Source organism: Heterodontus francisci, chromosome 4 (genome assembly GCF_036365525.1).
Source record: "Heterodontus francisci isolate sHetFra1 chromosome 4, sHetFra1.hap1, whole genome shotgun sequence".
NCBI classification, from domain to species: domain Eukaryota; kingdom Metazoa; phylum Chordata; class Chondrichthyes; order Heterodontiformes; family Heterodontidae; genus Heterodontus; species Heterodontus francisci.
This window is the reverse complement of record NC_090374.1, coordinates 200,222,386-200,366,564: the sequence shown is the minus strand read 5'-3', so window position 1 is coordinate 200,366,564 and position 144,179 is coordinate 200,222,386.

Below are 144,179 nucleotides of genomic sequence, written 5' to 3'. Positions count from 1 at the left end.
AGATTGGACCAGGCCACATAGCTGACCAAAAGGTCACGGAGAACAGGCAAACAATATGTTAATGATGTGTTGAAAGACAAAGCATTAGTACAGATTAGGTGTGAATACACTGAATATTGAACAGCAGCAAGTGCAAACCTGAAGAAAAACCTGAAAAAAACAGTGGGTAAGCAAACTGAACAAACTAAGATGAAATGAAATAAATGCAAAAAAAGATTGTAAAAAATGTAAAAGGGAAGAAAAAACAACTAAAAATGAAAGTAAAATGGGGGGCTGTCATGCTCTGAAATTATTGAACTCAATGTTCAGTCCGGCAGGCTGTAGTGTGCCTAATCGGTAGATGAGATGCTGTTCCTCGAGCTTGCGTTGATGTTCACTGGAACACTGCAGCAATCCCAGGACAGAGATGTGAGCATGAGAGCAGGGGGGAGTGTTGAAATGGCAAGCAACCGGAAGCTCAGGGTCCTGCTTGCGGACTGAGCGGAGATGTTCCGCAAAGCGGTCACCCAGTCTGCGCTTAGTCTCCCCAATGTAGAGGAGACCACACTGTGAGCAGCGAATACAGTATACTACATTGAAAGAAGTACAAGTAAATCGCTGTTTCACCTGAAAGGAGTGTTTGGGGCCTGGGATAGTGAGGAGAGAGGAGGTAAATGGGCAGGTATTACACCTCCTGCGATTGCAGGGGAAGGTGCCCTGGGACGGGGACGAGGTGGTGGGGGTAATGGAGGAGTGGACCAGGGTGTCGCGGAGGGAATGATCCCTTCGGAATGCTGACAGGGGAAGGGAGGGGAAGATGCGACTGGTAGTGGCATCACGCTGGAGGTGGCGGAAATGGCGGAGGATGATCCTTTGGATATGGAGGCTGGTGGGATGAAAAGTGAGGACCAGGGGAACCCTGTCACGGTTCTGGGAGGGAGGGGAAGGGGTGAGGGTAGAGGTGCGGGGAATGGGTCGGACACGGTTGAGGGCCCTGTCAACCACAGTGGGGGGAAATCCTCGGTTGAGGAAAAAGGAGGTCATATCAGAAGCACCGTCATGGAAGGTAGCATCATCAGAGCAGATGCGTCGGAGACGGAGAAACTGGGAGAATGGAATGGAGTCCTTACAGGAGGTAGGGTGTGAAGAAGTGTAGTCGAGGTAGCTGTGGGAGTCAGTGGGCTTATAATGGATATTGGTAGACAACCTATCCCCAGAGATGGAGACAGAGAAGTCGAGGAAGGGAAGGGAAGTGTCAGAGATGGACCATGTAAAGGTGAGAGAAGGGTGGAAATTGGAAGCAAAGTTGATAAAGTTTTCTAGTTCGGGGCGGGATCAGGAAACGGCACCGATACAGTCATCAATGTACCGGAAAAAGAGTTGGGGGAGGGGGCCTGAGTAGGACTGGAACAAAGAATGCTCGACATATCCCACAAAAAGACAGGCATAACTAGGACCCATGCGGGTACCCATAGCGACACCTTTTACTTGAAGGAAGTGCATGGAGTTGAAGGAGAAGTTGTTCAATGTGAGAACAAGTTCAGCCAGGCGGAGGAGGGTGGTGGTGGATGGGGACTGGTTGGGCCTCTGTTCCAGGAAGAAGCGGAGAGCCCTCAAACCATCCTGGTGGGGGATGGAGGTGTAGAGCGATTGGACGTCCATAGTGAAGAGGAGGCGGTTGGGACCAGGAAACTGGAAATTGTCAAAATGACGTAGGGCGTCAGAAGAGTCACGGATGTAGGTGGGAAGAGACTGGACCAGCGGAGAAAAGATAGAGTCTAGATAGGAAGAAATAAGTTCAGTGGGGCAGGAGCAGGCTGACACAATGGGTCTGCCGGGACACTCCCGTTTGTGGATTTTGGGAAGGAGGTAGAAGCAGGCTGTCCGGGGTTGTGGGACTATGAGGTTGGAAGCTGTAGAGGGAAGATCTCCAGAGGAGATGAGGTCAGTGACAGTCCTTTGGACGGTGGCTTGATGTTCAGTGGTGGGGTCATGGTCCAGAGGGAGGTAGGAAGAGGTGTCTGTGAGTTGGCGTTGAGCTTCTGCAAGGTAGAGGTCGGTACGCCATACAACAACAGCACCACCCTTGTCTGCAGGTTTGATGACCATGTCGGGGTTAGACCTGAGAGAACGGAGTGCCTCAAGTTCAGAGGGGGACAGGTTAGAGTGAGTGAGGGGGGCAGCGAAATTGAGACGACCAATGTCTCGCCGACAGTTTTCAATGAAGAGATCAAGAGCGGGTAAGAGGCCAGGGGGAGGGGTCCAGGTAGAGGGAGAATGCTGGAGGCGGGTGAATGGGTCTGCTGGTCGGGGGGAGGACTCCTGGTCGAAGAAGTGAGCCCGGAGGCGGAGGCGACGGAAGAAGAGCTCAACGTCATGCCGAGCACGAAATTCATTGAGGTGGGGGCGTAAGGGGATAAAACTGGAAGTGGAAGAGACATGTTGTTTGATATGATCCACCAGTCTTTGGGACTTATGGCCTATATAACTAGCATTATACTGGCATCGTGCACCTGATTGGAGACAGCAGTAGCGGCTGATAAATCAGTGGAAGAGTGAACCTGATTGGAGGCAGAGGTGGTGGGTGAAGAGCACAGACCTTCTGCGGTGATTTCCCAAAAAAAGCAAGGAATGCCATCAGAGGACAGCTGGGAAGTGATTGCTTGGTATGTTTTACGATTTTTTTCTCTCTAAATGAGGGCAATGGCTTAAAATGGATTGGGAAACGATAAAGTTCTGTATTAAATTTACAGCTTAACTTAATAAAATTTCAATCAGGGTAAGGATAACAGTAAGTGAATTAATAAGAGGGTTAGCACAGAGACGATCTAGAGGCATTAATTAGAATTAATAGTTTCTACAAGGTGCTAACTAGATTATAAAGGAGGGAATAGAGATTTTTTTAGATCATAGATGACCAGCTGGGACCTGTGGCTTGCAAATCCTGTGCCATGTGAGAACTTCAGGACACTTCATGGCTGGATTTTGTTCTCTCTCAGGCTTCGGGGTCCGTGGCCAGGGGATGCCTGAAGATGCTTCAGAGAGAGGGCCGCCACGCATCCCGAAGCCAGGAGGGCCCAGCCCAGTATTATCAGAGGTGGCGAGGCCTCGTGGTGGCCCATCCTCACCACTTGGAGATGGGACCCCCATTTAAATACATTAAAATTAATGAATTAATGGTACTTACGCCGCTGCCTCATGTCCTGCTGCAATCTTTGGCCCGATGGACGGCACACCCACACCTTTGGATGCCCATCCGGGAAAACTAAGCACCATACTGGTGGGACGGGGACAAATGGACAACAACTAGAACAAATGGAAGAGTTCAAATACCTTCGTACCATACTAACAGAAGATGGGAGGTGCACGAGAGAGATAATGAGAAAGAGTGCATTCAACAGACGAAAGGGGTTGTTCACCAAGGGGCTGAGCATCAACCTGCAAGTGAGAATTGTCAAAATGATTGTATGGAGTGTGCTCCTATACAGAGCAGAGACATGGATCCTGTGCAAGGCAGACAACAAGAAGTTAGAGAAGCGTGTGAGATGTGGTTCTGGAGATGAACGTCGATTACCAGCTGGTCAGAAAGGGTGACAAATAACGAAATGCTCAGAAGGGTCAAAGAGAATGGTTCCATCATTGCAACTATCAGAAGAAGGAAAAAGAATTGGATTGGTCATGTCATCAGAAATGATGACCTACTGAAAATGGTGATTGAAGGTAGAATGCAGGGTCAAAGACAACGAGGAAGGAAGAAGCTAGCAATGCTAGATATGGTGAAGGAAGAATCTAAAGAAAAGGAGCATAGACAGGGAGATGTAAGAATGGGGAAAGAACTTGCCGAAAGACAGAACGCCAAAGAGGAAGAATATTGAGTATAACAGCAGGAAAGTTATGCAGAACCTTTTAGTCATGCAGGCCCTCACCTGCCAAGAATGAGGTATATTCATTTTGTCATATGAACATTGATTTTAAACTGGCTGGGAAGAAGAGAAGGCCTGTTACATGGGCTGCCAGGCATTTAACTGAAAAACATTTGCATACTAACAGACAGTGCTTGTGGAGACAAAAGGACCATTCCCTGACACATTCAACCCACAATGAATTTTGATCACAAGACACTGAAGGTGTAAGGAAGAGTATTCCAGAGACTGCTAAGGTGATACAATCCACAACAGCCATGACTGGTTAAATCAGCTGGTCACATGACTAACTGGTTGGTCCAGGGTTTTTTGAATTAGCCAGAGTTTTTGAACTCGTAAACACTGTTTGCTCCTGGAAGACCTTTCCTGTCTGCTCTCATCTCCTTCTCACATGCCTCTGAACCCATTAAGGATACATGGACTTCAAGAGAGAAAAATCTCCGACATAGAATAAGATGTAAGAAGAATACTGGGCCCCAACGAAAAACAAGATCGACCTACAATCAAGGACTTTACAGCGAGCTTGAACAACAGTAACCAAAACCATCTTCAGATATTGCTTCAAATTATGCCACTTTATTTCTTCTGCTCTTTTCTGTCTCTATCTGGATGGATGTATCTGGGCGCATCGCATCTCTGTAGGTGTGAACCAAATTAGAGTTCAAGTTTAATAAAGTTCTACCTTTTTTCTTTAATCCTAAGAAAACCTGTTTGGCTAGTTTCTTTGCCTTATAAGTGGAACTTAGTGAACAAAGATTCACCAAGGGGGAGCTAAAAACATAGTGTGTTTAAAATTAAACCCTGTAATGGTAAGACCAGGTGAACCCTGAGAAGGAACACTAGACACCTTTCTCACCTGGTTGTAATACTTTATATAGCTCTGGTTAGGTCACAACGAGAGTATTATGTCCAGGAAGGATGTAAGGGTCCTTGAGAGGGTGCAGAGGAGAATTAGCAGAGCAGTTCCAGAAATGAGGGATTACAGATACAAGGTTAGGTTGGAGAAGCTGGGTTTGTTCTTCTTGGAGCAAAGGAGATTGTGGGGAGATTTGGTAGAGGTGTACGAGATTCTGACAGGTATAGAAAAGGTAGACAAAGGAAAGCTTTTCCCATTAGCTGATGGTACAAGGACTAGGGGACAGAGATTTAAGGATTTGGGCAAGAGATGCAGGGGGGATGTGAAGAAGAACTTTTTTTAAGAAGCAAGTGGTAATGACCTGGAACTCGCTACCTGTGTGGGTGGTGGAAGCAGAGATGATTTATGATTTCAAAAGGAAATTGGATGAACACTTGAGGGAAATCAATTTGCAGGGCTATAGAGATAGGGTGGGGGAATGGAACTGGCTGGATTGCTCTACAGAGAGCTGGCATGGACTCATTGGGCCGAATGGTTCCTTCTGTGCCATAGTGACTCTATGGGCATAATTTTCACCCTGCAATGCATCTGAGAAATGTAAATACCCTAATATGGCTGGAAGTGAGCTCAGCCCCCAAATAGTGGCACCCAGCATTACCAGGAGGCGGGAGCTGTCTGCAGAGGACAAGCAGCAAAGGCCGATGGCAGTCATGATGGGGTCTGCTGCTGCCTTGCAGAAGAAAGGAGGCTGCACAGTGGAGGCCCAACAGCCTCACCATGCTCAAAAGTGGGAAAATGGCCAACTGAAAGGTACTGCACTTGATCCGGAGCAAGATCTCCCAGCTCCCAAGAGGTTACAGCAATAATAAACCCTTCATTTCTGCCTGCATTGAATCCAACTGTGATGTACTAATGTCCATCAGAATGGCCAGGTTTGGCAATTTGCAAGTTGAAAATTGCCTTCTGGCTCTCCTCGGCCCATTAACAAGCTCCTCAAGGAGCTTAACAGGCCATTAATTGGAGGCGAGGGGGTAGCAGGGAGCCAGGAATCTGCTCGCCACCAATTAATGAAAATTCGAGCATGTCCTGGAGGTGTCGGAACACTGACATGCCATCCGAGAGTGCTAGTTTCCACTCCCATTCCAGCTCCCACAGGCAATTGAAAATGCTGGCCTGTGACTCTAAAGCCCATGGGATTCAAGTGACACTGGCAGTGTGGATACAAAGTTAGTCAAGGGACAGAAAGCAGAGAGTAGTGGTGAACAGATGTTTTTCAGATGGGAGGGAAATATACAGTTGTTTTCCCCAGGTGTGGGTATTAGGGCTACTGCTCTTTTTAATGACCTGGATTTTGGTATACAGGGCATAATTACAAAATTTGTAAATGACAGAAATCTCGGAAATGAGTAAGCACTGAAAAGAACACTTAGGAGGACTTAGAAAGACTTGTGAAATAGGCAGACGCATGGCAGATGCAACTTTTGCAGAGAAGTGTGAAGTGATACATTTTGGTTGGAAGAATGAGAATATACAATATGAACTAACTGGTAATATTTTAAAGGGGATGCAGGAACAGAAAGACCTGCAGTGTACCTAAACAAATCTTTGAAGATGGCAGGAAATGTTGAGAAGGCTGTTAAAAAAACGTATAGAATCCTTGGCTTTATTAATAGAGGCATAGAGTACAAAATCAAGGAAGTTAAGCTAAGCCTTTATAAAACATTGGTTGGGCTTCAGCTGGAGTATTGTGTTCAATTCTAGGCCTCAGATTTTAGGAAGGATGTCAAGTCTTTAATATGGGCAAAGAAGAGACTTACGAGAATGGGAAGAGGGATGAGGGACTTCAGTTATGTGGAAAGACTGGAGAAGATAGTTCTTTCAAAGAGGCAGCACAGGCACACTGGATGGAATAACCTTTTTCTGTGCTGTATCATTCTATGATTCTATGATTGTTGTTGCAATGTATCATAACATCTATGGCCAGAATGATCCAATCTGTGTTTTTGAGGAATAAGTTTGCCGTAACTATACATAAAAGTTAACTATGAAACAACAATAAGAAATGGAAGAAAGAACATACATTCTTATAGTCGCATTCATGATCTCGGGACATCTGAAAGCCCTTAACAGACAATTAAGTGCCTTTTGAAGTGTAGTTACTGTTGTAATGTAGGAAATGCAGTAGCCAATTTGTGCACGGCAAGGTCCCAGAGAAAGCAATGAGATAATGACCAGATAATCTGTTCTGGTGATGTTGATTGAAGGATAAATATTGGCCAGGATACTGGGCAAAATCCCTTGTGAGATACTACAACTCCAAGAGTGCAGCACTTCCTCAGTGCTGACAACTTAGATTATGTGATCAAGTCTCTGAAGTGCTGATTGAACCCATAACCTTTTGACTCAGAGATGAGAGTGCAACCACTGAACCATGGATGTAGCTAAACAGTGCCACACAATAGACATGTGAGCAAAGTTACAGCTCACGGAATAAAAAGGACAGTAGCAACATGGATATGAAAATGGCTGAGTGACAGGAAACATAGAAAATAGGAGCAGGAGTAGGCCATTCGGCCCTTCGAGCCTGCTCTGCCATTCATGATGATCATGGCTGATCATCCAACTCAGTAACCTGTTCCCGCTTTCTCCCCAACCCTTTGATCCCTTTTGACTCAAGAGCTATATATAACTCCTTCTTGAAAACATACAATGTTTTGGCCTCAACTGCTTTCTGTGGTAGCGAATTCCACAGGCTCACCATTCTCTGGGTGAAGAAATTTCTCTTCATCTCAGTGCTGAAAGGTTTACCCCGTATCCTTAGACTATGACCCCTGGTTCTGGACTCCCCCACCATCGGGAACATCCTTCCTACATCTACTCTGTCAAGTCCTGTTAGAGTTTTATAAGTTTCTATGAGATCCCCACTCACTCTTCTGAAGTCCAGAGAATATAATCCTAACCGACTCAATCTCTCCGCGTACGTCAGTCCCGCCATCCCAGGAATCAGTCTGGTAAACCTTCGCTGCACTTCCTCGATAGCAAGAATGTCCTTCCTCAGATAAGGAGATCAAAACTGCACACAATATTCCAGGTGTGGCCTCATCAAGGCCCTGTATAATCGAATATTCTCGCTATGAAGGCCAACATACCATTTGCCTTTTTTGCCGTCTGTTGCACCTGCATGCTTACCTTCAGCGACTGGTGTACGAGAATACACACGTCTCGCTGCATATTCCCCTCTCTCAGTTTATAGCCATTCAGATAATAATCTGCCTTCCTGTTTTTGCTACCAAAGTGGATAGCCTCACATTTATCCACATTATACTGCATCTGCCATGCATTTGCCCACTCACTCAACTTGTCCAAATCACCCTGAAGCCTCTCTGCATCCTCCTCACAACTCACCCTCCCACCCAGTTTTGTCATCTGCAAATTTGGAGATATTACATTTAGTTCCCTCATCTAAATCATTAATGTATATTGTGAATAGCTGGGGTCCTAGCACCGATCCCTGCGGTATCCCACTAGTCACTGCCTGCTATTCAGAAAAAGACCCATTTATCCCTACACTTTGCTTCCTCTCCGCCACTCAATTTTCTATCCATCGCAATACACTACCCCCAATCCCATGCGCTTTAATTTTACACGCTAATCTCTTATGTGGGACTTTGTTGAAAGCCTTCTGAAAGTCCAAATAAACCACATCCACTGGCTCCCCCTCATCAACTCTACTAGTTACATCCTCGAAGAATTCTAGTAGATTTGTCAAGCATGATTTCCCTTTCGTAAATCCATGCTGACTCTGCCTGATTCTACCACTGTTCTCTAAGTGCTCTGCTATAAAATCTTTGATAATGGACTCTAGACTTCTCCCCACTACCGACGTCAGGCTGACTAGTCTATAATTCCCTGCTTTCTCTCTACCTCCCTTTTTAAATAGTGGGGTTACATTAGCTACCCTCCAATCTGTAGGAACTGTTCCAGAGTCTATAGAATCTTGGAAGATGACCACCAATGCATCCACTATTTCTAGGGCCACTTCCTTAAGTACTCTGGGATGTAGATTATCAGGCCCTGGGGATTTATCGGCCTTCAATCCCATCAATTTCCCCAATACCATTTCTCTACTAATACTGATTTCCTTCGGTTCCTCTCTCTCACTAAGCCCTGTGTTCCCCAACATTTCTGGTATGATATTTGTGTCCTCCTTTGTGAAGACAGAACCAAAGTATGCATTTAGTTGGTCAGCCATTTCTTTATTCCCCAACATTTCTGGTATGAGTAGTGGTTAATGGATGTTTTTCAGACTGGAGGAAGGTTTGTAGTGGAGTTCCCCAGGGATCAGCGTTGGGACTCTTGCTCTTCCTGATATACATTAATGACGTAGTCCAGGGTACAATTTCAAAATTTGTGGATGATACGAAACTTGGAACAATTCTGAACTGTGAGGAGGATAGTATCGAACTTCAAAAGGACATCGACAAGTTGGTGGAATAGGCAGACAAGTGACAGATGAAGTTCAATGCGGAGAAATGTGGGGCTGCTTTTTTAAGAGTTAGCCGCTAAAGTAGGCGGCGGTCATTAAAAGATGTGCCCCATCCGCATGGCCACCGCATCACGGAGCCGCCGCAATTTCAAATGTGGCGGCTCATTTGCATGGTCGTGGCGCCCGGCCCCTGCGATGACATGGAGGGGGCGGGCAAGCTACCGCAGGCAACAGCGTCTGGTGCCAATACGCAGGCACCGGCGCTATTTTTAAAGAGCTTACGGCCTTCAATGGACCTTTAAAAATTAAAGGGACAGGTAAGTAGAATTTACACAAAACAGATTTTAATGAAGTTTAAATGCATTTTCCCACCCCCCTCAATGGCATTTCCAGACTTTCGTGACCTTTTCCCCCCAGAATTCGAATATTGACTATTTGGCCTTTTCCCTGCACAAAGTGTGGCAACTTTGCCCTTTACCCCATCCCAACAGCCCCCACCCTGACCAATCCGCATCTTTGTTAACCCACTCCTCCCCCCGAACAGAGAAAAAATTCCTCTTCCCACCTTCCCACAGGTGTCATGCCAGGTTTCCCCAAGAGGGGATTCGAAGGTACAGCATTGTTAGCCGCCCGAATGAAGATCTGTGCAGCGATTAAGGAGGCGACGAGACCCTCATTAAATCAGGTACGTACATTAGTTTACATATTGAAATGGGGGTCTCGTCGCCGAGCGGCGGGCGGCCACCAAGAGGCCTCGCCACCACCACTGAGATCAGCATGGTTCCCGATGGCAGAGGGGCTTTAAAATCCAGCCTGTGGAGTGATTCATTTCGGTAGGAAGAACATGGAGACAATATAACATAAAGGGTCCCACTCTAAAGGGGGTGCAGGAGCAGAGGGACCTGGGGTATATGTGCTTGAGTCATTGAAGGTGGCAGAACTGGTTGAGAGCGCTGTTAATAAAGCATACAGTATCCTAGGCTTTATTAATAGGGGCAAAGAGCACAAAACCAAGGAGGTTATGTTAAACTTATAAAAGACACTAGTTAGGTCTCAGCTGGAGTATTGTGTCCAGTTCTGGGTGCTGAACTTCAGGAAAGATATGAAGGTATTGGAGAGAGTACAGAAAAGATTGACGAGAATGGTTTCAGGGATGAGGAACTTCAGTTATGAAGATAGATTGGAGAAGTTAGGACTGTTTTCCTTGGAGAAGAGAAGGCTGAGAGGTTATTTGATAGAGGTATTCAAAATCAGGAGAGGTCTGGACAGAGTAGATAGAGAGAAACTGTTCCCACTCGTGAAAGGATCAAGAATGAGAGGGCACAGATTTAAAGTGATTGACAAAAGAAGCAAAAGTCACCTGAGGAAAAAAATGTTTACGCAGCGAGTGGTTAGGATCTGGAATGCAATGCCCAAGAGTGTGGTGGAGGCAGGTTCAATCGAGGTATTCAAAAGGGAATTAGACTGTTATCTGAAAAGGAGGAATATGCAGGGTTACGGGGAGAAGGCAGAGGAATGGCATTAGGTGAATTGCTCATTTAAAGAGCCGGTGCAGACACAATGGGCCTTCAGCAACTGTTATGAAAAAATATTAGTATGGAAAGGACCAAAAACACACAACGGTATTTTCTGTTTTAATTATTAAGCAGCTCCATACTTTTTTTTGGAAGCCATGCTCTTTACAATAGAATTAAATATACACAGTTTCTGGAACACATGGTTGATATTTCAAAGTCTTTACTAATCTAATATTTATACTAATGCCATTGTGGTTACCCAAATATTTGAAATCATCATAGATCCCACTGTTCTCATGTCATTAAAAAGCTAGAAATCTAATTCCTAGAAGAGAGTGGGTGGGAGTCATGGGAAACAGACTGGAGATCTTACGCTGAAAATAAGTTTCATGGAAAATTCATTAAGTTGAGTGACCTCCCTCATTAATCATTACTTCAAGTGGCTTACTTCTTCTAATAGCTCACATATAGTAAAGTAAAAATGTCATGTTATAGATAAGTGGAACTTGATTCCTGAGAGATTCTAAGTACCACACCCAGAACCTGCTCGCAAGTTCTCACTTTCATCACAAAGCAATTCAATACTTCAAATTGAAGTATTATGTACATATCCTTGGCTCATTTCAATGTTAAGCTGAAGCTCTACCCACAATTTTTTTAATGTCCATACTTATAGCTGTTCATTGAATATTCACATATTTTAAACTTGGAGATTGGGGGACTAAATTGATTGCACCGAAAACGGGGATCACAACGCACGATTAACTCATGCGCATTCATTGTAATGTAGGCAACAGGCCAACTTTGTGCTGCCTGCTCATTTGAATGATTGATGTGTGCAGCTAGCACTAACCACACTGTTCATTGGCTGCATGTATCAGCAGGGAGCCCCAATTGTAACTTCCTAGCACCACTTAAAGCTAGCCTGCACTGCTTAAAGGGAAGGCACATTGTGGCTGGAGCAGGTGTAGGCAGTTGTGAAGGAACTAGGAAACAGTGAGGAATGCCACAGCATGGGGGAGAGCAGGCTCCAAAGTTTTTGGATACTGCACTGGAGGCCTTGATGGAGGAGGTGGAAAGTAGGAGAGATGTCAGGTAGCCAGAAACCCCTCCAGAAAACACTCAAAAGGCAGCAGGAACAGATGGCCATGGATGTCAATGCTGGGAGTCAAGCCCCAAGGATCTGAATGCAATGCTGCAAGAAATTCACCCATGTCACACAGGTGGTCAAAGTCAATGAATGCATCTTCAGATGCTATATCCTACCAACTGTCCCACTAGACTCAGACTCTGCTCAAATCACCACACGTCCATCACAAACCTGCCAACAATCTTTATCAATCAGGATTCATACCTAACAGCCACAAATCTCACCTCATCCTCACACATTTAGTACTGCTGCAAGCCTCACACCCACATCTCACAGCTTGCACAGACTTTCAGCTATTCAACCATAACATCCACATCAGCCAAATAGATTTCATGTCACCACTGGCACGCTTCTCTCTCACTTGTGGGACAAGGTGGCACAAAACCAAAGGCAGTAGGAGCTAACTGGAGGGAGACAGGTGTGCCTGCATATCCTAACCACAGTGGAGAAGATGGTGCAGACCAATAGTTAGAAAGGCCATTGCTGACACTGTGGTCAGCAATGGGACTAAAACCATCAAGGATGACAACTTCCTTTTCCCCACATTCCACTTCCCCTTCAACTCACACTCTCTTCTGATTTACAAATTCCAGCTGTTGTAAGAAGGCATCTCTTGCTTTCCATCCTTCCCTGCACCACAACCTTACCCTTGTGCCTTTTACCTTTCAGATACACAAGGCCTGCGATCCGCTCAGGTAGTCGAGGAACGTCAACAAGAGAGTGATGATGAAGACATAGCACGGTCACTTGATATCACATTCACAGCCATTAGCTCAGATACTGACACAATGTGTATCTTGGAGAATAGATTAGAGACGGGATCTGTATATCTATATGTAGTGAGATGCCTGGCATGAGTGACCGCCAGCCAGGGCAGGGGGCAAGGATAGTTCAGGTGCCAGCTTGCCAGAGGATAAGGTTGTACACAGATTCCAATGCAGAGGACTCAGATGAACACTTGGAATGGAAAGCCTACAGAAGATGCTGATGGTTATAAACAATTGAAGTGCTTTGGGAATTCTGCCAGAAAGTCCAGCAGCATAGGGCTTTGCACAGAGCTTGGAACCCATCCATTAGAGCATGGAAGTGGTGGCCAATTCTGCTTGCACACTTGTGGACCCAACTATGATGCAGTGTCAGATAGCTGATGTCACAGCCTCCATTGGAGCACAAGCAGCAGTCACCCACTGGCTGAGTGTAGCAGTGGAAGCTCAGACTTCTGTCATGCAAGCCTGGACTGCTGCCATCATGGCTATGGATTAGTGTGTAAAAGGGATTTGCAGGGTGCCACGGCAGTCCAGTAATCTGTCCTCCAACAAATTACTAGGATTGTTGAGGTGCCACCCCATCAGGAACGGCAGTGACTATATGGATCACAAACCTGCTGTCCTCTCTCTGGAAGACAGTTTTCTCCTGCCACGCCTGCCACACCTGCCACTCCGCCAGTTCCCTTGCTGTTGCTGCTGGCCATGCTGAGATGGTGCCATGCACAGCTGGGCCTTCTAGGCTCAGAGCTGCTCAAGCCCATCATCCAAGAGTCTCCTGCACTGAAAGTCAGCAATCTTCCACCTGTCATGCTGCTGCCACTGAGGTAGCACTGTGTATGTAGAACTGGGACAGGCAGTAAGCCAACACTCAAGAGTGATTAGTTGACTTTTCTATGCAATATGGCATGATTTCATTTATAAATTTGGTTTGGAATGTTTGTTTTGTGGTGGCTTCCATTTTTTCATTGTTGCCAAATGGATGCTGTGATGGTCAGTGACAGAGGAAAGGCAAGGTGTGGGACTGTTGGTGAATCGTGATTGGGGGTTGCAGTTATTGGTATCACATTCAGATGAGCTTTTCATGAACAACCTGGGCTGAAAGGCATTGTCTAGGTTCCTTCCTCCTCCTTCTCCTCCATATGCTTTTGCTCACCGCCTGCTCACTATGTGCAGCATGCAGCAGACCACCACCAATGTTGCCACCCTCTCTGCTGAGTACTCCAGGGCTCCTCACCTCCTTAAAAGAAGTCTGTTCAATCACATTTTGTGTGGCACATGGCTTTCATTGTATGCATGCTGTGCACATGTGCATTGATTGCACACTGGTCATTAGCCATGTTGTCAATGGATAGCCCTTGTCACCCAATAGTGCCTGTGGTTACACACCAGCTGGATGTTGAAAGAGTGCAATCCCTTTCGGTTCTGGTATAGGGCAGAGTTGAGACACAGGGCCCACAAAGCGAGGTGCATGCACTCAATGGCACCGTGCACCATGGGGAAGCCTGCAATCCTAGCAAAGGCGTGTGATTGCTCCACCTGTTTCTCTCGCTTAAGAAAGAATGAAATGTAGTTAGCTCTTATTGAGTATAGAATCTCAGTGACAACCCTTACATAACAACAAATATTGCAAGTATCCCCAGCCTGGAAGGAGACAACATATAAAAGCTCATCGCCACAATCACCTTCACGGCCACTGATAATGCAGTCCTTGCCTTGCTCTGTGGTTGCAGTTGTGGCTACATCAGGTGGAAGATTTCAGTGAGGTTGTCCTTACTGAAGTGCAGATGTCTCAAAAATTGTTCCTCGCTGATCTTCAGGTAGGAGGATTGCTCCCTGCACACCCTGAGTAGATATAGCTTCCTGCTAACAGCCCTTCTCCCCCACCCCCTCCCTCTTCCAACAGCTTGTCCTGCTTTGCGTGGCCTCTGTTCATTCTTCAAGTTATGCTGTATTCCAATGGAAATGCCTACTGGTGGACCCATGTCTAGGAGCTACTGGTTTGTACAGAAGCCTTGAAGTCAGCAAAACGTCCATCAGCGCCTACCACACCAGTCCTTGTTTTTTTTTATTCATTTGGGGTTTGTGGGCATCATTTATTGCCCACCCCTAATAGCCCTTGAGAAGGTGGTGCTGAGCTGCCTTCTTGAACCGCTGCAGTTCTTGGGGTGTAGGTGCACCTACAGTGCCATTAGAAAGGGAGTTCCAGGATTTTGACCCAGCGACAGTGAAGGAATGGCGATATAGTTCCAAGTCAGGATGGTGTGAGACTTGGAGGGGAACTTGCAGGTGGTGGTGTTCCCATGCATCTGCTGCCCTTGTCCTTCTTGATGGTAGAGGTCATGGGTTTGGAAGGTGTTGTCGAAGGAGCCTTGGTGAGATGCTGCAAATATCTTGTAGATGGTACACACTGCTGCCACGGTGCGTCGGTGATGGAGGGAGTGAATGGACATCTGCAACTTGAAACAAACCATAGAAAGTACCAAACACTTTCAGAATTGTATCAATAGCCAGAAGAAATCAACTAGCAACATGCCAAAGACTTGCTGGTTGATAGGTTAATTGGCCATTATAAATTGCCCCTAGTATAGGTAGGTGGTAGAGAAATATAGGGGACAGGTGGGGATGTGGTAGGAATATGGGTTTAATGTAGGATTAGTATGGATGGGTGGTTGAAGGTCGGCACAGACTCGGTGGGCCGAAGGGCCTGTTTCAGTGCTGTATCTCTAAACTAAACTAAACTAAACTAAACTAAACTAACCTAAGTTGATGTTTCCTTTAAATAAGGTTGGTGTTATATTCAGCTGTGTGATGTTATGAGAGCTGAGCTCCAAAATAGTGGTGTCTGATCAGCATTGCGCACTGATTTACATCATGATCTTCCTGCTTTGCCTATTTCCAGTGAACATTCACTGCACGCGCACATTAGCGCTTTCACCAATATGACATCTGATGCAAGTCATGCCACAAGTGTGTGCACATGCCGCAGACACCATTTGTGACCATTAAGAGCACTCATGATGCCCAAATAAATGGGCGCTAAGAAGCCCAATTTCTTGTCTAGGGTCTCCAAATCACAGTCTCTGAATCACAGGTGCCTGCAATCTTGGCAATCTGGTCCACAAATAGCAGGCAACTCTTTCTGTTTGAGATTCAGACATTACCACAGTTAGATTTCCACAATTCGAAGTTAATCATTTGGAAAATGAATGTATTAATATCTCTGAGCCTACACCAAACATTTATGCAAGATCAGCTCAGAAAATATACTGCAGAGCACCCATTCGAATACTTTGTGCTTTGGAAGGGATCCAGTGCTCACAGGGTTAAATGAATTGTGCACAACTTGCCAAATTACTCAAGCTGCTTCAAAAGGCTTAGCCAAGTATGATAAATAAGTACTGAGAGGAGACAAGTTATTATATGTACCTGCTAGCTCCCCAAGAGAATGGATGGTTATGTGTGCCAGAGTACAAGCATCTGTAATCTATTAAATATTTGGAAGTAATTTAAATCCATCATTTTTTTTTTATCAGAAAATATTGAGAAATAAAATGAGCTCAGGCTGTTAATACATATTTTAATGTGTGGGAAGGCAGAGATTATCATAACTTAGAATCCAACATGCTGGGTTAGCTTGTGCTGTAGGAAGTGCAATTATCAGCTCTGCAGAGAGGTACGTTTTCCACCAACTGTAGTTCCAATTATTTTCTTAATACGTTTCCTCAAAGAGTTTGGATATTGCTGCACTGAGAAGCCAAGGAATAACAAAGAAAGATTCACATGCCATGAACAATCACATGCTGCGATAAATCAGACACTAAAATCAATCACATGGAAGGAATGATCACTTTATAAACAATGACATGCGAGGATGACTTACCTGCTAGGGTCCATCACATGCAAGAATTAATGATATCCTAGGATTAACCACATACTATCATACAAATTAAGAGCAGGAATAGGCCACTTTTCCCCTCAAGCCTGCTCCACCATTCAACAAGATCATGGTTGAGCTGATTGTAATCACAGCTCCACATTCCCGCCTACCCCCCGATAACCTTTCACCCGCTTGCTTATCAAGAATCTATCTACCTCTGCCTTAAAAATATTCGAAAAATCTGCTTCCACCGCCTTTTGAGGAAGAGAATTCCAAAGACTCACAACCCTCTGAGAGAAAATTTTTTGCCTCATCTCTGTCTTAAATGGGCAATCCCTTATTTTTAAATAGTGACCCCTAGATCTAGATTCTCCCACAAGAGGAAACATCCTTTCCACATCCACTCTGTCAAAACCCCTCAGGATCTTATGTATTTCAATCAAGTCATCTCTTACTCTTCTGAACTCCAGCAGATACAAGCCGAGCCTGTCCAACCTTTCCTCATAAGACAGCCCGCCCATTCCAGGTATTAGTCTAGTAAACCTTCTCTGAACTGCTTCCAACATATTTATATCCTTCCTTAAATAAGGAGACCAGTACTGTACACAATACTCCAGATGTGGTCTCACCAATTCCCTGTATAACTTAAGCATAACCTCCCTACTTTTGTATTCATTGTATACACGTGAGGATTAATCACATGCTAGGATCTGTTATGACCGGGTGAGGAAGGGGTCTCAGGGTCCCCTCTGGCCCTTTTCTTGGTGTGGCCATAACAGGGTTTAACTTTTTAAAACACAGTGTTTTTAGCTTCACCCCAGTGAGTCCTTGCTCACTGCTTTCTAATTGTAATTGCAAAAAAATCAACCAGACAGATTTTCTCAGATTTAAACAAGAAAAGTGTAAGTTTATTAAACTTAACACTCTAACTCAGTTAAAATTGCTAAAAATATGCGACACAGCCACGCTAGCAAGCATATGCGATAAACACACATGCAACTAGATACGGAGGAAGAGAAAAAATTAAAGGGGGAGCATTTGGAGTAGTAAATGGAATTCAGTTACTATCTTTGGTTTGGATGTAAAGACCTTGATTGGAGTTAAATCTTGCAGTTCCCACTGGGGCCCAGTGCACACTTTCAACTTGTTTCGCTGTTACCAGAAAGTTGAAGAAGTCCTCTGTCTTCAGGCTGAGGTTGCTTCTGTGGATCCTTTGAACTTTGCTGGAGAGAGAGAGTGACAGGGAGAAAGCATGCTTTCTTCTTGAAGTTCGGTTGCATTCTACCCCAAACCTTTCTGTGAGGTACAATTCAATCAATTCCCAGGTTGGCCAGCAGGTTAGTCATGTGATCAGTTCTTTGTTTGAAACAGCATCGCTGTGAGGGTTGTTAATTCTTCAAAGCTTACTAGACACACTCAGTGGGGGGTGGTGGGGTGTAGGGGGGGAGATGTTGGTGGAGTTCTGGCTCTTACACAGACAAGGGATGCCAATGTCTTTTGATCATCACTGTTGCCCAGCCCAATCTTGCTAATTGAATCAGGGAGCACTTCCATTGTCTCTCTATTCAACTGTCTCTCAGAATGCAAATGTGCAGCCATGTTTCAGCCATTCAGCTCTGTGGTCTTTTTAAACAAGTTATGTTCAATGTCCAGTAAAAGGTCAAATAGTGTTCCATTTGACAAAATTGATAAGTTTCCATTTGGCAGGTGTGTTTTTGTCACAGGTCACATCGATGCTTGGATCAATTATATCTAGGATAATTCACAAGAAAGAATGCATGACACGCTAGGAACATTTACATGCTAGGTTTAATCACATGCTACCACCAATTGTGTGGGATAATTTTTTATCTTCTTTTGGCCCCAATGTGGGGTACTACTGAGGTGGCAAAAGTCAGATAATCCGCCGATATTCTGCCAGATTCCTACTGGTTTAATCAATTGCATGCTTGCAACAGTTGTGCTAGTTTTAATCACATGCTAGGAATAATCATATACTCGGATCAATCACATGAAGAATAATCACACTCTAAGAGCAATAACACAGAAGGATAATTCACAAGACAGAATGTATGACATTCTAGTAACACTCATGCTCAGATCAATCATATTTTAAGAGCAGTCACATATTGAGAACATAAGAAATAGGAGCTGGAGTAGACCATGAGGCCCCTCGAGTCTGCTCCGCCATTCAAGACAATCATGGCTGATCTTCTGTCTCAACTTCACTTTCCCACCCACTCCCCATATCCCGTCAGAGACCAGGGGCCAAGGTTTCAAACCCTGTTGAGTCCAGGAACAGCTGCGAGCACGATTTGAATATCGTGCTCTCGGAGGCCGGCTTTGGGTCTCGCTGCTTCTGGAATGCGATGCTATTTTCGAAGTGCCGCAGACAGGGGGGGGGAGCGGGTCAGGTTCACACATCCAATCAAGTGCCTGTTCAGCTCATTAGAGAGCTCATTAACAGGCTTGTCAGTGTCAATGAACAATCTTTAAAGGCTGGAAACGGGGAAGACACCATGAGGGGAAAATGGCAGGGATGTGAAGACGTGAACAGTGTGAAGGGCCATGAGGGCTATGGGAAGGGCTGATTAAATTAATTCAGAAACAGCAAATAAAACTTAACTGTTTTAGATGTGTCTCGGTGTGACTATTGCTGCAGCTGGAAGAGTTTAGTACCACAGTGGAGAGTGGCAGGAAACCAGAAAGGGACGTGATAATCAATTGTTTATTAATCAATATGTCTTATCCTGAAATTGTTGCAACCGCCTTCACCCACACATTCGCTCACACACACACACACACACAAGAAGAAATCGAGAAGGGAAAAAGGAAGGTGGCTTTTAGTGGGGAGGGAAAGGTTATGATAAACCTGCTGAATTCTCTTGGAAATCAAGTTCTGGATGGATGCAGGCCTGAGATGAGTGTAGATTTCTCTCTTGATTGAAGATTCTGTTGAAGAAGGTGGGCTACTTCTAGCTCTCACTGCTGTATATTGTAGATGTTGGATTCTGCAGCAGGATCATGTGCTTTCTGGCTTGACTGGAACTCAAGCTGTTAGATGCTTTGGAAGTAGCATTCACTCAGGATGTGGTGAATCTAAGAAATTCTCTGCCCCAGAGGGCTGTGAAGGCTCAGTCATTGAGTATGTTCAAGACGGAGATTTTTAGATTTCTACATATTAAAAACATCAAGGGATATGGGGATAGTGCAAGAAAATGGTGTTAAAATGAAAGATCAGCATGATCTCATTGAATGGCGGTGTGGGTTCAAAGGACTGAACGATATACTCCTGCTCCTATTTCTTGTCTTATGTTCTTCTGTTGCTTCTCTCCTGGGTGGATTTCTCTCTCTCTGGCTCTCTTTTTTTATAAGATAAAGCTATTAACTCTCACCTCCTGTCAGGAGAAGCTCTGGTTTCTTCCCTGTGGTGATCGCACAATGGCCCAGGACATGGCTACTTGACACCTCCTTTGGAGAGGACATATCAACAACACACATGTCTGAGTGCTGACAAGAAATTTGTATTGTGAGGCATTTGAAAATGAAGACAAATGTGACCATTAGCACCCCAGTGACCCAAGAGGTAAAATCAGTATCGCAGTACATTCCTCTCCCTGACACTCCTACGGGCCAGAGGATGAGGTGAAGGCAGCCTGCTCCACCCACGCCCCCCCCCCCCCCCCCCACCATACCTCCGGCTGAGATGCTCTTGCCTTCCATTCTCATCTTGCAGGTGCCCATGGGGGCTCCTCCATAGGCTGCCACACCTGCATCATGGCAGGGGCTGCCTCTGTCACAGGGCCCTGGAACTCAGATGGCTCCCAATTCAGAGGAGGCGCAGGGCCGAAGGGTGATGCCAGAGTCCCCTGAGGAATTGCCCCATCCTCTCCCGCCAGATCCGTCTCAGCCCTTTCCTGATGTTCCTGGATGCTGGAAGTGGCCACCAGCTGGGTCACAGCTGGCATCCACTCTAACCACCTGTGTGCCATCAGCGGCACTGAGCAGTCAATGCTACAGAGAGTTTCACTCCTTCTGTGTATGTCAGTGCACTGCTCCTGCCTCCACTCAGAGTGGTGCTGTATTGGCTCTCCAAAAGTTTGCTCAATCTGTCTATGGAGGAGCTAATGCGATCAAATCCCTGGGTCCTGACAATGCACAAGCTTCGCATGAAGTCCTCCATTGCCTGCCCATGGCTCCGGAAAGTGTCAGGGAACTCCAATAAAACCTATCTGCCTCTGGATCTCGAAGAAGGCCCTCCTTGTTTGTGTGACACTCAGGGCCCAGCATCTTTGCCCAGGGAAGCATCGCTATGTCTGTCCTCTGTCCTCCGAGGGAGACTGTGCACAGCTAACTCTGCCTCAACCTCTTGCTCACGCATGATGTGAGGTTCACCAGTGCTCCGCTTTCTATGCTGATCTGTGACGCATGCAAGGTGAGTGTTTCTGCGCTGGTGGAACGTGCTGAGGTGTGATGTGACAGTGCACATTCCACGGAATCCTCCCCATCTGTTGATGTCAATGCTGAAATAGAAATATAGAAAAAATAGGAGCAGGAGTAGGCCATTCAGCCCTTCGAGCCTGCACCGTCATTCAATACAATTATGGCTGATCATCCAAACTCAGTGCCCTGTTCTCACTTTCTCCCCTTATCCCTTGATCCCTTTATCCCTAAGAACTATATCTAACTCTTCCTTGAATATATTTAATGATTTGACATCAACTGCATTCCATGGCAGAGAATTCCACAGGTTCACCACTCTCTGGGAGAAGAAATCTCTCCTCATCTCAGTCCTAAATGGCTTACCCCTTATTCTTAGGCTGTGACCCCTGGTTCTGGAATCCCCTGCCATTGGGAACATCCTTCCTGCATCTAGTCTGTCCAGTCCTGTTAGAATTTCGTAGGTTTCTATGAGATCCCTTCTCATTCTTCTGAACTCCAGCGAATACAAGCCTAATCGACCCAATCTCTCTTCATAAGTCAGTCCTGCCATCCCAGAAATCAGTCTGGTGAACCTTTGCTGCACTCCCTCCATAGCAAGAACATCCTTCCTCAGACAAGGAGACCAGAACAGCTCACAATACTCCAGATTTAGTCTCACCAAGGCTCTGTATAATTGCAGCAATCCTTGTTCCTGTACTTGAATCCTCTTGCTATGAAGGCCAACATACCATTTGCCTTTTTTAACTGCCTGCTGCACCTACATGCTTACTTTCGGTGACTGGTGCACAAGGACACCCAGGTCTCGTTGCACCTCCCAATCTAGTTCAGATAATAATCTGCCTTTCTGTTTTTACCACCGAAGTGGGTAACCTCACATTTATCCACATTATACTGCATCTGCCATGTATTTGCCCACTCACTCAACCTGTCCCAATCATACTGGAGCTTCTCTGCATCCTCCTCAAAGTTCACACTCCCACCCAGCTTTGTGTCGTCTGCAAACTTGGATATATTACATTTAATTCCCTCATCTATATCATTAATATATATTGTGAACAGCTGGGGTCCTAGCACTGATCCCTGCGGTACCCCACTAGTCACTGCCTGCCACTCGGAAAAGGATCCGTTTATTCCTACTCTTTGTTTCCTGTCTGCCAACCAGTTCTCTATCCATGTCAGTACATGACCCCGAATCCCATGTGCTTGAATTTTGCACGCTAATCTCTTATGTGGAACCTTATTGAAAGCCTTCTACAAATCCAAATACACTACATTCACGGGTTCTCCCTTATCTATTCTACTGGTTACATCTTCAAAAAATTCCAGTAGATTTGTCAAGCATGATTTCCTTTTCGTAAATCCATGTTGACTTTGTCCAATCCTGTCATTGTTTTCCAAGTGCTCTGCTATTACATCTTTTATATTGGGCTCTAGCATTTCCCCCCTACTGATGTCAGGCTAACTGGTCTATAATTCCTGTTTTCTGTCTAGCTCCTTTTTTAAATAGTGGGGTTACATTAGTTACCCTCCAATCCGTTGGAACTGTTCCAGAGTCTATAGAATGTTGAAAAATGACAAGCAATGCATCTACTATTTTTATGGTCACTTCCTTAAGTACTCTGGGATGTAGATGATCAGGCCCGGGAGATTTATTGGCCTTCAATCCCATCAATTTCCCTCACACCATTTCCCTACTAATACTGATTTCATACAGTTCCTCCTTCTCACTAGACCCTATGTTCCCCAACATTTCTGGGAGGTAATTTGTGTCCTCCTTTGTGAAGACAGAACTAAAGTATGTATTTCATTGGTCTTCCATTTCTTTGTTCCCCATTATAAATTCCCCTGTTTCTGACTGTAAGACCCACATTTGTCTTCACTAATCTTTTTCGCTTCACATATCTATAGGTGCTTTTACAGTCAGTTTTTATATTCTCTGCAAGCCTACTCTCATACTTTATTTTCCCCTTCTTAATCAATCGCTTTGTCCTCCTTTGCTGAATTCTAAACTGCTCCCAATCCTCAGGTTTGCTGCTTGTTCTTGACTTGGAACACTCTCCACCACTGGCCCTGTGGGAGTCAGAAAACAATAGTCAGGGTAACAGTTCTAGTCAACAAGTGATCCAGCACCTCCAGCCCTTATATGACAGCGGTCTCAGATTCATAGCACATATTGGGCAGGAGCAGGAGTGGCGCAGTGGTTAGCACTGCAGCCTCACAGCTCCAGGGACCCGGGTTCGATTCTGGGTACTGCCTGTGTGGAGTTTGCAAGTTCTCCCTGTGTCTGCGTGGGTTTTCTCCGGGTGCTCCGGTTTCCTCCCCCAAGCCAAAAGACTTGCAGGTTGATAGGTAAATTGGCCATTATAAATTGTCACTAGTATAGGTAGGTGGTAGGGGAATATAGGGACAGGTGGGGATGTTTGGTAGGAATATGGGATTAGTGTAGGATTAGTATAAATGGGTGGTTGATGGTCGGCACAGACTCGGTGGGCCGAAGGGCCTGTTTCAGTGCTGTATCTCTAATCTCTAACTAAATAGCTAAGTATTAGGTGGGGTCAGAGTGAGAGTGTGAGACAGTACTAAAGAAGGGAGTAGTTCTGTATGAATCACCGAATCACAGAATCGTTACAGTGCTGAAGGAGGCCATTCGGCCCATCATGTCCGCACTGGCTCTCCCAAAGAGCAATTAACTCAGTTCCATTTCACTGCCTTCTCCCCATAATCTTGCGCATTCTTTCTTTTTATATAACTGTCGAATTCTGTTTTGAATGCTTCAATTGAACCTGCCTCCACCACACACTCAGGCAACACATTCCAGAACTTAACCACTTGCTGCATGAAAAAGTTTTTCCTCATGTCACTTTTGCTTCTCTTACCAAATACTTTAAATCTGTGCCCTCTCGTTCTCAATCCTTTCACAAGTGGGTGGCACGGTGGTGCAGTGGTTAGCGCTGCAGCCTCACAGCTCCAGCAACCTGGGTTCGGTCTGGGTACCACCTGTGCGGAGTTTGCAAGTTCTCCCTGTGACCGTGTGGGTTTCTGCTGGGTGCTCCAATTTCCTCCCACAGCCAAAGACTTGCAGGTTGTTAGGTAAATTGGTCATTGTAGATTGCCCCTAATGTAGGTAGGTGGTAGGAGAATGGTGGGGATGTGGTAGGGAGTATTCACCCAAGAGAATGAGGATGTAGATATGGAACTCAGAGAGAGACTGGGAGATTCTTGAGCAAATTGTCATAGGGAGTGACAAGGTATTGGAGGTTTTGGCAGGCTTAAAGGTAGACAAATCTCCAGGTCCAGACAATTTGTATCCCAGGATGCTGTGGGAGGCGAGGGTGAAGATTGCTGGGGCTCTGACCCAAATTTTTATATCCTCTTTGGCCATGGGGGAGGTGCCAGAGGACTGGAGAACAGCTAATGTGGTCCCACTATTTAAGAAAGGTTGTAGAGATAAGCCAGGGAACTACAGACCAGTGAGTCTCACGTCAGTGATAGGGAAACTATTGGAGAAAATTCTGAAGGAGAGAATCTATCTCCACTTGGAGAGGCAAAGTTTGATTAGGAATAGTCAGCATGGCTTTGTCAGAGGGAGGGCATGCCTAACAAATTTGATTGAATTTTTGAGCATGTGACCAGGTGTGTAGATGAGGGTAGTGCAGTTGATGTAGTTTACATGGATTTTAGCAAAGCCTTTGACAAGGTCCCACATGGGAGACTTATCAAGAAAGCAAATGCACATTGGATACAGGGTAACTTGATAAGGTGGATTCAAAATTGGCGTAGCTGTGGGAGACAGAGAGTGATGACAGACGGCTGTTTTAGTGACTGGAAGCCAGTGTCCAGTGGCATACCAAAGGGATCTGTGCTGGGTCCCCTATTGTTTGTCATTTATATAAACGACATAGATGACAATGTGGGGGGTAGGATCAGTAAGTTCGCGGATGACATAAAGATTGGCCGAGTGGTTAACAGTGAGGTTGAGTGTCTTGGGTTACAGGAAGATATAGACGGGATGGTCAAATGGGCAGAAAGGTGCAGATGGAATTTAACCCTGAAAAGTGTGAGGTGATACACTTTGGAAGGAGTAATGTGACACGGAAGTATTCAATGAATGGCCTGACACTGGGAAGTTCCCAGGAACAAAGGGACCTTGGCGTATTTGTCCATAGCTCTCTGAAGAAAGAAGGGCAGGTTAACAGGGTGGTGAAAAAGGCATATGGGACACTTGCCTTTATCAATCGAGGCATAGATTACAAAAGCAGGGAGGTCATGATAGAGTTGTATAGAACTTCGGTAAGGCCACAGCTGGAGTACTGTGTGCAATTCTGGTCACCACATTTTAGGGAGGATGTGATTGCACTGGAGGGGGTACAGAGGCGATTCACCAGGATGTTGCCTGGGATGGAATATTTAAGCTATGAAGAGAGGTTGGATAGGCTTGGGTTGTTTTCGCTGGAGCAGAGAAGACTGAGGGGTGACCTGATCGAGGTGTACAAGATTATGAGGGGCATGGACAGGGTGGCTAGGGAGCAGCTGTTCCCCTTAGTTGAAGGGTCAGTTACGAGGGGACACAAGTAAAACGTGAGGGGCAGGAGGTTTAAGGGGGATTTGAGGAAGAACGTTTTTACCCAGAGGGTGGTGACTTTCTGGAATGCACTGCCTGGGAGGGTGGTAGAGGCAGGTTGCTTCACATCCTTTAAAAAGTACCTGGATGAACACTTGGCACGTCATACCATTCAAGGCTATGGGCCAAGTGCTGGCAAATGGGATTAGGTAGATAGGTCAGGTGTCTTTAATGCATTGGTGCGGACTCGATGGGCCAAAGGGCCTCTTCTGCACTGTATTATTCTGTGATTCTGTGAATATGGGATTAATGTAGGATTTGTATAAATGGGTGGTTGTTGGTTGGCACAGACTTGGTGGGTTGAAGTGCCTGTTTCAGTGCTGTATCTCTCGATGAAGTGGGAACAGTTTCTCACTATCTGTCCAGCCCCTTCATGATTTTGAACACCTCTATCAAGTTACCTCTCGGCTTTCTCTTTTCCAAAGAAAACAGTCCTTACTAGTTTAGTTTAGTTTAGAGATACAGCACTGAAACAGGCCCTTCGGCCCACCGAGTCTGTGCCGACCATCAACCACCCATTTTATACTAATCCTACACCAATCCCATATTCCTATCACATCCCCACCTGTCCCTATATTTCCCTACCACCTACCTATACTAGGGGCAATTTATAATGGCCAATTAACCTATCAGCCTGCAAGTCTTTGGCATGTGGGAGGAAACCAGAGCACCCGGAGGAAACCCACGCAGACACTTGCAAACTCCACACAGGCAGTACCCAGAATTGAACCCGGGTCGCTGGAGCTGTGAGGTTGCGGTGCTAACCACTGCGCCACTGTGCCGCCCCTAAACTTCTCCAATCTATCTTCATAACTGAAATTCCTCATCCCTGAACCATTCTCGTGAATCTCATTTGTACTCTCTCCAACGCCCTCACGTCTTTCCTAAGGTGCGGCACCCAGAACTGGACGCAATACTCCAGCTGAGGCCGAACTCGTGTGTTATCCATGCTCAGCATAATTTCCTTGTTCTTATACTCTGTGCCCCTATTAATAAAGCCCAGGATACTGTATGCTTTATTAACTGCTCTCTCAACCTGTACTGCCACCTTCAATTACTTATGCACCTAGGTCTCTCCGCTTCTGCACCCCCTTTAGAATTGTACCCTTTATACTATATTGTCTCTCCATGTTCTTCCGACCAAAATGAATCGCTTCACATTTCTCCGCATTGAACTTCATCTGCCACCTGACTGCCCATTCCACCAACTTATTTAAGTCCTTTTGAAGTTCTACACTATAATCCTCACAGTTCACAATACTTCCAAGTTTCGTATCATCTGCAAACTTTGAAATTGTGCCCTATACACCAAGGTCTAGGTCATTAATATTTATCCGGAAAAGCGAGGGTCCCAACACTGATCTCTGGGGAAATCCATTACAAACCTTCCTCCAGCCCAAGAAACATCCATTAACCACTACTCTTTGTTTCTTGTCACTCAGCCAATTTCGTATGCATGTTACTACCGTCCCTTTTATTCCATGAATACGGGTTTGCTCACAAGTCTGTTGTGTGACACTGTATCAAATGTCTTTTGAAAGTCCATGGACACCACATCAACAACATCACCCTCATCAACCCTCTCTGTTACCTCCTCAAAAAACTCCAGCAATTTAATTAAACATGATTTTCCCTTAAGAAATCCCTGCTGGCTTTCCTTAATTAACTCGCATTTGTCCATGTGACTATTGATTTTGTCCCAAATTATGTTTTTCAGAGGTTTTCCCACCACTGAAGTTAAACTACTGGCCTGTAGTTGCTGGGCTTATCTTTACATCCTTTTCTGAACAAGGGTGTAACATTTGCAATTCTCCAGTCCTCTGACACCACCAGTGAGTCTAAGGAAGACTGAAAGATTATGGCTAGTGCCTCTGCGATTTCCACCCTCACTTCCCTTGGATGCATCTCATCTGGTCCTGGCATTTTATCCACTTTAAGTACAGACAGCCTATCTTATACTTCCTCTTTATCAATTTTAAACCCTTCTAGTGTCTGACTTACCTCCTCTTTCAACATAGCCTGGGCTGCATCTTCTTCCTTGGTAAAGACAGATGCAAAGTATTCATTTAATACATCAGCTATGCCCTCTGCCTCCATGTGTAAATCCGCTTTCTGCTCCCTAATCGGCCCCACTCCTCCTTTCACCACCCTTTTACTATTTATATGCCTATAGAAAACTTTGGGATTTCCCTTAATGCTAGCTGCCAGTCTCTTTTTATGCTCTCTCTTTGCTTCTCTTATTCACTCTTTCACTTCCCCTCTGGACCTTCTATATTCACCCTGGTTCTCACAATATTATTTTCTGCTGGCAGCTGTCATAAGCACACTTTTTCTTCTTTATCTTAATCTCTACCTCTTTTGTCATTCAGGGAGCTCTGAATTTGTTTGCTCTACTTTTCCCCTTCGAGGGAACATACCTTGACTGTGTTCGAACTGTCTCTTCTTTGAAGGTAGCCCATTGTTCATCCATTGGTTTTCCTGCCAGCTTTTAGTTTAGTTTAGTTTAGAGATACAGCACTGAAACAGGCCCTTCGGCCCACCGAGTCTGTGCCGACCATCAACCACCCATTTACACTACACTAATTCCATATTCCTACCACATCCCCACCTGTCCCTATATTTCCCTACCACCTACCTATACTAGGGGCAATTGCTAATGGCCAATTTACCTATCAATCTGCAAGTCTTTGGCATGTGGTAGGAAACCGGAGCACCCGGAGGAAACCCACGCAGATACAGGGAGAACTTGCAAACTCCACACAGGCAGTACCCGGAATTGAACCCGGGTCACTGGAGCTGTGAGGCTGCGGTGCTAACCACTGCACCACTGTGCAATTTATTGACTCCAATTTATTCGCCCCAGCTCCATTCTTATCCCGTTGAAGTTGGCTTTCGCCCAGTTAATTATCCTCACCCTGGATTGCTCTTTGTCCTTTTCCATAGTCAGCCTAAACCTTATGATACAATGATCACTTTCCCCAAATGCTCTCCTACTGATACTTGATCCACTTGGCCCACTTTGTTTCCAAGAAACAGGTCTAGCAGTGCCTCCTTTCCCATTGGACTAGCAACATACTTTTGTAGAAAAAGTTCCTGAACACACTCTAGGAACTCTTTCCCTTCACTGCCCTTTACACTACTATTATCCCAGTCTATGTTTGGATAATTAAAGTCCCCCATTAAAACTACCCTATAAGTTTTGCACCTCTCTGTAATTTCCTTGCAAATTTGTTCCTTCATGTCTTTCCCACTAGCAATGTAACCACACCTTTATTGTTCCTAAGCTCCAGCCAAATTGATTCTGTCCTCGACCCCTCTGGGACATCCTTTATCTCCAGCACCTTAATCAATACTGCCACCCCTCCCCCTTTTTTCCCTTTCCTATCTTTCCTGAACACCTTCTATCCAGGAATAGTTAACACCCAGTCCTGCCCTTCTTTGAGCCAGGTCTCTATTATAGTCACAAGATCATATTTCCACATGGCAATCTGCACCTGTACCTCACCAGTCTTATTAACCACAGTCTGTGCATTCACATACATGCACATTAACCCTGATTCAGATTTTATTACTTTCTCCCTTACTCTGACCCCACCTAATAACATACTATTCCCTACTCTCATGCTATCTATCTTCCTCAGTATTCTGTGCTCCTTGGTATTCCTCTCTAATACTTGCTCCTGGTTCCCACATCCTTGACAAGTTAGCAGTTTTTCTTCCCTCCAATCTGAGCTCCCTCTCAGGTTCTCATCCCCCTGACAATTTAGTTTAAACCCTCCTCAACAGCACTAGCAAATCTCCCTGCAAGGATATTCATCCCAGACCTGCTAAGATGCAACCCGTCCATCCTGTACAGGTCCCACCTGCCCCAGAGCAGGTCCCAATGTATCAGAAATCTGATGCTCTCCCTTCTACATCAGTTCTCCAGCCATGTATTCAAGTCTCCTATTCCTGTGCTCACTTGCACGTGGGACTAGGAGTAGTCCTGAGATTACTGATTTTGAGGTCCTGCTTTTTAATCTCCTTCCTAGCTCCCTAAAATTTGCTTTCAGCCCTCATCCCCCTTCTTACCTATGTCATTGGTACCAATGTGAACCATGACCTCTAGCTGTTTACCCTCCTCTAGAAGAATGTCCTGCAGCCTCTCCGTGACATCCTTGACCCTGACACCAGGGAGGCAACACACCATCCTGGAGTCACGTTTAGTGCCGCAGAAATGCCTGTCAGATCCCCTGACTACCGAATCCCCTATTACTACTGCTCTTCCACTCTTTTTCCTCACCTTCTGTGCAGCTGAGCCACCTGTGGTGCCACAAACCTGGCTCTGACTGCACTCCTCTGAGGAACCATCACACTCACCAGTATCCAAAATGGAAAATCGATTAGCGAATGAGATCTTATCAGGGGACTCTCTTAGACTGCTTGGCAGTCACCCATTCCCTATCTGCCTGCATGCTTCAAACCTGCGGTGTGACCACCTCCCTAAACGTGCTATCCATGTAGTCCTCCGCCTCACGGATGCACAACAGTGACTTCAGCCGCTGCTCGAGTTCCGAAGCCAGGAGATCAAGATTGTGCAGCCGGTGACACTTCCTGCAGATGTGCTTGACTAGGACACATGGTGCGTCCATGACTTCCCACATGCCACAGGCTGTACATTCCACTCGACAGGGCAGAGCTGCCCTGCCAAACCTTAACCTTACAGTCTATTTATGATAAGTAGAGTAGTTTACCATGAGATGGGAGTGGACTGAGAGGACTATGAGGAATGCAAAGACAGGATGACAAATCCATGTGTGTAAATGCACAAAGTGTAGTGAATAAGGTTGATGAGCTACAAGCACAAATTGCAGCATGGGAATATGAAGTAATGGCACTACGGAAACTTGACTGAAAAATGGCGAGAACTGGATGCTTAACGTAGGAGGATATAAAGTTTTCAGAAAAGATAGAGAAGGAAGAAAGGGGAGGTGGGGTAGCAGTCCTAATTAGGGAAGACTTTGCAGTGCTGGAAAGGGAGGATGTCCTTGAAGGGGCAAGGATAGATTCCATTTGGTTAGAGCTGAGGAGCAAATAGGGTATGATCACACTACTGGAGGTATTCTATAGGCCTCCAAATAGCGAGAAATAGAGGAGCAAATCAGGGAAATCACAGAGATGTGCAAGAACTATAGAGTGGTAATATTGGGGGACTTTAATTACCCAAATATCGATTTGGATAATTTGAGAGTAAAGAGCAAGGAGGGAGAGGAATTCCTCAAATGTGTTCAGGAGAACTTCCTTGATCAGTATGTTCTCATCCCAACTAGAAATGAGGCATTGCTAGATCTGGTGCTGAGGAATGAGGTGGGCCAAGTGGGCCAAGTGTCTGTGGGGGAGCACTTGGGTAAAAGTGATCATTTTATCATAAGGTTTAGATTAATAATGGAGAAGACCAAGGACCAAAATAAGGTAGAATGTCTAGATTGGCAGAGGGCTAATTTCAACACAATGAGAAGAGATCTAGCTAGGGTAGAATGGAACAAAAGACTGGCAAGAGAGCTGTATCAGAACAATGGGTTATCTTTAAGGAAGAGATGTTTCAGGTACAGGCTATGAACATTCCAACAAGGGTGAAAGATAGTGGAACAAAGCTCCTTAGTTGACAAGATGATGATCAAACAAAAAGAGGGTGTATGATGCATGTCAGGTGAACTCATCAAGTGAGAACCAGGCCATTGACAATAGGTTGAGAGGGGAAGTGAAGAGACTGGCAAAGAGAGAACATGAAAATAGAATGGCAGTCAACGTGAAAGGAACCCAAAAATCTTCGACCGGCATGTAAAGAATAAGCGAGTAGCAGGAGGAGGAGTGGGGTGATACGGCCACGTGTTGTGACGTGGATGGTTCCCACTGTTCAAATCCCCACCTGACTGCAGCAAGTGTATTTGTATTAAAGTTTAGCTCCTTGGTGTTTTATGTCTCAAATAAACAGACAGCCACAAGTTTTCTTGTAGGTTTTAAAAACAGAAACTCAATTCTTTATTGATCAATACACCTTTATCCCGCAATTGTCGCAACTGCATCCACTCATGCATTCCCTCGAACACACACACAAGAAGAAACAGATAGCGAAGGGAAAGAGGGAGGTGGTTTATAGTGGGGTGGAAAGATTATGATTGAATTCTCTTGCGAATCAAGTTCTAGATGGAGGAAGGGCTGAGATAATTGTAGATTCCTCCCATGAGTGAATGTTCTGTTGAAGATGGTGGGTGACTTCCAGCTCTCACTGCTGTCATGCTAGGCACCCAACTGCCAAGAATGAGGGACATTAATTTTGTCATGAATATTGATTTTAAACTGTTACTGGAATGAAGAAAGGACTTGTTAAACAGATCAGTCGTGGCTGTAAAAGATATTTGCATATTAACAGACAATGTTTGGAAGGACAAAGCGGCCATTCCCTGACAGATGCAACCCACAATGGACTCTTGATCACCAGACATTGAAGGTGGGGGAGCTCGCATTCAAGGTTAACTGCTAAGATGGCCAAATACACAAATGGACATGGTCAAACTAGCTAGTCACATGACTAACCTGCTGAGCAACCTGAGTTTTTTGAATTTGTACAATTAGTTTATGCTAAAAGCAGAATGCTCCTGGACTGAGAAGATCTCTCCTGACTGGCTCACCACAGCCTCTCCTGTCTGTCTGCTCCCTTCTCTTTCTCACAAGTCTCTGAATCCACTGCATACACATGAACCCCAAGAGAGAAAAGTCTCCTACAGTGAACAAGGTTTAAGAAGAATACTGGGCCCCAATGAAAAGCAAGATCTACCTACAATCAAGGACTCTACAATGAGCTCGAAGAACCATAACACAAAAAAAACACCTCAGATATTGCCTCAAACTTTTCCACTTTATTTCTTCTGGTTTTTTTCTGTCTCTATCTGCATGTGTGTATTGCATGTGTCTGCTAGCGTGGGCGCGTCATGTATCCGTAGGGGTTAACCGAATTAAAGTTTAAGTTCAAGTTTAATAAAACTTCCCTTTTCTTTAAACCTGAGAAAACCTGTTTGTGCTGGTTTCTTTGCCTTATAATTGGAAAGCAGTGAAAAAGGACTCACCAAGGGGGAGCTAAAAACACAGTGTGTTTAAAATTAAACCCTGTTACAGTAAGACCAGGTGAAGGCTGAAAGGGAACCCTGGACACCTTTATCACCTGGCCGTAACACTGCTGCATACTGTAGATGCTGGATTTTTTCAAAGGGCACTGTGCTTCCTGGCTTGGCCGAAACTCAAGCTGTTACAAGTAGTTTCACCTTCTGGGTCAGTGTCTCTCTCTCTCTCTCTCTCTCTGGCTGTCTTTTTTAAAGGTAGACCTGTGTCACCTCTCACCTCCTGGTAGGAGACATGCTCATCTCTTCCCCATGGTGATTACAGAATGGCTCAGGACGTGGCTACTTCACATCTCCTTTGTTTCAGAAGAAGACATTCAACTCTGGAATATTTTTAGGATAGGTGTAAGATGGGTATCATTAATGAATTTTGGCTTTGAAGATTTGTCTTTTGCCTTTGTCAGGCTGTTTGAACACACGAAAGGCTAATCCCCTTTATTTTCTTCGGTGGCCATTTTGGATCATTGTTCACTGTTTAAAATAAAGGTTCATTTTTTGAAAGACAAAGTCTGTTTTTCATAACTCTTCATAGTCCATGATTGTTGTATTATCATACTTCTGGTGTACATGACAGGAACCTATTAGGGACAGAGAGATTAATATATGCTGAGAGGTGCAGGGCAAGGATAATATACTTAATGAGTACTTTGTATCAGTGTTCAGTAAGGAAATGGAGGCTGACAAAATATCAGTAGAAGCAGGGAGAGTGAGGGTAATAGAACATTACAGCGCAGTACAGGCCCTTCGGCCCTCGATGTTGCGCCGACCTGTGAAACCATCTGACCTACACTATTCCATTTTCATCCATATGTCTATCCAATGACCACTTAAATGCCCTTAAAGTTGGCGAGTCTACTACTGTTTCACGCAGGGCGTTCCACGCCGCTACTACTCTCTGAGTAAAGAAACTACCTCTAACATCTGTCCTATATCTATCACCCCTCAACTTAAAGCTATGTCCCCTCGTGTTTGCCATCACCATCCGAGGAAAAAGACTCTCACTATCCATCCTATCTAACCCTCTGATTATCTTATATGTCTCTATTAAGTCACCTCTCCTCCTCCTTCTCTCCAATGAAAGCAACCTCAAGTCCCTCAGCCTTTCCTCGTAAGACCTTCCCTCCATACCAGGCAACATCCTAGTAAATCTCCTCTGCACCCTTTCCAAAGCTTCCACATCCTTCCTATAATGCGGTGACCAGAACTGCACGCAATACTCCAGGTGCGGCAGCACCAGAGTTTTGTACAGCTGCAGCATGACCTCGTGGCTCCGAAACTCGATCCCCCTACTAATAAAAGCTAACACACCATATGCCTTCTTAACAGCCCTATTAACCTGGGTGGCAACTTTCAGGGATTTATGCACCTGGACACCAAGATCTCTCTGTTCATCTACACTACCAAGAATCTTCCCATTAGCCCAGTACTCTGCATTCCTGTTACTCCTTCCAAAGTGAATCACCTCGCACTTTTCCGCATTAAACTCCATTTGCCATCTCAGCCCAGCTCTGCAGCCTATCTATGTCCCTCTGTACCCTACAACATCCTTCGGCACTATCCACAACTCCACCGACCTTCGTGTCATCCGCAAATTTACTAACCCACCCTTCTACACTTTCATCCAGGTCATTTATAAAAATGACAAACAGCAGTGGCCCCAAAATAGATCCTTGCGGTACACCACTAGTAACTAAACTCCAGGATGAACATTTGCCATCAACCACCACCCTCTGTCTTCTTTCAGCTAGCCAATTTCTGATCCAAAGCACTAAATCACCTTCAATCCCATACTTCCGTATTTTCTGCGATAGCCTACCGCGGGGAACCTTATCAAACGCCTTACTGAAATCCATATACACCACATCCACAGCTTTACCCTCATCCACCTGTTTGGTCACCTTCTCAAAAAACTCAATAAGGTTTGTGAGGCACGACCTACCCTTCACAAAACCGTGCTGACTATCGCTAATGAACTTATTCTTTTCAAGATGATTATAAATCCTATCTCTTATAACCTTTTCCAACATTTTACCCACAACTGAAGTAAGGCTCACAGGTCTATAATTACCAGGGCTGTCTCTACTCCCCTTCTTGAACAAGGGGACAACATTTGCTATCCTCCAGTCTTCCGGCACTATTCCTGTCGACAATGACGACATAAAGATCAAGGACAAAGGCTCTGCAATCTCCTCCCTGGCTTCCCAGAGAATCCTAGGATAAATCCCATCTGGCCCAGGGGACTTATCTATTTTCACACTTTCCAAAATTGCTAACACCTCCTCCTTGTGAACCTCAATCCCATCTAGCCTAGTAGTCTGTATCTCAGTATTCTCCTCGACAACATTTTCTTTCTCTACTGTAAATACTGACGAAAAATATTCATTTAACGCTTCCCCTATCTCCTCTGATTCCACACACAACTTGCCACTCCTATCCTTGATTGGCCCTAATCTAACTCTAGTCATTCTTTTATTCCTGATATACCTATAGAAAGCTTTAGGGTTTTCCTTGATCCTATCCGCCAATGACTTCTCATGTCCTCTCCTCGCTCTTCTTAGCTCTCCCTTTAGATCCTTCCTGGCTAGCTTGTAACTCTCAAGCGCCCTAACTGAGCCTTCACGTCTCATCCTAACATAAGCCTTCTTCTTCCTCTTGACAAGCGCTTCAACTTCTTTAGTAAACCACGGCTCCCTCGCTCGACAACTTCCTCCCTGCCTGACAGGTACATACTTATCAAGGACACGCAGTAGCTACTCCTTGAATAAGCTCCACATTTCGATTGTGCCCATCCCCTGCAGTTTCCTTCCCCATCCTATGCATCCTAAATCTTGCCTAATTGCATCATAATTTCCTTTCCCCCAGCTATAATTCTTGCCCTGCGGTATATACCTGTCCCTGCCCATCGCTAAGGTAAACATAACCGAATTGTGATCACTATCACCAAAGTGCTCAACTACATCTAAATCTAACACCTGGCCGGGTTCATTACCCAGTACCAAATCCAATGTGGCATCGCCCCTGGTTGGCCTGTCTACATACTGTGTCAGAAAACCCTCCTGCACACACTGGACAAAAACTGACCCATCTAAAGTACTCGAACTATAGTATTTCCAGTCAATATTTGGAAAGTTAAAGTCCCCCATAACAACTACCCTGTTACTCTCGCTCCTGTCGAGAATCATCTTCGCTATCCTTTCCTCTACATCGCTGGAACTATTCGGAGGTCTATAGAAAACTCCCAACAGGGTGACCTCTCCTCTCCTGTTTCTAACCTCGGCCCATACTACCTCAGTAGACGAGTCCTCAAACGTCCTTTCTGCCGCCGTAATACCCTCCTTGATTAACAATGCCACACCCCCCCCTCTTTTACCATCTTCTCTGTTCTTACTGAAACATCTAAATCCCGGAACCTGCAACATCCATTCCTGTCCCTGCTCTACCCATGTCTCCGAAATGGCCACAAAATCGAGATCCCAGGTACCAACCCATGCTGCAAGCTCACCCACCTTATTCCGGATGCTCCTGGCGTTGAAGTAGACACACTTTAAACCAAGTTCTTGCTTGCCAGTGCCCTCTTGCGTCCTTGTAACCTTATCCCTGACCTCACTACTCTCAAGATCCTGTACACTGGAACTACAATTTAGGTTCCCATACCCCTGCTGAATTAGTAATGGAGAGGATAACAATTGAGATGGGGGAGTTACTAAAAAAGTTGGCTATGCTTCGGGTTGATAATTCACCAGAAGGCTTGCATCCCAGATTGTGAAAGGAAATGGGGATGGAGAGAGCAGACGGGCTTGCCATAATCTTCCAATCTTCCCTGGATATGGGGAAGGTGTCAGAGGACTGGAAAGCGACAAATGTGACACCCTTATTTAAGAAAAGGTGTAACAATAGTTCTAGCAACTGCAGGCCAGTTAGTTTAACATCAGCGGTGGGTAAGTCTTTAGAAACAATAATCAGGGAAATATCAATGGATAGTCAGAGAGGTTTGAGTTAATTAAGGATAGTCAACATAGACTTGTAAAGGGAAGATCATGCTTGACTAATCTACTTGAATTTTTTGATGAAGTTACAGAGAAGGTTGGTGAAGAGAATGCAGTGGATGTTGCTAATACGGATTTTAAGAAAGCATTTGATGAGGTACCACATAAAAGGCTGCTTAACAAAATTGATGCCCATAAATTCAGAGGGTCAGTGTCTAATTGGATAAATAAACAATTGGCTTAAGCACAGAAAACAGCGAGTCGTCGTAAATGGTTGCTTTTCAGACTGGAGGATGGTAGACAGTGGTGGTCCCCAAGGGTCAGTGCTGGGACCACTGCTTTTTTTGCTATATCTAAATGACTTGGATCTTGGAATATAGAGTAGAATCTCAATAATTGCTGACAACATCAAACTTGTAGGTGAGGCAAACAGTGAGAATGATATGAACCACCTGCAACAAGACATAGATGGGCTAGCAGAATGGGCAGAGAGGTGGCAGGTGGAATTTAATACTGACAAGTGTGAGGTGATGCATTTTGACAGAAGGAATAGAGACAGGCAATATATACTTAATGGCACAGTTCTGAAGAGTGTGTTTGGAGGAAGAGGTGGAGCTGTGGAAAGATGTCAGGCAGGTCTGGAAGGCCAGGCTGTCCAAGGGATGCTCTGTGCCCTCCTGCTGTCACCTGCATTCTAACATCTGCAGACAGGGGTAGGATTCCTCTTTTTGGCAGGCATTGTTGGTAAAAATTTCCTGAAAAAAGATTACACCAACAGACCTCCAGGGATATCACAATGACAGGTGACTAGCTGACTAACCCTTATGCTGAACATTTCTTCATATACCGTATACCATGGTTTACATGAAACTGCATAATAAATGTCATGCTAGGATGATCAACAATCAACATTGTTTGATCACACTTGTCAAGATGTCACCAACCAGACCTGCAGGCCTTGGTAAAATCTATATGGAATGATAGGATCATCAATTGCCTGCATGGTGAGTATCTGCCTCAGCAGAGAGGTAGATACTGAGCTACACCATCTGCTGCAAGTGCGATTGTGGCTACAATACAGTGTAGTAGTTGCACACGTGCAGGGATGGTAATGGTCAGTTGTGGCCTGATACATGTCCTCACTCTATAGGCACATTATAATATTGACTCAGAAGCAAGAGTCCTTCCAGCTGGCTAAAGATTTGTAAAGAGTCTGTTAAAACTGACACCAGACAAAACATGCATCTTAATGCAAAGCAGAATTTAGGAGATTTAAAATGATAAAGTAACAGACTCTTATTTTTCATTTGGCATAAGTTTAAGTAAAATGTTTATATTTTTTCAAGTTCCTTTTATTAAAAAAAGACTTTCCTTGTCATTTAGGCACTTAAACTCTGCTCTGTGCTAAATACCAAATCTCGTTTCAAATTCAGAACACAGTGAAAGCCCTGATTATCCATATATCTTGAATATATTTTAATTGACAAGTAATGGGATCGAAGGGAGCAAAATACAAGTTCTTTCCTCCTGTGTAAACTATTCTTGGCTATACCACCACCATTCAAACTCACCACTCCGGAAACATGCTGCTATTTCAAAACCTGGTCTGTACCATCTTCAACACTGCCAGCTTTATCCAATTGGTCACAGAAAAAAATAGCTCCAGCTGACCCACTCATGTTCTTTTGGATCAGTTAGCCCTTACAATTCACATGACATTCGGCCAATTGCTTGGGGTATTTCAGCAATCTCCTGAACAGCATGGACTGCTTCAAGTAGTGATAGTTTCATTTTGATATAACCTTCAGTAAAGGAAACACAGAAACATCATGGTAGCACTGTTTTAAAAAAAACAGAGTGTCATGTCAGCAGCTCTACTGAAATATTCATGTTTGCAGAGAAACCATAACATTTTGAAAGGTTTTATAGGACAAATGCTGTACTTAATACAATCACCTGCCTGAAATAAAGGGAAATACCAGAAAAGCTGGGGAAAATCTAACGGAATCTGGTCTTTCAGAGCAGGTGACCTGTTTCCATTATTATTACCATGCTTTTTCCTTGAGAATGATACTAGCCTATTTATTCACAGATTTCCCAATACTTAATCAAACAATACTATTGCTACATGTTGGTAGTAATGTAAGTCTTTGGCAAAAATGGCAGGGGCAGGGTGTGAGGGGGTAGGGAGGGGGCAGTAAAACAATACTGAGAAGAATGGAGCTGCCAAATATGCATAGCACAGGCTATCAAGCAAACACAATGAACATTCTGGGAAATGTAACTCAATATCTGTAACTCTGAGTACCGTAGATACAAAAGATAGAAACTTTCTGGCTTTCAAATTAAATTATATGTATTCTCTGGGATAATTCACTCAAGTGAAATATAAAAACAATAATACTCTTGACTGAATTACTACTTAATCATTGGGCACATGCCAACATAACTCTCCATGCATACACAAGAGATTACCTGTGACATTTTCTTGGATTATCTTTAATAGTTTACCAATTGTTTTAAATTCCTAATCACCCATAACCAAACAATGTCTACAATTATTCAACAGGTACAGAAGATAAACTCAAATTATCATTAGTCCTTACAGTGCCCAAGAATTATGGGACTTTCGCACTTCCCAAAAGAACACTTGTATAAGCACACCATGGTCTGCAAAATCTCTGCCTTACCTCAAAAGGCAATCAATTGAAACTTCTATTGCATTCTGCATTACTCAAAATTGGCCAATTGCATCCTACAGACTCTGTGGCTGTTGCCCCAGTAGCACAGTTTTACTCCAGTTCTGTTTTCTTTGAACATGTGTTTGTCTCTGTTAATGGGTACGAATTTCCACGATAACGCTGTTTTGCTGGATCCTCCTGAGAAGGTTTCCACATGGGCATCCACAATGTGCACTGGAATCCTGTGAAGGAGGACGATCCTGTCGTCACACAGTCCAACCGCCTGATGCGATGCCAGAAACCCTAATTTGGACCACGCAGGTCCAGGCAACAAATTTGCAAGTCACTCTGAAAACAAGAAGCACGAAGCTGCAAGATGGTAATTTTTAAGAAGTTCTGTTATTGTAAAGTGTCAGGAACTGATCTGGATTTTTGGGGGTGTTGTGAGTTCTTGGATTTTCCGGAGAGTGTTGTTGCATCCTCACAGGAATGGTGGAAGAGTAGGTGACCTGTCCATACGAAGGCTACAACAGGTATGGGGGCAACAGTGACAGTGCCTCCAGGCCTGTGGCACTACAGGGAGATGGAGCAGGGGCTGTGGATAGGGCAAGCTTTGCATGATGCCCTCTGCCAACCTGGAGCCAGACTCCTCCATTCTCCTTGACAGTGACAGGAGACTCTCTGACAGGCCAACCAATGCACCCAGTATCTCAGTGTGCATGCCCACCAGTGTCCTCCTGTATGCCACCCTATTGAGGCCCTCATCTGAGTCGTCTGTATCAGAACTCAACTACGACCTCACCCTGTGGTGAACTAGCGAATGAAGCATCCTTTAACCCTGGCCTGGCGGCAGTCCACTTGTGCCCAGATGAACAACCACATGCTGATCTCAGCTCTATACTTGCCTCCAAAATAAGTGCAGTGCCAGTATTTGATCTGGTGGCTGCGACTGTAAGGTCAAGTAACGAGGCCTCTTAATTAGTGCAGTACTGCTGCTCTCTCTCTCATTTTCCTTAGGCTGCTGGGCAGGTGGCAGTTCTTCAGTGTCTGAAAGGAGGGGGAGGTTGATATGGTGGAAGTGGAAGTGGGAGTGGGAGCGGGGGCTAGAAAGCAAGATGTCCCTGGTCATACAGTCAGCTGCCTGTTCATCATGCCTCATGGCAGGATGAGGGTGTGTATGGAGCCGAGAAGAGGCATCGGCAGGAATATACTGTCAACCTCAATGTTCATAGCGATGCCTGATGCCATGGGCTCTGTTGCAGCCTGCCCCAGGGTGCAGAGAGCCATCTCCTCTGTGGGGCTCAGAAGATGCAGGCATTCTTGCCTCTCATTGGTTCTGCTTTATTCCCTTCTATTGTGTGCTACCTTGTCCTGCAAGAGAGAGGGTGGAATGTTAGTTTTAGTGTAGTGCTGTGTTTGGGTGATGTGTATGCCATAGCCATATCGCTGGAGCTATCTAGAGGCAGTGAAAGGTGGGTGTAAGAATGGCAGCATTGGTCGGTGTGCGAGGGTGAGGTGGAGTAACTGGATGTCAGGCCTCAGTCCTGAGTGCCAGGGAGTGCTCAGGGGTGAATGATGAGGGTGAGGTGCATTGAGCAGCATGAGAGGTTGGTGGTTTGGTGATAGGGCTGTCATGTGCAGATGGATTCACTGACCTTGACCACCTGCATGAGCTCATTATACTTCTTGTGGTCACTGTTGCCAGGGCCTTGCGCCCAGACTCAGCAATTGTCCTCCCTGGACACCTGCTCCCACTCCCTTCTGAGGATTGTCTTTAAAGGCCTCTTTTTTTTTATATTCATTCATGGAATGTGGGCATCACTGGCTAGGCTGACATTTATTGACAATTCCTATTTGCCCTTGAGACGGCGGTGATGAGCTGCCTTCTTGAACCTTGGGGTGTACGTATACCCACAGAGCTGCTAGGAAGGGAGTTCCAGGATTTTGATCCAGCGACAGTGAAGGAACGGTGATCTCGTTCCAAGTCAGGATGGTGTGTGACTTGACGGGGAACTTGGAGGGTCGTGGTGTTCCTATGCATCTGCTGCCCTTGACCTTCTACTTGGTAGAGGTCGTGGGTTTGGAAGCAGTTGTCGAAGGAGACTGAGTAAGTTGTTGCAGTGCATCTTGTAGATAGTACACACTGCTGCATCTGTGCATCAGTGGTGAAGGGAGAGAATGTTGAAGGTGGTGGATGGGGTGCCAATAAAGCAGGCTGCTTTGCCCTGGCTGGTGTTCAGTTTCTTGAGTGTTGTTGGAGCTGCACCCATCCAGGCAAGTGAAGAATATTCCATCACACTCCTAATTGGTGCCTTGTAGATGATGGAGAGGCATTGGGGAGAGAGGAGATGAGTTACTTGCCGCAGAATTCCAAGCCTCTGACCTGCTCTTGTAGCCACAGCATCTATGTAGCTGGTCCAGTTCAGTTTTTAGTCAATGGTAGCCCCGAGGATGTTGATAGTGAGGGATTCAGCGATGGTGATGCCATTGAATGTCAAGGGGAGATGGTTAGATTCTCTCTTGTTTGAGATGGTCATTGCCTGGCACTTGTGTGGTGCGAATGTTACTTGCCACTTATCAGCCCAAGCCAGGATGTTGCCCAGGTCTTGCTGCAAATGGACATGGGCTGCTTCAGTATCTGAGGAGTCACAAATGGTGCTGAACATTGTGCAATCATCAGCGAACATCCCCACTTCTGACCTTATGATGGAGGGAATGGCTTTGATGAAACAGCTGAAGATGGTTGGGCCTAGGACACGACCCTGAGGAACTCCTGCAGTGATGTCCTGCAAATAAGATGATTGGCCTCCACCAACCACAACCATCTTCCTTTGTGCTAGGTATGACTCCAACCAGTGGAGAGTTTTCCCCCTGATTCCCATTGACTACAGTTTTTCTAGAGATCCTTGATGCCATACTCGGTCAAATGCTACCTTGATGTCAAGGGCAATCATTCTCACCTCACCTCTTGAGTTCAGCTCTTTTGTCCATGTTTGGGAGTAATGAGGCATTAATGAGGTCAGGAGCTGAATGGCCCTGGCGGAACCCAGACTGAGCATCACTGAGCAGGTTATTGTTAAGCAAGTGCCACTTGATGGCACTGTCGACAACACCTTCCATCACTTTACTGATGATCAAGAGTCGACTGACGGAGCACTAATTGGCCGGGTTGAATTTGTTCTGTTTTTTGTGGACAGGACATACTTGGAGAATTTTCCATATTGCTGGGTAGATGCCAGTGTTGTAGCTGGACTGGAACATCTGTGCTAGGGCACAGCTAGTTCTGGAGCACAGGTCTTCAGTACTATTACCAGTATGTTGTCAGAATCAATAGCCTTTGCAGTATCCAGTGCCTTCAGTGGTGGTCACTCCTACCAATACTCTCATCGACAGTTGCATTTATTCAGGTAGATTGGTGGGGATGAAGTCAAGTAGATTTTTCCCTCTTGTTGGTTCCCTCACCCTCTGCCGCAGACCCAGTCTAGCAGCCGTGCCCTTTAGGACTCGACCAGCTCAGTCAGTGGTACTACCGAGCCCCCTTGGTGATAGACATTGAATTCCCCCACCCAGACTACACTTTGGGCCTTGCTACCCTCAGTGCTTCTTCCAATTGATGTTCAACATGGAGAAGCACTGATTCATCAGACAAGGGGGGGTGCGGTAGGTGGTAAGCAGAAGGAGGTCTCCTTGCCCATGTTTGATCTGATGCCATGAGACTTCATGGGGTCCGGTCTCAATGTTGAAGAGCCTAGGGCAACTCCCTCCTGACTGTATACCACTGTGCCACCACCTCTAGCGAGTGGCTTGTTCGGCCATTTCAGAGGGTATTTAAGAGTCAACCATATTTCTGTGGGTCTGGAGTCACCTGTAAGCCATACCAGGTAAGGACAGCAGATTTCCTTTATTCCTTCCCTAAAGGACCTTAGTGCACCAGATGGTTTTTTACAACAATCGACAATGGTTTCATGGTCACCATTAGACGAGCTTTTTTAAATTCTTGATTTATTAATTGAATTCAAATTTCACCATCTGCCATGTAGGTGTTGAATGCATGTCCCCAGAGCATTAGCCTGGACCTCTGGATTACTATACCAGTGACATTACCACTATGCCACCTCCTCCCCACCTCTTGGGCCTCCGCGGAATCATGGTGTGTCTCCTCCTGCCCACTTCCACCACAAATGCCTTCAATGACCCATCCGTAACCCTGGAACCCACTTTCTGCTTTGATGTTCCATTATCCATGCTTTAAATTCCAATATAATTTAGTTCAGCTTTCCTTTAAGGGGGACAGACTGCCTTTAAGAACAGAGTGTTGTCTGCACCATATGCCCTTAGCGCATTGCTGCTCGACCCCTGTTGAACACAGAGGCAGCCAGCAGTGATGCAGTGGAACCCAGACACGAGGAACCCGCTCAGCTCTACACTACAATCACAGTAATGAGGTGGAAGCACCAACTTTACATACAGCCCATCTTCAACGGAACCGGTAAGGGCATGTCATCAATTGCGACCCCTGCACCCAAAAAATGGGTGGTTGAATTTGTAGCCCTATATTTTTATAAAGCTCCAATTCCAGATTTCAAGCAGATTTTAGCAAGGCTTTTTTGATTAAATGAATCCACAGAGATTTAATTGTTCGTCCTGGGTGTCTCTTCCACATATTCAGTACACCATATAGAAACGATTCATCTTGATCTCTGGTCTCATGTTGGTGAGATCTCAAATTGATTGAACACCCTAAATGCAAGAATTATTCTTTTCACTCTTCCATGAACTCACTCCTGCCGAATTTAGGATGCCCAAAATTGTGCTCAGTATTCCAGAAAAGTGTTCTCATCAATGAATGCTAAAAGTTTCAAATAACTTCTTTTGACTGATAATTAAATAACCTTGAGATGCACCCAATACATGATGACTTCAGGTTTTTTAAATGGAAGCAGTGACAGATTTTAAGCAGCAGAACTATAAATAGTCAGCACAGTGTTCCAGACTTAAAAGTCTACTGGAGAATCAAAGAAAGGATAGACAAGAAAAACACCCAAACCAGTACACAAAGGAAAAGATTGTGCCTTATCTTGGGCCTGAACAGAATATATGGGCATCTGAACATCCAAACAACAAATGTGGGTGGCTAGTTTTGCATTTGAACACCAAGCTCACCTGCCATTCATGAAAAGTGATCTGTTCCTAAAAAGACAGAATACTCTGAAATAAAAGCAAAATACTGCAGATGCTGAAAATCTGAAATAAAAACCGAAAGTGCTGGAAATACTCAGCAGGTCAGGCAGCATCTGTAGAGAGAGAAGCAGAGTCAACATTTCAGGTCCGTGACCTTTCATCAGAACTGGCAAAGGTTAGAAAAGAATTAGGTTTTAAGCAAGTGAAGGGGATGGTGGGGAAGAGAACAAAAGGGGACGCGTGTGATAGGGCAGAGCGCAGGAGAGATAATAACAAAGCTGTCCTGGGGCAAAGGCAAAGAGTGTGTTAATGCTTGTGCTGAAAGACAAAGCATTAGTCCAGAGAGAGTGTTGATAGCAGAATAGTGAGCAGCTCGGTCTGCATGAAAACAAGGCACATGATGAAAAAATAAAAGTAAAATAAAATAAAATAAAAAATATAAAAATGTTTAAAAAAAGGCCAGTCATGCTGTTAAGTTATTGAACTCAATGTTCAGTCCACAAGGCTGCAGAGTGCCTAATCAAAAGATCAGGTGCTGCTCCTCGAGCTTGCATTGATGTTCACTGGAACATTGGAGGAGGCCAAAGATAGAAATGTTGGTGTGAGAGTGGCGGGGGGGGGGCGGGTGTTGAAATGCCAAGCTCGGGGTCATGCTTTCAGACTGAGTGGAGGTGTTCTGCAAAGCGATCACCCAATCTGCATTTGGTCTCCCCAATGTAGAGGAGACTGCATTGTGAGCAGCAAATACAGTATACTAAATTGAAAGAAGCACAAGTAAATCGTTGCTGAAAGGAGTGTTTGGGGCCTTGGATGGTGAGGAGAGAGGAGGTAAAAGGGCAGGTATTACACCTCCTGCGATTGCATGGGAAGATGCTGTGTGAAGGGGACGAGGTGTCGGGGGTGATAGAGGAGTGGACCAGGGTGCCATGGAGGGAACGATCCCTTCGGAAAGCTGACAGAGAAGCGGAGGGGAAAATGTGTTAGGTGATGGCATCACTCTGGACATGGCAGAAATGGTGGAGAATGATTCTTTGGATCTGGAGGCAGGTGGGGTGGAAAGTGAGGACAAGGGGAACCCTGTCACGAGAATGGGATGGAATCCTTACAGTTTCTCCATCTCCGACGCATCTGTTCTGATGATGCCACTTTCCACATGTCTTCCTTTTTCCTCAACTGAGGATTCCTCCCCACTGTGGTTGACAGGGCCCTCGACCGTGTCTGGTCCATTTCCCACACCTCTACCCTCACCCCTTCCCCTCCCTCCTCACTATCCAAGGCCCCAAACACTCCTTTCGGGTGAAGCTGCGATTTACTTGTACTTCTTTCAATGTAGTATCCTGTATTCGCTGCTCACAATGCAGTCTGCTCTACATTGGGGAGACCAAACGCAGATTGGGTGATCGCTTTGCGGAACACATCAACTCAGTCTGAAAGCATGACCCCAAGCTTGCCATTTCAACAACCCCCCCTCCCCTCCCCTGCCCCCCCCCCCGCCGCTCTCACGCCAACATTTCTATCTTTGGCCTCCTCCAATGTTCCAATGAACATCAACACAAGCTCAAGGAGCAGCACCTGATCTTTCGATTAGGCACTCTGCAACCTTGCGGACTGAACATTGAGTTCACTAACTTCAGAGCATGACTGGTCTTTTTTTTACATTTTTATATTTTCGATTGTATTTTATCTTATCTTACTTTTATTTTTTCACCATGTGCCTGTTTTTCATTCAGACAGAGCTGCTCATTATGTCGTTATTAACACTCTCTCTGGACTAATGCTTTATCTTTCACCACAAGCATTAACACACGCTCTTTGCCTATGTCCCAGGACAGCTTTGTTACATAATCTCTCCTGTATTCTGCCCTATCACACATCTCCCCTTTTGTTCTCTTCCCCACCATCCACAGCAGCCCCCCCCCACTTTCCCTTCATTTGCTTAAAACCTAATTCTTTTATTTATTTATTGATACAGCACTGAAACAGGCCCTTCAGCCCACCGTGCCTGTGGCCTCCATCAACCACACATTTATACTATTCCTACACTAATCCCATATTCCTACCACATCCCCACCTGTCCCTATATTCCCCTACCACCTACCTATACTAGGAGCAATTTATAATGGCCAATTTGCTTATCAACCTGCAAGTCTTTGGTTGTGGGAGGAAACCGGAGTACCCGGCGAAAACCTACGCAGACATAGGGAGAACTTGCAAACTCCGCACAGGCAGTACCCAGAATTGAACCCGGGTCGCTGGAGCTCTGAGGCTGCGGTGCTAACCACTGCACCACTGTGCCGCCCAGTTCCTTTCTAACCTTTGCCAGTTCTGATGAAACGTTAACTCTGCTTCTCTCTCCACAGATGCTGCCAGAACTGCTGAGTATTTCCAGCACTTGCTGGTTTTATTTCAGAATACTCTGAAATCCTGGTAGTTGGTAGAACTCCTATTTGAGCTGCTGGTAGGCTGCCCACTTGTAGCCAAGGGGGGCATTTTAATGCATTTCTCACCTAAGAAATGCAATCAAGATGAATATTGTGTGTTGGTGTTACCTTGCTTATGGATAATTAGTTGGAATGAGTACATTTTGTAATTCAGGTTTCTGTGCTTTAGGTATGAGCTTTGTGAATACCAGGCAAGTGCCTAACAGTAACATTCAACAAAGTATCTACAACTAAGAATTCTGTTAGTAAATGAACCTTTCAAAACTTCAGTAGATGCAATTTCGCAAAGAAAAACCTCAAAAATGTTTTACAGACTTGCAGAATCTTAGTAAAATGAATCATATTACACATGGTCTACTCAAATGCCAAAACGTGTTTCAGTTATATTTGGAGGCAACAGAGCACTGTTCCCAAAAAACTCCACCTCCGCAGCATCATACACAAATATGTAACAGATAAACTGATGTCAAAAATGGGTAAAGCTGCTCCCTCTGTATTAAATGTTAACGTTTTCCATTGAAAAGTCTCAATTAACCCTTTGTCATTGCCACTGCCCTCATTTAAATTTCATATGAATTATAGGTTCTGAAATTCTGATTTCCCACCCCCCCCCCCCCCCCCACCCCACTCCCCAACCTCGCTGGGGCCCAGCCAATTGTCCCTGGCAAGGCCCACACACTTATCTGTATTCCGGGGCCTCGTGCATGTTGCTGGTCCTGGCTAGGTGCAGTCCAAGCTGTGACCACCGCTCCCGGTGTTGCTGCTGGGACTGAAGAGCTGCCTGCCCTCTGATCGGCAGCTCGTATAGGCAGGACATCCTGCCTCAGAGGGGCAGAAGTCACGCCTGAGGCCAATTAAGGGCCGGAGCCACGTAAAATTACAGCGTGGCTTCCAGGCCTGGAGGAGGGGGGCTCGCCACCAACTTTATTGCTGGTGGGCGGGGCCTCTGGCCTGATGTAAAATTCTGACCCTACAATCTATTGGCGGAGTGGGACTGACACTGCCCAATTGTACCCTAAATCCTAGGCTCAGCAAATTTAAATATTAGTGATGGGCCTAAAGCACATGTCACCACCAACTGCCCATTTGTGCCAGAAAAACCCAGGGGCTTTTTGACACATAACTCCATAGCTTTGGGGACTATATAATCTGGATCCTGGATATCTGTTGGAGGGTCTGGATCTTCTAAAATGCTACCCTATGTCTGGCTTCTCAAGTTGCCTGTTGTTCTTCCTCCTCAAAAAATAAGTCATAAAAATGGGACGCCCCATAGAGAAAAATATTTTGGAGCCATATGCTTTATTTTAGGAAAATTCCACAAACAAGAAACAGTCTCAAGGGAAATTTCCAGATGTAGCTAGGAGCTTCCAAAATGAAGAGCAAATCATTTTTGATAAAATACCAGCCCAGAGTAAGCATGTGTGCTTCTATCTAACAATATGAAACACCCACCCTTCCTCAGTTGCAGTTCTAAATTACCCCTATTTTATAGTGGCATATACCAAATTGGTAGATCCTATGGTGTAAATATTGGAGTTTAGCATTTTTAATGTTATGTGCTGCACGGCTACACCATAACCAAGGTGGACATATCTTACACCCTCCCTCATTTCCAGCAGAATTTAAGGCAGCACTTAAAGGTGTTATAAAACCAAAACCACCCTCTCTAAGGTCCTAATAGTGCCCCTATTCACCCCCAACAGATTTGCTGGGTTTACACCCTGCCAAACTATCAGAATTTCTGACCCATACAGCACAGAAAAGAAACATTTAGTCCAAAATGTTAATGCCAGTTCTTTGAAAGGCCTCTCCATGTAATCCCATTCCCCTGCCCTTTCTCTGTGTTCTTTTTGTTTGTTCTCTTTACAAATACTTTCCAAATTCCCTTCTAAATGTTATCATAAATGTTGTTTCCATCATTGTTTCTCATCAACATTTTGTGTTCTCACAAACCTCTGCTCAAAAAATTCTCCTAATCTCACCATTTGTTCTTTTGGTGATCTTCAATTTATATCCATGAGTTACTGGCTCACTGGCCGGTGGAAATAGTTTTCTTTACCAAAACCCTTGGTGATTTGAATATCTCTATCAGTTTTCCACTTAATCTTCTTCCAACTTGCACAAAGTGCTTCAATTCCCCTATTGCTTCTCAAAAGTTATACTCAGGAATCCTGGTGTCAACTTAGTGAATGCCTCCTGAACCCTATTTATGGCCTTAGCAGTAAGGTGCCCACAAGTGGAAATAATATTCTAACTAAAATTGTTTCTATTATTTGTATAGGTTTGCATTACCTCTTTCCTTTTGCACTCTATGTCCCTATTCATAAAAGCTATGATCACAAGTTTTCACGGGTTTATTAACTTGCCCTTTGCCCTTCCACTTCCCAAGATTGTGTACCTGAGCTCCTAAATCTCTCTGTTCCTCTTCTTTTAAAGTTTTAACAATTAGTGAATTTCCTTTCATTATCTCACTCAAATGTATCACCTCACATTTCTCCACATTAAATTTCATCTGTCATTTATCGGACCAATCCACTAAACCTGCTAACCAGCAAGGTTTTGGGGAACATCATAAAGTAAGAACTTTTTACATCGACAAGCAGTCCTCCTTGATTTACAGAAAATGTAAGTATTGCGGTTATACATAGTCATTAAACTTTGCTGCTTTTTGGGCTGAAAATATAATGACACGTTCCAACAATTAACATTTGTGACATAAAGATATACACACTTTGGACGATGTGAAAGACTCAGGGCTAGTATGGTGCCAAAGAGCAGCTGAAAACTTTATTGTTAGTAATATTAATTGTTACATATGAGGCCCAAAGTTTAATGACTGGGATGAGATCCCAAAAATAAAGCATTCAAGCATACAGATAGTTTTTCATTTCCCATGGAAAAAAAGAATCAAAAACATTTTACAAGTTATTGCGGCTAATAGCATTGTTGCCCTCTAGACTGTAGATTTAGGTGCCTTGGAATGTTATTCAGGCTATATTATTTACCTGATTCATACCTGCCACCTGAGGGAAGGTATCTAGCTTCTGCTTAGCAATCTCTAATTTTCCCTACCCCTCCCTTTCAGTAACTTAACTCAGAAATGTAGGAGATTGAATTTGCTTGCCCTTCTGACATGACAATGTATAATCATGTAGCAGTGAGCTGTGTTATCAAATCACCTTCCCAGCAGTGCTTTTAACTGCACCACATGGCATGATTTTTTAATTGTTGCCGAGATGTTGTGATACAATGATCTCATTTTTCTCTTTTATGTGGCAGTAAGACAATTACGTGCAATAAAAAATGAATGGATTTATCTAAAGCATTAAGAAATGTTTCACCTTCCAAAATCTAGATAATCCATCCTTATGGTTTTGCTTCGTCATTTTAACCCTCTGTTTAAATGGTATTGGGTTAATATGGACTGGTGTACCAACACAAGAAATACTTCATGATGCACAGATACCCAACAATTTATTTCAAAAGTATTATGATGTGTGTAACTTTATGAGAGAAAACAACAAGCTTTTGTAGTTCTCCAAAAAAAAATTTGCTGAAGATGTGAAGTTTTGCATTTCATGAGCCCAGAGGTGAAGAGGCTATGTTGACTCCCTCACTAATTTATGCTCGGTCAACCATTTTGCCACTGAATATCTTACCTATGCAACAGGTCATTTTTGAATTAAATCAGTTACCTAGATATATATTTGAGTTAAGTTGTGTGACAGTTGACTGATTTCCATCTTGCTGTGCCAATAGAATTTTAATTGAATTGAATTCCAAATTCAGTTCGTACTTGCATGGTCTCTTGTTTATATCAGAGGTCATGTCAATGTGTGGCTGTGCTGGTTACAAGGACAAAGCCAGGGATCTAACAAAGAGGTTCAGAAAGATTGAAAGAAAGACTTGCATTGATATAGCATTTTTATGACCTCAGGATTTCCCAAAGCATTTTACAACCAATGAGTATTTTTTAGAAGTAGCCACTGTTACAATGCAAGAAACATGGCAGCCAAACTCTCACAACAGAAATTAAATAAATGACCAGATCATCTCTTTAAGGTTGGTTGAGAAATAATTTCGGCCAGGTCACTGGGAGAACTCCCCACTCTTTGAATAGTGCCATGGGATTTTTTAAATCCACGTGATAGGGTAGAAAGGCCTTGGTTTAAAGTTTCACGTGCAGCGCTCACTCTGTACTGCAGTGGAGTGCCAGCTAGACTTGGTGCTCAAGTCTTTGGAAAGGAATTAAAGCCACAAACTCAGTGAAGGGAGTGTGACCACTGAGCCATATCTAACAGACCAGAATCACGGAATCTTACTGTACGGAAGGAGGCCATTCGGCCCATCAAATCTGCACCAGCTCTTTGAAAGATCTATCCAATTAGTTTTACTTTCCTGCTCAATCTATTGCCCTTCAGGCATTTATCCAATTACCTTTTGAAAGTTACTATTAACTCTGCTTCAACCATCCTTTCGGGCAATGCTTTCCAGATGATAATTGTTCCCCACATAAAAAAACTCTTCATTCTCCTCTGGCTCTTTTGCCAATTACCTTAAATCAGTGACCTCCAGTTAATAATTGCCAATGGCAACTGTTTCTTCTTATTTACTCTATTAAATCCCTTCATAATTTTGAACGCCTGTATTAAATCTCCATTTAACCGTCTCTGCTCTAAGTTTCTACAATTTCTCCACACAACGGAAGTCCCTCATTCCTGCTACCATTCCAGTAAATCTTCTCTGCACCCTCTCCAAAGCCTTGATATCCTTCCTAAAGTGTGAATTCAACACAATATTTCAGTTGAGTCCTAAGGAGTGTTTTATAAAAGTTTAGCATAACTTTCTTGCTTATAAGGCCAAGGGCCTCGGCTTTTTTTTTAGGTAGCCTAACCAACTTGGCCGACCATCTTCAAAGATTTGTATATATGCTCTGTTCCTGCACCCCATTTAAAAATGTGGAATTTTGTTTATATTTTCACTTCTCATTCTTCTTTCCAAAATGTTTCATTTCACAATTCTCTGTGTTAAATGTCTTCTGCCATCTGTCTACCCATTTCACCAGTCTATCTAGATCTCCTGAAATCTGTTACTACCCTCTTCACTGTTTAATACTTTTCCAAGTTTCGTGTCATCTAGAAACTTACCCCAAATACTCAAGTTCAGGTTGTTAACATATATATATATATCAAAAAAGCAGTAATCACAATGCTGACCCCAGTTAGTTGTGAGTAAAATTGGACGGTATGTAAAATGGGTGTCTGACTAGAATCTGCTCCGCTTGGCTGTGTGGTTTAGGTAAAAATTGGGGCTTTAGAGAGGGAACTTTTAGGACCATTTCCCCCCTCTCCACTCCATCCAACGTCCAGTGAGACAATCTGGGTAAGTGAACAAGCAGAGACACTAGTAGGAAACACAAGACTCTGAAACAACCTGGCTCTGAAAATCCACAAAGCTGTCTACATCTGTTGTGGGTGAGATGGTGGCATAGTGGTAATGTCAGTGGACTATTAATCCAGAGACCCAGTCTAATACTCTGGGGACACGGGTTCAAACCCCACCACGACAGCTGGCGGAATTTACATTCAATTAATTAATAAACTCAATTAATTAATGAAAATCTGTAATTGATAGCTAGTCAGTAATGGTGACCATGAAACCATCATTGATTGTTGTAAAAACCCATCTGATTCACGAATGCCCTTTAGGGAAGGAAATCTGTTGTCCTTACCTGGTCTGTCCTACATATGACTTCTGATCCACAGCAATGTGGTTAACTCTTAAATGCCCTCTGAAATGGCCTAGAAAACCATTCGGTTGTACAAAACTACTACAGAAAAGGAATAAAACTGGTTGAAATACCGGGCATTGACCAGGCACCGGAAATGACAACGGCAAAACCAGCCCTGTCAACCCTGCAAAGTCCTCCTTAAAAATATCTGGGGGCTTGTGCCAAAACTAGGAGAGCTGTCCCACAGACTAGTCAAGCAACAACCAGACACAGTCATACTCACGGAAAAATACCTTACATCCAATGTCCCAGACACCACCATCACCATCCCTGGATATGTCCTGTCCCACTGATTGGACAGGCCCACCAGAGGTGGTGGCACAGTGGAATACAGCTGGGAGGGAGTTGCCCTGCAAGTCCTCAACATTGACACTGGACTCTGTGAAGTCTCATGGCATCGGGTCAAACATGGGCAAGGAAGCCTCCTGCTGATTGCCACCTATCGCCCTCCCTCAGCTGATGAATCAGTACTCCTCTATGTTGAACATCACTTGGAAGAAGCACTGAGGGTAGCAAGGGCAGGGAATGTACTCTGGGTGGGGTACTTCAATGTCCATCACCAAGAGTGGCTCGGTAGCAACACTACTGACCAAGTCCTAAAGAACCTAGCTGCTGGACTGGGTCTGCGGCAGGTGGTGAGGAAACCAGCAAGAGGGAAAAACCTACCAGACCTGTCCTCACCAATCTACTTGTTGCCGATGCATCTGTCCATGACAGTATTAGTAGGAGTGACCACAAAACAATCCTTGCGAAAACAAAGTCCCGTCTTCACATTGAGGATACCCTCCATTGTGTTGTGTGGCACTACCACCATGCTAAGTGGGATAGAATCAGAACAGATCTGGCAGCTCAAAACTGGGCATCCATGAGGGACTGGGGGCCATCAACTGCAGCAGAATGTATTCAAACACAATCTGTAACTTCATGGCCAGGCACATCCCTCACTACACCATTATCGTCAAGCTAGGAGATCAACACCAGTTCAATGAGGAGTGCAGGCAAGCATTCCAGGAGCAGCACTAGGCATACTAAAAATGAGGTGACAACCCAGTGAAGCTACAACACAGGACTACTTGCATGCCAAAAACAGAAGCAGCATGCAGTAGATAGAGCTAAGCAATCCCACAACCAATGGATCAGATCTAAGCTCTGCAGTCCTGCCACATCCAGTCATGAATGGTGGTGGACAATTGACAATTAACAGGAGGAGGAGGCTCCACAAATATCCCCATCCTCAATAATGGGGGAGCCCAGCAAATCACTGCAAAAGAAAAGGCTAAAGCATTCCCAACCATCTTCAGCCAGAAGTGTCGAGTGGATGATCCATCTTGCCATCCTCCTGAAGTCCCCAGCATCACAGATTCCAGTCTTCAGTCAATCTGATTCACCCCACATGATATCTAGAAATGGCTGAAGATACTGGAAACTGCAAAGACCTTCAAGTCCTGACAATCCCCATCCCGACTGTAGTACTGAAGATTGGTGCTGCAGAACTATCCGCGTCCCAAGCCAAGCTGTTCCAGTACAGCTACAACACTGGTATCTACCCAACAATTTGGAAAATTGCCCAGGTATGTCCTGTACACAAAAAGCAGGACAAATCCATTCCGGCCCCATCAGTCTACTCTCGATCTTCAGCAAAGTGATGGAAGGTATCTATCAAGTGCCACATAAACAGCAATAACCTGCTCATTGATGCTCAGTTTGGGTTCCGCCAGGGCCACTCAGCTCCTGATCTCATTCCAACATTGGTCCAAACATGGACAAAAGAGCTCAATTCAAGAGGTGAGGTGAGAGTGATTGCCCTGGATATTAAGGCAGCATTTGATTGAGGGTGGCATCAAGGAGCCCTAGAAAAACTTGAGTCAATGGGAATCAAGGGGAAAATTCTCCACTTTTTGGAGTCATACCTATCACAAAGGAAGATGGTTGTGGTCATTGGAGGCCAATCATCTATGCTCCAGGGATTTGCTGCAGGGGTTCCTTAGGGTAGTGTCCTAGGCCCAACCATCTTCAGCTGCTTCGTCAATGACTTTCCTTCCATGATAAGGTCAAAAGTGGGGATGTTCACTGATGAATGTATGATGTTCAGTACCATTCACAACTCCTCAGATACTGAAGCAGTCGTGCCCATGTACAGCAAGACGTGGACAACATTCAGACATGGGCTGATAAGTGGCATTCGAGCCACACAAGTGCCAGGCAGTGATGATCTCCCATAAGAGAGATTCTAACCATCTCCCCTTGACATTCACAGAATCACCAAGTCACAGAATTATTACAGCGTGGAAGGAGGTCCATTGTGTCCACACTGGCTCTCCGAAAGAGCAATTCCCTCAGTCCCATTCCCCTGCCTTTTCCCCATAGCCCTTCACATTCTTCCTTTTCAGATAACAGTCTAATAATCTCTTTTGAATGCTTCAATTGAACCTGCCTCCACCACACTCTCCAGCAGCGCATTCCAGACCTTAACCACTCGCTGTGTGAAAAAGTTTTTCCTCATGTCACTTTTGCTTCTCTTACCAAATACTTTAAATCTGTGCCCTCTCGTTCTCGATCCTTTCACAAGTGGGAACAGTTTCTCTCTATCTACTCTGTCCAGACCCCTCATGATTTTGAATACCTCTATCAAATCACCTCTCAGCCGTCTCTTCTCCAAGGAAAACAGTCCTTACTTCTCCAATCTCTCTTCATAACTGAAATTCCCCATCCCTGGAACCATTCTCGTGAATCTTTTCTGTTCTCCCTCCAATGCCCTCACATATTTCCTGAAGTGCGGCGCCCAGAACTGGACGCAATACTCCAGCTGAGGCTGAACTAGTGTCTTATACAAGTTCAACATAACTTTCTTGCTCTTGTATTCTATGTCCCTATTAAAAAAGCCAAGAATACTGTACGCTTTATTAACTGCTCTCTCAAACTGTCCTGCCATCTTCAATGACTTATGCACATATACAACCGAGTCCCTCTGGTCCTGCACCCCCTTTAGAGTTGTACCCTTTATTTTATATTTTCTCTCCATGTTCTTCTGACCAAATCACTACACTTTTCTCTGCATTGAACTTCATTTGCCACCTGTCTGCCCATTTCACCAACTTGTCGATATCCTTTTGAAGTTCTTTACTATCCTCTTCACAGTTCACAATTCTTCCAAGTGTCAGATCATCCAGAAACTTTGAAATTGTACCCTGTACACCAAGCTCTAGGTCATTAATATTTATCAGGAAAAGCAAGGGTCCCAATACATTCAATAGCATTACCATCGCTGAATTCCCCATTATCAACATCCTGGGGGTTACCATTGATCGTAAACTGAACTACAGCAGCCACATAAATACTGTAGGTACAACAGCAGGTCAGAGGCTGGGAATTTGGTGGTGAGTAGCCCACCTCTGAGAACAGTTGATGATCCATTTAAGTAGTGTTGTTGGGGGGGTGTCCTTTCTCCTACTGAACATGTGTTCAATTGTGCGTGTTTAAGAGAGGGCATTAGCTGGAGTGGCAAGGTTGAAAATGACAGCGCTGGCTTCAATTCAGTGTTACACACTTAAATATCACAACCTGCCTACTCAGCATACTTCTAGCATATACTCCTGATGCCTACACTACTGACTTCCCAAAATGGTATCTGGCGCATGCCACACTGGGAGTGTACATGCACAGTGCAGTTGCCATTTTGAAACCAAAGTAACACCCATTGTGCCAGAAAATCCAGATGCTATGGAGCCAAATCTTGCAGCCTATGATTCTAAATTAGGCATATGTAGCTAGTGGCTCATGTGATTTTGTGGCATATTTAAAACATTGTCAAATGGAGGACCTGGTAGAGGCACCCAAAGAAGTGAGTTGGACATTGGAATCAGACAGCAAAGAAGAGTACATCATTTTAATGAGACTAACCTACAAACCCTCCTGAATGAGATGCAGCAAAGGAGAGAAATACTACTGGTTATTAATGGAAGGAAAATGTAAAAAGGTGTCTTGATGCCATGTGGGGAGAGTTGGCAGTGGAACTATGTTCCTATGTTCCTAACTGACACTTCCCTTCCTGCCAAAACTGCAAACCAGTGCTGGAAAAAGCTCAATGACCTGATGAGGGCAGCCAAGGTATCAAACAATCAAACTATCTACTGGACCTTTTCTTCCTTGCACAGCATGGACATCAATATAACGTTCACTCTCTAAAACTAATAGTGCCACAAATAACCCTTCACATTGCACTCTGGTTAAAGGTTTCATTAACACTCTGTATCTGACAATGCATGTGTCACCCTCTACTCTAACAGCAATTACTTGCTTAAAGAATCTGAAAGCTTCTTCCCCCAATTTAAAAGTACGATACCAGCAGATGTAGTACACCAGATATCTGATGCTACCTGGGAGACATTATAGGTGAGATTTCTCCTTTTATTGAGTCTGTCTCACTTTTACCTCTTGTCCCGACAAGACTATGAATAATATGGTAACAGGATACTTGGTTCAGTAATTCAAGAAAGCTTTATTGAGAACAAGTTATACTTAACAAAATTCAGGTAATGACTTTACAGCTCTCACGTTGTGCGTTCCGATTGAGTTTTTGTCTCAGACATTGCAAAGATCCTTTCAGTTCTTTGGTCCTCTTTCCACCACATGCTGGAGTTCTTCTACTTCTGTGGATCTTCTTGGGAATCTGCACAATGAGGCCTTATGAGACTCCTGTTTTTAACCCCTTTCTGACCAAGCTGGCCTAGTAACTGGCTCTAGCTGTTACTAGCCTCCATAGCTTGGTTTTAATTACGACTTTGAATTGAGATAAAACACCTGGGCAACATGAACAAATGAGTACTCATACTGTCCAAGATCCCAGACACTTTGACTGAAATATTGTCTCTTCTGCAGAGAACTTTTTTCATTCTCAGATAAACTATATGATTAATGTTCCCTGTGAAGGCTTCTCAGCCTTGAAATAACAAAGGGTTATTAGGAGCTCGTAGTCCCTTGCTTAACATGGATGGTCAGCTCTTCTGACCACAGTAGATTATAAAAGAACTAAATGTATAAACTTATATATTAACTGAATCAATACGTGCATAACCCAATCAAAGTTCTAGGATTAATTGTGACTGATTGATTTCTTTTAATGCATTGGTATAAAATGTAAAATGTGAAGCTAATTCTAACCACCCCAAAACTATCTACAACTTCAAATGCTAGCCTTCACCTGATTCATTTATTCTTGCTACAGGAGAAACTTGGGCATAATGCTCATGAAAGGCGGCATTCAATTAGATCATGCCTGATCTGTGTCTTTCAACTGGCTACACTCCTTGGTTTGGTGACCCATAATCCCTTGCCTAACAAAAACTTATCAATCTCAGTTTTGAAATTTTCAATTGATCGAGACTTAATAGCTTTTTTGTGGGGGAGAGTTCCAGACTTCCACTACCCATTGTATGAAGAATTTCTTCCTGGCATCACCCCATGTACAGCCTAGCTCTAATTTTACTGTTATGCCCCCTTGTTTTTTGACTCTCCCACCAGAGGTAGTAGTTTCACTCTATCTTCAGGCACTCATCATGAATCTTAATCAATGGGGCTGAGGAGTGTGCATTTGGAGCTTGCTGATGGAGGACTTTGGTCTTCTGAATGTTGAGGGTAAATCCCATCTTCTCATATGCCTCAGTAAATACGACAATGATTCTCTGAAGATCTGTTTCCGACACAGCTCTTACTGCGACATCATCATCGTATTGGAGCTCAATGACAGAAGTTGGGATGGTCTTAGTTTTTGATTGGAGTTGGCTGTGATTAAATAGTTTACTGTCCATTCGATAAGTAAGCTGCACTCCAGCAGAAAGCTCATCTCTAGTCAGACAGAGCACGGCTGCTAAGAAGATCAAAAATAGAATTGGAGCAATGACACAACCTTGTTTACCTCCTGACTTAACCTCAAAGGGGTCTGTCATGGATTGGTTGTTAAGAATTACCGGTCGCATCATGAAGCAGGCGAAGGACGGTGATGAATTGTGGAGGACATCCATACTTCAACAGAATTTTCCAGAGTGCCTCACAGTTTGCTTTAATCGTCTTAAACACCTCAAGTAGATCACCCTGTAATCTTTTACACTTAAGAGAATATAAGCCTGGTTTATAAAATGCGTCCTCATAAGTTAACCCTTCTAGCTCTGGCATCATTTTGCTGAATCTGCACTGCACACCTTCCACGGTCAATATATCTTTTTCTGAGGTTCAGTGCCTCGAACTGAACAGAATACTCAAAATGGGGGCTAACCAGAGCTTTATATAACTGTAACATCAGGGCACTGATCCACTATGAGGGATAAACCTTTCAATGCCTGCGGAGGCACTCTGCTCTAGCCATGGGAGTTCAGATCAACGGGACAGTGCAGACAGCAGGTTGGTGTGGCAGTGTCCATTGCATTCCTGTAAAGCAACACACAATCAGAAGCCCCAATCCCCTGCTAGGTATACTACATCCAAAGCATTACTGGCCTTCTTTTCCTGCAAATCCAAAAACAGCAAGAGGGTAGGTGGTGGATGGGGGGAGGATGTCAGAAGATAATGAAGAGGAAAAAGATGATAATAATAAGGAAGAAGACAGAGAAGATCCCTGAAATATCTTCCTTGTTGACTACGATGGTGACAATGACATTGAGAATGATGACGATGAGGAACAGGGTGCTAAAGGAACAGACCTCACAGAGCTCCACTTCCTGTCCTATATTCTTTTCACATAACCTCGTCAATGTGACCAATGACAGTACTTACCTTCTCACTCCCATGCACCAGCTCGGATACTTAAGTGTCATGAAGATGTGACACTGGATGATTCACAAAGCACAAGAGAGCCAGAGGAGTTAGAAGTGGCTCAGGATATGTCACTTTCCCAACAGTAGCTGCTATTTCATTTGCACCAATCAAAGTGGATAGAATAAGAATTTCTTCAGGGTTCCAATGCCTCTTAGGTTTTGAGAAGTAAGAGCAGTCATTGAAAGGACAGGAAATGCAGCTGTTACTTTACTGCACAAGCTGTGTACATATTAGTCTTTACCCAAGGTCTCACATTTACTGACTCAGACAGTGCTTCCTGGACATGGAAGAGGACACTTGTCTTTTGTGTCTTTGCTTCAGAATGAAAGCTGCCACGTGACTATGCCATCTTTCAGAGTCAGATGACTGGCAATGTGCCAGATCAGTCAGCTGCCACATATACATTGAGCGAGAAGAGCTGTGCTAGCATGGGGTAACATGTTTATCATTCTCCAGGAAGGCGATGCCAAGTCAAGCGGACACAGATGCTTTTTTATAATTGGGGCAAGGTTCCCAAAAGTTCAGTGCATCATAGATACTGTATTGTATATCAATCCTGACAGGCAGAGTTTAACTATTAGACAGTTAACTGCCCTGGAGTATTAGATGGTGTAACCTTCCTCACATTCACCTCATACAGTAGCACTTCCAGTTTTCCAGCAAACATTTATTCAGTGACACTCTCATTTGCTCATGGATTCTGCTTCATGCTCCATTTTTTGCATGGGACTACCTTCCCTATTATTGACTGATAGAATGCCTTGCCACTACTTTATCATTACCATGAGGTTACAAATTATGTTAGACTTAATGGGGCAGAAGTTGAATCATGTTGTGTCTTTTTTCTGGGTGATGAATATTATAAAAAAATCAATTTTTTGGTACTTTCTGCCCCAAGTCCCCGGAACTATATCTAATGCCATTTTAGGTCAGGCAATATTCAGACAGCACTGGTGGCCATCTAAAACAGGCATTAGGCCCATTTCATATGTTAATGAGGCTTGTTTCAGGGCGTCTCCCAGAAATTGGTTAGAACAGAAAGAAGCACGTGCTGTGCAGACCCCGCTCAATTTTCACAGAATCGTAGAATCTTACAGCACAGAAGGAGGTTATTCAGCCCACCTTGTCTGTACCTTTGAAAGAGCTTTCCAATTAGTCCCACTCACTCGCTCAGCAACTTCATCAACAGTGCTCATGTTCTTTTAAATTTACCTTCACAGACACCCAGGTGGAGTAGGAGTGATCTTCCCTGTTCTACAGCTCCAGTGCAGACTGCAGCCATTCCACACTGAACTCCCTCCTATTCTCTTCCTGGCCCTCCCAAGACTTAACTGGGACCACTGCTGGTGAGGCAAGCAGCTCAAGTTGGTTCTCCTCAAGCCAATAAACTGCCTCTGGGTGCTCAAATGGCTACTGGAGGTTGCTGGAAAAATTCTACTGATGCCCAGGACCAAATTTCGGTGAAGCCTCAGGATCCTGGTGCATCTTTCCAACAGGCTAACCATTCTCTGCTTGAAAATAGGTGAAACAAATTCCTAGCCCAATGCCTTTGTTGAAGTACTAGACAAAGAAATGTCACACAAACCCATTAAATGGTTGGATTCTAATATCAGCATTTTTTGGTGAATTGTTCTTTTCATGAAGTTTAGGAAATTTACATTTTATCAGTTGCACATAGGTTATGTACAGCAGTCAAGTCAGGTAAAACACTGTCTGCTCCGCCCCAACAATACGTCTTAATCTCAATTTCAGAAGATCTTTCATAACTACACCAGTATGATTGTTATGATCCCTGTAGAGACCATCAACAAATGAAGAGAATCAAATCCACCAAATGACCCCAATTTAGGAAACTGAACCAAACTAACAAGACTTCATGTTTGTAAAATTTTACTTTAACACTCAAACCAAAACCAACATAAATTAAACATGAAGCAACAGACAGATCACGGTCAATATACATACTGCAAATTATACCTTAACTATCAGATACAACCCACCCAGCATATATGGCAACAATTACAGTCACACAGTTCTTCACAACTTTGAAGTTCTTCAGGTAGATTTTCAGCTCCTTTATTCAAGGATTTAGCTACTGCTCTTCTTTCGACAGCAGTTCCCTCTCAATCCAAACTCCATGAATGTGGTCTTTGCGACAAGGCATACTTCTCCAGAATCTTCTCAGCTCTGTTCATGACAGACTTGATGCCATGGATTCACCAGTCTTCCCTTTATCCAAGGCCTTCAGTGACAACCTGTGCACTGTATGGCCAGGTCTGGTTAGTCGGCTACTTTAAGTAACAGAAACAGCTCCTGGATTCAGTCTTCACTTTCTTCTGCTTGCCGGCGCTCCACTCCTGCCTTGTCTGCCTGATCTGCGGAGGACTCTGTCTCCTTTTATCTGGTTCTAACCAGTGTCAGTTTCCCCAGAAACCTGAAGTTGTTTTTACAGCTTCTGTTTCAGTTTGGGGTTTCGTTTCTGTTTCAGTTCTAGTTTCTGTTTTGTTTGTAGTTTTTATTTCAATTCTAGCTTCCCTCTCAGTTAGGATTTGTCTCAAAAAAAAAAGTTTTTCAACACGGATTCCATCACAGTGACCTTCTTTATGTTTGGCATTTTTGTGGTCTCTGGGTGAGACTCCCAACTTAGTAGTAATTGTGTACATTATGGGTTTTGTGCTTCACACTTTATTAATGAAGACTTAGAACTGGGGCAAGTCATATGGGACCTCAGAACTGGCAGCAAAAGATGACTTTCATTCCATTATTCTGGACTGGATTCAAACCAGATTGAAGTGGTAAAAATACAATATCTTAACCCCTTACATCACCCAATAGCTCAGACTATGTACTAAATTGTCATTAGTGCTCCCCGCATGGAACTTTGTGCATTCATCCTTCTGTGAGGTTCACCCAGATGGAAAATTATCGGGAGCACATATACGGATTTCCAACATATGCTCTCAGCATGCCTTGCCATAGAGCATTAAATACAAAAATTATGTTTTAAGCCAGATAATACTTTTGTCTTTTAATTGTGCGTCAAAATATTGATTTTGTGGATCTTGGTCTCCAGTTTATCAAAAAGCCTTTTGAAACTGAAATTGTCTATTTGTCATCTCCTCTCACTGAATGTAATGTGCTGAGGACTAAACGGCAATTGTATTATTCAAAATGGTAACAGTAATTGAATAATGGATTGTACCAGAAATAAAGCTTTTCCAGAGTAATCCTTAATATGGTGATAAAAAAATTTAAAGTTTTCTTTAAACCTACAATACCTTGATCATCATATAAATCAATGTGTTGTCATCAGCAATTTCAAATAAATGAATGAAAATTTATTCCAATCGACCTTTGATTTATTTTATGGTACGAGTAATTTATAATGGTACTTTCCAGTTGTGCTTATAAACATATGCATGGATAACAGAGGAGAACCTGTCAACATAATTTGAACATAAGAACGAGGAGCAGGAGTACGCAATTCAGCCCCTCAAGCCTGCTCCACCATTCAATATGATCATGGCTGATCTCATCTCAGCCTCAACTCCACTTTCCTGTCAGTTCTCCATAACCCTTCAACCCATTACTAATTAAAAATCTGTCCATCTCCTCCTTAAATTTACTCAATGTCCTGGCATCCACCGCACTCTAGGGTAGTGAATTCCACAGACTCACGACTCTTTGAGAGAAGTAATTTCTCCTCATCTCTGTTTTAAATCTGCTACCCCTTATCTTAAAACTATGACCTTGAAAGAGAACAAAAAATGTTCACTAGTGGAGTGTAGGATGTGTTCCATTTTTGAGGGTGTACCTGACTAGAACCATATTTTGTTCAAATATTTACTGCCAGTTTGAACCATATTTACCCAAAATGGGATGTGAAATGTGATCTTGATTTATTTTGGGGAGGATAGCTAAGGAAAGGGTAGGGCCTATCAGAGATGTACAAGGGAACTTATGTAATAATAAAGAAGATGTGGACAGGGTTCTTAATGAGTTTTTTGTCTCTGTCTTCACAGAAGAGAGGGTTGATGTAGACATTGTAATTAAAGAAGAGGAGTGTGAAATATTAGCATAATATTGATGAGCATAATGAGAGAGGAAGTACTAGAGGGTCTGGCTTCCTCGAAAGTGGATAAACCACCAGGGCCAGATAGATTGCATCCCAGGTAGTTAAAGGAAGCCAGGGAGGAAATAGCAGGTATACTGAGGATCATTTTCAAATCCTCACTAGATACAGAAGAGGTACCAGAGGATTGGAGGTCTGCGAACATTGTATCATTGTTTAAGAACGGTGTGAGGAATAGGCCAAAAAAATTATAGGCCGGTCAGTCTGACCTCAGTGGTGGGTAAATTGTTAGAATCAATTCTGAGGGACAGGATAAACTGCCACTTAGAAAGGCATGGATTAATCAGGGATAGTCAGCATGGGTTTATTAAGGGAAGGTCATGTCCCACCACCGAACATCAAGCGACTGTTCACAGGACTGTCACTGACCTCATCTCCTCTAGAGATCTTCCCTCTACAGCTTCCAACCTCATAGTCCCGCAACCCTGGACAGCCCGCTTCTACCTCCTTCCCAAAATCCACAAACAGGACTGTCCCAGCAGACCCATTGTGTCAGCCTGCTCCTGCCCCACTGAACTTATTTCTTCCTATCTTGACTCTATCTTTTCTCCGCTGGTCCAGTCTCTTCCCACCTACATCCGTGACTCCTCTGACACCCTACATCATTTTGCCAATTTCCAGTTTCCTGGCCCCAACCGCTTCCTCTTCACTATGGAGGTCCAATCTCGCTACACCTCCATCCCCTACCAAGACGGTTTGAGGGCTCTCCGCTTCTTCCTTGAACAGAGGCCCAACCAGTCCCCATCCACCACCACCCTCCTCCGCCTGGCTGAACTTGTTCTCACATTGAACAACTTCTCCTTCAACTCCACTCACTTCCTTCAAGTAAAAGGTGTTGCTTTGGGTACCCGGACGGGTCCTAATTATGCCTGTCTTTTTGTGGGATATGTCAAACATTCCTTGTTCCAGTCCTACTCAGGCCCCCTCCCCCAACTCTTCTTCCAGTACATTGCTGACTGTATTGGTGCCGTTTCCAGCTCCCGCCCCGAACTAGAAAACTTTATCAACTTTGCTTCTAATTTCCACCGTTCTCTCACCTTTACATGGTCCATCTCCAACACTTCCCTTCCCTTCCTCGACGTCTCTATCTCCATCTCTGAAGATAGGCTGTCTACTAATATTCATTATAAGCCCACCGACTTCCATAGCTGCCTCGACTACACTTCTTCACACCCTGCCTCCTGTAAGGACTCCATTCCGTTCTCCCGTCTCCAACGCATCTGCTCTGATGACGCTACCTTCCATGACAGCTCTTCTGATATGTCTCCCTATTTCCTCAACGGAGGATTCCCACCACCCCCCCCCCCCCCCCCCCACTGTGGTTGACAGGGCCCTCAACCATGTCCTGCCCATTTCCCGCACCTCTACCCTCACCCCTTCTCCTCCTTTTCATTTTTCTTTTTACATTTTTTTTGTGTTTATTTTATTTTATCTTAGTTTGTTCAGTTTGCCTACCAACTGTTTTTTTTTCATGGTTGTTCTTATGGCTGTTCTGTTTTCAGTCCATTAACACCCTATCTGTACTAATGCTTTGTCTTTCAACACACCATTAACATATTGTTTGCCTCTGCTCCATGACCTTCTGATCGGTTATTCTCTGTAACCTTGTCCTATCTACACCTTCTCCATTGTTATCTCTTGCCCCACCCCCGCTTTACTTGCTTATAACCTTTTACATTTCTAATATTTGCCAGTTCTGAAGAAGGGTCACTGACCTGAAACGTTAACTCTGCTTCTCTCTCCACAGATGCTGCCAGACCTGCTGAGTATTTCCAGCATTTCTTGTTTTTATCTCATGTCTTATTAACTTAATTGCATTTTGTGCGGAAGTAACAAGAAGGATTGATGAGGGTAATGCAGTGGATGTGGACTACATAGATTTTAGTAAGGCATTTGACAAGGTCCCACATGGCAGACTGGTCAGCAAAATGAACACTCATGGGATACATAGGAATATGGTAGGTTGGATCCAGAATTGGCTCAGGGCCAGGAAACAAAGGGTTGTAGTCGATGGATGTTTTTGTGAATGGAAAGCTGTTTCCAGTGGCGTTCTACAGGGCTCAGTGTTGGGTCTCTTGCTGTTTGTGGTATATATTAATGATTTGGACTTAAACTTGGGAGGCATGATTGGGAAATTTGCTGATGACACAAAAATTTACCGTATAGTTGATAGTGAAGAGGATAGCCGTAGACTCCAAAAAGATATCAATGGTTTGGTTGAGTGGGCGGAAAAGTGGCAAATGAAATTCAATCCAGAGAAGTGTGAGGTAATGCATTTGGGGAGGGAAAATAAAGCGAGGGAATACACAGTAAATGGGAGGATATTGAGAGGGGCAGAAGAAGTGAGAGACCTTGGAGTGCATGTCCACAGGTCCCTGAAGGTGGCAGCACAGGTAGATAGAGTCGTGAAGAGGGCATATGGAATGCTTTCCTTTATTGGCCATGGTATAGAATACAAAAGCAGGGATGTAATGCTGGAACTATATAAAACGCTGATTAGGCCACTGTTGGAGTATTGCGTACAGTTCTGATCACCACATTACAGAAAAGACATAATTGCTTTGGAGCGTGTGCAGAGGAGATTTACAAGAATGTTGCCAGGGCTCGAAAGTTGCAGCTATGAGGAAAGATTGGATAGGCTAGGGTTGTTTTCCTTGGAACAGAGGATGCTGAGGGGTGACTTAATAGAGGTGTACAAAATTGTGAGGGGCCTAGATAGAATAGACAGGAAGGACTTGTTTCCCCTAGCGGAGAGGTCAATTACCAGGGGGCACAGATTTAAGGTGATTGGTAGAAGGATTAGAGGGGACATGAGGAAAACCTTTTCACCCAGAAGGTAGTGGGTGTCTGGACTTCACTGCCAGGAATGGTAATGGAGGCAGAAACCCTCAATTCTTTTAAAAGATACCTGGACATACACCTTTTATGCCATAATTTTTCTATGGTTCTATGTATCATTGCTTATGATGGCGAGAAAGGAAAGATTCATTTTCTAACTGCAGCAGCAGAGCTGGAGCACAGCAAAGAGGCTGCAGGTGAGAAAGGGACTGTAAATGCTTACAGATGGAGCAGAAGAGGCCATACAGGGTAAAAAAAAAGGATGTTGCAGAGACGGTTCCAAGAAATTCAAGGTTAAGCCACAGGCTAGAAATGCTTTGGAAAATTGGAAATTGCTGCTGAACAGCACATAGAAAAGTAAAAGACTGAAAAGAGCTTGGAAGGGATTGGGACAAAAAGCAGGAAGTAGTTGAAAAAGATTTCTAACCTTTGAAGCAGGCATGAATGTGATTTATGATTCTGAAAATATATCCTCAGTCACAGGGCTTTAGATAGACTGGGATTATTCATAATACACTGGAATGTTCACAAACTGATAAATAATGACTACTGTTAGGGAGTATTCTTCAAACATTGGCCGAGTGATAACAAAAATTGCTCAGTGCACTGTTGCTCATTGTATATTTCAAGCCACCCTTGTAACAAACTACTATGGAATCTAGTTAACCCTTTCAACCCTGCATTTAATTGGAACTGTGTGGAGAAATGGCTCTCAGATTTTAGTTGGGTGGGAGAAGGGTAGTGTGATCAAAAATTATTATCTTTAAATTTGTGATATGAAACAGAACTATATGGCAGCTCTGTACACAGTCACAGACTTGTACTTTAAAGCTAGTTACAGACAATCATGTCATTTAGTTCCTCAAGGAAGTCGACAATGTTACATCAAGTGTACAGGACAGAAACAGGCCATTCAGTCCAACTGCTCTTTGCTATCATTTGTGCTCCACACAAGGCTCCTCCCACCCTATTGCTTCTAATCCTATCAGAAAATCCTTCTGTTCCTTTCTCCCACATGTGCTTATCTAGCTTCCCCTTAAATGCATCTGTGCTATTTGCCTCAGCTATTCTTTGTGGTATTGTGTTCCACATTCTTACCACCCTTTTGAATAGGAACAGGTTCAGCATAAAAATAGCAGTGAATGAGCATTACAGCTTTGGTCAAGTACATATTGGAGCAGTGATCCAGAAGACACAATGAGAAAAGAATGAAAATCAAGTGACTGAAATTTGTATGCTGCTTTCTTAGTACAAGAATGCTTTATGAGTATATTCTGTACTCATTGCTGAAATTTAGAATCATATAAATGTGAGCCAGACAAGCAGGGATAAAACTACCAATTAGTAATAGGTGGTCAGCAAATACCAATAAAAGGGGAATGGGACAAATGAAACAACTTGATTTTTGGAGGGGAAATTGAGCCAATATCATGTTTTGCCCATCACATCAAAGACAGTAATAAAAATAAGATTCCCAGCAAGAGAAAGACATGTTTAAAATTCACGGTAATATTAAAATTGCTGACAGAATTGACTTTTATGTCTTTGAACGACCAATTTTGTTTGCAGGCTGATATACCGTGTAAGGAGCTTTGAAATTTGATTTTGCTTTTATCCCTGCTGTCTGAGTGAAGAAACCCATACAAGCAATGGACTCCCAGTATGCTAATCTGTGCATACAAACTTTGTACTGCCTGCTAATTATAATGATTGTGAAATGCAACCCAGTGTTAAATGCACTGTTGAGTGGTTGCACCCCGCAACAGGTGGCCGCATGTTCCTGTGAGGCTAGCACCTCTCAAAGCCGAGGTGCATTCTGGTAGCAGCAGGGGCTGGAAGTCATGAAAAAGGAGCTGGAGACTTGGAAGAACCTTGAGAAATGGTGCAAAAGGGCAGAGAGCGTGCACCAAGGTTCTCTGATGCAACACTAAAGGCCTTGGTGTAGGGGGTGTCAGGAGGAGAGAGGCCCTCTTCCATCAGGGGATCAGGAAGCCCTTAAGGCAAATTTTAAGAGGACAGTGGGAGCATGTAGACTTTGCAACCAATGAAAGTAGTGTAGCCCTGTTGACCTGGATGCAGTGCCGCAAGACGTTTAATGCCCTCACTCGACTGGTCAAGGTCAGAGAAAGCGTCTTTACTTGCCATGTCCTACCAAATGCACCACTAACCTCACACACTGCTCCATTCACCACAGCCCCTTCATACACCTATAAACAATCTCCATCAACCATGCCTCATACCTCACATTCATAACTTCACCTTACCCTCACAAACTTAACACTGCTGGAGGATGCATGCTCACATCTCACAGCTTGCACACATTAATGCGAATGACGGTATGTTCCTACCTTACCCACCTTCTCATATCCCACTCCCCCATCAGCACACTAGCTCTTCTGATGTACAAGCTACAGATTATTTCATGTCACACTTTTTGCCTTCGCCCCCTTCGCTTACCCTCCCTACTCTTCTGCCTTTGCCCTTTAAGATATACAAGAGTTGCCACCTCACCAGGCAGTGGAGCAGGTGGCTCGAATCATTGAGACTGATGAAGAAGAAACACCGTCTCTTGATCTCACGCTCACAGCCACTAGCTCAGATACTGGCACTGGTGCAAATTTTAGAGGGTAGCATAGAGGCGGGATCTGCAAGTGGAGAGTCACTGGGCATGTCTAGGCTGCAGCCAGGCCAGGGAAAAAGGACAGCGATGGTGCCAGTTCCCCAGAGGGCGAGGTTGCAGACAGGTTCTGCTGCAGAGGGCTCAACTGAAAAATTTGATGGGGTGGCATATTAAATAAAGCTCATGGACATGCACAGCAAAATGTTTGGAGCATTAGCAGGCCTGCCAGAAAGCCTGCTGTTAAGGAGCATGTTGGAGTGTGGCACCAACTTGGCACAGTGCGCAGAGCTTAAGGCCCACTCTTTGCAGCATGGAAGTGGTGGCAGACTCCATGAAAGCACTTGCAGACCCGACCACAATGCACCATGTGATGGCTGACGTTTCAGCTTGCATTGCAGTACAAGCAGAAGTCACCCAACATCTGAGTGCTGCTGTGGAAGCTCAGACTGAGGTCATGAAATCTCAGCTTGCCGCTATGCAGACTCAGACTGCTGCGAACATGGCTGCAGATTTCAGTACTCAAAGGAGCTTTCCGGGTCTCACAGCAGTTCAACAATCTGTTCTTAAACAGAATACTAGGATCACTGAGCCACTGCCCCATGCACTGTGGAGCATGTAGCTGCTGTCCTCTCTCAGTATAACAGCATTCATCCTCCCACCACTGCCACTCCACCTGTGTCTTTGCTGTTCCCAGTCAACCAAGCAGCCCAAACTGTTGCAGATTTTGCTGAGGTGGTGCAGTCTGAAGCCGGGTCTTCTAGACCCAAAGCTGCCTGAGGGCTTCTGGAAGACCATCAACAGTCTCCCCCATTGAAAGTCAGAAGCCTTCCAGCAGTCATGCTACAACCACTGCATAGGGGCACTAGGTGAGGTAAAGACACCTGCGGGATAGGCACTAAGGGAATGCGCAAAGGGAATTTGTTGAGCATTGTATGGAATATTAGGTGTGGTTGTGGATAAATTTAGTAAGAAATGGCTGTTGTGGTGACTTTTATCTCAGATTATGGCCAAAAGGAAGCTGTAATTGTCTGTAACAGAGGCATAGTAAGGTGTGGAACTGTTGTCCCATGGGGTTTTGGGGTTGTATTCATGGGAACCGGAGTCACACAATGTGCTCACGGACAGCCTGTATGGAACATGGATGTGTTTTCTGCCTCCTCACTTGCTCCTCTTCCTCCTCCTCCTCAGGTGCTCATTGAATCCCTGAGAGGAAGGAATGTTTTGTCATGATTGTCAGGTTGTGGAGGATGTGACAGACAACCACAATTTGGGATACCTCCTCTGGTGAGTACTGGAAGGCTCCTCCAGAGCGGTCGAGGGAGCGGAACGATTGCTTCAGCACCCCAATTGATCGCTCAATGATGTTTCCTTTATTTGCATCACTGGCTAGGCCAACATCCCTAATTGACCTTGAGAAGGTGGTGGTGAGCTGCCTTCCTGAACCGCTGCAGTGCTTGGTCTAGGTACACACACAGTGCTATTAGGAAGGGAGTTCCAGAATTTTGATCCAGTGACAGTGAAGGAACGGCGATATATTTCCAAGTCAGGATGGTGCGTGACTTGGAGGGGAACTTGGAGGTGGTGTTCCCATGCATCTTTTTATTTTATTTTATTTAGAGATACAGCACTGAAACAGGCCCTTCGGCCCACCGAGTCTGTGCCGACCAACAACCACACATTTATACTAATCCTACATTAATCCCATATTCTCTACCACATCCCCACCATTCTCCTGCCACCTACCTACACTAGGGGCAATTTATAATGGCCAATTTACCTATCAACCTGCAAGTCTTTGGAGGTGGGAGGAAACCGGAGCAACCGGCGAAAACCCACGTAGACACAGGGAAAACTTGCAAACTCCGCACAGGCAGTACCCAGAACTGAACCCGGGTTGCTGGAGCTGTGAGGCTGCGGTGCTAACCACTGCACCAGTGTGCCGCCCTTTTTTTTTCTTTTTTTTTGGTACAAATACTTCATTGGAATAGGAACACTATACCAATTTTTATTTGCTATTATTTTAAACCGCACATTTCAAGTGAGAAACAAACAGTACATGAAACTGCAGAGAATCGCTCTTCAATAGTAATTATTATCTTAATGTGAGTATACTTCTGAAGCAAATTTGTATTACATGCATAGGCATGACCACAAGTTGTTACATCTTCACTCATATTACATTTCACACAACATTCAGTGCTAACAAATTTCTCAGAATTTCACTGGAATTACCAGTTAACTTCAACTTTCCCTCAGTTAAAGCAAGTAGACTAGATCTACAATTTAATGTTCTTTTCCCTCCTCTCCCTATGGCATCAATTTAAACAGTGTCACTATCTAAAACTCATCAGTAAATTCTCCAATGACTACATCATGTCTTTACGTAGTTCTTGTCCAAGTATTTCTACATCTGAAGAGCTTTGAAAGGTGAAGTTATGATATGATATACCTATTACAGGACAAAACAAATATCACTACACAGAGCATTCATCACGAAGTCACCTAAGAAAACTATTTTGTTTGAAGTATAATGTACTCTCACATGCTTTTTATTTATATTTACGAATCTTCTGCCCTTGTCCATCTAGGTGGTAGAGGTTGCAGGTTTGGAAGGTGCTGTCGAAGGAAAATGTCCCTCGTAGCAGCATGATTCTCATTAGATAAATGCTGGGCATGTTTAGTTGGGTTGTGAAGTGGAGTTATTAACCAGGTGTAAAGCAGATAGCCCTTGTTATCAGCAGCCAGCCTCTGGTTTGAGGTGGTGGCAAAAAGTTTGTTGAAACAGCAGACTGGCATAGAATGAATGTATTATGTCTGCTGCCAGGATAGCAGGCATTCACCAGCATGATGTGTTAAGCCTGGTCATATATCAACTGCACATTCAGTTGGTGAAACTGCCTTTGCAGTTTCGGTACATCTCATCATTGAGATGCGATGCCCACAAAACCACGTGTGTGCAGTCAATGGCACCCTGCATCAAGGGGAATCTCACTATCCAGGCAAAGTCACTTATGCACTCTACCTGGTTCTCCCTTTTCAGAGAAATGTCAATGAAGTACCCTCTCCTGGAATAAAGAGCCTCTGTCACCTCTTTGATGCAGCATCGGAAAGTGAACCGAAAGATGTGTCAGCTGTGGATCAGTTGGTAGCATTCTCAACTCTGAGTTAAAAGTCCTACTCCAGGGCTTGAGTGAAAAGTCAGGGCTAACATGCTAGTGCAGTACTAAGGGAGAGCTGCACTGTCGGAGGTGCTATCTTTTGGATGAGATGTTAAACTGAGGCCTCATCTGCTAGCTCAGGTGGATGTAAAAGATTTCATGCCACTATTTTGAAGAGCAGGGAAGTTATTCCTGGTGTTCTGACCAATATTTATGCCTCAACCAACATCACACGAACAGCTTATCTGGTTATTCTCACATTGCTGTTTGTGGGAGCTTGCTGTGCGCAAATTGGCTGCTGCATTTCCTGCATGACAACAGTGACCGCAATTCAAAAAGTACTTCATTGGCTGTAAAGTGCTTTGAGACGTTGGGTGATCGTGAAAAGTGCTAAATAAATGCTTTCTTTTTTTCTCTCTTTTATGTTATCTACATCACCTGCTCCAGCCAGGACGTATCCAGTTGTAAAGAAATTGAGGGCCACGCTCACCTTCACGAGCACTGACAGTGCCGTCCTCTCACAGCTCTGAGGCTGCAGTTCTGGTTCCAAGAGATAACAGAGTTTGTGTGACACCCTCCTTCCTGAATTGCAGATGCCGAGTACACTGCTCCTGGCTTAGGTGGAGGTAGGAGAGGTGAACCCGCAAGACCTTAAGTGGGGAAGGCTTTCTGTTGAGGACCCTTCTTCCCCTTCCTCTTCCTTCGGCAAGCAGCTTGGCCTTGATCTTATTTACTGCCTTAGTACCATCTCCCTCTCTTGTTGCAGGCCAAGGAGGCTGCTGCTATAGCCCCGGGAACTGGGAGGAAATGGTGGGCACAGAGCCCTTGCGATGCAAGTAATGCCATCCCCACATGCAGCAGCACATCCTGCAGACTTTACCAATTGTAAGTAACTTCTCAACACTTCTACAAACTCAAACAGAGCCAGGAGAAATTAATGAGCAACGACCCTGCAGGTTGTTGATGATGCCTTTAACAGGCACTGGTGGGGAGTCTTTCATACTGCTCAGTGCATGTTTTAACTGCATGTTTAAAAGAGGGTGCTAATTAGAATGGTGAAGTCCAAAATTGCAGGGCGGCACCAAGTCAGCTTTAGACGCTGACTGATGTCAAAATCCGTCTACTCTGCATACTTCTGGTGCACACATTTACAGCCATGCTAATGCCCTCACCAAAGTGGGGTTCAGTGCAGGCCATGCTGAAAGTGAGCAGAAGCAGTGCAAACAGCATTGTAGCCCTAAAATAGCACCCACAGAACTGAAACTACTGACACTGTGGAACAGAATTTTGCACCACAAATTTTAAAATGAGATAAAAGCAAAATGCTGCAGGTGCTGGAAATCTGAAACAAAGACAAAAGTGCTGGAAATACTCAGCAGGTCGGGCAGCATCTGTGGAGAGAGAAGCAGAGTTAATGTTTCAGATCAGGTCTGTTGTAATGAAGGGTCACTGATCTGAAACGTTAACTCTGTTTCTCTCGCCACAGATGCTGCCAGACCTGCTGAGCATTTCCAGCACTTTTTGTTTTTATTTTAAAATGAGATGACAGCCAGGATTTTGTCCCTGCGACAGGGGTCCCAGCGGTGGGCTGGAAGGAAGCGGGGAGACCCTGCCTCAGCCCTCCGTCAGACCCCATTGCGGGCAGCCAATTAAGTGTCCACATTAGGGGATGGTGTCCCTTTAAGGGACGGGCTCTGGCTTGCAGAGCTGCCAGCCAATCAGAAGGCTGCAATCTCTGCAGTACTGGCAGCAGTGGCCACTGTCGGTACTGCAGGAGGCCTGAAGTGCCAAAGATGGAGGAGACTCCGGAACAGGTGAGTGAGTTCGGAAGTGCCGGGGCCAGTCAGGCAGGCCCCAGTAATGCCGGGGGGGGTTGGAGGGTGGTGTGGTGGTGGGTTCAGCTAGCTCGGTCAGTAGTGGAGCTACCGAGCCACTCTCGGTGATGGGCATTGAAATCCCCCACCCAGAGTACATTCTGTGCCCTTGCTACCCTCAGTGCTTCCTCCAAGTGGTGTTCAATTCATCAGCTGAGAGGGGGCAGTAAGTGGTAATTAGCAAGAGGTTTCCAGTGGGACAGGGCATACTGATGGATGTGTCTGGGACATTATCTGTAAGATATGATTCTGTGAGTATGACTATGTCAGGCTGCTGCTTGACTAGTCTGTGGAACAGCTCTCCCAATTTTGGCACAAGCCTCCAGGTGTTAGTAAGGATGACTTTGCAGGGTCGACAGGGCTGGGTTTGCCAATGTCATTTCTGGTGCATTGTAAAACTTTACAATGTTTTAACCTTATAGCTTTAATATACAATCGGAGTTTTTGAAGAAAGGTCCACTCAGCAGTAGATATTTTTTTCTGTATCTTGAATACTTGCCATTGTGGCCAGTGGGCCAATGACATAAGCAAAATTTCCAAATTAGATTTCTCCATGAACTAAGTCTGCTGAGATGCTCCCTAGTGAAGCAATAATAAATGGTAAACATTATGGACTGAGCATAATCTGGAGCTCTGGAGGAGTTACTGGGTGTGACAGTGTGAGGAAGATGAATTAATACACACACAAACAAACACACACACAAAATCTCTGAAACAACCCAGGCAATATCTGCAGATGGTAATTCTGCACTAATTCAGCTCTCTCACACTGTCTGGGTCAGTAAATCAACTCTGGGTTTGTAACCGATGACAATACTCCCAGTCGAAGCAATGATATTCAAAAGGGCCCCTATAAATGAGCAGAAAAATGCTGATCATATGTAATTCTTCAAGGCTGTGATACAAATTGAGGTTGCATTAAAACACTATATTTTAACCAGCTAGATATAGATGAGATCGGAAAAAGAAAGCTGGTATCCTTCTGTTTTAGGTTATTTATGTCTATTTGAAGTTGCCCAATGAAATATTAGCCTGCTCATTTATTTTCATTAAAATATATCTGTAAAACAGTGTATCATGTTCTGTGCATTTGACTCTTACTAAGCATACTTTGTGCAGCTGTATGTCTTGCCAATGGCTGCTATTTGTGGAGCTCTGTTGAACAAGCTGACACACCTGGACAGCATCACGTCAAACAAAGAACATAAATAGCCATATCAGGAAAATGAATGCATCCTTTATGCATGTCAGGAAGTGGCTGTTTGATGAGAATGGCACAAAGACCCACCTCAAAGTCTATCAAGCAACCATTATCTGAAAATATTTAGTAGAGGAGATGAATAATATATCAATTATAGGAGGTTCTATAACTGAACTAAAGACTTTGATATCATTTGCAAGAACATCCTAGATAATCTTAAAGGGCTCAAAACCAATAAATTCCCAATGATGAGCGCAATATTTGCTAAATGAAAAGAACAAAATGTATGGAGTCCTGACAGTCATTAACATAGTGGGAGATTGACTGGAAAAGAAATAAGAAAATACGGTATCTATTTTTAAGAAGCATGATATAAAAAATGGGGTATCTGTCAAACCAATTGCCCTCCATCTGTAGCTGGCAACAGAAGAGAATCAATCATGAAGGATAAAGCTTAGGTGTATCCCAGCGCATGGAAGCCAACATATTTTCAAAAGGAACAGATCCTTCGTGACAAACCTCTATTTCTATGAAGTGATATTCCAGGTAGACATTGGAAAGCAAATAGTATACCAAGGGTGTTGAATTCAGTTGAATGGTGCCTATATTTTAGGCACTGCACTGCCTCAAAGCCAACAAAATGATGGGCTAGAAGTGTGCCGCTTGCTATATTGGGAAAAATCAAACCTCCGACATCCTTCACGCATGCCTGAAGAATGTGTTGGGCAGTTTGCTTCCGGTCCCTGCTGCAGTTTTGCTTTGCCCTTGGCTGGTGCTACCTGCCTCCAGGAAAACCAACTGTTATATATTGGGAGGAACTGGACAGACACCAAGGTGGCCAGATCACAAGTTTAATGATATCATCAAGCACTGGGCATATTCATGATATAGGAATACATTACACTGCTTCCGACTTTTAAAAAAAGATCTATGTGCAGGTGCACCAACTATACAACTTCAAAAGCTAACAAATCTTTGTGAATATGCACACTTGGCACAATAACAACTGACACGTTTTCTTTAAATTATATCTATAAATCAAGTCTAACAGCTGGTTTACAAAGTCTTCCTGATCTTCTTACAAGTTTTGGTGTAGAGTCAGGTTTTGGACTGTCTGGTTTCAGTTCAGAACTTACAGAAGATCTTGTTTCTTCTTCTGAAACTGGTACTTCAGACACCGAAGTCTCTGGCAAAAACTAACAAGTAGGTCATGCTCAAATTTTGGATCGTCTCTTGCTGGGATCATGTAATCTATATGAACATTTTTTTCCACCAATTTCAACTAAGTATCTCTTAGTACCACAAGCTTTTATGACATTTCCCACTTGCGTGACTTGTGAGGGGGGCTCAGAACACAAACAAGGTAATTTCTTCTGAAACTATCATTGTCTTTTGTTTGTTTGCATCATACTGACATTTCTGACTGAACTGTTTTTGTTCAATTTTGGCAGTCAAATTTGGTAGAACTAAATTCAAACTTGTTATGAACCTTCGCTTTATTAAGAGCTCAGCAGATGTGTTCCCTGTAGTTGAGTGTGGACTTCATCCATATTTCAGCAGAAAATTAGTTAATCTCAGTTTCATGCTGAAACTTGAACACCCATGCAGCACTTACTTCTTGAGTGTTTCCTTGACCTATTCTCACAGGTCTTTCTACTTCTCTATTTGATGGCAGATGATATGGAGGAGAGAGGGTATGTTTGATACCATTTTGCTTTGTGAAATTCTGAAACAGAGCAGAATGAAATTGAAGGCTGTTATCGGAGTCTTTTTAATATTTTGTCCAACAATTGAAAATTCTCTTCCTCTGTTGTGGTCACGATCAACACATGAGCTTGATTACGCAAGCAATGCGGGACTCCTTGCAAAATCTTATCCATTGTAGTTTGGAAGATTTTTGAGAAGACTCCATACCATAGGTCAGCTTTGTGTATGAGTATTACCCCATGTGTGTGTTTATCATGAGATACTATTGACTCTGTCAATCCACATTGAGCTGTGCATAAATGAGCTGGGATAAATGCAACTTTGTAAAGAGCTTGGATCCTGCCAACTCTGCATACAAATCTTGAGAGGTTCATAGAGGTTACTATTGATTATCCACTGCCTTGTTGATTGTGACTTTGTAGTCCCTGCATTGCGTTAGGATCTGAAAAGGGAATTGGACATTGATCTAAATAGGAAAAATTTGCAGGGCTACGGAGAAAGGGCGGGGGAGTGGGACTAGCTAAATTGCTCTTGTAGACAGCCACTCGATGGGCCAAATGGCCTCTTTCTATACTGTAATCATTCTATGATTCTATGAGTTAGGAATGACCCAGTCAGTATTGGCAAATGGGCAGAACTATCGCAGATGAAATTTCATATGTGCAAGTTTTCACGGATTGGAAGAAAGGAAATCAGGGATGATACAAACTTAATGGATTGATGTCATAGAGTCATTACAGCACATTTGGCCTATCGAGTCTGTGCTGGCTCTCTGTAGAGCAATCCAATCAGTCCCATTCCCTCCGCTGTATTCCCATAGCCCTGCAAGTTTATTTCTCTCAAGTGCCCACCCAATTTCCTTCTAAAATCATCAATCATCTCCACGTCCACCACCCTCATGGCCACCGAGTTCCAGGTCATTACCACTCACTGTGTACAAAAGTTCTTCCTCATTTCCCCCTGCATCTCCAACCCAAAACTTTAATCTGTGTCCCTTAGTCCTTATACCATCAGCTAATGATAGCTTTTCTTTGTCTACCTTATCTAAACCTGTCATAATTTTGCATACCTCTATCAACACGAAGCTCGCTAGGAAAAATATTGAGAGGTTTGGCAATAATATTAGGTTCAATACTGACCATGTTCACTCATTGCAATGTTGTAGTTAACAAATCAAACAATATGCTGAGCTGTATTGCAAGACTAAGTCTGTCATATTGCCATTCCAAAAAAACACTTTTTAAATTTGTTCGTAATATTGTGGCAAATCAAATTTAACACTATTATGAGATTCACTTCCCTTGAGTCATTTGGCTCTTACCAGTTACCAAGTACCAGCTGTGGTTCAGTGGTAGTGGTTCAGTGGTAGTGCCCTCACCTCTAAGTGAGATGGCTGTGGGTTGAAGTACCCTTCCAGAGACTTGAGCACGAAATCTAGGCTAACACTCCAGTCCTGAGGGGGCGTTTTGGACAAAATGTTAAATTAAGGCCTTATCTGCCCCCTTAGGTAGATGCAAAAGACCCCATGGCACTAACTTTGAAGAGCAGTGAGTCCTGCCTAGTATTTGTCCAATATTTTTCCCTCAACCAACATCACAAAACTGGTCATTATCTCATTGCTGTTTGTGGCACCTTGCTGTATGCAAATTAGCTGCTGTGTTTCCGACATTATAACAGTCACTATGGCCAGACTTTTACGCCGTCCAAATGAGTGGGCTGGTGGCAGGTTGGTGCATAAAATTGAGTGGGAGGTAGGGCCCTTCCCAACTCTCTCCTTCCCCCACTTCAATTTTACACAGGGTGGCGGCGGTTCCCCCCAGGCCAATCAAAGCCCTTAAATGGACAATTAACTGGCACTTAAGGGCTTCTGCCAGCCACTGCAGGTATTTCACCCTTGGTTGGCGGGCAGCTGAGGCCTCAAAAAGCTCGCCTGGTGAAACCAGGTGGCTTTCTTGTGCACTGGGGGGGGGGTGGGGGGTGGGGGGAAGGCCCTCCTGATCGGGCTCCCTGTGCCCCACAGAGGGCCGCCCCCAAAGCCTCAACCTCCCCCAACGCACAACACTTCACCCGGCTCCCTAACCGACCCCCCCTTGCCTTGCTGGGGCCTGACCAATTGTCCCCGGCAAGATCCTAAAAACTTACCTTTTTACCGGGGCTGTCCTTCATCTTCTTGTGATGGCTGAGTGCAGTCCCAGCAATGGCCGCCGCTCCCGCTGGCAGTGCTGGGACGAAGAGCTGTCGGCCCGCTGATTGGCCGGAAGCTCCATTAGGTGGGACGTCCTGCCTCAAGGAGGTGGAAGTACCGCCCAAGACCAATTAAGTGCCTGGGGTGCGAAAAATCCCGGTCTGGCTCCCCAGTCTCAGGGGAGATGGGCTCGCCACTGACTTTTCGGCCAGTGGACAGGGCCTCCCACCCGACAAAAAATTCTGGCCTACACTTCAAAAGTATCTCATTGGCTGTAAAGAGATGCCCCGAGATTGTGAAAGGTGCGATGCAAATACAATATAATACTCAGGCCAGGTAACAGTTTTTATATTGTCTGTTTTGATGATAGGTCATCAACCATCTGTTTCTCGTTTTACAGATACTGCCTGATCTGCTGAATGTTTGTTGCCACTTTCTGTTTTATTTCAGATTTCCAGCAGCTCCAGTATTTTACTTTTTGAATATAATATACTGCGTGTAAATGGCTTATTACCTGCACCCACATTCCCCTCCCTTCCCCTTCCCCCCTTTCCACCACCCCCCTTCCCCTTCCCTGCTCCACCCTCTCAGTGCACCCCCTCACAACCCCGTCCCAGCAGCCCCCTCGCACCATCTTCCCCCGGCACCCCCTTTCCCTGCACCCACCCCCTTACAGCCCCCTTCCCAGCTCCCCCTCACACCCCCCTCCCTCCACCCTCCCCCTCACATCCCCTCTTCCCACCGGCATCATCCTACACCTGTGTAGGGGCCCTAACAACCCCACTGCCTTGTGGGCGTCTCGGGAGAGACCAAGGCTAAGGGAGTAAACCCTAACAGATAATCCGGAGCGGAACCCCATAGGCGGTCATGTGTCACCTTTGGCATGTTTCCGGCAGTTCCTGCAGCCATACTGGTGCCAAACGTCGTGCTCTGCACTCCTTTGGACCCCACCAGAAAGGCCGAGAGGGGGGTTTTGACGACTGGGCAACTCTCAACCTCCATAAACTTACCCAGGCATGCGCCATGGAGAGGTCACTCCATAGTTGCCTCACAGCAACTGAAACAACACGGAAGGCAGCAGTTACGGGTTATAAGTCCAGATAGATTGGCGTAGAAACTGGGCGCCACGGGTTGCCTTTGTCGGTGGGAGAGGTCATCGCACCTCACTGGACAGCTACCGCCCGCCTCAAACCGGGCAGCCCCCGGTCAATAAGGTTCTGTCCCGCCACAGTCTACCTGCTTCAATGGGTGCTTGGAGCTCAGGGTCATTGCCCGAAAGGTGGACTGAAACACCGCACCAAACAAAACAAAAAAAGGAAAGAAGGGACCAGCCCTTCGCTTTGCAAGCTGGAACATCAGAACTATGTGTCCTGGCCTGTTGGAAGACCTTACACAAATCAACGATTCTCGGAAGACCGCCATTATTAACAACGAGCTCAGTAGACTCAATGTGGACATTGCAGCACTTCAGGAGACACGCCTCCCCGCGAGTGGATCTCTAGCAGAGCAAGACTACACCTTCTTCTGGCAGGGAAGGGATCCTGAAGAACCAAGACAGCATGGAGTGGGCTTCGCCATCAGAAACTCCTTGCTCAGCATGATAGAGCCACCCTCAAATGGCTCGGAATGCATACTGTCCATCCGACTGCTCACCGCCTCTGGTCCAGTACACCTACTCAGCATCTATGCACCAACACTCTGCTCCCCACCTGAAGCTAAAGATCAGTTCTACGAGGAACTCCATAACATCATTAGCAGCATCCCCAACACCGAACACCTATTCCTGCTGGGGGACTTTAATGCCAGGTTGGGGCCGACCATGACTCATGGCCCTCCTGCCTTAGGCGCTATGGCGTTGGAAGGATGAATGAGAACGGGCAGAGACTGCTTGAGTTGTGTACCTATCATAACCTCTGCATCACCAACTCGTTCTTTCACACTAAACCCTGTCACCAGGTTTCATGGAGGCACCCAAGATCGCGTCGTTGGCACCAGCTAGACCTCATTGTCACAAGGCGAGCCGCCTGAAACAGTGTTCAAATCACACGCAGCTTTCACAGTGCGGACTGCGACACCGACCACTCCCTGGTGTGCAGCAAGGTTAGACTCAGACCAAAGAAGTTGCATCATTCCAAGCAGAAGGGCCACCCGCGCATCAACACGAGCAGAATTTCTCACCCACAGCTGTTACAAAAATTTCTAAATTCACTTGTAACAGCCCTTCAAAACACACCCACAGGGGATGCTGAGACCAAGTGGGCCCACATCAGAGACGCCATCTATGAGTCAGCTTTGACCACCTACGGCAAAAGTGCGAAGAGAAATGCAGACTGGTTTCAATCTCATAATGAAGAGCTGGAACCTGTCATAGCCGCTAAGCGCATTGCACTGTTGAACTACAAGAAAGCCCCCAGCGAGTTAACATCCGCAGCACTTAAAGCAGCCAGAAGCACTGCACAAAGAACAGCCAGGCGCTGCGCACACGACTACTGGCAACACCTATGCAGTCATATTCAGCTGGCCTCAGACACCGGAAACATCAGAGGACTGTATGATGGCATTAAGAGAGCTCTTGGGCCAACCATCAAGAAGATCGCCCCCCTCAAATCTAAATCAGGGGACATAATCACTGACCAACGCAAACAAATGGACCGCTGGGTTGAGCACTACCTAGAACTGTACTCCAGGGAGAATGTTGTCACTGAGACTGCCCTCAATGCAGCCCAGCCTCTACCCGTCATGGATGAGCTGGACATACAGCCAACCAAATCGGAACTCAGTGATGCCATTGATTCTCTAGCCAGCGGAAAAGCCGCTGGGAAGGACAGCATTACCCCTGAAATAATCAAGAGTGCCAAGCCTGCTATACTCTCAGCACTACATGAACTGCTATGCTGGGACGAGGGAGCAGTACCTCAGGACATGCGCGATGCCAACATCATCACCCTCTATAAAAACAAAGGTGACCGAGGTGACTGCAGCAACTACCGTGGAATCTCCCTGCTCAGCATAGTGGGGAAAGTCTTTGCTCGAGTCGCTCTGAACAGGCTCCAGAAGCTGGCCGAGCGCATCTACCCTGAGGCACAGTGTGGCTTTCGTGCAGAGAGATCGACCGTTGACATGCTGTTCTCCCTTCGTCAGTTACAGGAGAAATGCCGTGAACAACAGATGCCCCTCTACATTGCTTTCATTGATCTCACCAAAGCCTTTGACCTCGCCAGCAGACGTGGTCTCTTCAGACTACTAGAAAAGATCGGATGCCCACCAAAGCTACTAAGTATCATCACCTCATTCCATGACAATATGAAAGGCACAATTCAACATGCTGGCTCCTCATCAGAGCCCTTTCCAATCCTGAGTGGCGTGAAACAGGGCAGTGTTCTCGCACCCACACTTTTTGGGATTTTCTTCTCCCTACTGCTTTCACATGCGTTCAAGTCCTCTGAAGAAGGAATTTTCCTCCACACAAGATCAGGGGGCAGGTTGTTCAACCTTGCCCGTCTAAGAGCGAAGTCCAAAGTACGGAAAGTCCTCATCAGGGAACTCCTCTTTGCTGACGATGCTGCTTTAACATCTCACACTGAAGAGTGCCTGCAGAGTCTCATCGACAGGTTTGTGGCTGCCTGCAATGAATTTGGCCTAACCATCAGCCTCAAGAAAACAAACATCAGGGGGCAGGATGTCAGAAATGCTCCATCCATCAATATTGGCGACCACGCTCTGGAAGTGGTTCAAGAGTTCACCTACCTAGGCTCAACTATCACCAGTAACCTATCTCTAGATGCAGAAATCAACAAGCGCATGGGAAAGGCTTCCACTGCTATGTCCAGACTGGCCAAGAGAGTGTGGGAAAATGGCACACTGACACAGAACACAAAAGTCCGAGTGTATCAAGCCTGTGTCCTCAGTACCTTGCTCTATGGCAGCAAGGCCTGGACAACGTATGTCAGCCAAGAGCGACGTCTCAATTCATTCCATCTTCGCTGCCTCCGGAGAATACTTGGCATCAGGTGGCAGGACTGTATCTCCAACACAGAAGTCCTCGAGGCGGCCAACATCCCCAGCTTATACACACTACTGAGTCAGCGGCGCTTGAAATGGCTTAGCCATGTGAGCCACATGGAGGATGGCAGGATCCCCAAAGACACATTGTACAGCGAGCTCGCCACTGGTATCAGACCCATCGGCCGTCCATGTCTCTGCTTTAAAGACGTCTGCAAACACGACATGAATTCCTGTGACATTGATCACAAGTCATGGGAGTCAGTTGCCAGCGTTCGCCAGAGCTGGCGGACAGCCATAAAGGCGGGGCTAAAGTATGGCGAGTCGAAGAGACTTAGTAGTTGGCAGGAAAAAAGACAGAGGGCACAAGGGAAGAGCCAACTGTGTAACAGCCCTGATAATCAAATTTTTCTGCAGCACTTGTGAAAGAGCCTGTCACTCTAGAATTGGCCTTTATAGCCACTCCAGGCACTGCTCCACAAACCACTGACCACCTCCAGGCGCTTACCCGTTGTCTCTCGAGATAAGGAGGCCAAAGAAAAAAAAAAATAGGAAAGGTTATTCCTGTGCAATATTTCAAATTAAGCCATGACTATAGGACAAAGGAACAGATCAATAAACTAGTAAAAGGAATGGTCAGTACTGATGTCAAGAAGCACTCTTCGAAGAAAGAGTGATCTATACTTGGAATGATCTTTTAGGAAGGATTGTGGAAGCAACAAATTTCTGTTCCAATAACTCTTAATTCATTCAGTAGGCCGTTAGACACTAATAGGGAGTAATAAATCATAGGATACACCAGGTGGACCAAATAGCCATGCTCATTTGTACTTAGTTTGTGATCTCCATCCTATTGCATGGCAGCATCTAGGATCAGCTACAGAATGCATAGTGTTACAACCAGGTGAGAAAGAGGTCTCGGGTTCCCTTTCAGCCTTCACCTGGTCTTACTGTAACAGGGTTTTATTTTTAAACACATCGTTTTTAGCTCCCCCTTGGTGAATCCTTATTCATTGCTTTCCAATTATAAGGAAAAGAAAAGAGCACAAACAGGCTTTCTTAGGTTTAAAGAAGAAAGGTGAAATGTTATTAAACAAACTCTAATTCGGTTGACGCCTACGGATACATGACGTGCCCACGCTAGCATGCATACGTGATATGCACATGGAACTGGAGACAGAAAAGAGCAGAAGAAAGATAAAGTGGAAAGGTTTGAGGCAATATCTGAAGAGTTTGTTACGGTTCTTCGAGCTCACTGTAGAGTCCTTTTGTAGGTTGATCTTGCTTTTCATTGCGGCCCATTATTCTTCTTAAACATTGTTCACTGCAGGAGACTTTTTTCTCTTGGGGTTCATGTGTCTTCAGTGGGTTTCAGTTCCGTGAGAATGAGATGGGAGCAGACAGGCAGAGAGGAGGTCTTCTTCAGTCCAGGAGCATTCTGCTTTCTGCCAGTTCAAACACTGTCTCTGCAATTTAACACTCCCCAAGTTGGTCAGCAGGGTAGTCACGTGACTGGTATAACCACTTCTGACGTTGTGTAATGGGTGGGTCAGGGAATGGTTATTTGTCTTTCTAGCCAGGGGCCTGGCAACTCCTTGTTACAAGCCTTTTCTTCCCAGCAACAATTTGCAATTTAGTGTCCATGTGGTGAAATTAATGTGCCTCATTCTTGTCAGGTGCGGGCATGCATGACACCTCCACACCCAGGGGAATGAAATGCAATTTGAAAAAAAGGCGCATTTCATTAAAAGGGTTGAGAGAATATATATAAGATACAGGAAAAGACCATGCATTTCTCTCATTTATCCCCTTTCATTCATAAATCCTAAAGCTTATTAAAACTGTCTTTTCTGGGTGCCAGTGCTGCTTTAATTTCCCCTTTTTGGCATCCAAGTAACCATGTGTTTTTTTGGGGAAGCTTTTCTTCAGTTTGCCCATTGCCTTGACTGCATAGAGACTTTTTTTCTGTTGAGGTAATTTTTTTTCCAGGAGAGATAGTAGTGGGCGGGTCTATCCGGAACGCTCTTTCAGTGCTTTGCTGAGTCATGCAAAGGCTTTTGACGTCTCTTTTTCTCTGACTGTGAGGGAGGATTCTTTGTTAATCTCCCCTTTGTTCTCTGGGACACTCCTGCCTGCAGGTATTTGTGCAGACTCTGCTGCACTCTCCTGTGGCACTTAGGCTAGGTGAGGCATCACCCTCATGGTTTCTCTGCCCCTAGAGGTATTTCTTTGTCTCTGCAGATTCCTGTACATGCTGTTAGAAACTCTGGTGGGATGCTTCTAGAGTTTGCATTTACGTAGGAGAATGTGGGGTCTAACATTTCAAATTACTCAGGGTTGGCTGACCGGACAGTAGGGGTTTTCATCCGGGATTCCTCCGGACTTCCTTTAACCTGCCCTCTTGGTCACTTTTTCCCCTTCCCTGTCTAACCATTTGCCAGCCGTGTGCCTGCCTGTCCCCTTTTGTTCTCAGTGGGGGTCCCTTCCAGTTCACTAGCCCTCTGCTGGAGGGTCCTCCTAAAACTGGACTTAGAGGTGCAGGTTTCACTGTAGGTCGGGGTTTCCCCTCAACCTGGCACATGTGGCAACTCCTGCAGTACTCCACCACATCTTTGTGGAGTTTTTGCCAGTCAAACTGCTGTCTTATGTGGGCTTTATCTTTCCTTTACCGGCATGTACAGCTACTGTAGTCTCGTGGGCCCTTCTTAATATTTCTCTCTGGTACCTCTGTGGCACCACTAACTGGTGAACTACTGTCCACTCCTGGCCCTCAGGTCTGTGAGGAGAACTCCATTTCCTCATCAGTACCTCATTCTTTAAATAGTAGCAATCAGGGGCTCCCTCTGCTTCACTTTCAGACTGGGCAGCCTGTGTTAACTCTCTCAATACTGGGTCGGCTCCCTGAGCCTCAGCTAGGGAAAATCCATTTAATTCATTCCCTGGGTCTTCTAACTTCCCAAAGAAAGTCTTGGACAGGCAGACCTCAAGATCATTTGCCTGCAGTGCCAATGCAGTCTCCTCTGGGGGAGCTGATTTGATCATGGCTTGATCCACTACACATTCAGGGAAACTGCAGGGGTCCATCTCCTGCCACCACCCTGTCTCTCTGACCTCCTGCGATCTTTCTTTCACTACTGGGAGGGGTGGGGGGGGTGGGGGTGGCTACCACCTTCACCCCTGCCAGATCAATATCTAGAAGCAGGTCAACCCATCCACAGGTAAACTAGGAACAATCCCTATGGTCACCGGTCCCAAAACTAGGTCGCACTCCAGGTGCACCCGGTGTACAGGTACAGGCATACACTGCCCTCCAATACCATTCACCACATTTTTGGTGTTCACTGCACTCTCTTGGTATAAGGTCAGGCCTTTTCCCAGTAAAAAGGATCTAGTGGCCCCCGTGTCCCTGAGAATCACTATGGGCTCGCTTGCCCCACTCGAGGGGTATGAGGTTACTTTCCCTTCAAGCACAAAACTCTGATAACCTTCAGGAATTCTATTAAATTTTCCTTCACTTGCAACCGTAAGCTTCCTGGGTCTCACTCTTAATGCAGTTAAAACCATAGCTTGTTCTGCTGTGCTTTCCATCAGGTTTCACTTCTTCACTGAGCGGGTGTGCCCTAATTAACCCTACTGGTTTTCCCTTTAGTTTCCAGCAATCAGCTTTTAAATGCCCTGCCTTATTACAATGGATGCACACAGGTCTCAGGGTCTCACTCTTGCTCACATCACCTTCCTTTTTGGCTGGAGGAGGGCCCCTTGTGTCTCCTGCTTTCCTTTCTCTCTCAGGACTGCCTGGGCAGAGATCACCTTCCCACTCTTTGTCCTTTTCGGATTTGTGGGGATGATTAAGAAAGGTTCTCCCCTGGGAAACTGACTTATAAATTTAAGCAAATTCATTGGCCCGAACAGCCGCTTGCCAGGCTCTCTGAACCTGCTGCTCCTCTACATGGGTCTTTATGGAGAGTGGGAGAGAGTGTTTAAATTCCTCTAACAGAATAACTTCCCTGAGATTCTCATGGTTGAGCTGTACTTTAAGAGCCTTCAGCCACTGGTCAAAGGCCAGCTGCTTACTTCTTTCAAACTTCAGACAAGTTTGATTAGCTTGTTTCTTCACAGTTCTAAACTTTTGGCGATTGGCGTTGGGTACTAATTCATATGCCCCAAGGATAGCATTTTTGGTCAGTTCATAATTTGATGAACTCACATCTGGCAGCAGGGAATAAACTTCATGGGCTTTTCCAGTTACCTTGTAGTAATAGAGACTGGGTCTCAACTGGCCATTTTAGCTGCCTTGCCAGTTTCTAAAAAGACACAAAAAATTCCTCCACATCTTCCTCATTGAATTTTGGAATTAGTTGAGCAAGCTTTAGCAATTTTGTACCCAGCCCTGAATTATGCTCCTACATATTGGCCTTGCTTTCACTGAGTTACTCTGTCGCCCCCTTGTTAACTCAAGCCACCTTAGCTCTCTTTCTTCACATTGTCTCTGGAAGTTTTTTTCTCTCTCTCTCTCTCTCCTGCCTCTCTTTTTCTTTCTCCTGTCTTTCTTTTTCCTCATGTTCCTACTGAAAGGCTCTCTCTCCTTCCCACTTTCCTCAAATTCAAGTTTCCTTTGTTCCAATTGTATCTTTGATAACAATACCCTGTCAGATTCTGCTTCTAACCCTGTTTCTGCTTCTTCAGATTCAAGGGAAAAATGGTTGGCCACTAGCCTTAGGAGTTCAGACTTCCTAGCCTTGCTACGTACAGGGATCCCACACTGCTCCGCCACTTTCCTCAACTCCTCAATACACAGTGCTTTTAACTTATCCGAAGTTACTTCACCCTGGTTTGGAGAGCTATTTGCTTCAGTTGCAGACATGTTAGTATTCCATCACACACAAACACAAGAAAACCTGTATTGAAAACTTGCACTTTTTTGCTTGGTAGCAATTTGGCTTCCCATTTCCAATTTCTCTTGTTTGTCTGTGGGTCAATTCCAGACTCTAGCACACAAATTTCTGTTATGACCAGCTGAGAAAGAGGTCTAGGGGTCCCATTCATCCTTCATCTGGTCTTACCGTAACAGGGTTTAATTTTAAACACAATGTTTTTAGCTCCCTCTTGGTGAATCCTTATTCATTGCTTTCTAATAATAAGGCAAAGAAAACAGCAAAAACAGGCTTTCTTAGGTTTAAAGAAGAAAGGTGAAATTGTATTAAACTTAAACTTAAACTCTAATTCAGTTGATGCCTACAGATACATGACATGCCCACGCTAGCATGCATATGCGATATGCACATGGAAATGGAGACAGAAAAGAGCAGATGAAAGATAAAGTGGAAAGGTTTGAGGCAATATCTGAAGTGGTTGATACGGTTCTTCAAGCTCACTGTAGAGTCCTTTTGTAGGTAGATCTTGCTTTTCGTTGGGGCCCAGTATTCTTCTTAAACCTTGATCACTGTAGGAGACTTTTCTCTCTTGGGGTTCATGTGTGTTCATGAGAAAGAGATGGGAGCAGACAGACAGGACAGGTCTTCTTCAGTCCAGGAGCATTCTGCTTTCTGCCAGTTCAAACACTGTCTCTACAATTTAAACTCCCCAAGTTGGTCAGCAGGGTATTCACGTGACCGACTGGTATAACCACTTCTGGCGTTGTGTAATGGGTGGGTCAGGGAATGGTTCTTTGTCTACAAACACTGTCTGTTAATGTGCAAAAATGTCTTTCCAGCCAGGGGCCTGGCAACTCCTTGTAACAGGCCTTCTGTTCTTCCCAGCAGCAATTTGAAATTTAATGTCCATGTGGTGAAATTAATGTGCCTCATTCTTGTCAGGTGGGGGCCTGCGTGACAATATGAAATAGCTAATTAAGTTTTACATCAAATGACAAGATAAAATACCCGATACTGAGATCCTGGTATGGGAAAACATCACTGACTTTGAGGCAATGCAAATAACTAATACCATATCATGCAATGTGCTCCTAGATGATGAACTGAACAACATGTTTTTTTAATACTTTCATGCGATTTGGGCATTGCTGGCAAGGCCAGCATTTTTGCCAATCCCTAGTTGCCTTTGAGAAGATGGTGCTGAGCTGCCTTCTTGAACTGCTACAGTCCACCTGGTGGGGGTACACCCACATGCTGTTAGGGAGGGAGTTTAAAGCCACTAGTGATTTTTGAAGGCTCCATGGAAGGATATCGGATAAAGGGGCATTACTTTGGTAACAGGTTTAAAAGTTTATAGTTATAACATCCTTACTGCATGCGTCCAATAGCTGGACCTCTTCTAATTGTCACATCAGAATACTCAATCATTTCAACTTTGGTTGTCTCAGAAACATCATCAAGATTCGATGGTGGCACAAGTTTCTGAAGGACGGAGGTCCTTCGGAAAGCAAACATGACAGCTGGAGAGGCAATGATTGTAAGGGCACATCGAAAGGTGACTGACCAAGAAGTTATTCTATGATACGATAAAGCTTGGTAAACACTCTGTGGTGGTCAGTTCGAAAGATGTAATGATTGTCTCAAGACTAATTTTAAAAAATTGTGGCATCTCAACTGACACACGGTAGCATGAGGCTTGTCACACGGACAAATGTCAAAAGATGGTTCGAAACGGTATGACAAAGCTTGAAGCAAAGTCATAATCAATTAGCTAGGGAAAAGAAAGCCCAAAAGACCAGCCTTCAGGTCAATCTCGCATCCAATGTCATCCCACCAAAAAGCAGGCTTTACAGTCACATGAGAATCTACAACCTGTATGAATTGGAGGTGAAAAGATCATAGCCTGTCATCATCAATAATGATGGACAACCCATCACAATAAAATCACTTAAAAAGAGAATTGATAAAGTATTTGAAAAGGAAGAATATGAAAGAATGCAGGGAAATAGAATTAGAGTAGATCGCTCCACATGAAGAGTTAGAACAGGTATTGTGGGCTAAATGAACTTTGATGGTCTAATTTCTATGATTCTATGAAATGTACATTCATAATCCTGTAAACTATTTGAATTAATTGATCTATGTTATTTAAAAATGCACTGGATCATGTGTTCATTGACATCCAGCCTGTTTTTAAATGCACCCCCCCCCCCCCAATATAAAATAATTTTGTTGCTTAACTTTTCCTGAACTGCTGTAATATGTCTGCAGCAATAAAAGAAACACAATTATGAATCATTTTTATTATTCATTGTGAGAAAGGAAACCCCAGATCAAATACTAGTGTTGTCTGATGTTCAAGCTTAACTTTCCCCTTGAGGGTGGGTTTCACCAATTGTGCTTATGTTCGTCTGTGGGAGAGAGAGAAAACTGAACTGAGGGAGGCCCATTCTCACATCATTCAAATGTGCCTCCTGGTAGGTCAACCAAGGGGCAGGATTGATGACTTTTGTGGAGATGTTTGCAGGTCAGATCACACCACACACCAGACTGAGGAGAATGGATAGATAAATCGACCTCAATTCAAACAACCTTGCTTTATCCCACAAACTTCCTCAAACTAATAGCATTTATATAACATTCAGCATGGCAAACAAGTATGGTACAAAATAATACGCTTGTGCTTTTTACCTATGATCATTCAATAAAAATGTTGATGTATTTTTGTTAATAATAATATATTTTTGTATCTTTAGCTGCTTGGTATTGTCATGCAGTTTGGTGGCTTTAATCACTGTGCTCTTTATTTTGGCACTGACTGACATTCACTGCTTTCTTTCACAGGCAGTTTGTTTGACTAATATTTGTGAAGTATCTTTTTACCAAAGACCTCCCTTGATGGACTGATTACTGAAACAATTACTGTTTCTTTTCAATTTTTCTTGTTACTGTGAAAAGTAAGTGACCAGCAAGTTAGATTTGCAGTCCTTAGAACTGCTTCTAGTGTATAGCATGCTCAGTACAGTTTCTGACCCTGCTGTGTAAGTAAATTTGTGTTCTATAATTAAATGGTTTTGCAACATACTTTTGTATGTTTTGCAATAAGTCGTGAATTCCATGTCCTAAAATATCTCACCTGAAAAAGATTCTGAGTAGCAAGTTACCTAATTAAAACACTGTAGGCGGTATTTTATCCTTAGTGCGTCATTCCCGACGACGGAACTAGAAGTGGGTGGCACTTCCACTCTCTTCCTTTTTGCCAGTTCCCACGTGATTACTATTTAATATTAAAGGAACTGTGGTGGACACGGGAGACACGTGCAATCTTGCAGCACTAGACCCTTTTCATTGGTGTAACCCGCCGTCAGGCAACAATGCATCAGGTACAGAAAGGCTGTAAATTAGCCTTCAACACAAACAGGGAGGCTCTGCAGCACGGCTATTATTTACAGAAGATGGAAATCTAATTTGTTTATTTTTTAATTCACATAAACTGTTACTTAGCCTCACCCACCCTAAATTCTCTCATACACCATCACAACCTCCCTTATAATTATTTTGTGCTGTTCAACTCCCCCACCATGTTTGTTAACAGACAGAGACCAGCCCCATGGTTCAGCGATACATGCCTCCAGGCCATCATGGAAATGCGGAAAGTGCTCTTTCCTCCAAATGACATCAAAAGATCCACCCTCTTGACCAAGGTGGCCTGGATGGAGGTGACAGAGGAGATGAACATCTATGGAGTCCACCCCAGAACCTGGGTGCAGTGCAGGAAACGGGTCAATGACCTGCTCAGATCCACGAGGGTAAGTGCCAAGGCTGCATCATAACAATGGTTTATTGTGGGGTCTTCAATACTTTATGTCTTTGAGTGGGCATCCATGCCAGGTGGGTGAATGTGTGATCATCCTTAGAGCCACATTGTAATTGAAGCCAAAGCATGTGGAAGTCTGGCATCTGTTTGCACTTGGATGCATCATGCAACTGACTGGCCTGTATGCGTGATGGAGATGCATGCTGACAAGGAGGTTAGGTGTCACTTGACATGCCAGTAACTCTGCACTTTGCCGTGCAGGATAACAGGTTGATAATGCTCATGAAAGAACCAGGACAGGGCGTGGAGTGGAAGACTTAAGGCTTCTCACTCCAGTTGAGGAGGAGACAATGCAGATCGCTGGAGAGGAGGGAGGACGAGTCATCGAAGACACCGAGGTTGGATCGGCTAAGCATAAGGATGAAGAGACAACCATACATATGGTGGCATATGGATACACAGGAGGACCGAGAGAAAATGCGATGCACTCATACTGTGATGGTGCTTAATGTGGTTGTGTTTGTTCCCCACTGCAGGTGTCTGCAATCGCCCGACAAGGACAATGACAAGCCAGTAGCCTGTAGACTCCACCTCTGGGGACGATGATACCTATGCCCCAGAGGGTGCACCGTCACCTGCCTCTTCAGCATCCTCTGCCAGTGCAGTCACATCCACACAGTCCACAGGGTGTTTGCACATAGAATCAAGGTCACAAACTGGTGGGCACAGCACAGACACGTCCCAGCAGCTGACAGAGAATGTGCCAGCCAGGTCCCCTGATATTCGGAGGTCTGCTGCGGACTAGACCCCTGATGAGCCCCGCACTGATGGTGGTCATCTGGTCGCAACCACAAGAAGCCTGTTTGAAATGCAGTGAACGTATGGAAAATATGTCGGAGATGCCTGAGGTCATGCGCAGCTCTGTGCGGGCGATGGAGGAGTCCATACAAGTGATGACATCTGCCATGTCCCAGCCATGTGAGCATTTGGCTTCCTCCATAGAGAAGGTGGCAACCGCCATGGAGGGCCAGGTTGAGCAATCGACCTATATGCGCTCTGATCTGCACTCCATGTCTGTAGCCATGGGCTCTGTGCAGCAGTGGCCAAGCGAGAGGGGGACGAGGCACCTGACTCTCCTTCTGGGTGTCCCTTCCCCTCAGGGAGACAGACCCCTCGCACACCCAGATGGAGAGGAGCGCAGGTCAGCTGCCCCGGAGCCTTCCTCTCAGGACACCCCATGTGAGCGGTGTGTCCTCATCCCCTCCCTCTAGCAGGTAAGCCCAAGGAGGATGCTCCTGAACCAGTGCAGGAGACCACCAGTAAGATGGAGCCCTCAAGGCCTCATACCTCTAGAGGACACCCACCACAGACATCCAAGGCAATGGGGCAGCGCATTGAGCAGACTGCCTCCATCTCAGCTGTTATTATCGAGGTAGCACCAAAACGCAGTGTGAGGAAACGAAAACCTAAGGAATGTTGAGTACAAAGGTGGCATGGGTGTTCTACACAAATAAATATCATATGTAAATAGTGCACAATATATTTTTTCTGTTTTAATAATTTAGGTTAATTAATTACCTATAATTAATATAGGTATTCATCAATTCTTGGACAAGCCTAGTCAGAGAGCTAAATGTAATGGCATGCCTTGTGGTAGGCATGCTTTGATGGTTAGAGAGGAGTAACTTACATTGCCTTTATTGTGAAAGATGTTTTGTCTTTGCAATCAATCTTCACTGGATGTGAGTTTCCAGGTTTGCACTCGACAGTCTGTGGGGCATTGCTTAATATTCAGGCACAGCTGGCCCTCCCCTCTATGCACTGTAAAGGACATTGCCTGAGTAATCTCACAACTACGAGACTTGAGGTGGTGGAGGTGCACTCAAAGCCCTGTAAAGATGGAACAGGTCTGATTTAGTGGTCATGGCAGGATGATAGGCATATGTCCATGTGCAGCACAGATTTCCTCAGTTACAGTATTCACTAGCGAGTGTGTTTAACAAATTCTGCTCCTCATGCAATTGTTGTTGTCAGAGGACGCAGGTTTTGAGTTTGCTCTGCAAGGGAAGCTGGCAGGACTAGGTCTATATCCCAGGAAGGCAATGGAGTTCAGGCAATGGAACAATGATCATGTAGTTGCCTCACTCTGAGTATGTATGGTTGTCTCTGGTATCCTGTGCATGTCTCGCCATGGCCCTGGCATCCAGTGAACGCTCATTCACATTCATGGCCTCCTCCTCAGGCTTGTCCAATTCATCCTCATCTGAGAAGGAATGGTCTCCTCCCATTTCTCCTGCTGCAAAATATGTCCGCGTTGCGTGGCAGGATTGTACAGAGCACAGTAGACTATGACTATTCATGAGACCCTCTGTGGTGCGTATTGCAGAGCCTGTCCAGACCGGTCAAGGCAGCAGAAACACATTTTCAGCAAGCCCTTTGTTTTGGTTATGCGTCCCAAAATGCCTCGATGGCTGTCAATGGGATCTTCCTAAACAGTTCTCTCCAGGCAATATTGATGACCAGTTTGGGTAGGCTTTCTAAGAGATGCAGCTACAAAGGCTCCAAGTAGGCCTTACAGCAGGAATGCTGCAACAAGATTCTGGTTCCCACACATTTGATATACCGTAGGAAATAGAAAACTGCCACATTGTATGCAGTGTTGGTTTTCAAGAGAGAGAGAACTGATTTGTTCAACTTCTTCTGGCAGGCAAATACACCAACTGTACGTTTTAACAGTTCAAATTGAAACTAAAACTTTCCAGAAAGCAAGACTCCTGACAACTATAAATCTTAGCTTGTCACTTCTTTGTAAACATCTCGCCAAGTCAAAAATAACCTCTGCTGGGTTATTTGAAAACAGACGCCTTCCAGTAACTGTTTAAAGTTCAAACTTATTCCAAACCCTCTAGTGGCCTATTTAAAAAAATTCCAGCATCTATGGACTCCTTTTCAAATTCTCAAAATTTAACAAAAAATGGAAACATTTGGAACACTAGAAATAGATGAAATCATTGGCACAATGGAATAGGGCATTTGTCACCTCCTATATGCACCTGTGTGTGTCAGCCTGTGAGATGTCGCATATGTCACCTGTTGAGCCCTAGAAGTCACCACTTGTGAAAAAATTGAGTGCCACGGTCACTTTGAGGGCAACTGGTATGAGGTTCTCACCAAAACCACGTGGTTGCAGGTCCTGCTGAATAATCCCACTAATCTCAGTGACCATTTCTCGTGACATCCTCAGATGTCTGTGGCATTGTCTCTCCGATATCGAGAGGTAGTTAGTCCTTGTCCTGAGGATTGCTTGATGCGCCAGCACCCATCTTCTATAATGCCTTTCCTTTTTAGCCTCATTTTTTTTATTCAATCCTGGGATGTGGGCATTGCTGGCTGGGCCAGCAATTATTACCCATTCCTAATTACCCTTGAGAAGGTGGTGGTGAGCTGCCTTCTTCAACCCCTGCAGTCCATGTGAGGTAGGTATACCCACAGTGCTGTTAGGAAGGGAGTTCCAGGATTTTGACCCAGCAACAGTGAAAGATATAGTTCCAAGTCAGGATGGTGTGTGGCTTGGAGGGGTACTTGCAGGTGGTGGTGTTCCCATACGCCTGCTGCCCTTGTCCTTCTAGGTGGTAGAGGTCACGGGTTTGGAAGGTGCTGTCTAAGGATCCTTGGTGCGTTGCTGCAGTGCATCTTGTACACATTGCTGCCACTGTGCGTAGGTGGTGGAGGAAGTGAATGTTTGTGGATGGGATGCCAATCAAGTGGGCTGCTTTGTCCTGGATGGTGCCGAGCTTCTTGAGTGTTGTTGGAGCTGCACTCATCCAGACAAGTGGAGCGTATTCCATCACACTCCTGACTTGTGTCTTGAGGAGTCAGGAGGTGAGTTATTTGCTGCAGGATTCTTAGCCTCTGACCTGTTCTTGTAGCCATGGTATTTATATGGCTACTCCAGTTCAGTTTCTGGTCAATGGTAACCCCTAGAATGTTGATAGTGGTGGATTCATCGATGGTAATGCCATTGAATGTCAAGGGGAGATGGTTAGATTCTTTCTTGTCGGAGATGGTCAGTGACTGAACATGTGTGGCACGAATGTTATCTGCCACTTTTCAGCCCAAGCCTGGATATTGACCAGGTCTTGCTGCATTTCTACACAGACTGCTTCAGTATCTGAGGAGTCGCGAATGATCCTGAACATTGTGCAATCATCAGACAATTCTGAGCAGCCTCCCCTTCTTGTGCTGCCTGCTGCTGGTGTCGCAGCATCAGCCACTGAGCGGCAAGAGCCCTGCTCAGTCGCAACCACTCCTCTTGCTCCCGAGGTTGTAAAAATATTGTGTGTACAAGACCCCTGTTATTGCAGCATTATAACTGACTGAACAAAAACAGTGAAATGAGAACATGATTGTCTATGGTTTTCATCCATAGAACTGGAATGGGCAGGCAACACAGCCATCTGGACTCTCGCCCTTTGCTGCAGAGAACAGTGTCAATCCTCCTAACTATACTGTCCCCTACTACCACTACATTCCTTTTATCTCCTTCCACTTGAATGGCTTCCTGTACCATGGTCCCATGGTCAGGCTGCTCATCCACACTGAGCAATGAGTTTCTCAACTCCTCCCATTGTCTACAGCAGCAACTCCACCCACCCAACACTGGCCTCCTCCCACTTCGATCTGCAATCCTAACATCCCCACGTGCTTAATAAAATATAATAAAAAAGGAAAATAAATTAAATAATTGAATAAAATAATTAAGTAGTTAATTCAAACACATTAAGGATGGCAGGACAGGTGATGTGTCATGGCTGCAGCATGTGGGAGCTCCTGGATGCCAGTGTGATCCAGGGAAAACATGTCTGCGGTAAGTGTTTGCAGCTCGAAGAGCTTCAGCTCAGTCATTGAACTGGAGTCCGAGCTGCAAACACATCAGGAAGGGGGAAAGTTGCCTGGACATTTTGTACCAGGAGGCGTTCACACCCCTTAGGATAGGGTCTAATGATTTGGTCAGTGGTCAGGGACTGGAGAGTGAGGCTGCAGCTGAGGCAGGTAAGGGGACCCAGAGGGCAGGAGTGCAGGAGCCTCAGCCTTTGTGATTATCCAACAGGTTTGAGGTTCTTTCAGCTTGTCAGGATGAGAGTGAGGGCTGCAGGGTGGATGAGCAACCTGACCATGGGGGCAAATTTGGGAAGATATGGTAATTCAAGGAGTAGAGATAAGGCAAGAGAGAAAGGTATTAATATGGGAAATGATAAACAGACTGTGACAGGAAGGGACAGAGCGTACAAATCTAAGAGTAAATCAACACATAAGGCTAGAGGATACAAAAATAATAAAAGGATAAAACTAAAGGCTCTGTATCTGAATGTGCGTAGCATTCAAAACAAAACAGATGAACTGAGAGTGCAAATAGAAATAAATAAGTATGATCTGATAACCATTACAGAGACATGGCTGTATGACAACATAGATTGGGACCTGAATATTGAAGGGTACATGGCACTTAGGAAGGACAGGAAGCTCGGAAAAGGTGGAGGGGTAGCTCTGTTAATTAATGATGGTTATGGGAGGCAGGTCAGAAGATTGGACAGAATATAAAAAACAGCAAAGAATGACTAAAAGGTTGATAAGGAAGGTAAAATTAGAGTACAAGAGAAAGCCAGCTGGAAATATAAAGACAGATAGTAAGAGTTTCTATAAATATTTTAAAAAGAAAAGAGTTAACAAAGTGAGCATTGGTCCTTTAGAAAGTGAGTCTGGGAAATTAATAATAAGGAGATGGCAAATGAATCAAACAGATATTTTGCATCGGTCTTCATTATTGAGGATACAAGTAACATCCCGGTATTAGCTGTAAGTCAGGAAGAGAGGGAGGAACTCAAGAAATTACAATCACCAGGGAAGTGGTACTGCACAAATTATTGGAGCTGCAGGCTGACAAATCCCTGGGTCCTGATGGACCTCATCCTAGGGTGTTAAAAGAAGTGGCTAGTGAGATAGTTGATGCGTTAGTTTAAATTTTCCAAAATTCCCTAGCTTCGGGGAAGCTTTGTTAGATTGGAAACTAGCGAATGTAACTCCTTTATTCAAAAAGGGAGGGAGACAGAAAGCAGGAAACTACAGGCCGGTTAGCTTAATTTCTGTCTTAGGGAAAATGTTCGAAGCTATTATTAAAGACATTATAGCAGGGCATTTCAAAAAATATACGGTAATCAGGCAGAGTTAGCATGGTTTTGTGAAAGGGAAATCATGTTTAACCAATTTATTGGAGTTCTTTGAGGGAGTTACATGTGCTGTGGATATGGCGGAACGGTGGATGTATTGTACTTAGATTTCCAGAAGGCTTTTGAGAAAGTGCCACATCAAAGGTTATTGCAGAAAGTAAAAGCTCATGGTGTAGGGGGTAACATATTGGTATGGATAGAAGATTGGCTAGCTAACAGGAAACAGAGTAGGCATAAATGGGACATTTTCTGGTTGGCAAGATGTAACAGGTGGTGTGCCACAGGGATCTGTGCTGGGGCCTCAACTTTTTACAATTTATATAAATGATTTAAATGAAGGGACCGAAGGTATGGTTGCTAAATTTGCTGATGACACAAAGATAGGTAGGAAAGTAAAGAAGACATAAGGGGGCTACAAAGGGATATAGATAGGTTAAGTGAGTGGGCAAAGACCTGGCAAATGGAGTATAATGTTGGAAAGTATGAAATTGTCCACTTTAGCAGGAAGAATAAAAAAGAAGCATATTGTCTAAATGGTGAGAGATTGCAGAGCTCTGAGATGCGGAGGGATCTGGGTGTCCTAGTGCATGAATCGCAAAAGGTTAGTATGCAGGAACAGCACGTAATTAGGAAAGCTAATAGAACGTTATCGTTTAGCACGAGGGGAATTGAATACAAAAGTAGGGAGGTTATACTTCAGTTATACAGGGCATTGTTTAAAAAGGGTGTGAGGGATAGGCCAAATAATTATAGGACGGTCAGTCTGACCTTGGTGGTGGGTAAATTGGTAGAATCTATTCTGAGGGGAAGGATAAACTGCCACTTAGAAAGGCAGATTAATCAGGTATAGTCAGCATGGATTTGTTAAGGGAAGGTCATGTCTTACTAATATAAAACCAAAAAATGCTGGAAATACTCAGCAAGTTTGGCCACATCTGTTGACAGAGAAGCAGAGTTAACAATTCAGGTCAGTGACCTTTCATCAGAACTGGCAAAGGTTAGAAATGTAATAGGTTTTAAGTAAATAAGGCAGGTTGAATCCAGAATTGGCTCGGGGCCAGGAAACAAAGGGTAGTAGTCGATGGATGTTTTTGTGAATGGAAAGCTGATTTCAGTGGCGTTCCACAGGGCTCAGTGTTGGGTCCCTTGCTATTTGTGGTACATATTAATGATTTGGAGTTAAATGTGGGAGGCATGATTGGGAAATTTGCTGATGACACAAAAATTGGCCGTCTAGTTGATGGTGAAGAGGATAGCTGTAGACTCCAAAGAGATATCAATGGTTTGGTTGAGTGGGTGGAAAAGTGGCAAATGTAATTCAATCCAGAGAAGTGTGAGGTAATGCATTTGGGGAGGACAAATAAAGTGAGACAATACACAATAAACAGAAGGACATTGAGAGGGGCAAAGGAAGTGAGAGACCTTTGAAAGCATGTCCACAGGTCCCTGAAGGTGGCAGGACAGGTAAATAAAGTGGTGAAGAAGGCATATGGAATGCTTTCCTTTATTGGCTGAGGTATAGAATACAAAAGGAGGGATGTAATGCTGGAACTGTTAAAAATGCCGGTTAGGCCACAGCTGGAGTATTGCGTACAGTTCCGGTCACCACATTACAGGAAGGACATAATTGTTCTGGAGAGAGTACAGAGGAGATTTACAAGAATGTTGCCAGGGCTTGAAAGTTGCAGCTATGAGGAAAGATTGGATAGTCTAGGGTTGTTTTCCTTCGGACAGAGGAGGCTGAGGGGTGACTTAATTGAGATGTACAAAATTATGAAGGGCCTAGAGTAAACAGGAAGGACCTGTTTCCCCCAGTGGCGAGGTCAATTACCAGGGGGCACAGATTTAAGGCGATTCGTAGAAGAATTAGAGGGGACATGAGGAAAACCTTTTTCACTCAGCAGGTGGTGGGTGTCTGGAATTCACTGCCAGGAATGGTGGTGGAGGCAGAAACCCTCAATTCTTTTAAAAGGTACCCGGACCTGCACCTGAAGTGCTGTAACCTGCAAGGCTACGGAGCAGCTGCTGGAAGGTGGGATTTGATTGAGCGGCTAGTTTTTTTTTTGGCTGGCTGAATGGCCTCCTTCTGTGCTGTAATTTTTATATGGTTTTATGATTCAATGGTGAGACCACATCTGCAGTACAGTGTACAGTATTGGTCACCTTATTTAAGGAAGGATGTAAATGCGTTGGAGACAGTACAGAGAAGGTTTACTAGACTAATACCTGGAATGGGCGGGCTGTCTTATGAGGAAAGGTTAAACAGGCTGGGTTTGTATCTGCTGGAATTTAGAAGAGTAAGAGGTGACTTGATTGAAACATATAAGATCCTGAGGGGTCTTGACAGGGTGGATATGGAAAGGATGTTTCCCCTTGTGGGAGAATCTCGAACTATGGGTCACTGTTTAAAAATAAGGGGTTGCTCATTTAACACAGAGATGAGGAGAAATGTTTTCTCTCAGAGGGTCATGAGTCTTTGGAATTCTCTTCCTCAAAAGACAGTGGAAGCAGAGTCTTTGAATATTTTTAAGGCAGAGGTAGATAGATTCTTGATAAGGAAGGGGGTGAAAGGTTGTCCGGGGTATGTGGAAATGTGGAGTAATCAGTTCAGCCATGAACTTGTTGAATGGCGGAGCAGGCACGAAGGGCCAAGTGGTCTGCTCCTGCTCCTAATTCGTAGGTTCATCTGTTTGTATGTTTGCAACGACCTTGGTGAAATGGTGGATGTTACCTTCTGAACCTGATCCTCCACCTTCCACCCTCTTCCTGTCACCTTCCAGTTTGCCCCCATCTCCCTTGACCCAGCAAACGTTACCTTGCACCTTGCCTCTGTGACCCCTGAACCTTTCTCCATTACCCTGGACCCTGTAATAATCAACCTGGGCATGCCATCTCTCCCCCCACTGCACCTATACCTCTCCTCATCAAAATGCCCACTCATCTTGCTTAATGCCGTTCGACTCCATGTCCCGCCCTATGAGACCTTCCATTACCACCATGACTCTGAACCTGCCCTCCTACTGAATCCCACTCCCCCGTGGCTGTAACCATTCCTTGTACCAGCCAGAACCCTGAGTTCGATCCACAGGATGCCAATGTAGACAGTACTGACCCTGCCCTTTAGGCTCTTTAATCATCTCACCTTCATTGACTATTACCTCCCACCACCACCACACTCACGACAGCAGGCCTATCCCTCCTCCGCACCTTCAGGCATCTGAGCCTCACTCTCTGCCCTCCCTGGCTTCCTTCCTCTGTATCTCTGGGCACCTGAACCTCAACATCTGCAACTCCCCCTCACCCCCGATTCACCCTTTGCCGGACCTGAGCCTGGAGCCAAACATCCATTCCAATGTTGCCCCCGCCCCCTCCCATTGTGCCAAAGAGTTCAAGAAAGAAAACTACTGACCTCAGACACAACTGTGCAAAGCTGACTGGTACACCACCTTTAAATGAATGTGAACCGGGAACCACGAGATTCCCGTGCGCTGCTGACTGAATCTGACAGGTAGGACTTCATTTGAAATAATGATAAGGTAATGAGTATTCATGCTATCCAAATGCATGGAAAGTTGGAACCTGCCACGGGATGGTATGAGGCCTGAACCACCACAAGCACGCCGCTGACTCAGTCTCCACCTTTGAACCTGCCATTGGGAAATCGAAATATCACCTGCCGCCTAATTAACTCACCCAGCCCTCCATGAATCCCGCTCTTACAGGCCCCATAAAATCCCCCATGTCGGTGTGATTTCCCCACAACGAGTGATGGTATTCCTGGAAACCCACTAGTGAGATGCAAATAGAAAATCCAAATTTTACATGCAGTGTTTACCATTTTAGCCAGAACTAGAGCTGGAGTGTAGTAAGTGATCTGATTAGCCCAGAATAGGGATGGTTCACTTTATTTTTGTGGAAGGGGAAAGTGTAGTGTTTCTGATAGGAAGTACAGCTAGGCAATATATGTATATTTTTAGTTATTTTTTCTATTTTCTTTTTTGGGTTTATTTTATTTTAGTTTGTTCAGTTTGTTTCTACTGTGCCTACCCACTCTGTTTTTTTTTTATGTCTGTGCTTGTGGCTGTTCAGTTTTCAGTCCATTAACACCCTCTCTGTACTAACACTTTGTCTTTCACCACACCATTAACATACCGTTTCCCTTTGTCCTGACCTTCTGGTCAGTTATTCTCTGTGACCTTGTCCTATCAACACCTTCTCTTTTGTTATCTCTTGCCTCAACCCCGCTTTACTTGCTTAAAATCTTTTACATTTCTTATATCTGCCAGTTCTGATGAAGGGTCACTGACCTGAAACGTTAACTCTGCTTCTCTCTCCACAGATGCTGCCAGACCTGCTGAGTATTTCCAGTGTTTATTCTTTTTATTTTAGGGAATGTATTTGATGTTCAACCCTGCCAAAGATAGAAGTCCAGGCTATCGGAGGCATTCTCAAAGTGATTATGCTTACATTGGTGTGTATTTTTGTACTTTTTGCAGGGAATTCTGTAGCAGGGGCAAACTAGTTTCTAAGTAGTTCTTTGTCCTCTACTAATGGTACTGTACCGGGTCACCAATTCCACCAAAATATCCCTTTCTTTAAGTCCTAATAATTGCTCCTTCACTCTGAGAATGAGGGAGTAAAAGAAAATCAGAAGGCTGTCTTATTTATTTTGTTCTGTTAGTGGGAGATCACCAGACTGTTAATGGGAATATTTCTTCTTGTTACCACTGGTGGGATAGTCCGTCCTGTGGATTTGATAATCCTACTGTTATCTCCCTCCCAATAAAGATGGAGGATAGTGAAAGAGTTCATATTCGTGCTATTTGTCTTTAAGTACTTAACAGAACAACTGGGTCTCATAAATGTATTTCCTGATGACAGCTCTTCTTTAAAGCATTAGTTAATTAGGAATGATTGAGAAATTCAATGAAATCAGAATAGCTGGAACCCAGGTTGTTCATATTTCTTAACTTGTGCCACAAAATGAAAAGCAAAGATGATGCCATTGGATTGAAAAAATAGCAAATGAATCATGGATTTATACGACATACTGGAGGAGGACAAAACAGTGCTGGTCACAAAACAGGCATAAATCTGCAAAATTGGCAGATTGAGTAGTACAGCCAAACTAATGTTAAAAACTAACTGGTTTCAGGCTTACTGATATATGTGCATGAAATTGTATATTGTTAGCAAAGGACTAATTAAAAAGAGAATATCTGACAGTGATTACAAGGCAGTAATCTTATTGAGGGATTCAATGGTGCCATAAACTGCAAGAGTAAAGTTCAACTGCTTTATAATCATTGTCTCAACCCTGTAGTAAGATAACAGCCTCTTTCATATGAGATTATAACATGCATAGTTGAGTGCATGATGGTGGTTTAATTGAATTTTTGTTTCTAGCTGCCAGCATCATGGGTGTCACCAATAGCCAATGCATCTGGATAGTTCTATGCAATAGCTACACTGAAGGATTAACAGTTACAGTGCTACCAATGTATGTTTATCAAGTGATAATCCACTGTTGATCACTAGGAAATAACACAGCATTATATCATTTCAGTCTCTATTTGAAAGATACAGTGCTGCAGCAAGATATGGTTAAGGGTTGCCACATACCCTGGAGCATGCTCAGGAAGTCAGGGCTCACTGACACATTCCACAGTGTCATCTTTATAAGCTCCAACAGCTGCATTCATTTTTTCCTCAATCTGACTTTTCTCCTAAGTGTAGTAGATTTGGAAAAGATATCCCCTTTTTAGAAAAGGGAACATAACTGCTGTGGCCCAGTAGTGGGGACAGAAAGTGAAATATAGCCATCACTTTTCTTGAGGAAACCAAGTCCTCCAAACCCAGCTTTGAGGCAGTGCTAAAGTAAAAATAAAGTTAAGATTTTGTTCAAGGACGTCTAAAATGGAATTATTTATTTTAAAATGAAGCTAGAGAGTATTTTTGATAGCATCAAAATGGCTTAAATCCAATGCTCAGTTAGGAGTTAGCGTAGATCCAGACAAAGGCTTATATTTCAGACACAGATTGTTTAATTTAACTGTTAAGCCGCTATTGTAATACAATCACCAGATCAATTTAACTACTTTCCTCTTCAACCGTAGCTAACATGCTCTACATTAATCAAACATTTACATTAAGTAACATTATAAATCCTAGCTCCCTCTGATGGTTCAGTGAATGAGTGCAGTAGTCAGTGTGCTGCTGAGCTATATAAACCAGGAGACAATCCCCAGCCTCTGTTGAGTTAGCCGATCTCAGCCAGAATGTTAGCAGGAACATTTCAGTTGGCTTTACAGCCCTGGCTGAAGGAAAAAGCACATCAGCAAGAGCCCCCACTTCTGGTTGTTGTTCTGTGACTTGTGCTGAAAAGTGCATATATGTGGATGGCAGAGTGACGGCACTGTTAATGGTAGGTTAATCGTGTTGTTAAAGATACAGAGGTGAAGGGCATTGTTTAATTAAGGACTTAGAGTCAGTAAAATGAAAGCCTGCTGGGATATGGGGGAAAAAGCAGGAGGCAGAGAAAGGAAATGCTTTATTCTGTGAATAAACTGAATTATCAAGTAAAGGATATGTGTCAAGCTTCATTCTTTACCAGTTGGCTTGGATTTGTTTAATAGACACCTCCACCAGTCAGTAGCCTTCTGACACTTATTGAGAGTGACTTTTAACTAAAGCAGAGGCATAAAAATTGGCAGCGTGTGTATGTAGATTTTGAGCTGGGAGAACAGTCTCCAGCATATTGGTGTAGGCATCAAGAGTGGTATCCAGGGCCTGTACCTAAAACAAGTGGTAGGCCCTATACACATGCGCTGGCAAGTGCAGGCTGCTGCAAACTAATTTCTAGGCCATAATGTCTGCAACAAAATTTAAAATGGATAATAAAATAACATTTGGCAATAAACCACAGGGCTTTTGGATGTATTTCTGAGGTATACATTGAATGATTACAGCATGTATTATTCCTTCAATTGTATATTCTCTGTTGTATAATTCTTAAAACCCACAGTTAGCATGAAAAGAATGGAGCAGAAAGGAAATTTTTGGGGTTAAATTGGATAACCCCTGAAAACAGGTGCAGGGATCACGATGCAGGATTAACTGGCACCTGTTGATTACATGGCAGGCAGGATATCAAACTGGGTCTGCCTGTTCATTTTCACAATTACTGTGTGCAAGCAGCACTCCCTGCACTGGTCATTGACTGCTTACATCAGCAGGGGGCCCAATATTGCATGGGCCTAGCACTACTTTTCAAAAGTGTGATGTGGGAGATCCAACATTGGCAGACCATGGGAAAAAGCAAACATCAGGGTTTTCAGACACTGCATTGGAGATCTTGGTAGAAGTGATGGAACAGAGGTGAGGTACCTTGTATCTGTGGGGGAGGGGCGGAATAGGAGCCCCTCTGGACATGCGCTCAGTTGGCAGTGGGAAGAGATAGTGGCAGAATTCATTGCCAGGAGTCGAACTGTAAGAAACTGGGTGCAGCATGGGAAAAATTTATTGATCTGACATGAGTTGCAACAGCCAGTGAGTTCAACTTTTTTTATTCTTTCATTGAATGTGGGTGTCACTGGCCAGGCCAGCATTTATTGTCCATCCCTAATTGCCCTTGAGAAGGCGGTGGTGAGCTGCCTTCTTGAACCACTGCAGTCCATGTGGGGTAGGTATACCCACAGTGCTATTAGGAAGGGAGTTCCAGGATTTGGACCCAGCAACAGTGAAGGAACGGCGATATAGTTCCAAGTCAGGATGCTGTGTGACCTGGAGGGGAACTTGCAGGTGGTGGTGCTCCCATGCATTTGCTGCTTTTGTCCTTCTAGTTGGTAGAGGTCGTGGGTTTGGAAGGTGCTGTCAAAGGAGCCTTGGTGCATTGCTGCAGTGCATCTTGTAGATGGTACACACTGCTGCCACTGTGCGTCGGTGGTGGTGTTACTTGCCACTAATCAGCCCAAGCCTCGATATTGTCCAGGTCTTGCTGCATTTCTACATGGACTGCTTCAATATCTGAGGAGTCGTGAATGGTGCTGAACATTGTGCAATCATCAGCATACATCCCCTTATGACCTTATGACTGAAGGAAGGTCATGGATGAAGCAGCTGAAGATGGTTGAGCCTAGGACACTACCCTGAGGAACTCATGCAGTGATGTCCTGGAGCTCAGATGATTGACCTCCAACAACCACAACCACCTTCCTTTGCGTTAGGTATGACTCCAACCAGCGGAGAGGTTTCCCCCGATTCCCATTGACTTCAGTTTTGCCAGGGCTCCTTGATGCCATACTCAGTCAACTGCTGCCTTGATCTCAAGGGCAATCACTCTCACCTCACCTCTGAGCTCAGCTCTTTTGTCCATGTTTAAACCAAGGCTATGATGAGGTCAGGAGCTGAGTGGCCTTGGCGGAACCCAAACTGAGCGTCACTGAGCAGGTTATTGCGAAGCAAGTGCTGCTTGATGGTACTGTTGATGACACCTTCCATCACTTTACTGATGATTGAAGGTAGACTGATGGGACAGTAATTGACCGGGTTGGACTTGTCCTGCTTTTTGTGTACAGGAAATACCTGGGAAATTTTCCACATTGCCGGGTAGATGCCAGTGTTGTAGCTAAACTGGAACAGCTTGGCTAGGGGCGCGGCAAGTTCTGGAGCACAGGTCTTCAGTACTATTGCCAGAATATTGTCAGGGCCCATAGCCTTTGCAGTATCCAGTGCCTTCAGTCTTCTCTTGATATCACACGGAGTGAATCGAATTGGCTGAAGTCTGGCATCTGTGATGCTGGGGACTTCAGGAGCAGGCCGAGATGGATCATCAACTTGGCACTTCTGGCTGAAGATTGTTGCAAATGCTTCTGCCCTTTCTTTCGCACTGATGTGCTGGACTCCACCATCATGGAGGATGGGGATATTTGTGAAGCCACCTCCTCCAGTTAGTTATTTAATTGTCCATCACCATTCATGGCTGGATGTGGCAGGACTGCAGAGCTTAGATCTGATCCGTTGGTTATGGGATCGCTTAGCTCTGTCTATTGCATGCTGCTTACGCAGTTTGGCATACAAATAGTCCTCTGTTGTAGCTTCACCAGGTTGACACCTCATTTTGAGGTATGCCTGGTGCTGCTCCTGACATGCCCTCCTGCACTCTTCATTGAACCATTCATTCATGGGATGTGGGCGTCGCTGGCCAGGCCAGCATTTATTACCCATCCCTAATTGCCCTTGAGAAGGTGGTGGTGAGCTGCCTTCTTGAACCGCTGCAGTCCATGTGAGGTAGGTACACCCACAGTGCTGTTAGGAAGGGAGTTCCAGGATTTTGACCCAGCGGCAGTGAAGGAACGGTGATATAGTTCCAGGTCAGGATGGTGTGTGACTTGGAGGGGAACTTGCAGGTGGTGGTGTTCCCATGTATTTGCTGCCTTTGTCCTTCTAGTTGCTAGAGTTCGCGGGTTTGGAAGGTGCTGTCTAAGGAACCTTGGAGCGTTGCTGCAGTGCATCTTGTAGATGGTACACACTGCTGCCACTGTGCGTCGGTGGTGGAGGGAGTGAATGTTTGTAGATAGGGTGCCAATCAGGCGGGCTGCTTTGTCCTGGATGGTGTTGAGCTTCTTGAGTGTTGTTGGAGCTGCACCCATCCAGGCAAGTGGAGAGTATTCCATCACATTCCTGACTTGTGCCTTGTAGATGGTGGACAGGCATTGGGGAGTCAGGAGGTGAGTTACTCGCCTCAGGATTCCTAGCCTCTGACCTGCTCTTATAGCCACGGTATTTATATGGCTACTCCAGTTCAGTTTCTGGTCAATAGTAGCCCCTAGGATGTTAATAGTGTAGGATTCAGCTTTTGAAAGTCAAGGGGAGATGGTTAGATTCTCTCTTGTTGGAGATGGTCATTGCCTGGCACTTGTGTGGCGCGAATGTTACTTGCCGTTTATCAGCCCATGCCTGGATATTGTCCAGGCATTTCTACATGGACCGCTTCAGTATCTGAGGAGTTACGAATGGTGCTGAACATTGTGCAATCATCAGCGAACATCCCCACTTCTGACCTTATGATTGAAGGAAGGTCATTGATGAAGCAGCTGAAGATGGTTGGGCCTAGGACACTACCCTAAGGAACTCCTGCAGTGATGTTCTGGAGCTCAGGTGATTGACCTCCAACAACCACAACCATCTTCCTTTGCGCTGGGTATGACTCCAGCTCGCGGAGGGTTTTCACCCTGATTCCCATTGACCTCAGTTTTGCTCGGGCTCCTTGATGCCATACTCGGTCAAATGCTGCCTCGATGTCAAGGGCAGTCACTCTCACCTCACCTCTTGAGTTCAGCTCTTTTGTCCATGTTTGAACCAAGGCTATAATGAGGTCAGGAGCTGAGTGGCCCTGGCGTAACCCAAACTGAGTGTCACTGAGCAGTTTATTGCTAAGCAAGTGCCCCTTGATGGCACTGTTGATGACACCTTCCATCACTTTACTGATGATTGAGAGTAGGCTGATGGGGCGGTAATTGACCGGGTTGGACTTGTCCTGTTTTTTGTGTACAGGACATACCCGGGCAATTTTCCATGTTGCAGGGTCGATGCCAGTGTTGGAGCTGTACTGGAACAGCTTGGCTAGGGGCGCGGCAAGTTCTGGAGCACAGTTCTTCAGTACTATTGGCAGAATATTGTCAGGGCCCATAGCTTTTGCAGTATTCAGTGCCTTCAGTCGTTTCTTGATATCACGCAGAGTGAATCGAATTGGCTGAAGTCTGGCATCTGTGATGCTGGGAATTTCAGGAGGAGGCCGAGATGGATCATCAACTTGGCACTTCTGGCTGAAGATTGTTGCAAATACTTCAGCCTTATCTTTCGCACTGATGTGCTGGGCTCCCCCATCATTGAGGATGGGGATATTTGTGGAGCCACCTCCTCCAGTTAGTTGTTTAATTGTCTCCCACCATTCACGGCTGGATGTGGCAGGACTGCAGAGCTTCAATCTGATCCGTTGGTTTTGGTATCGCTTAGCTCTGTCTATCGCATACTGATTAAACAGTTTGGCACGCAGATAGTCCTGTGTTGTAGCTTCACCAGGTTGACACCTCATTTTGAGGTATGCCTGGTGCTGCTCCTGGCATGCTCTCCTGCACTCTTCATTGAACCAGGGTTGGTCTCCTGGCCTGATGGTAATGATAAAGTGGGGGATATGTCAGGCCATGAGGTTACAGATTGTGGTTGAGTACAATGTTGCTGCTGCTGATGGCCCACAGCACCTCATGGATGCCCAGTTCTGCATTGCTAGATCTGTTCGAAATCTATCCCATTTAGCACGGTGATAGTGCCACACAACACGACGGACGGTATCCTCAATGTGAAGGCGGGACGTCGTCTCCACAAGGACTGTGCGGTGGTCACTCCTACCAATACAGTCATGGACAGAAGCACCTGCAGCAGGCAGATTGGAGAGGATGAGGCCAAGTATGTTTTTCCCTCGTGTTGGTTCCCTCACCACCTGCCGCATACCCAGTCTAGCAGCTTTGTCTTTTAGGATTCGACCAGCTCAGTCAGTAGCGGTGCTACCGAGCCACTCATGGTGATGGACATTGAAGTCCCCCACCCATATTACATTCTGTGCCCTTGCCACCCTCAGTGTTTCCTCCAAAGTGGTGTTCAACATGGAGGAGTACTGACTCATCAGCTGAGGGAGGGCGGTTGGTGGTAATCAGTCGGAGTTTTCCTTGCCCATGTTTGACCTGATGCCATGAGACTTCATGGGGTCCAGAGTCGATGTTGAGGACTCCCAGGGCGACTCCCTCCCTACTGTATACTGTGCTGCCACCTCTGGTGGGTCTGTCCTGCCAGTGGGACAGGACATACCCAGGGATAGTGATGGCAGTGTCTGGGATATTGTCTGTAAGGTATGATTTGGTGAGTATGACTATGTCAGGCTGTTGCTTGACTGGTCTGTGGGACAGCTCTTCCAACTTCGGCACAAATCCCCAAATGTTAGTAAGGAGGACTTTGCAGGGTTGAGAGGCTGGATTTGCCATTGTCTTTTCCGGTGCCTAGGTCACTGCCGGGTGGTCCGTCCAGTTTCATTCCTTTTTATTGACTTTGTGACTTTTTATTATCTTCAAATGCCATATCCTACCCACTGCACAATTAGCCTCATCCACTGCTCAATTTGACTACACCCCGTCACCCATCTACCTACAATCTTTATCAGTCAGGACTCAACCGAACATTCATATGCCTTACCTCATGCCTACACACTTAGCACCATTACAAGCCTCATGCCCACATCTCTCAGTTCAAACAAACTGGAGCTATTCAACCAAGACAGCCACATCACCCAAACATATTGCATAATCCTCACTGACATACTTCCCTCTTTATTGCAAGAGAAGGTACCACATAAAAGGAGGCAGCAGGAAAGAACTGGAGGTCCTAACTCCCATGAAGAGACAATGCTGGCCATCATGGGAAAGGGCATCACTGAAACTGTGGCCACCGGCGGGACTGAAATGATTGATGATGAGGGCATCAGCATACTTACTCCTCCATCTGCTGTCCCACTTCTCCCTCATCCCTCAATCTCTTCTGACTCAGAAGCTGCACAGGGTGCAAGAACACACTTCTTAATTTCTCCTCTCACCTCACCGCAACCCAACCCTTGACCCTTTCATTTCAGGTACTCAAGAACAGGAACCTGTCCAGCCAATGGAAGAAGAGGAAGAAGACAGTGATGATGTTGAAACACCATCAATCACTCTCACAGTCGCAGTTCAGAAACTGACACTGCACTTATTTTAGAGGATAGGATAGCGGAGACTTTTGCACATGGTGAGACACTGGGTACAAGTGACCAGGAGACAGTGCAGGGAGGAAATGATAGCGCTAGTGCCAGTTCGGTGGAGGATGAAGTTTCTCGTGAGATCTGCTATAGTAGACTCAGATGAGGACATTTGATGGGATAGAATACAGAAGAAGGCTGATGGGTGGACAAACTTAAATGCTTTCTGCACATGGGAACCCTGCCAAAAAGCCTCCACACAATATCAAAAAGCATGGAGGAGTTCAGCACTCACTGGGCACAGGGCTCTGCACAGAGTATGTACCCATCCTTTCCAACAGGGAATAGGTGGTCATCTCTGTTAGTGTATTATCTGTGTAACCAACTATAATGCTGCATCTGATGACCGATATCTCGGCTTCTATTACAGCACATGCAGCTTCCATCATACTTCTAAGTGCTGTAGTGGAAGGTCAGACTGCTGTCATGATAATTATCCAGTTCTCTATTGAATGCCTCGATTGAATCTGCCTCAACCACACTCACGGTCAGTGCATTCCAGATTGTAACCACTCGCTGCGTAAAAAAGTTTTTTCTCATGTTACCGCTGGTTCTTTTGCCATTCACCTGAATTCAGTGTCCTCTGGTTCTGGATCCTCCTGCCACCTACTCTGTCCAGACCTCTATCATATCTCTTAATCTTTTCTTCTCCAAGGAGAACAAACCCAGCTTCTCCAACCAATCCACATAACAGAGATCCCTCATCCCTGGAACCATTCTCATGAATCTTTTCTGCACCTTCTCTTATGCCTTAACATCCTTCCGAAAGAATGGGGCCAGGACTGGACACAATTCTCCAGTTGAGGCCGAACCAGTGTTTTATACAGCTTCATCATAACTTACTTGAATTTGTACTGTATGCCCCTATTTATAAAGACCAGGATGCCATGTGCTTAATTAACAAATTTCTGAATCTGCCCTGATTTGTGCACATGTACCCCCAGGTCTCTCTGCTCCTGTACTCCCTTTAGAATCATACTCTTTAATTTATATTGCCTCTCCTCATTCTCCACCAAAATGAATCACTTCACATTTTCCTGCATTAAATTTCATCTGCCTCTTTTTGCCCATTCCACCAGCCTGTCGATGTCCTCTTGAAGTTTATCACTATCCTCCTCACAGTTCGCAATGCTTCCACGTTTTATGTCAACGACAAATTTTAAAATTGCACCCTGTTCATCCAAGTCTGGATCATTAATATAGATCAAGACAAGCAGGCGTTCCAACACCGACCCCTGGGAAGCCCCACCCTATACCTTCCTCCTGTCCGAAAAACAACCGTTCACAACTACTTTGTTTCCTGTCACTCAGCTAATTCCGTATCCATGCTGTTACTGCCCCGTTTATTCCATGGGCTCTAATTTTGCTCACAAACCTGTTATGTGGCACATTATCAAATGCCTTTTGGAAGTCCATGTACACCACATCAACAGCATTACCCTCATCAACCTTCTCCGTTACCTCATCAAAAAGCTCAAGAAAATTAGTTAAACATAATTTGCCCTTAACAAATCCATGCTGGCTTTCCTGAACTAATCCACATTTGTCCAATTGACGACTTATTTTGTCATGAATTATTGGGCTGAACATTACCAGCACCTCGACGTCGTGGATCGTGGCAGGCAAGCATGTAAAATACTTGGGGGAGAAGCCCACCACGACCCACGACACCGAGCAGGCCCCGCCACATATTACCGGTGGCAGCAAAGCCTCGGTGCGGCCTCCCCATCGCCTTCGAATAAATATTAAATTAAGTAAAATTAATGCAAATCTCCTTACCTGCTCCTGGCGGCTGTCCCACACCAATTTTACAGCCACTAGCCGCAACTCGCGTGCCTTCGGAACTCCGTATGGAGTTCTGAGGCAAGACACTGGTGGGGAGGTATTTAATTTTCATGTCAGGAGGGGGTGGAGCATGACAAACACTTTTTTATTGGCTGCGGAGGTGGTGGGAAGGGGTTGAAGTCAAGTGTGGTGAGGTTGGGGGGCAAGTTCGTGCCAGGACTAAAATACATTTCCATCAGATCGGACAATAGAAAGACCATTGTGGGGGTTGGGAAAGGGCTCACATCTTTTAATGTTTTATTTTATTGACATTTGTTGTTGCAAGGCTTTAGAAATTTATATTTACCTGAAGGGCTTGGAGCCCTTTAAAAATGGCGCCGATGCCTGTGTGATGCCGCTGGACGCCATTGCCAGGTATGCGGCAGCCGCCCCCCCACCTCACCCCTCACGTCATCAGAGGCGGTCAATCCCCCCTCCATTTAAATGAGCCCCAGCACATAATATTGCGGCGGCTCTGCAGCAGCGCTTCCATGTTGGAAGGCCGCTGACTTCACTGTGTACCAGCGCGGAGCACGGCACGCTGATAAAATTCAGCACATTGTTTCTGAAAGCTTTTCCACCACCAAGATCAAACTGACTGGCCTGTAGTAGCTGGGTTTGTTCTTACACCCTTTTTTGTAACATTTGTAATTCTCTAGTCTCTGGCACCAACCCTATATCGAAGGAGGATTAGAAGATTATGGCCAGTGCCTCTGCAATTTCCACCTTTACTTCCCTAAGTAAGTCATCCACAAAGTTTGAAATTCTGCCTTGTATACCCAAGTCTAGGTCTACTAAATGGAATATATTCAGAACAACTCTAGCAGCTGAAAACAGGGCAACTATAAGCGCTTTAGAAAGGGAACTTTTAGGACCATTTCCCCCTCCCCACTCCACCCAATGTCCCGAGAGCCAATCAGGGTAACTGAACAAGCAGAGAAACTAGTAGGAAACACTAGACTCTAAAACATTATGGCTCTGAAAATCCAAAAAGCTGTTTACGTGTCTTGTGGGAGAGGTGTAGTAATCATGTCACTGGACTATTAATCCAGGGACCCAGGCTAATACTCTGGGGCACAGGTTCAAATCCCACCATGGCAGCTGGTGGAATTTAAATTCATTTAATTAATGTGGGGCGGCACAGTGGCGCAGTGGTTAGCACCGCAGCCTCACAGCTCCAGGGACCTGGGTTCGATTCTGGGTACTGCCTGTGTGGAGTTTGCAAGTTCTCCCTGTGTCTGCGTGGGTTTTCTCCGGGTGCTCCGGTTTCCTCCCACAAGCCAAAAGACTTGCAGGTTGGTAGATAAATTGGCCATTATAAATTGTCACTAGTATAGGTAGGTGGTAGGGAAATACAGGGGCAGGTGGGGATGTTTGGTAGGAATATGGGATTAGTGTAGGATTAGTATAAATGGGTGGTTGATGGTCGGCACAGACTCGGTGGGCCGAAGGGCCTGTTTCAGTGCTGTATCTCTAATCTAATCTAATCAAAAAATCTGGAATTGAAAGCTAGTCATGAAACTACAATCGATTGTCGTAAAAGCTCATCTGGTTCAGTAATGCCCTTTGGGGAAGGAAATCTGCTGTCCTTACCTGATCTGGCCTACATGTAACTCCAGCAATGTGGTTGACTCTTAACTGCCCTCTGAAATGGCCTAGCAAGCCACTCAGTTGTACAAAACCGCTACACATAGGTTGAAAGGGAATAAAACTAAATGGAACACCCGGTATCGACCTAGGCACCGGAAATGACAATGGCAAACCCTGCCCTGTCGACCTGCAAAGTTCTCCTTACTAACATTTGGGGGCTTCTGCCAAAATTAAGCGAGCTGTCCCACAGAATAGTCACGCAGAAACCTGACATAGTCATACTCACGGAAACATACCTTACATCCAATGTCGCAAACACTACCATGACCATAATAACCGCAAAATACTGTGGATACTGGAAATCTGAAATAAGAACAAGAAATGCTGGAAATACTCAGAAAGTCCGGCAGCATCTGTGAAGAGAGAAACAGAGTTAAAGTTTCAGGTCTGTGACCGTTTATTAGAACGGGCAAATATTAGAAATGTAATAGGCTTTGAGCAAGTGAAAAGGGGAAGTGGGGAAAGAAGAACAAAAGGGAAGGTGTGTGATAGAGCTGAGGGCAGGAGAGATTAACTGGCAAAGATGTCATGGAACAAAGGCAAAGGCAAATAGTTGTATTAAAAGACGAAGCATTAGTCCAGCGAGAGTGTTAATGGCAGAATAATGAACAGCTCTGTCCAAAAGCAAAAACATGAAAAACAAGTTTACGACAGGCCCATGGTTAAAAATAAAATTAAATTAAAATAACAGCAAATTTAAAAAGGCAGTCATGTTCTGAAATTGTTAACCTTAATGTTGAGTCCAGAAGGCTGTAGAATGCCTAATCGGAAGTTGAGGTGTTGTTCCTCGAGCTTGCCTTGATGTTCACTGGAACACTGCAGCAGGCCAAGGACAGAAATGTGGGTATGAGAGCAGGATGGTGAATTGAAATGGCAAGCAACCAGAGGCTCAGTGTCATGCTTACGGACTGAGTGGAGGTGTAGCGCAAAGTGGTCATCCAATCTACATTTGGTCTCCCCAATGTAGAGGCAACCGCATTGTGAGCAGCGAATACAGTATACTACATTGAAAGAAGTACAAGTAAATTGCTGCTTTGCCTGAAAGCAGTGTTGGGGCATTAGATGGTGAGGAGAGAGGAGGTAAAAGGGCAAGTATTACATGTCCTGTGATTGCATGGGGAGGTACCGTGGGCAGGGGACGAGGTGTCGGGGTGATGGAGGAGTGGGCCAAGGTGTCACAGAGGGAATGATCCCTTCGGAATGCTGACAAGGGAGGGGTGGGGAAGATGTGTTTGGTGGTAGCATCATGCTGGAGATGGTGGAAATGGCAGAGGATGACCCTTTGAATGTGTAGGCTGGTGAGGTAGAAAGTGAGGACAAGGGGAACCCTGTCACAGTTCTGGGAGAGAGGGGAAGGGGTGAGGGCAGAGGTGTGGGAAATGGGCTGGACACGGTTGAGGGCCCTGTCAACCACAGTGGGGGGGAATCCTCAGTCCAGGATAAAGGAAGACATGTCAGAAGCACTGTCGTGGAACAGATGCGAAGAGATGGAAAAACTGGGAGAATGGAACGGAGTCCTTACTGGAGGCAGGGTGTGAGAAAGTGTATTCAAGATAGCTGTGGGAGTTGGTGGGCTTAAAATGACTGTTAGTAGACAGCCTATCCCCAGAAATGGAGGCAGAGAAGTCGAGGAAGGGAAGGGAAGTGTCGGAGATGGACAATGTAAAGGTGAGCGAAGGGAGGAAATTGAAAACAAAGTTGATGCCGTTTTCCAGTTCGGGGCGGAAGCAGGAAACGGCACCGATACAGTCATCAATGTACTGGAAAAAGAGTTGGGGGAAGGGGCCTGAGTAGGACTGGAACAAGGATTGTTTGACATATCTCACAAAAAGACAGGCATAACTTGGACCCATGCGGGTACCCATCGAAACACCTTTTATATGGAGGAAGTGAGTAGAGTTGAAGGAGAAGTTGTTGAAAGTGAGAACAAGTTCAGCCAGGTGGAGGAGTGTGATGGTGGATGGGGACTCTATTCAAGGACGTAGTGGAGAGCCCTCAGACCGTTCTTGCGGGCGATGGAAGTGCAGAGGACTGGACGTCCCCCTGTCCTCACTTTCCACCCCAACAGTGTTCACATCCAAAGGAGCATCTTCCGCCATTTCCACCATCTCCAGCATGATGCCACTACTAAACACATCTTCCCCTCCCCTCCCCTGTCAGAATTCCGAAGTGATCATTAACTCTGCGACACCCTGGTCCACTCCTCCATTACCCCGACACCTCGTCCCCTTCCCATGGCAACTTTCCATGCAATCGCACAAGGTGTAATACCTGCCATTTTACCTGCTCTCTCCTCACCATCCAAGACCCCAAACACTCCATCCAGGTGAAGCAGGGATTTACTTGTACTTCTTTCAATTTAGTATACTGTGTTTGCTGCTCACAATGCGGTAGCCTCTATAATGGGGAGACCAAACGCAGAACACCTTCACTCAGTCTGCAAGCATGACCCCGAGCTTCCAGTTGCTTGCCATTTTAATTCACCACCCTGCTTCCATGACAACATTTCTGTCCTTGGCCTGCTGCAGTGTTCCAGTGAACCTCAATGCAAGCTTGAGGAACAGCACCTCATCTTCCGATTAGGCACTCTACCGTCTTCTAGATTCAACATTGAGTCCAAGAATTTCAGATCATGACTGCCTTTTTTAATTTAATCTTATTTTAATTGTTACGGCCAGGTGAGGAGGCGTCACAGGCTCCCCTCCCCTTTATCTTTTTTGACTGCAGCCGGATTTATTCCTTTTTAAACAGTGGTTGTACTTCCCACCTCAGTGAGTGTTTTACCTTTTACCTTTAATGTGATTGGTAAAGAACCAAGCGGACAGGTTTTCTTGAGTTTAAACAAGAAAGAAATGAGTTTATAATACTAAACAATATAAACCCAATCAAAAAAAATTAAAAATGTGCTATACATTCACACACACATTCACATGAGAATCGCACACACATAAATAGAGTGAAAAGTAGATTTTGTGGTTGGATTAGAGCCCAGAATAAATGGAAATTAAATACACAGTCTGTGAGGTTGAATGATTTAGTGGTCTTCCAGACGAAGTAACAACAAAGTAGGATGAAGTATACAAGAAGAAATATTGGGTGCTTGTGATAAAGGGATGGCAGTAATCATGGATGATTTTAGTCTACATATAAACTGGAAAAATCAGATTGGCAATAGTAACTGAAGGAGGAGTTCATAGAATGCTTTTGAGATAGTTTCTTAGAGCAGCATGTGAAGGAACCAACCAGAGAGCAGGTTATATTAGACTTGGTATTGTGCAATGTGAAAGGATTAATTAATGCCCTCAGTGTAAAGGCACTGTTAGGTAGAAGCGACCACAATATGATTGAATTTTAAATCCAGTTTGAAAGAGAGAAGAGTGGGTCTAAGACCAGTATCTTAAACTTAAATAAAAGCAACTATGTGGGCATGTAAGCTGAGCTAGCTGAAGTGAACGGGGTGACTAGGCTAGGAAATAGATCATTAGAGAAGCAGTGGCAGACATTTAAGGGGATATTTCAGAATACTCAGAATAAGTATGTTCCAACCATAAAGAAAAATTTTAAGGGGAGGACCCATCATCCGTGGTTAACTGAAGAAGTTAAGGAAAGCATCAGACGTAAGAAGAAAACATATAATTGCACAAAGATGAGTGGTAGTTCAGATGAGTGGTCAGAATATAAAGAATGGCAGAGAATGATTAAAAGGTTAATCAGGAGAAAGAAATTAGAGTATGAGAAGAAGCTAGCTAGAAATGTAAAAACAGATAGTAAGAGTTTCTACAGGTATTTGAAAAAGAAAAGAGTAAGTAAAGTGAGTGTTGGTCCACTAGAGAGTGAGAATGGGGAGTTAATAGTAGATAATAAGGAAATGGCTTCTGTCATCACAATAGAGGATACAAAAAACATTCCAGTGATAGCTGTGAATTAGGAGGTAGAAGGAAGAGAGGAACTTGGGGAAATTATAATCACCAAACTGATGCACCTGTGGGCTGACAAGTCCCTGGGTACTGATAGTTATTAAAAGAGGTGGCTAATGAGGTAGTAGATGCGTTGGTGTAAATTTTTCAAAATTCGTTAGATTCTGGAAATGTTCCATTGGACTGGAAAGTAGCAAATATTCAAGAAGTGGGGGTGGTAGAAAATAGGTAACTATAGACCAGTTAGCTTGACGTCTGTCGTGGGGAAGGTGTTAGAATTGATCATTAAGGGGGCTATAGCTGGGCACTTAGAAAAAGTCAAGGTAATTAGGAATAGTCAGCATGGTATTGTGAAAGGGAAATCATGTTTAACCAATTTATTGGAGTTCTTTAAAGGAGTAATATGCGCTGTGGATAAAGGGGAGCCTGTTAACACACTGTACTTGGATTTCCAGAAGGCATTTGACAAGGTGCCACATAAAAGGTTATGATGTAGGGGGTAACATATTAGCATGGATAGAAGATTGGCTGGCTGGCAGAAAACAGAGAAAATTGCATAAATGGGTCATTTTCTGATTGGCAAGATATGATGAGTGGTGACCTGCAGGGGACTCTGCTGGGGCCTCAACTTTTTACAATTTATATCAATGACTTAGATGAGGGGAGTGATTGCATGGTAGCTAAATTTGCAGATGACACAAAGGTAGATAGGAAAGTATGTTGTGAAGAGAACATAAAGAAGTTGCAGACCAATATAGATATGTTGGGTGAGTGGGCAGTAGATGCGTTGGTGTTAATTTTCAGGCAGATGGAGTATAATGTGGGAAAATGTGAAGTTGTTCACTTTGGCAGGAAGAATAAAAAATGCAGAGTATTACTTAAACGGAGAACGGCTGCAGCATTCCGAGGTACAGAGGGATCTAGGTATTCTAGTGCATGAGTCACAAAAAGTTAGTATGCAGGTACAGCAAGTAATAAAGAAGGCTAATGGAATGCTATCCTTTATTACGAGAGGAATTGAAAATAAAAGTAAGGATGTTATGCTTCAGTTATACAGGGCATTGGTGAGCCACATCTCGAATACTGTGTGCAGCTTTGGTCTTCTTATTTAAGGAAGGATGTAAATGCATTGGAGGTGGTTCAGAGGAGGTTTGCTAGATTGATACCTGGAATGAGCAGGTTGTCTTATGAAGCAAGGTTGGACAGACTGGGCTTGTTTTCACTGGAGTTTAAAGGAGTGAGGGGAGAATTGATTGAAGTTTATAAGATCCTGAACTGTCTTGACAAGGTGGATGTGGGAAGGATGTTTCCTCTTGTGGGTGAGTCCAGACCTAGGGGGCATTGTTTTAAAATTAGGGGTTGCCCTTTTAGGAAAGAGATGAAGAGAATTTTTTTCTCTCAGAGGGTTGTGCGACTTTGGAACTCCCTGCCTCAGAAGGTCGAAGAGGCAGGGTTATTGAAAATTTTTAATGCGGAGGACAATAGATTCTGGTTAAGCAATGGAATCAAAGGTTATTGGGGTAGATGGGAGTGTAGAATTTGAGATACAAACAGATCAGCCGTGATCTTACTGAATGGCAGAGCAGGCTAGAGGGGCCGAATGGCCTACTTCTGCTCCTAATTCATGTGTTCGTATGCATGAAGTTGTATTCTTGAAGTCTTTGGCTGGTCAAAGTGCACTTTGTGGCTAGTCCACTTGGCTCAGAATTTTCTTGGAGACAGACTTGTAGCTGGCTCTCTTCCCCTGTTCTCTATCTGTAGCAATCTGTAGGCTTGGAGGGTTCACAGTTGCAGGCGATTTTCAAACTTGTGGTGCTATCTGGAGGGAGAGAGACAGAGAGAGAGAGAAAGAGAAAGGGAGGCACACAGCCTTCCTGCTGCTGCACAGTCTGAGTAACTGCTTGTTTCTCTGATCGAGGAAACTTCCAGTTTTCACAGAGAGGGAGAGATGTTCACTTGAGTGCCTCAGGGTATTCTCTGGAACCTTCTGATGAGATTCAAGGTTTGGAATTGGCTCCCCAGACCCCAGGATGCTTAATATTTACACCTGCAGTGGTTTGCTCTTTCAGAGTCACAGAATCACAGAATTATTACAGTGCAGAAGGAGGCCATTTGGCCCATCATGTCCAGACTGGCTCTCTGAAAGTGAAATTCCCTCAGTTCCATTCCCCTGCCTTCTCCCTATAACCCTGCACATTCTTCCTTTTCATATAACTGTCTAATTCCCTTTTGAATGCTTCAATTGAACCTGCCTCCACCACAGACTCAGGCAGAACATTCCAGACCTTAACCACTCGCTGCATGAAAAAGTTTTTCCTCATGTCACTTTTGCTTCTCTTACCAAATACTTCACAGTGGCGCAGTAGTTAGCACTGCAGCCTCACAGCTCCAGCGACCCGGGTTCAATTCTGGGTACTGCCTGTGTGGAGTTTGCAAGTTCTCCCTGTGTCTGCGTGGGTTTTCTCCGGGTGCTCCGGTTTCCTCCCACAAGCCAAAAGACTTGCAGGTTGGTAGGTAAATTGGCCGTTATAATTTGCCCCTAGTATAGGTAGGTGGTAGGGAAATATAGGGACAGGTGGGGATGTGGTGGGAATATGGGATTAGTGTAGGATTAGTATAAATGGGTGGTTGATGGTCGGCACAGACTCGGTGGGCCGAAGGGCCTGTTTCAGTGCTGTATCTCTAAACTAAACTAAACTAAACATTTGTGCCCTTTTGTTCTCGATTCTTTCACGAGTGGGAACAGTTTCTCTCTATCTACTCTGTCCAGTCCCCTCTGATTTTGAATACTTCTATCAAATCACCTCTCAGCCTTCTCTTCGCCACTGAAAACAGTCCGAACTTCTCCAATCTATCTTCATAACTGAAATTCCTCATCCCTGAAACCAATCTCGTGAATTTCTTCTGTACTCTCTCCAATGCCCTCACGTCTTTCCTCAAGTGCGGCGCCCAGAATTGGATGCAATACTCCAGTTGAGGCTGAACTAGTGTCTGATACAAGCTCAACATAACTTCCTTGCTCTTGTACTCTATGCCCCTATTAATCTTCTTCTCTTCTTTGGCCTCCTTATCTCGAGAAACAATGGATAAGCGCCTGGTTTGTGAAGCAATGCCTGGAGTGGCTATAAAGGCTAATTCTAGAGTGACAGACTCTTATTAATAAAGGTCAGGATACTGTATGTTTTATTAACTGCTCTCTCATCCTGTCCTGCCACCTTTAATGACTTATGCACATATGCACCTAGGTCCCTCTGCTCCATCGCCCCCTTTAGAATTATGCCCTTTATTCTATATTGTCTCTCCATTTTCTTCCTACCAAAATGAATCACTTCACATTTCTCTGCATTGAACTACCACCTGTCTGCCCATTCCACCAATTGTCTATGTCCTTTTGAAGTTCTACACTATCCTCCTCACAGTTCACCATGCTTCCAAGTTTAATATCATCGGCAGACTTTGAAATTGTGCCCTGTACACCAAGGTCTAGGTCATTAATATATATCAGGAAAAGCAAGGGTCCTAACACTGATTCCTGGGGAACTCCACTACAAACCTTCCTCCAGCCCGAAAAACATCCATTAACCACTACTCTTTGTTTCCTGTCACTCAACCAATTTCATATCCATGTTGCTACCGTCCCTTTTATTCCATGTGCTACAAGTTTGCTCACAAGTCTCACAAGTCTGTTGTGTGGCACTGTATCAAACGCCTTTTGAAAGTCCATGTACACATCAACAGCATTGCCCTTATCAACCCTCTCTGTTACCTCCTCAAAAAACTCCAGCAATTTAGGTAAACACGATTTTCCCGAAAGAAATCCATGCTGGCTTTCCTTAATTAACTCGCATTTGTCCATGTGACTATTGATTTTGTCCCGAATTATTTTTTCTAGAAGTTTTTCCACCACCAAAGCTAAACTGACTGGCCTGTAGTTGCTGGGCTTATATTTACACCCTTTTTTAAACAAGGTGCAATGTTTGCAATTCTCCAGTCCTCTAACACCACCCCTGAGTCTAAGGAAGACTGAAAAATTATAGCCAATGCCTCTGCGATTTCCACCCTCACTTCCCTCGGTATCCTTGGATGCATCTCATCTGACCCTGATGTTTTATCCACTTTAAGTACAGACAGCCTATCTAATACTTCCGCTTTACCAATTTTAAACCCCTCTAGTGTCTGACTTACCTCCTCTTTCAGCATTGCCTGGTTTGCATCTTTTTCCTTGGTAAAGACAGTTGCAAAGTATTTATTTAATACCTCAGTTATGTCCTCTGCCTCCATGTGTAAATCCCCTTTCTGGTCCCTAATCGGCCCCATTCCTCCTTTTACCACCTTTTTAATATTTACATGCCTGTAGAATAGTTTGGGATTTCCTTTAATGCTGGTAGCTAGTTTCTTCTCATGCTCTCTCTTTGCTTCTCATATTCACTTTTTCACTTCTCCTCTGGACCTTCTATATTCACCCAGGTTCTCGATAGTATTTTCTACCTGGCATCTGTCATAAGTACACTTTTTCTTCTTTATCTTAATCTCTACCTCTTTCGTCATCCAGGTAGCTCTGGATTTGTTTGCACTATCTTTCCCCTCAGGTTGTTTGGATTGCCTTGAAAGTCATGCTAATGAAGCAATCTGAGGTAATTCTTGACAGAAATCTTTGTATCCTCATTGGCTACAGGTGAGGTCCCAGAGGACTGGAGAATAGCCAATGTTGTTCCTTTGTTTAAGAAGGGTAGCAAGGATAATCCAGGAAATTACAGGCCGGTGAGCCTTACGTCAGTCATAGGGAAATTATTGGAGACGATTCTTCGGGACAGGATTTACTCCCATTTGGAAACAGATGGACTTATTAGCGAGAGACAGCATGGTTTTGTGAAGGGGAGGTAGTGTCTCACTAATTTGATTGAGTTTTTTGAGGAAGTGACGAAGATGATTGATGAGGGAAGGGTGGTGGATATTGTCTACATGGACTTCAGTAAAGCCTTTGACAAGGTCCCTCATGGCAGACAGGTACAAAAGGTGAAGTCACATGGGATCAGAGGTGAGCTGGCAAGATGGATACAGAACTGGCTTGGTCATTGAAGACAGAGGGTAGCAGTGGAAGGGTGCTTTTCTGAATGGAGGGCTGTGACAAGTGGTGTTCCGCAGGGATCAGTGCTGGGACCTTTGCTGTTTGTAGTATATATAAATGATTTGGAGGAAAATGTAGCTGGTCAGATTAGTAAGTTTGCGGACGACACAAAGGTTGGTGGAGCTGCGGATAGTGATGAGGATTGTCAGAGGATACAGCAGGATATAGATCGGTTGGAGACTTGGGCGGAGAAATGGCAGATGGAGTTTAATCCAGACAAATGTGACGAAATGCATTTTGGAAGGTCTAATACAGGTGGGAAGTATACAGTAAATGGCAGAACCCTTAAGAGTATTGATAGGCAGAGAGATCTGGTTGTACAGGTCCACAGATCACTGAAAGTGGCAACGCAGGTGGATAAGGTAGTCAAGAAGGCATACGGCATGCTTGCCTTCATCGGTCGGGGCATAGAGTATAAAAATTGGCAAGTCATGCTGCAGCTGTACAGAGCCTTAGTTAGGCCACACTTGGAATATTGCATACAATTCTGGTCGCCACACTACCAGAAGGCTGTGGAGGCTATGGAGAGGGTACAGAAGATATTTACCAGAATGTTGCCTGGCCTGGAGGGTATTAGCTATGAGGAGAGGTTGGATAAATGCAGATTGTTTTCACTGGAACGACAGAGGTGGAGGGGCGACATGATAGAGGTTTACAAAGTTATGAGTGGCATGGACAGAGTGGATAGTCAGAAGCTTTTTCCCAGGGTGGAAGAGTCAGTTACCAGGGGACATAGGTTTAAGGTGCAAGGGGCAAAGTTTAGAGGGGATGTGCGATGCAAGTTTTTTACACAGAGGATGGTGAGTGCCTGGAACTTACTGCCGGGGGAGATTATAGAAGCAGGTGCGATAGCAACGTTTAAGAGGCATCTTGACAAATACATGAATAGGATGGGAATAGAGGGATATGGACCCCGGAAGTGCAGAAGGTTTTAGTTTAGACAGGCATCAAGATTCGCGCAGGCTTGGAGGGCCGAATGGCCTGTTCCTGTGCTCTACATTTCTTTGTTCAATCACTTAGAGCAAGGCATTGTTTTGGGTCCATGCTCCTCAGACCTCTGTCTCCAGTTGAGTCTTGGAATGTGAAAATGTGTTTCAGATGCAAATTGCGGTGGCAGTCTTGGCTGCCAGGTTTTTAAACGTTAACTGCAGGATTTTTTCAATTAAAAGTTTAATGAGTATTACCAGCACTTTCTGTTTTTATACCACCATCACCATTCCTGGGTATGTCCTGTCCCACCGGCAGGACAGAACCATCTGTTGGAGTTGCCCTGGAGTCCTCAACATTGACTCTGGACCCCCATGAGGTCTCATGGCATCGGGTCAAACATGGAAAAGGAAACCTCCTGCTGATTACCACCTTCCCCACTCCCTGAGTTGATGAATCAGTACTCCTCTATGTTGTACACCACTTAGAAGAAGCACTGAGGGTGGCATGGGCACAGCACGTACTCTGGGTGTCAGACTTCAATGTCCATCACCAAGACTGTCTTGGTAGCAACACTATTGACCAAGCCAGCTGAGTCCTAAAGGACACAGCTGCTCGACTGGGCCTGTGGCAGGTGGTGAGGGAACCATGAGGGAAAACCTACTAAGCCTTGTCCTCACCAATCTACCTGTTTCAGATGCATCTGTCCATGGCAGTATTAGTAGGAGGGATGACCGCACAATCCATGTGAAAATAAGGTCCCATCTTCACACTGAGGATATCCTCCATCATGTTGTATGGCACTGCCATCGTGTTACATGGGATAGATTCAGAACAGATCTGGTAGCTCAAAATTGGGCATCCCATGAGGCACTGTGCATCATCAGCAACAGTAGAATTGTATTCCACCACAATCTGTAAATTCAAGACCCAACATCTCCCTCACTCTACCACTTCCATCAAGCCAGGGGACCAAAAATGAGGTGCCAACCTGATGAAGCTACAACACAGGACTACATGCATGCAAAACAGTGGAAGCAGCATGGTATAGTCAGAGCTAAGCAAACCCTCAACCAACAGATCAGATCTAAACTCTGCAGTCCTGACACATCCAGTCATGAATTGTGGTGGACAATAAAACAACTAATGCAAGGAGGAGATTCCATGAATGTCTCCATCCTTGATGGTGGCAGAGTCCAGCATGTCAGTACAAAAGACAAGAAGTGACGAGTCAATGTTCCATCTTGGCCTGTTCCTGAGGACCCCAGCATTAGAAATATCAGTCTTCAGTCAATTTAATTCACACCAAATGATATTAAGAAATGGCTGAGCATCCTACTCACAGCAAAGGGTAAGGGCCCCAGGAACATCCTGACATAGTGCTGAAGATTTCTGCTTCAGAACTAGCCATACGTCTAGCCAAGATGTTCCAATGCACAGTGGCAGCAGTGTGTACCATCTACAAGATGCACTGCAGAAACTCACCAAGGCTCCTTCGACAGCACCTTCCAAACCCACAACCTCTACCACCTAGAGGACAAGGGCAGCAGACACATGGGAACCCCACCACCTGCAAGTTTTCCTCCAACTCACTCACCATCCTGACTCAGAACTGCATTGCCGTTCCTTCACAGTTACTGTGTCAAAATCCTGGAATTCCCTCCCTAACAAACTGTGTGTACTTACACGACATGGACTGCAGTGATTCATGAAGGCAGCTCAGCACCACCTTCTCAAGGGCAATTAAGGATACACAATAAATGCTGACTGAGCCAGTGATGCTCACATCTCATAAACGAATCAAAACAATGTTCAAAGAGGCTTCCAGGGTGTCATAGCACACCAACAATCTTCTGCAACAGATTACTAGGAGTGCTGCGGCATCACAATGGGAGAGTGGCAGTGACCCCCAAGGAGTCTGAACCTACTTTCCTGTATCAGGATGAGAACATTTGTCCTCCCACTCCTCCCACTCCGCTAGTGCCCTTGCTGTTGCCTGTCAACTAGCCAGCCCAGACTGTTGAAGTCCAGGCTGAGATGGTGCAGTCTGAAGCCCGGCCTTCTAGGCCCAGAGCTGCTCGAAGTCACAACTGAAGGCCAGCAGCCTTCCATTAGCCATGCTGTAGCCACTGGGGACACACCTTGCAGAAGCACAAGGACAAGGCAAAGGCACACAGAACAGGTGCTAAGGGAATGTATAAAGGTGCTTATTTTTATATCCATTATGTCATGATTTAATTTATAAGTTTGGATTGGAATGTGTATTTTGTGTTGACTTTTATTTTTGCTTTGTGGGAATGAGAATGATGTATGGTCAATGACAGAGGAAAGGTACTCAGCTGAGTGCTACAGAGTCCTCCAAAGTGGTTCAGGCAGTGGAAGCATTCCTTGAAGATACTGATGGTGTGCTCTATAATATTCCTTGTTGGCAGCATGGTTCTCATTGAATGCCCACAGTTCAGGTCTGCATGGGTTCTGGACCAGAGTCATGAGCCATGTTACAAGTGGATAACCCTTGTCATCCACTAGCCACCTTTTGATTTGCTGTGGTGGTCCAAATGCAGCTGGCATAGAGGACTGCCACAGAATGAACGAGTCATGACTGCTGCTAAGATACCAGGCACTGACCTGCATGACGCACACCAGCTGCACATCCCTCTCGATTCAGGAAAATGGCAGAGTTGACATGACGCCCTGCAAAGCAAAGTATGTGCAGTTAATGACACCCTGCACCATGCAATCCAAATAAACCCTCATGCCTGCTGTGCCTGCTTGCCTCTGGCAAGAGGGAATGGGATGAAGCTGTCTCTCTTTGTATAGACAGCCTCAGTGGCCTTCCTTGTACAGCGGTGTTATGGTAAACAGTGAGATGTTGCTTACATCTCCGTCAGCAATCTGGCAGGAGCAAGGCACATGAATATTCAGAGCAACAGTCACCTGGACAACCACAGGCAATACCGTCCTTGCCCTGCTTCGAGGTTGCAGCAGTTGGCAGCTTTCAGTTATGACCCCTTCAGTGAAGCGCAGACAACACAACCATTGGTTGCTCCCAAAGTTCAGGTATGAGAATTACATCTTGAACACGCTGGGTACATATGACCTCCTGCTGAAACCCTTCTTCACCTCCTCCCTCTTCTAGAAGCTTGTCCTTCACTTTGCAACCTCTCTTCATTCTCCCAGTGATGCTGAATTCCAAGAAAAAGACCTTCTAGGCCACCCATATGTGCAAGCAGTTGGTTTCAGCATTTAAGTAACCAAAAAGGTATTTCTGGACCACCTAAGAACACTCACTGTTAACTATTGAAAGTATGGAGAAGCTCACCAAAATGTGTAGAATTGCACTAACAACCAGAAGAAATAATCCAGCAACTAACTTGTAAGAAGATCATGGTCCCTTTAGATAGCGCTGATGGGAGGAGTGGGGGTTGTCCTTCATTCAGGTTAATGTCCTGTTCGAGGATAAGAGGGAGATAGGCTAAAGCGTGGAACTTGAAAATGGCAGCACTGGCAAAGAATCAGTACTGCACCCTGATTGACATCAAAATCTCCCTGATCTGCATGGTTTCAATGGTCATTAGGTGTGCACACGCAAACCCCTTTACAAATGGTATCTGGTGCACTTCCGTCAGAAATGTGTATGTGCATCATGGAGGCCATTTTCAAGCTTTAGGAAAACTTGTAGCGCCTATAAACTCAATTTCTTCTTCAGTGTATACTCTGTTAATTTGAAGTTGTTTTATGCTCAACAAATAATTGAATTCTCCAGTACAAATCATGCAATTTTCATAAAACTGCATGAAGTGATTTTTGCATGATTTCAATCTGAATTAATAAAAAATTCAAATTACTCAACATCAAATGAAGAATAGAATCTAAAGGCTACAAATAGGTGCAAATAACTTCTTTAATACTTGCAATGGCAAAATGACAAAGTGTTTGGAACATTCTCAGTTCTCCATATCCTAACATAGCCATAAAAAGCAGCGTTGATGTGGTTTCAGTACATAAAGTGTTAAGATTTTCATAAGAGATGTACAGGACTATAATTTAGAAGGATTATCTGCAAGCACAATATATTTTTAGAGAAGAACATAATTATTCCAGTCAACAGAATTCCATAAGAATTCTTCATAAGTTTTTAGGAAGGGGAAAACTTAAAAGCTAAAGGGCTAAAAATTTGAAAGGCCCGATAAAGGGGCAATAGAATCATACAGTCATAGAGTGAAACAGCACAGAAACAGGCCTTTCGGCCCATCGTGTCTGTGCCGGCCATCAAGCAGCTAACTACTTTAATCCCATTTTCCAGCACTTGGCCTGTAACCTTGTATGCTATGGTGTTCCAAGTGCTCATCTAAATACTTCTTAAATGTTGCTGCCTCTACCACTCCTTCAGGCAGTGCATTCCAGTTTCCAACCACCATCTGAGTGTAATTTATTTTCCTCAAATCGCCTCTAAACCTCCTACACCTTACCTTAAATCTATGCCCCCTGGTTATTGACCTCCGCTAAGGGAAAAAGTTTCTTCCAAATTATGCCCCTCATAATTTTGTATACCTCAATCAGGTCCCCCCTCAGCCTTCTCTGCTCTAAGGAAAACAACCCTAGCCTATCCAGTCCCTCTTCATAGCTGAAATGCTCCAGCCCAGGCAACATCCTGGTGAATCTCCTCTTCATCCTCTCCAGTGCAATCACATCCTTCCTATATTCTGGTGCCCAGAACAGTACACAGTACTCCAGCTGTGGCCTAACTAGCGTTTTATACAGCTCCATCATAACCTCCCTGCTCTTATATTCTATGCCTCAGCTAATAAAGGTAAGTATCCCATATGCCTTCCTAACCACCTTATCTACTTGTGCTGCTGCCTTCAGTGATCTATGGATAAGTACACCAAGATCCCTCTGACCCTCTGTACTTCCTAGGGTCCTACCATCCATTGTATATTCCCTTGCCTTGTTAGTCCTCCCAAAATGCATCACCTCACACTTCTCAGGATTAAATTCCATTTGCCACTGCTCCACCCATCTCACCAGCCCATCTATATCATCCAGTAACCTAAGACTTACCCCCTCACTATTTTCGGCACCACCAATTTTCGTGTCATCTGCAAACTTAATACAGGTGGGAAGTATACAGTAAATGGCAGAACCCTTAGGAGTATTGACAGGCAGAGAGATCCGGGCGTATAGGTCCACAGGTCAGTGAAAGTGGCAAAGCAGGTGGATAAGGTAGTCAAGAAGGCATACGGCATGTTTGCCTTCATCGGTCGGGGCATAGAGTATAAAAATTGGCAAATAATGCTGCAGCTGTACAGAACCTTAGTTAGGCCACACTTGGAATATTGTGTACAATTCTGGTCGCCACACTACCAGAAGGATGTGGAGGCTTTGGAGAGGGTACAGAAGAGGTTTACCAGAATGTTGCCTGGCCTGGAGGGTATTAGCTATGAGGAGAGGTTGGATAAATGCAGATTGTTTTCACTGGAACGACGGAGGTGGAGACGCAACATGATAGAGGTTTACAAAGTTATGAGTGGCATGAACAGAGTGGATAGTCAGAAGCTTTTTCCCAGGGTGGAAGAGTCAGTTACTAGGGGACATAGGTTTAAGGTGTGAGGGGCAAACTTTAGAGGGGATGTGCGAGGCAAGATTTTTACACAGAGGGTGGTGAGTGCCTGGAACTTGCTGCCAGAGGAGGTGGTGGAAGCAGGTACGATAGCAACGTTTAAGAGACATCTTGACAAATCCATGAACAGGATGAGAATAGAGGGATACGGACTCCGGAAATGCAGAAGGTTTTAGTTTAGACAGGCATCAAGATCGGCACAGGCTTCGAGGGCCGAATGGCCTGTTCCTGTGCTGTACTGTTCATTGTTCTTACTGATCATACCTCCTTTATTCACATCTACATCATTAATGTACACGACAAACAGCAAGGATCCCAGCACCAATCCCTGCGGTACACCACTGGTCACAGGCTTCCAATCGCAAAAACAACCCTCAACCATCACCCTCTGCCTCCTGTCACTAAGCCAATTTTGGATCCAATTTGCCAAATTGCCTTGGATCCCATGGGCTCTTACCTTCTTAACCAATCTCCCATGCTGGACCTTATCAAAAGCCTTACTGAAATCCATGTAGACTACATCAACTGCTTTACCTTCATCTACACATCTAGTCACTGGCTCGGAAAATTCAATCAAGTTAGTTACGCACAATCTCCCCCTGACAAAGCCATGCTGACTATCCCTGATTAATCCCTGCCCCTCCAAGTGGATCAATCCTGTCTCTCAGAATTTTTTTCAATACTTTCCCAACAACTGATGTTAGACTCACCAGTCTGTAATTATATGGTTTATCCCTGCTACCCTTCTTGAATAATGGTACCACATTCGCTGTCCTCCAGTCCTCTGGTACCTCTCCTCTGGCCAGAGAGAATTTGAAAATTTGTGTCAGAGCCCCTGCTATCACCTCCCTTGCCTCACATAACAGGCTGGGATACATCTCATCTGGGCCTGGGTATTTATCCACTTTTAAGCCTGTTAAGACAACTAATACTTCCTCCCTTTCAATGCTAATATGTTCAAGTATATCACAATCCCCCTCCCTGATCTCAACACCTACATCATCCTTCTCCCTAGTGAACACAAAGTAATGATTAAAACCTCACCTATGTCCTCCGGCTCCACACACACATTGCCGCTTTGGTCCCTAATGGGCCCTACTCTTTCCCTGGTATCCTCTTTCCCTTAATGTACTTATAAAACGCCTTAGGATTTTCCTTTATCTTGCCCGCAGTGTTTTTTCATGTCCCCTCTTCGCTTTCCTAATTACTTTTTAAGTACCCCCCTACACTTTCTATACTCCTCTAATGCCTGCGCTGTTTTCAGCGCTCTGTATCTGCCATAAGTCTCCTTTTTTTTCTTGATCCAATCCTCTATATCTCTTGACATCCAGGGTTCCCTGGACTTGTTGGTCCTACCCTTCACTTTAACAGGTACACGTTGGCTCTGAACTCTCATTATTTCCTCTTTGAATGACTCCCACTGGTCTGATGTAGATTTTCCTACAAGTAGCTGCTCCCAGTCCACTTTGGCCAGATCCTGTTTTATCATCTTGAAATCGGCTTTCCCCCAATTCAGTGCCTTTATTTCCAGTCCCTCTTTGTCCTTTTCCATAACTACCTTAAATCTTATAGAGTTATGGTCACTATCCCTGAAATGCTCCACCAGTAATACTTCTACCACTTGTTCGGCTTCATTCCCTAGGATTAGGTCCAGTACCACCCCTTCTCTTGTAGGACTTACTCCGTGCTGGCTCAAAATGTTCTCCTGTATGCATTTTAAGAATTCCATCCCCTTTAAGCCTTTTGCACTAAGACTATCCCAGTTAATATTGGGAAAGTTGAAATCCCCGACTATTATTTTTGCACTTCTCTGAGATTTGCCAACATATTTGCTCCTCTATCTCTCCCTGACTGTTTGGAGGCCTGCAGTACACTCCCAGCCAAGTGATTGCCCCCTTTTTGTTTTTAAGTTCTACCCATATGGCTTCATTTGAGGAACCTTCTAAAATATCATCCCTCCTTACTGCAGTAATTGACTCCTTGATCAACAGTGCAATGCCACCTCCTCTTTTACACCCTCCCCTGTCTTGCCTGTAGATTCTATACCCGGAATATTGAGCTGCCAGTCCTGCCCCTCCCTCAACCATGTCTCTATGATAACAATGATATCATAATCTCATGTGCTAATCAATGCCCTCAATTCATCTACCTTACCAGTAAGACTCCTTGCATTGAAATAGATACAATCCAGCCTTGCATTTTTCACTTGTGTCTTAACAGGTCTATATTTGCTCTCCTTCCGGATTGACTCAGTTTCTCTTCTATATTTGACTGTGCATCACCCCCTACTGTACCTCCACTCTGCATCCCATCCCCCTGCCAAATTAGTTTAAACCCCACCCCCCCAAACAGCTCTAGCAAGCCTCCCAGCAAGGATATTGGTCCCGTTCCGGGCCAGGCATCACAATGCAGGATTAACCCTCGTCTGTTGAAAGTAATGCAGGAAACAAGCAAACTTTGTACTATCTGCTCATTTCCATGATGGTAGCACGCAGCTCAGCTCTAAATGCACTGCAGAGTGGCTCATGCTCAGCACAAGAGTCAAGTCTGTGTTAGCCTAGCACCAATTAAAGTCAACCTGTACTCCTTAAAGCCAGACTGCACCTCTTAAAGGGAAGGTGCATTCTTGCTACAGCATCTCATTCAACTGGCTGGGAAACACATTAGGTGCAGGAAGAAACCTGAGTAAGGGCGCAGCAGGCCAAAGAGAGGGCTTCTAGATTCTCGGATGCAGTGCTTGGATGTCTTTGTGCAGGAGGAGAGAGGTGATCTATCCATAGGAGGCCAGCAGGTCCTCCAGACAGACACGATGAAGGCAGCGGAAGCAAGTAGCCAGGGAGGTCAAAGCCAGGAGTCTGGCCTGAAGACCTGGACACAGTACTGGAAGAAGTTCATTGATCTCACAGAAGTATTCAATGTCAGTGAATACGTCTTCAAATGTCATATCACAGTAACTGTACCACCAATCTCACACACTGCTCAATGCACCAAATCCCCAGCATTCACCCAGCGACAATCTCGAGCAAACAGGACTCATGTTTAACATTCATATGCTTCACCTCACCCTCACACACTTACTACTTCTGCAAGCTTCACATCCACATTCAAATGTAACAACGCTATTCTAGAAGGGAAGTGGGGAGGAGAGAGAAAACAAGGGATTATAGGCTAGTTAGCCTGGCATCAGTCGTTGGCAAAGTGCTGGAATCCATTATTAAGGAAGTGGTAACAGAACACTTAGAAAATCATAATATTATTAGGCAGAGTGAACATGGTTTTATGAAAGGGATATCGCGTTTGACAAATTTATTTGAGATTTTTAAGCATATAACTAACAGGGCAAATAAAGGAGAAACAGTGCAGAAACGATATTTGGATTTTCCAACGACATTCGATAGCACGCCACAGGAAAGGTTGTTGCACGAGAGAAGGGCTTCTGGGATTGGGGCTAATATTAGTAGCATGGCAGAGGATTGGTTAAAGGACAGAAAACAGAGAGTAGGGACAAATGGATCATTTTCAGGTTGGCAGACGTTACTAGTGGGGTGCAGCAAGAATCAGTGCTGGGGCCTCAGATTTTTGCAATCAAGATTAATGACTTAGATGAAGGGAGTGAGTGTAATATATCCAAGCTTGCTGACAATACAAAGCTAGGTGAAAAAATAAGCCATGAGGAAGACACAAAGAATCTGCAAAGGAATATAGATAAGTTAATGGGAAAGAAGGTGGCAGATGGCGCGTAATGTGAGGAAATATGAGGTTATTCACTTTGTTAAGACTAGAAAAACGGAATATTTTTTAAATGACAAGAAGATATATATGAACATGTGAACAGATGAATTAGGAGCAGGAGTAGGCCACTCGGCCCCTCGAAACTGCTCCGCTATTCAATACATTCATGGCTGAACTGATTATTCCACATTTCCACCTACCCCCGATAACCTTTCACATTCTTGCTTATCAAGAATCTATCTACCTCTGCCTTAAAAATATTCAAAGACTCTGCTTCCACCACCTTTTGAGGAAGGAAATTCCAAAGACTCACGACCCTCTGAGAGAAAACATTTCTCTTCCTCTCTGTCTTAAATGGGTGACCCCTTATTTGTAAACAGTGACCCCTAGTTCTAGATTCTCCCACAAGAGGAAACATCTTTTCCACATCCACCCTGTCAAGACCCCTCAGGATCTTATATGTTTCAATCAAGTTGCCTCTTACTCTTCTAAATTCCAGCAGATACAAGCCTGTCCAATCTTTCCTCATAAGACAGCCTGACCATTCCAGGTATTAGTCTAGTAAACCTTCTCTGTACTGCCTCCAACGCGTTTACATCCTTCCTTAAATAAGGAGACCAGTACTGTACACAGAACTCCAGATGTGGTCTCACCAATGCCCTGTATAGCTGAAGCATAACCTCCCTAGTTTTGTATTCAATTCCCCTCACGATAAACAATAACATTCTATTAGCTTTCTGAATTACGTGTTGTACCTGCATACTAACCTTTTACAATTCATGCACTAGGGCACCCAGATCCCTCTGAATCTCAGAGCTCTGCAATCTTTCACCATTTAGATATTATGCTTCCTGCCAAAGTGGACAATTTCATACTTTCCCAAATTATACTCCATTTGCCAGGTCTTTGACCACTCACTTAACCTGTCTATATCCCTTTGTAGACCCCTTATGTCTTCTTCACAAGTTACTTTCCTACCTATCTTTGTGTCATCAGCAAATTTAGCAACCATACCTTTGGTCCCTTCATATAAGTTATTTATATAAATTGTAAAAAGTTGAGGCCCCAGCACAGAACCCTGTGGCACACCACTCGTTACATTTTGCCAACCAGAAAATTACCCATTTATGCCTCAACTCTGTTTCCTGTTAGCTAACCAATCTTCTATCCATGCCATGTGTTTCCCCCTACATCATGTGCTTTTATTTTCTGCAATAACCTTTGATGTGGCACCTTATCAAATGCCTTCTGGAAATCTAAGTATAATACATTCACCGGTTCCCCCATATCCACAGCACATGTAACTCCCTCAAAGAACTCCAATAAATTGGTTAAACATGATTTCCCTTTCACAAAACCATGCTAACTCTGCCTGATTACCTGGATTTTTTGTAAATGCCCTGCTATAACGTCTTTAATAATAGCTTCTAACATTTTCCCTGAGACAGATGTTAAGCTAACTGGTCTGTAGTTTCCAGCTTTCTTTCTCCTTCCTTTTATGAATAAAGGAGTTACATTCGCTATTTTCCAATCGAATGGAACCTTCCCTGAATCTAGGGAATTTTGGAAAATTAAAACTAACGCATCAACTATCTCACTAGCCACTTCTTTTGACATGCTAGGATGATCTCCACTCCCGCCGTGCTCCTCCCTCTCTCTATCTCCACTCCAGCCGTGCTCCTCTCTCTCTCTCTCTCCACTCCCGCCATGCTCCTCCCTCTCTCTCTCTCCACTCCCACCGTGCTCCTCCCTCTCTCTCTCTCCACTCCCGCCGTGCTCCTCCCTCTCTCTCTCTCCACTCCCGCCGTGCTCCTAACTGCACTCCCGTCGTGTTCCTCCCTCTCTCTCTCTCCACTCCTGTCGTGCTCCTCTCTCTCTCTCCACTCCTGTCCTGCTCCTCCCTCTCTCTCTCCACTCCCGCCATGCTCCTCCCTCTCTCTCTCTCTCCACTCCCACCGTGCTCCTCCCTCTCTCTCTCTCTCCACTCCCGCCGTGCTCCTCCCTCTCTCTCTCTCCACTCCCGCCATGCTCCTCCCTCTCTCTTTCTCCACTCCCGCCGTGCTCCTCCCTCTCTCTCTCTCTCCACTCCCGCCGTGCTCCTCCCTCTCTCTCTCGACTCCCGCCATGCTCCTCCCTCTCTCTCTCTCTCCACTCCTGCCATGCTCCTCCCTCTCTCTCTCCACTCCCGCCATGCTCCTCCCTCTCTCTCTCCACTCCCACCGTGCTCCTCCCTCTCTCTCTCTCTCCACTCCCGCCGTGCTTCTCCCTCTCTCTCTCTCTCCACTCCCGCCATGCTCCTCCCTCTCTCTCTCCAATCCCGCCGTGCTCCTCCCTCTCTCTCTCCACACTCCGGCCGTGCTCCTCCCTCTCCCTCTCCACTCCCGCCGTGCTCCTCCCTCTCTCTCCAATCGCGCTGTGCTCCTCCCTCTCTCTCTCTCCACTCCCGCCATGCTCCTCTCTCCACTCCCGCCGTGCTCCTCCATCTCTCTCTCTCTCTCCACTCCCGTCGTGCTCCTCCCTCTCTCTCTATCCACTCCCGCCATGCTCATCCCTCTCTCTCCAATCCCGCCGTGCTCCTCCCTCTCTCTCTCTCCAATCCTGCCATGCTCCTCCCTCTCTCTCTCTCCACTCCCCCCGTGCTCCTCCCTCTCTCTCTCTCCACTCCCCCCGTGCTCCTCACTCTCCACTCCCGCCATGCTCCTCCCTCTCTCTCTCTCGCCACTCCTGCCGTGCTCCTCTCTCTCTCCACTCACACCGTGCTCCTCCCTCTCTCTCTCTCTCTCCACTCCTGCCGTGCTCCTCCCTCTCTCTCTCCACTCCTGCCGTGCTCCCCTCTCTCTCTCTCCACTCCTGCCGTGCTCCTCCCTCTCTCTCTCCACTCACGCTGTGTTCCTCCCTCTCTCTCTCTCCACTTCCGCCGTGCTCCTCTGTCTCTCTCTGTCTGTCTCTGGCCTCCAAATCTGGGCTTTTGGCATGCTTTTTACACCTCCGCTCCGTTCCTGCTGCTCTCTCCCTCGCTCTGTGTCCGGTCTCTCAAGATATTAACTTTTAGTGTTCAGAGGGATTTGGGTGTCCTCATACAAGAAGTGCTGAAAGCTAACATGCAGGTACAGCAAACAATTAGGAAGGCAAATAGTATGTTGGCCTTCATTGTAAGGGGTTTGGAGTACAAGAGTCAGCATGTCTTGCTGCATTGTACAGGGTTTTCATGAGACCACACCTTGAGTACTGTGTACAGGAAGGATGTACTTGCTTTAGAGTGGATGCAACAAAGGTTCACCAGACTGATTGCTGGGATGAAGGGAGTGTTCTGTGAGGGGAGAATGTGTTGAATGGGCTTAAATTCTCTCGACATTAAAAGAATGAGAGGTAATTTCATTGAGACCTACAAAATCCTGAGAGGGCTTGACAGAGAGATGCTGAGAGATTGTTTACCTCACTCTCTTTCTCTCTCTGGCCTCCTTGTCTTGAGAGACAATGGGTAAGCACCTGGAGGTGGTCAGTGGTTTGTGAAGCAGCACCTGGAGTGGCTATTAAGGCCAATTCTAGAGTGACAGATTCTTCCACAGATGCTGCAGATAAAATTGGTTTTCGGGGCTGTTACACAGTTGGCTCTCTCCTTGCACTTCTGTCTTTTTTCCTGCCAACTGCTAAGTCTCTTCGACTCGCCACGCTTTACCCGCCTTTATGGTTGCCCACCAGCTCTGGAGATCACTGGCAACTGGCTCCCACGACTTGTGATCAATATCACAGGACTTCATGTCGCGTTTGTAGATCTTTAAAGCGGAGACATGGACGGCCGGTGGGTCTGGTATCAGTGACGAGCTCGCTGTACAATGTGTCTTTGGGGATCCTGCCATCTTCCATGCGGCTCACATGGCCAAGCCATCTCAGGCGCCGCTGGCTTATTAGGGTGTATATGATGGGGATGTTGGCCGCCTCGAGGACTTCTGTGTTGGAGATACGGTCCTGCCACCTGATGCCAAGGATTCTCCGGAGGCAGCGAAGATGGAATGAATTGAGACATCGCTCTTGGCTGATGTATGTTGTCCAGGCCTCGCTGCCGTAGAGCAAGATACTGAGGACACAGGCTTGATACACTTGGACTTTTGTGTTCTGTGTCAGTGTGCCATTTTCCCACACTCTCTTGTCTAGTCTGGACAGAGGAAGCCTTTCCCATGCGCTTGTTGAATTCTGCATCAAGAGACAGGTTACTGGTGATAGTTGAGCCTAGGTAGGTGAACTCTTGAACCACTTCCAGAGTGTGGTCGCCGATATTTATGGATGGGGCATTTCTGACGTCCTGTCCCATGATGTTCGTTTTCTTGAGGCTGATGGTTAGGCCAAATTCAGTGCAGGCAGCCGCAATCCTGTCGATGAGTCTCTGCAGACACTCTTCAGTGTGAGATGTTAATGCAGCATCGTCAGCAAAGAGGAGTTCCCTGATGAGGACTTTCCGTACTTTGGTCTTCGCTCTTAGACGGGCAAGGTTGAACAACCTGCCACCTGATCTTGTGTGGAGGAAAATTCCTTCTCCTGTTTCACGCCACTCAGGATAGGAAAGGGGTCTGATGAGGCGCTGCTATGCTGAATTGTGCCTTCCATATTGTCATGGAATGAGGTGATGATACTTAGTAGCTTTGGTGGGCATCCAATCTTTTCTAGTCGTCTGAAGAGACCACATCTGCTGACGAAGTCAAAGTCTTTGGTGAGATCAATGAAAGCAACGTAGAGGGGCAACTGTTGTTCACGGCATTTCTCCTGTAGCTGGCGAAGGTAGAACAGCATGTCAATGGTGGATCTCTCTGCTCAAAAGCCACACGGTGTCTCAGGGTAGACACGCTCAGCCAGCTTCTGGAGCCTGTTTAAAGCGACTCGAGCGAAGACTTTCCCCACTACGCTGAGCAGGGAGATTCCATGGTAGTTGTTGCAGTCACCACGGTCACCCTTGTTCTTATAGAGGGTGATGATACTTTCATTGCACATGCCCTGTGGTACTGCTCCCTCATCCCAGCACAGGCAAAGCAGTTCGTACAGTGCTGAAAGTATAGCAGGCATGGCACTCTTGATGATTTCAGGGGTAATGCCGTCCTTTCCAGGGGCTTTTCCGCTGGCTAGAGAATCAATGGCATCACTGAGTTCCGATTTTGTTGACTTTACGTCCAGCTCATCCATGACTGGCAGAGACTGGGCTGCATTGAGGGCGGTCTCAGTGACAACATTCTCCCTGGAGTACAGTTCTAGATGGTGTTCCACCCAGCGGTCCATTTGTTTGCGTTGGTCGGTGATTGTGTCCACTGATTTAGATTTGAGGGGGGCAATCTTCTTGATGGTTGGCCCAAAAGCTCTCTTAATGCCATCATACATTCCTCTGATGTTTCTGGTGTCAAAGGCCAGCTGAATACGACTGCATAGGTGTTGCCAGTAGTCATTTGCGCAGTGCTTGGCTGTTCTTTGTGCAGCGCTTCTGGCTGCTTTAAGTGCTACGGATGTTAACTCGCTGGGGGCTTTCTTGTAGTTCAACAGTGCAATGCGCTTAGCGGCAGGTTCCAGCTCTTCAATGTGAGATTGAAACCAGTCTGCATTCCGCTTCACATGTTTGCCATAGGTGGTCATTGCTGAGTCATAGATGGCGTCTCTGATGTGGGCCCACTTGGTCTCTGCATTCCCTGTGGGAGTGTTTTGAAGGGCTTTTTCAAGTGAATTTAGAAACTTACGTAACAGCTGTGGATGCGAAATTCTGCTCGTGTTGATGCGTGGCCGGTTCTTCTGCTTGGAATGATGCAACTTCTTTGGTCTGAGTCTAACCTTGCTGCACACCAGGGAGTGGTTGGTGTCGCAGTCCTGTGGAAGCTGCATGTGATTTGAACACTGTTTAAAGAGGCTCACCTTGTGACGATGAGGTCCAGCTGGTGCCAATTACGTGATCTTGGGTGCCTCCAAGAAACTTGGTGACAGGGTTTAATGTGAAAGAATGAGTTGGTGATGCAGAGGTTATGATAGGTACACAACTCAAGCAGTCTCTGTCCATTCTCATTCTTCCTACCAATGCCATAGCGCCTAAGGCAGGAGGGCCATGAGTCATGGTCAGCCCAACCCTGGCATTAAAGTCCCCCAGCGGGAACAGGTGTTCGGTGTTGGGGATGCTACTAATGATATTATGGAGTTCCTCGTAGAACTGGTCTTTAGCTTCAGGTGGGGAGCAGAGTGTTGGAGCATCGATGCTGAGTAGGTGTACTGGACCAGAAGCGGTGAACAGTCGGATGGGCAGTATGCGTTCCGAGCCATTTGAGGGAGGCTCTATCATGCTGAACAAAGAGTTTCTGATGGCGAAGCCCACTCCATGCTGTCTTGGTTCTTCAGTATCCCTACCCTGCCAGAAGAAGGTGTAGTCTTGCTCTCTTAGAGATCCGCTCGCAGGAAGGCGTGTCTCCTGAAGTGCTGCAATGTCCACATTGAGTCTACTGAGCTCGTTGTTAATGATGGCGGTCTTCCGAGAATCGTTGATTTATGTAAGGTCTTCCAACAGGCCAGGACACATAGTTCTATTTCTTTTTTTTTCGTGTGATTGGTAAAAACTTTTCGTTCCTTTTTCATTTATCTAAGTTAAGACTAAATTAATAAGATTAAAAATGGCAGGAGATCTCAGACCCGTGTTATGCTCCTCTTGCTCAATGTGGGAGCTCAGGGACACGGCTGATGTCCCTGACTCCTTCACGTGCTGGAAGTGTGTCCAGCTGCAGCTCTTGTTAGACCGCATGATGGCTCTGGAGCTGCGGATGGACTCACTTTGGAGCATTCCCGATGCTGAGGAGGTCGTGGATAGCACGTTTAGCGAATTGGTCACACCGCAGATTAGGATTGCTGAGGGAGAAAGGAAATGGGTGACCAAAAGGCAGAGAAAGAGCAGGAAGGCAGCGCAGGTGTCCCCTGCGGTCATCTCCCTCCACAACAGGTATACCGTTTTGGATACTGTTGAGGGAGATGGCTCACCAGGGGAAGGCAGCAGTAGCCAGGTTCATGGCACTGTGGCTGGCTCTGCTGTTCAGAAGGGTGGGAAAAAGAGTGGAAGGGCTATAGTCATCAGGGATTCGATTGTAAGGGGATAGGTGGTTCTGTGGTCGAAAACGAGACTCCCGAATGGTATGTTGCCTCCCAGGTGCACGGGTCAGGGATGTCTCAGATCGGCTGCAGAACATTCTGAAGGGGGAGGGTGAACAGCCAGTTGTCATTGTGCACATAGGCACCAATGATATAGGTAAAAAACGGGATGAGGTCCTACAAGCAGAATTTAGGGAGTTAGGAACCAAGTTTAAAAAGTAGGACCTCAGAGGTAGTAATCTCAGGATTACTACCAGTGCCACATGATAGTCAGAGTAGAAATGAAAGAATAGTCAGGATGAATGCGTGGCTTGAGAGATGGTGCAGGAGGGAGGGGTTCAGATTTTTGGGACATTAGGACCGGTTCTGGGGGAGGTGGGACTATTACAAATTGGACGGTCTACACCTCGGCCGGACTGGAACCAATGTCCTTGGGGGTACTTTTGCTAACGCTGTTGGGGAGGGTTTAAACTAATGTGGCAGGGGGATGGGAACCAAATGAGGAGGTCAGTGGACAGTAAGGAGGTAGTAACTAAAGCCTGTAAGGAACTAGATAATGAAGTCAGCGTGACTAAGGGGAAGAGTAGGCAGGGAGCAGATGATGAATGCGAAGGGACTGGTGGTCTGAGGTGCATTTGTTTTAATGCAAGAAGTGTAGTAGGTAAGGCAGATGAACTTAGGGCTTGGGTTAGTACCTGGGAGTATGATGTTATCGTTATTACTGAGACTTGGTTGAGAGAAGGGCACGATTGGCAACTAAATATCCCAGGATATCGATGCTTCCGGCGGGATAGAGAGGGAGGTAAAAGGGGTGGAGGAGTTGCATTACTGGTCAAAGAGGATATCACAGCTGTGCTGAAGGAGGGCACTATGGAGGACTCGAGCAGTGAGGCAATATGGGCAGAACTCAGAAATAGGAAGGGTGCGGTAACAATGTTGGGGCTGTACTACAGGCCTCCCAACAGCGAGCGTGAGATAGAGGTACAAATATGTAAACAGATTATGGAAAGATGTAGGAGCAACAGGGTGGTGGTGATAGGAGATTTTAATTTTCCCAACATTGACTGGGATTCACTTAGTGTTAGAGGTCTTGATGGAGCAGAATTTGTAAGGAGCATCCAGGAGGGTTTTCTGGAGCAGTATGTAAATAGTCCAACTCGGGAAGGGGCCATACTGGACCTGGTGTTGGGGAATGAGCCTGGCCAGGTGGTTGAAGTTTCAGTAGGGGACTACTTTGGGAATAGTGATCACAATTCTGTAAGTTTTAGAATACTCATGGACAAAGACGAGAGTGGTCCTAAAGGAAGAGTGCTAAATTGGGGAAGCGAACTATACCAAAATTCGGCAGGAGCTGGGGAATGTAGATTGGGAGCAGCTGTTTGAAGATAAATCCACATTTGATATGTGGGAGGCTTTTAAAGAGAGGTTGATTAGCGTGCAGGAGAGACATGTTCCTGTGAAAATGAGGGATTGAAATGGCAAGATTAAGGAACCATGGATGACAGGTGAAATTGTGAGACTAGCTAAGAGGCAAAAGGAAGCATACATAAGGTCTAGGCGGCTGAAGAAAGATGAAGCTTTGGAAGAATATCGGGAATGTAGGACCAATCTGAAACGAGGAATTAAGAGGGCTAAAAGGGGTCATGAAATATCGTTAGCAAACAGGGTTAAGGAAAATCCCAAAGCCTTTTATTCATATATAAGGAGCAAGAGGGTAACTAGAGAAAGGATTGGCTCACTCAAGGACAAAGGAGAAAAATTATGCGTGGAGTCAGAGAAAATGGGTGAGATTCTAAACGAGTACTTTGCATCGGTATTCACCGAGCAGAGGGACATGACGGATGTTGAGGTTAGGGATAGATTTTTGATTACTCTAGGTCAAGTCGGCATAAGGAGGGAGGAAGTGTTGGGTATTCTAAAAGGCATTAAGGTGGACAAGTCCCCAGGTCCGGATGGGATCTATCCCAGGTTTCTGAGGGAAGCGAGAGAGGAAATAGCTGGGGCCTTAACAGATATCTTTGCAGCATCCTTAAACACAGGTGAGGTCCCGGAGGACTGGAGAATTGCTAATGTTATTCCCTTGTTTAAGAAGGGTAGCAGGGATAATCCAGGTAATTATAGACCGGTGAGCCTGACGTCAGTGGTAAAGAAGCTGCTGGAGAAGATACTGAGGGATAGGATCTATTCCCATTTGGAAGAAAATGGGCTTATCAGTGATAGGCAACATGGTTTTGTGCAGGGAAGGTCATGTCTTACCAACTTAATAGAATTCTTTGAGGAAGTGACAAAGTTGATTGATGAGGGAAGGGCTGTAGATGTCATATACATGGACTTCAGTAAGGCGTTTGATAAGGTTCCCCATGGTAGGCTGATGGAGAAAGTGAAGTAGCATGGGGTCCAAGGTGTACTAGCTAGATGGATAAAGAACTGGCTGGGCAACAGGAGACAGAGAGTAGCAGTGGAAGGGAGTTTCTCAAAATGGAGACGTGTGACCAGTGGTGTTCCACAGGGATCCGTGCTGGGACCACTGTTGTTTGTGATATACATAAATGATTTGGAGGAAAGTATAGGTGGTCTGATTAGCAAGTTTGCAGACGACACTAAGATTGGTGGAGTAGCAGATAGTGAAGGGGACTGTCAGAGAATACAGCAGAATATAGATAGACTGGAGAGTTGGGCAGAGAAATGGCAGATGGAGTTCAATCAGGGCAAATGCGAGGTGATGCATTTTGGAAGATCCAATTCAAGAGTGAACTATACAGTAAATGGAAAAGTCCTGGGGAAAATTGATGTACAGAGAGATTTGGGTGTTCAGGTCCATTGTTCCCTGAAAGTGGCAACGCAGGTCAATAGAGTGGTCAATAAGGCATACGGCATGCTTTCCTTCATCAGACGGGGTATTGAGTACAAGTGTTGGCAGGTCATGTTACAGTTGTATAAGACTTTGGTTCGGCCACATTTGGAATACTGCGTACAGTTCTGGTCGCCACATTACCAAAAGGATGTGGATGCTTTGGAGAGGGTGCAGAGGAGGTTCACCAGGATGTTGCCTGGTATGGAGGGCGCTAGCTATGAAGAGAGGTTGAGTAGATTAGGATTATTTTCATTAGAAAGACGAAGGTTGAGGGGGGACCT